The sequence below is a fragment of the Juglans microcarpa x Juglans regia genome, chromosome 1D (genome assembly GCF_004785595.1).
Source record: "Juglans microcarpa x Juglans regia isolate MS1-56 chromosome 1D, Jm3101_v1.0, whole genome shotgun sequence".
Lineage (NCBI taxonomy): Eukaryota > Viridiplantae > Streptophyta > Magnoliopsida > Fagales > Juglandaceae > Juglans > Juglans microcarpa x Juglans regia.
Genome location: NC_054594.1, coordinates 30,178,442 through 30,322,620, shown reverse-complemented (window position 1 = coordinate 30,322,620; position 144,179 = coordinate 30,178,442). Strand labels below are relative to the sequence as shown.

Below are 144,179 nucleotides of genomic sequence, written 5' to 3'. Positions count from 1 at the left end.
TCAATTGGTTCTCTACTAAGCCAGGGTAAACTTGTAAAAATAATAGGTGCTCTAAATGGGGCATATATACACTAAGGTCATCCTTTCACCATGGGATGTCTGCGATTGAAAAACTCCAAGCTCATAAATAGGCCATTTTGCACTCAATTGCTTATGTACTAAGCAAGGTCAAAGTTTTAAAAATAGGAGGTGCTCAGATTAGCCTGGGGATAGGGCATACACACCATGGGAAGTCTGCGATTGAAAAACTCCAACCTCGTAAATTTGCCATTTCGCACTTAATTGCTTCTCTACTAAGCAAATGCAAAGTGGTAAAAATAAGATGTGCTCCGCTTGGCGCTGGGATGGGGCATACATATCATAAGGTCATGGTATTACCATGAGAAGCCCGCGATTGAAAAATTCCAATGACATAACTTTGCCACTTTGCACTAGCTTGGTTCTCTACAAAGCAAGAGCAATGTGGTAAAAATAAGATGTGCTTTGATTGGCGCGGGGATGGGGCATACAAACGATAAAGTCATGGTATTACCATGGGAAGCCCTGCGATTGAAAAACTCCAACCTCATAACTTTTCCACTTTGTACTCAATAGGTTCTCTATTAAGAAAGGGTAAAGTGGTAAAAATAAGTGGTACTCCGATTGACCTAGGGATGGGGCATACATACCATAAGTTCATCATTTTACCAGGGAAGCCCGCGATTAAAACAGTCCAACCTCTTAACTTTCTCACTTTGCACTCAATTGGTTCTCTACTAAGCAAGGGTAAACTGTTAAAAAATAGGAATGGGGCATATATACCCTAAGGTCATCCTTTCACCATGGGAAGTCTGCGATTGAAAAACTCTAACCTCATAAATTTGCCACTTTGCACTCAATAGCTTCTCTACTAAGCAAGGGCAAAGTGGAAAAAATAAGATGTGCTCCGATTGGCGCAGGGATGGGACATACATATCATAAGGTCATGGTATGACCAAGGGAAGCCAGCAATTAAAAATGTCCAACCTCATAAGTTTGCCACTAGGCTCCCAATTGGTTCTCTACCAAGCACGGGCAATGTGGAAAAAATAAAAGGGGCTCCGATTGGCCTGGGGATGGGGCTTGCAAACCCTAAGGTCATGCTGTCACCAAGGGCAGTCCACGATTGAAAAACTCCTACCTCATAAATTTGCCACTTTGCACTCAAATGCTTCTCTACTAAGCAGGGGCAAAGTGGTAAAAATAAGATATGCTCCTATTGGCGCAGGGATGGGGCATACATATCATAAGGTCATGGTATTACCATAGGAAGCACGCGATTGAAAAACTCCAACCTCATAACTTTGTCACTATGCTCCCAATTGGTTCTCCACCAAGCACGGGTAAAGTGGTAAAAATAAACGGTGCTCCGATTGGCTTGGGGTGGGGCATACATACCCTAAGGTCATGCTATATCACCAAGGGAAGTCTGCGACTGAAAAACTCCAACCTCATAAATTTCCCACTTTACACTCAATTGCTTCTCTACTAAGCAAGGGCGGAGTGGTGAAAACAAGAGGTGCTCTGATTGGCCAGAGGATGGGGCATACAAACCATAAGGTTATGGTATTACAATGGGAAGCATGTGATTGGAAGACTCCAACCTCATAAATTTGCCACTTTGCATTCAATTGGTTCTCTACTAATAAGGGCAAACTGGTAAAAGTAAGAGTTGCTCCAGTTTTTACCAGTTTGTCTTGGGATACCGCATACTTACCTTATGGCCATGGTAAGACCATGGGAAGCCTGCGATTTAAAAACTCCAACCTCATAACTTTGCCACTTCGCACTTAATTGGTTCTTTACCAAGCAAGGGCAAAGTGGAAAAAATAAGAAGTGCTCCAATTGGACCAGAGATGGGAAATACATACCATAAGGTCTTGGTATTACCATGCAAAGCCCACGATTCAAAAACTCCAGCCCCATAACATTGCGACGTTGCACTCAATTGGTTCTCTACTAAGCAAAGGCAAAGTGGTAAAAATAAGTGGTGTTTCGATTGACCTAGGACAGGGTATACATACCATAAGTTCATGGTATTACCATGGGAATCCCACCATTGAAAAAGTCCAACCTCATAACTTTGCACTTTAAACTCAATTGGTTCTCTACTAAGCAAGGACAAACTGGTGAAAATAAGAGGTGCTCTGATTGGCCCGAGGATAGGCCATACATACCAGAAGGTCATGGTATTACAATGGGAAGCCTGCAATTGAAAAACTCCAACCTCATAACTTTGTCACATTGCACTCAATTGGTTCTCTACAAAGCATGGGCGTGCTGGTAAAAATAAGAGGTGCTTAGATTGGCCTGACAATGGGGCATACATACCATAAGGTAATGGTATTACCATGGGAAGCCCCACGATTGAAAAACACCATGAGGTTGTCCAATTGGCCCAAAGATGGGACATACATACCCAAAGGTCATGCTATCACCATGGAAAGTCCACGATTTAAAAACTCCAACCTCATAAATAGGTCACTTTGCACTCGATTGCTTCTCTACTAAGCAATTGCAAAGTTTTAAAAATTAGAGATGCTCCGATTGGCCCGGGGATGGGGCATACATACCTTAAGGTCATGGGATTACCTTGGGAAGCCCACGATTGAAAAACTCCAACCTCATAACTTTGTCACTCTGCTCTCAATTGGTTCTCTACCAAGCAAAGGCAAAGTGGTAAAACTAAAAGCTGCTTTGACTGGCCCGAGGATGGGGCATACATACCTTAAGGTCATGGGATTACTACGTGAAGCCCACAATTGAAAAACTCCAGCCTCATAACTTTGTCACTCTGCTCTCAATTGATTCACTACTAAGCAAGGTCAAAGTGGTAAAAATAAAAGATGCTTTGAATGGCTCGTTGATGGGCATACATATCATAAGGTAAAGGAATTACCTTCCTAAGCCCTTGATAGCAATTCTCAAACCTCATATATTTGTCACTTTACACTCAATTGGTTCTCTACTAAGCAATGACAAAGTGGTAAATATAAGAGGTGCTCCGAGGGGCGTACTTACCATAAGGTCATGCGTCACCATGGAATGTCCGTGATTGAGAAACATCAACCTCATAAATTTGCCCCTTTGCACCCAATTGCTTCTCTACTAAGCAACGACAAAGTGGTAAAAATAAGAGGTGTTCCGATTGGCGCTAGGATGGGGCCTACATATCATATGGTTATGGTATTACCATGGTAAGCCCGCGAGTAAAAAACTCCAACCACATAACTTTGCCACTTTGCACTAAATTGGTTCTCTACAAAGGAAGGGCAAGGTCGTAAAAATAAGAGGTGCTTTGATTGGCCTGGCGATGGGGCATACATACCATAAGGTCATCGTATTACCATGGAAGCCCCACGATTGAAAAACACCAACCTCACAACTCTACCAATTTGCACTCAATTGGTTCTTTACCAAGCAAGGCAAAACTGGTAAAAATAAGAATTGCTCCAGTTGGTCTTGGGATGGGCCATACTTACCTTATGGTCATGGTAAGACTATGGGAAGCCCGCGATTGAAAAACTACAACCTCATAACTTTGCCACTTCGCACTTAATTGGTTCTCTACTAAGCTAGGGCAAAGTGGAAAAAAATAAGAAGTGCTCTGATTGGCCCAAGGATGGGAAATACATACCATAAGGTCATGGTATTACCTAGGGCTGGGCAAATTTCCAAAATTTCTGATTCCGCCCAAAATCTGCTTCGATTCCGACTCCGACAGAGTCGGAGTGGTCGGAGTTTGGAGGCAGAGTTCGAAGCTACTCTGAAACGGGGTTCAGAGTCGGAGTCGGAATCGGAGCTCCATGGAGCTCCGAAATCTGACTCTGAATTTTTTTAAAAATACCCCAGATGTAAAATGACATAGTTTTACATCTGGGGTTTTTTTAAAAAGAAAATAAACGCAGGAGCCCCCCCCCCCCCATTCCCTTCTTCTTTCTTCCTTCTCAGTTCTCAGTTCTCTGTTCTCTCTAGTCTCTCGTCTGCCACGCTCTGTTGCCGTGCTGCATCTCGCGTCTCTGTTGTCGCTGTTCCTCGTTGCTCCTCCTTGCGACTTCAAGCCGAGCTTCAGCCTACGGTGAAAGTGAGGGTTTCCGAACTTCCAAGCCCTATAATTAAATTTAGTAGTTTAATTTATTAATTTTATGTAAAAGTCTCTCACTTTCTTGTGAATTGGTATTTTGTTGTGATTCTTCTGAATTGATTTTGTAAATTTGTAGTAAGGAAATCTGTTTAATGAAATGTATGATGTGTTTGTAAGTTGTGTTGTATGCATGCATCGTGTTTGATAAAATGTGTAAGAGATATTAACTCCGACTAATGAACACTTGCAACTATAATTCTCAATGGGAAATTGGTGCCAACTCTTTTAAAGGTTCTATTTAGTGTATAAGGTATGTGATATTGGTAAAATATGAATAGAATAAACGTAGTTTGAATGTTAAAATAATTGTATAATACATCGAATAATTTTTTGAGTATAAAGCAATGCATCGTATGGAATCTTATATAATAATATGGTGATAAGCACATATATATCTGAAAAAAAAAAAAAAGGTAATGTCTATACAATCGATATATGAAACGTATGGGATTGAGATTTGAGAGATCCCGCTACCTATGCTGTATCAAAGGGTCGTCTGGTTGCATGTGGCCGACCAACTCATCAATTCAAATTGTGAGGATACTCATAGTCCAGATCTCAAGTCCCAACTTCAATTTCCTAGAAAAAAAAGAAGTACCACTTTCATAATCACCATGCTTCATAAGATAGTGCCGAAAAACAACAATTCCCATGTTTCCGACCATTTCACTTTGTCTGGCTGTAAAGATAGTGGACATATTTCATTATTTCTCATTCATTATCCCAGACCAAGACACAGATTTGGTATACATGGAACCTATTCATTACCTTTATTCCTTTCATTAGAAAAGAAAAAAGAATTTTCTCTGTGATCTCAGTCTCTCCTCCCTTCGCCGACCATCTTAGGATATAATTTTCTTTATTATTATTGTTGTTTTGAAATATTTGAAACATACCCATGTTTCTCCCTCCTTTTCCCGGTCTCTCTTTTGTGGGTATGTGCGAAATAAGCTACTATAAGTTTCAAGCAAAAAAACATCAAATGAAGTACTTTGACAAAAGATAAACATTCATAATAAAATAAAACTCTACGATTACATGCCTCAATTACCATCCAAACTTCAAAACCTTTCTCCAAGTAGCTTTCAATAGTAACTATAAATCATGTGACATTTGCAGGTTTAATAGTGATGTGCCCTCTTGCAATGAATAATTTTATATCTTTGTGTTAATTTAAATGTTTAATAAAGGCTAGTTATTTTTTAAACTAATTTTTTTTTTCATTATTATTTTTTCAGCTTCTTTGATTGTGACATCACTGACATGGATCGTCCACAAGGGGATGTGGCGGATGCCAATGCTACAACTCCTACACCGGTGGGTACTTCTACCCCTAGAGCCACATCTAGGGTAGCTACATCTAGAGCAGCTACTTCTTGTGCGCGTAGTCAACTCCCACTCCCAGTTGATATAGAGGATGAGGATATGTTCAACGAAGATCAACCACCACGGTCTTCTAAAAAGAGGTCGTGGACATGGGAGCATTTCACCAAAATTCCTGGTGATGTTGCGAACCTGGTAGCAAGATGCATTTACTGTGGATCACTTTGTTGATGCCATTCGAAGAAGCAAAGTACCAATGTGTTAATAACACATCTAAATGGTTGCCAACAATATAAGATAGCGAAGGAATTGCAAGCCACTGATCAGACCAACCTCAGTTACCAAACTTCCACAGCCACTGATGGTACACAGACTAAGAAATTGGTCATCCCTCAATACAGTGAGAAGATGTTGAGGGACATGCTTGCAGAGATGATAATTACTGATGAGATGCCATTTACCACAGTTGAGAAAAGAAGCTTTCGAAAGTTTCTAAATTTTGTTGAGCCACGATTTCCCATTCCATCACGGTATACGATGATGCGAGATTGTATAAAGAGGCATGTGAAGGACAAGGCGGAGATGAGGAAGATGTTTATTACCACTGGCCAGAGAATGTCGTTTACGACTGACACATGGACTTTCATACAGAACGTCTGCTACATGTGTATCACAACACATTACATTGACAGTGAGTGGATTTTGCATAAAAAAATTATTGGTTTTAAAGATATTGTAGATCATAAAGGTACATCCATTGGGGCGAAGATAAATGATTGTTTAAAGGAATGAGGAATTCGAAAAGTGCTGTGTATTACAGTTGACAATGCCGGTGCCAATGAAACAACAATTGATTGGTTTAAGCGGAACACGATGGTGAGAGATGATGTCATTCGGGCCCACGAGTTTATTCATGTTCGATGATGTGCTCATATCATCAACCTCATAGTTGTTGAAGGGTTAAAAGAGGTTGATGATTCTATTACCCGAGTTCGCAGTATTGTACGATATGTGAGGGGTTCCCCTCAAAGTCTTGCCAAGTTTAAGGCAATAGCAGAAGATCTTAAGATTGAATATTTTAGTATGCTGTGCTTGGACGTTCCGACTCGATGGAACTGTACATTCATGATGTTGAATGTGGCACAAAAGTACCAAAAAGCATTCAAGCGGATGGAGGTCGAGGATGGAGGCCTAAGGTATGTTTTGTTGGAGCCAGTAGGACAGGGGCTTGGTGCGCCGGATGCACATGATTGGACCAGTGTGAGCTACTTTGCTGAATTTTTAAGAATTTTTTATGACATAACCATGCGGCTATCTAGATCCAAATATACGACTGCGAACTCATTCTTCAGCGAGCTGTCGGAGCTTTACTTCCACTTGGAAAATAGTTGTATTGACTCTGAGGGATTGTTATCTGCTATGGCTACGAGGATGAAGACCAAATATGATAAATATTGGGGGAATATTGAGAAGATAAATAGATTGCTATTTGTGGCTGTGATCCTTGACCCCCGATATAAGCTGGCTGTTCTAGAATTTTGGGTAAATTCCGTCCTCGGGGTAGTGAAGGTTGCAAAGTTTATTAGAGTGCTAAGAAGTGATATTGATGACCTATATAATCACTACAACAGTAGTTGTCATCCTTCATCCGCAGCTGGTATTAGTAGCTCCTCACATTGGAGGCCGACGGGGTCAACAGCTTCCTCAGGTGCTTCTAACCCATCTGTAGGGATTAGAAGCCATCGTATTATCCAGCAGTATCATCAATTCATGTCAACAAGGAATATTATGCATTGTACATCTGAGGTTGAATGATATTTCATGAAGCTGTCGAGGCACCATATGATGTATTTCATCTATTAACTTGGTGGAAAGTTAATTCCACCAAGTATCCAGTCCTTTCCCGTGTAGCCCGAGATGTGCTAGCTATTCCTGTCACTACGGTTGCCTCAGAGTCGGCATTTAGCACTGGAGGTCACGTGTTAGATGCTTATCGGAGTTCATTGTCACTGTCAACCGTGGAGGCCCTCGTTTGCATACAGAATTGGATAAGTGAAATGCCCATTGGACTAGATATCGTTGGCGTTGATGCCGAGAGCTATAGGCTTGAATCGGGTAAGTTAATATGCTTTTAAATGATTATTTAATTATTTTTAATGTTTCTAACTTCTACTTTTTATGATTTTATAGATCTAATTGTAAACCCTAACATAATTGCCGATAACTGAGAGTCTGAGACAGACGCCCCTTGAGAGTTAGGATGGAGTTGAGAGAACCCTTTTTCTTGGTAAGAACTAAATTTTACTTTTACCGTTTTCAGTTTTTTTTTTATCAATTTTTTTCATTTATTGATTACAACTTTCTATCTTCATTTCAGGCATGATCAATGGACTATTGAGATTTGAGTGACATGAGCATTTAATATTTATGTCAATGTTGTTCTTACGTTATAAATGGGATTGTTATAACTTATGGTTACATCATACATGTTATGTAATTTTTAAATTATTGTATTTAAGCTCTCTTTTTTATATCGTTTCAGTATTATTTTTTTTTTTTTTTACAGGTTTGGACCTGGTTAAATTATTAATCTTAATGTCTTATATTTATTTTTAGATTAAATTTATTTTTGCATATAATTTTTTAAACAAAAGAAATTGACAAGTACTATCATTAATTTTTCTTTTTAGATCAATAGACGGTCGGAGCTCCGACCTCTGATCGGAGTCAGACTCAGATTCTGTTCAGAGTTAGAGTCGGAGCAAAAAATTCACTCCTATGCCTGTCAAAGTCGGAGCTCAGGCCTAGTAATACCATGCAATGCCCACGATTCAAAAACACTAGCCCCATAACTTTGCGACGTTGCACTCAATTGGTTCTCTACTAAGCATGGGCAAATTGGTAAAAATAAGTGGTGTTCCGATTGACCTAGGACGGGGCATACATACCATAAGTTCCTGGTATTACCATGGGAATCCCGCGATTGAAAAAGTCCAACCTCATAACTTTGCCACTTTAAACACAATTGGTTATCTACTATGCAAGGACGCCCGAGAATTGGCCATACAAACCATAAGGTCATAGTATTACAATGGGAAGCCTGCGATTGAAATACTCCAACCTCATTACTTTGCCACAGTGCACTCAATTGGTTCTCTACCAAGCAAGGGCGTGGTGGTAAAAATAAGAGGTGCTCCGATTGGCCTGGCGAGAGGGCATACATACCATAAGGTCATGGTATTACCATCGGAAGCCCCATGATTGAAAAACACCAACCTCATAACTTTGCCAATTTGCACTCAATTGCTTCTTTACTAAGCAAGGGAAAACGAGTAAAAATAAGAGTTGCTCCAGTTGGTCTTGGGATAGGGCATACATACCTTAAGGTCGTGGTAATACCATGGGAAGCCCACGGTTGAAAAACTCCAGCACCATAACTTTGCGACTTTGCACTCAGTTGGTTCTCTACTAAGCAAGGGCAAAGTGGTAAAAATAAGTGGTGCTCCGATTGGCCTGGGATGCGGCATACGTACCATAAGTTCATGTTATTACCATGGGAAGCCCGCGATTGGAAAAGTCCAACCTCAAAACTTTCCCACTTTGCACTCAATTGGTTCTTCACTAAGCAAGGACAAACTAGTAAAAATATGAGGTTGTCTGATTGGCCCAGAAATGGGACATACATACCCTAAGGTCATGTTATCACCATGGGAAGTCCGCAATTTAAAAACTCCAACCTCATAAATAGGTCACTTTGCACTCGATTGCTTCTCTACTAAGCAATTGCAAAGTTTTAAAAATTAGAGGTGCTCCAATTGGCCCGGGGATGGGGTATACATACCTTAAGGTCACGGGATTACCTTGGGAAGCCCGCGATTGAAAAACTCAAACCTCATAACTTTATCATTTTGCTCTCAATTGGTTCTTTACCATGCAAGGCCAAAGTGGTAAAAATAAAATGTGCTTCGAATGGCCTGTGCATGCAGCACACATATCATAAGGTAATGGAATTACCTTGCTAAGCCCTAGATAGCAATTCTCAAACCTCATATATTTGTTACTTTACACTCAATTAGTTCTCTACTAAGCACTGAGAATGTGATACATATAAGAGGTGCTTCGATTGGCCCAGGGATGAGGCATACTTACCATAAGTTCATGCCGTCACCATGGGAAGTCTGCGATTGAAAAACTCCAACCTCATAAATTTGCCACTTTGCACCCAATTGCTTCTCTACTTAGCAACGGCAAAGTGGTAAAAATAAGAAGTGTTCCGATTAGCGTGGGGATATGGTTATGGTATTACCATGGTAAGCCCGCAAGTAAAAAATTGCAACCACTTAACTTTGCCACTTTGCACTAAATTGGTTCTCTACAAAGCAAGGGCAAGGTGGTAAAAATAAGAGGTGCTCTGATTGGCCTGGGGATGGGGTATACATACTATAGTGTCATGGTATTACCATGGGAAGCCCGCGATTGAAAAAGTCCAACCCCATAACTTTCCCACTTTACACTCAATTGGTTCTCTACTGAGTAAGGGCAAACTGGTAAAAATAAGAGGTGGTTTGATTGGCCCGAGGCTGGGGTATACATACCATAAGGTCATGGTATTATGATTAGAAGCCCGCGAATAACAACTTCAACCTCGTAACTTTGTCACTTTGCATTGAATTGGTTATCTACTAAGGAAGGGCAAATTAGTAAAAATAGGAAGTGCTCCGATTGGGCTGGGGATGGGAAATACGTACCATAATGTCATGGTATTTCCATGCGAAGCCCACGATTGAAAAACTCCAGCCCCAAAACTTTGCGACTTTTCACTTAATTGGTTCTCTACAAAGCAGGGGCAAAGTGGTAAAAATATGTGGTGTTCTGATTGACCTAGGATGGGGCATACATACCATAAGTTCATGGTATTACCATGGGAAGCGTGCAATTGAAAAACTCCAACCTCATAACTTTGCCACAAAGGTTGTAATTTACCTTTGATAAGTTCAAAAGTTCAATCAAGAACAAAAGGAGTAAACTCCACTCATAATGAAAATTCAATATTGTCTAAAAGGAACTTGTGTTGGACGGCTACAAGGTATTTAAATACCTAAACTCCAATTAACCCTAGGCCAAAACATGCCCCCTTTTACCCAAAATGCCCCTAGATGAATAGTGTCACGACTACAGTAACTTTTTGAACTCTAGTTCAACAAAATAAAACATTTGTGGGCCAAGCATCCTCAAGGCCGATTATTCTAGACTACTTCCTATAACTTATAAAATAAATCTTTTAAATGATTTAAAAAAATTGAAAGTCTTCAATAACAATAGGCACAAACAACAATTCTAAGTCATGTCTTCCACAGCTTGTATCAAGTGGATCAAAACTAGTTCTTCTTTAAAGTTCATCTTGAATGTTGGGCTCTTGCTAATTTCATCCCAAGTGGATTGTACCAATCCTTGCATTGCTTCCTTGATCTTTTTGGCCCTTGATCTTGTAATTAACCCATCTGAAACTTGCAAATGATCTTTAAGATTAGGCTCACATTGCACTCAATTGGTTCTCTACTCAGTAAGGGCAAAGTGGTAAAAATAAGTGGTGTTCAGATTGACCTGGGATGGGATATACATACCATAAGTTCATGGTATTACCATGGGAAGCCCGCGATTGAAAAAGTCCAATCTCATAACTTTGCCACTTTAAACTCAATTAGTTCTCCACTATGCATGGACAAACTGGTGAAAATAAGAGGTGCTCCGATTAGCCCGAGGATGACCCATACATACGATAGGGTCATGGTATTACAATGGGAAGCTTGCGATTGAAAAACACCAACCTCATAACTTTGCCACTTTGCATTCAATTGGTTCTCTACTAAGGCAAAGGGGTAAAAACAAGTGGTTCTCCGATTGGCACGAGGATGAGACATACATACCAGAAGGTCATGCTATTACAATGGGATGCCTGCGATTGAAAAACTTCAACCTCATAACTTTGCCACTTTGCATTCAATTTGTAACACCCGGGTCCAGTAACAAGCCGTTTTTCTAAAAATTTTATTTTTGGATTTATACGTAGGAAGAGCCTAGTTAATTTTTCAAGTATTTTTGTTTTTTAGAAATTGGGTCGAGACCTATAATTCACTGAAAAAGCCCAAACCTTGTACACCCAAAAACCCAAGGCCCACATCCGTTTGTTTTAAACCATGAAAACCAACTATCAGCTTATGATTAGTTTTCCCTACCCCGCACAACTCTACTCCCATGAACGTGCATGTCTCTTTTCCGTTTTCGTTTGGTTCTCAATCACATATATAAATACACCTTATACACCTGCATGCATGTCCCTCTCATCCCTCTAGGGTTTTTTTCTTTTTTTTTCGTTGACCTATATATTTAATCCTTTGTGCTTAAAGAAAACCCAAGAATAGTGTTGTCGTCTCCTTCCCCATCCCTCTCGTGTGCTGAAGCTGCCGCCCTCCACATCCTTCATGAAGTCACTGTCGCTGCCTCCCTATTCCTGCTAGCACAGCCACACACGAAGTCATCCTTGCACCTCCGTTTGCCATCCAACACCCTCACGAAAACCACCCCATGCGAGTTTTCCCCTTGCACAACAAAAGCTACTGGCCATTGCCCAGCCCCATGTGAAACCTTAAGCCACCGTAGCCCAGTCATGAACATACATGGAGCCACCGCTGGCCATCACCGAAAAAGGGACCTCTATTTTGGCTCCCCAAAACAGAGTATCTACCACTCCATTGTGAGCCACTGCAACCACCACAATTAAAAGCCAAACGAGCTGAAAATGGCCACAACACTGTCCTGCTACGCCCTGCACCACCATTCTGCACTACCGCCGCCTCAAACCACCACCCTCCCTCTCAGTAACATCTCTATCATTCACGGCAGTTTCGCTCTCTTTCTGCCTCCATGCTCTCTCTCTCTCTCTCTCTCTCTCTCTCTCTCTCTCTCTCTCTCTCTCTCTCAGTGCATCTAGCAACCCTACTCCAACCACGACCACCGCAGCTGCCTCAAGGTAAACTTTGCATCTCAACGTGAAGTTTGTCTTCTCTTTCTATTTCCACTCTTCATGTTTGTTTTGCTTTTCTTGTTCCTCCAAAAACAATAGGTATATGCCTTTTTTACTCTAGTCATAATATCCATAGTATTTACGAAAATGCCATCAAGCCTTTAGTCATTGATTCTCCGTAAAGCACCTCAAACCAAGTGTTTTTTTTTTTTTTTTTTGCAACTTTGCCCTTCCAATTATAAAACTACAAGTGCTTTATGAATATTTTAGTAGATTTAATTTCGTTTACTATCGATGTATTCAAGATTTGATGATATTTTAGGGTTATGAGAAATTTAGATTTTTTTGGAATATAGATTACTTAGCATTTAAGGTTTAAGTATTGAAAAAATTGTTAATTTCAGATGTTTATGGAAATTACATGACCATCTTATAGGTGATGATTGATTTTTGTTTGACACTGTTATGGAGAAATTCAGGGAGTTAAGAAATCCAAGTAAGCAGGGTTTCTATACTAGACTTTGCATAAAAATAAAATGGACTGAGGCTATTTTTGGAAAATATATATATTTTGTTATGAAAACAAATTTGAAACGACCTCAATTTCTTGTTCTGCATTACTCATGAAATTCCATATAAGAGTAAAGTATTTTATGGCATGACTAGTGTAGACATGAGCTTATTTTTGGCATTTTGTTTCTGAACTGTGCAAAAGAGAGCGAATATGAAACTTTGTGCATAAATTATGTTTTTTCTATAAGATTATGTTCTATTCTGAAGATGTTTTGAACTCTGATATGATATTATATAATTTCTAAAAACCTCTGGCATAACATTCTGTTTCTATTTCTGTTCCGTTCTAGCCTTACCACGGGTATAAAACTATGGCCTCTGTTCGGGTTGGTACCAACTTTTCTATTTTCGGTGCACCCACTTTGGAAGCAAAGTAGTTTTCTGCGTGGTCTTTCATGTGTGCACACTTGGGGCTCCAAGAATAATAAGGGAAATATTCACATTCTGTTTCTGCTCGGTTGGCCGCAAGGGTTTGCACAACCCTACCACGAGGGTTAAACATGGTCTCTGTTTTGGTATGATAAGATAAGATAAGATGTTTCAGTTTATGCTATGCCAAAGGGATTTTGATTATGAATATTTTTGGAACTTTCCCTCTGATATTTTTTATAATATTCTAATTATACATTCGGAAAGAAAATGTTTCGTTCTGTATTCTGAAAGAAAATGTTTTGTCCTACATTCTGAAAGAAAGTATTTTGTTCTGCAATCTAAACTCTGTAAATGCTCATGTTTACACACTAGTATATGTTCTCTATTTACCGAGATGTTGATAACTCACCCCTTATCATCAAACATGTTTTAGATAATTTTGATGGTTCAGCTGAACAGCTGAAGACCAAGAGTAGAAAGTTTTAGTAAGATATGATGATCGTAGAGGAATAAGTATTCGAGGGTACAAGTACTTTTGGGAGTCATAGTTAGTAAATTGATTATTTTTGGATATTTTGATGTGTTGGGTTAAGGATTTTTTTAAGTCTTTGGGGAGTTTTTAATTTATGTTATTCAGAATTTCTTTGTTGTCCCTTCGAAGGAACATAGATATTTTGGTTGAGTAAATGAATTAATATTTTACAGAATTTTTCTGAATCTTATAGTTGTGATATTGGAGATGATTTTAGGTAAAAAGAGCTAACTCTCCAAACCTCCGGGATCAGGGCGTTACACAATTGGTTCTCTACAGAGCAAGGGAAAACTAGTAAGTTCATGGTATTGCCACTGGAGGCCCCGCGACTGCAAAACTAGAACCCCATAACTTTGCCCCCTTGCATTCAATTGGTTCTCTACTAAGCAAGGGCAAGGGGTAAAAATAAGAGGTTCTCAGATTGGACTAGAGATGGGGCATACATACCATAAAGTCAAGGTATTATCATAGGAAGCCCCGCTATTGAAAAACTCAACCTCATAACTCTGCCAATTTACACTCAATTGGTTCACTACTAAACAAGAGCAAACTGCTAAACATAAGAGTTGCTCCAGTTGGTCTTGGGATGGGGCATACATACCTTATGGCCATGGCATTACCATGGAAAAGCCGGCAATTGAAAAACTTCAACCTCATAACTTTGCCACGTTGCACTTAATTGGTTCTATACTAAGCAAGGGCAGAACGGTAAAAATAAGAAGTGCACCGATTGGCTCGAGGATGGGGAATACATACCATAAGGTCATGGTATTACCATTGGAAGCCCACGATTGCAAAACTCCAACCCCATAACTCTGCGACTTTGCACTCAATTGGTTTTCCACTTAGCAAGGACAAACTGGTAAAAATATAAGGCGGTCCGATTGGCCCAAAGATGGGGCATACATACCCTAAGGTCATGCTATCACCATGGGATGTCCGCGATTTAAAAACTCCAACCTCATAAATAGGCCACTTTGCACTCAATTGCTTCTCTACTAAGCAATGGCAAAGTTTTAAAAATTATAGTTGCTCCGATTGGCCTGGGATGGGGCATACATACCTTAAGGTCATGGTATTACCTTGGGAAGCACGTGATTGAAAAACACCAACCTCATAACTTTGTCACTCTGCTCTTAATTGGATCTCTACCAAACAAAGACAAAGTGGTAAAAATAAAAGGTGCTCTGATAAGCCCAGGGATGGGCATACATATCATAAGTTAATGGAATTACCATGGCAAGCCCGCGATTGCAAAACTCAAACCTCATAAATTTGTCACTTTGCACTCAATTGGTTCTCTACTAAGCAAAGGGGAAGGTGGTAAAAATAAGAGGTTCTCCAATTGCTGGCAATAGGGGCATACATACCACAAGGTCACGATATTACCATGGCAAGGCCCGTGATTCAAAAACTCCAACCTCATAACTTTGTCAATTTGCACTCAATTGGTTCTCTACTAAGCAAGGGCAAACTGCTAAAAATAAGAGGTGCTCTAATTGGCTCGGGTATGGGGCCTACATACCTTGGGAAGCCCGCGATTGAAAAAGTCCAACCTCATAACTTTCTCACTTTGCACTCAATTGGCTCTCCACAAAGCAATGGCAAACTGGTAAAAATATGAGGTGTTCCGATTGGCCCAGAGATGGGGTATACATACCCTAAGGTTATGCTATCACCATGGGAAGTCTGCGATTTAAAAACTCCAACCTCATAAATAGGCCACTTTGCACTCAATTGCTTCTCTACTAAGCACGGGCAAAGTTTTAAAAATTAGAGGTGCTCTGATTGGCCCGGGAATGGGACATAAATACCTTAAGGCCATGGCATTACATTAGGAAGCCTGCGATTGAAAAACTCTAATCTCATAACTTTGTCACTCTGCTCTCAAATGGTTCACTACCAAGCAAGGACAAAGTGGTAAAAATAAGAGGTGCTCCGATTGGCCCAAGGATGGGGCATACATACCATAAAGTCATGCTATTACCATGGAAAGCATGCAAATGAAAAACTCCAACCTCATAAATTTGTCACTTTGCACTCAATTGGTTCTCTACTAAGCAGGGGCAAACTGGTAAAAATAAGAGGTGCTCCAATTGGCACGGGGATGTGGCATATATACCATAAGGTCATGGTATTACCAAGGGAAGCCCACGAAAGAAAAACTCCATCCTCATAACTTTGCTAGCGTGCACTAAATAGTTTCTCAACTAAGCAAGGAAAAACTGGTAAAAATAAGAGGTGCTCCTACAGTCCCGAGGATGGGTCAAACAATCCCTAGGGTCATGCTATCACCATTGGAAGTCTGCTATTGAAAAACACCAACCACATAAACTTGCCACTTCACACTAAATTGTTTCTCTACTAAGGCAGGACAAAGTGGTAAAAACAAGAGGTGCTCCGATTGGCCTGAGGAAGGGGAATACATACCATAAGTTCATGCTATTACAATGGGAAGCCCGCGATTGAAAAACTCCAACCTCATAACTACGCCACTTTGCACTCAATTGGTTCTCTACTAAGCAATGACAAAGTGGTACAAATAAGATGTGCTCCGATTGGCCCAGAGATGGGGCATACATACCATAAGGTTATGCTATTACCATGGGAAGCACGCAAATGAAAAACTCCAACCTCATAAATTTGTCACTTTGCACTCAATTGGTTCCCTCCTAAGCAGGGGCAAACTGGTAAAAATAAGAGGTGCTCCTATTGGCACGGGGATGGGGCATATATATCATAAGGTCATGGTATTACCAAGGGAAGCCCACAAAAGAAAAACTCCATCCTCATAACTTTGCTAGCGTGCACTAAATAGTTTCTCAACTAAGCAAGGAAGAACTGGTAAAAATAAGAGGTGCTGCTACGGTCCCGAGGATGGGTCAAACAATCCCTAAGGTCATGCTATCACCATTGGAAGTCTGCTATTGAAAAACTCCAATCACATAAATTTGCCACTTCGCACTAAATTGCTTCTCTACTAAGCCAGGACAAAGTGGTAAAAATAAGAGGTGCTCCGATTGGCCCAGGGAAGGGAATACATACCATAAGATCATCCTATTACAATGGAAAGCCCACGATTGAAAAACTCCAACCATATAACTGTGCCACTTTGCACTCAATTGGTTCTCTACTAAACAATGACAAAGTGTTACAAATAAGATGTGCTCCGATTGGCCCAGAGATGGGGAATACATACCATAAGGTCATGCTATTACCATGGGAAGCCCGCAAATGAAAAACTCCAACCTCATGAATTTGCCACTTTGCACTCAATTGGTTCTCTAGTAAGCAAGGGCAGACTGGTAAAAATAAGAGGTGCTACAATTGGCTCGGGGATGGGGCATACATGTCATAAGGTCATGTTATTACCAAGGGAAGCCCACAAATGAAAACCTCCATCCCATAACTTTGTCAGCGTGCACTCAATTGGTTCTCTACAAAGCAAGGAAAAATTTGTAAAAATAAGATGTGCTCCTACTGGCCTGGGGATGGGTCATCCATACCCTAAGGTCATGCTATTACCATTGGAAGTCTGCTATTGAGAAACTCCAACCTCATAAATTTTTCACTTTGCAATAAATTGCTTCTCAACTAAGCAAGGGCAAAGTGGTAAAAATAAGACATGCTCCGATTGGCCCAGAGTTGGGGCATACATACGATAAGGTCATGGTATTACCATGGGAAGCCCACGATTGAAAAACTCCAACCTCATAACTAACCACTTTAAACTCAATTCGTTCTCCACCATGCAAGGGCAAAATGTTAAAAATAAGAGGTGCTCCAATTGGCCAGAGGATGGGGTAGACATACCATAAGGTCATGTTATTACAATAGGAGGTCCGCGAATGAAAGACTCCAACCTCATAAATTTGCCACTTTGCACTCAATTGGTTCTCTACTAAGCAAGGGCAAAGTGGTAAAAATAAAAGGCGTTCCGATTGGCCGGGGATGGGGCATACATACCATAAGCTCATGATATCCATGGGAAGCACGCGAATGAAAAAGTCCAACATCATAACTTTGCCACTTTAAAATTAATTGGTTCTCTACTGAGTAAGGGCAAACTGGTAAAAATAAGAGGTGCTCCGATTGGCCCAGGGATGGGGCATACATACCACAAGGTCATGGTATTACGATGGGAAACCTGCAATTGAAAAAATCCAACCTCATAACTTTTCCACTTTGCACTCAATTGGCTCTGTACTACGCAATGGCAAACTGCTAAAAATAAGTGGTGCTCTGATTGGCCTGGGGATGGGGCTTACATACCATAAGTTCATGGTATTACCATGGGAAGCCCGCGATTGAAAAAGTTCAACCTCATAACTTTCCCACATTGCACTCAATTGGTTCTCCCTAAGTAAGGGAAAACTGGTAAAAATATGAGGTGCTCCGATTGGGCCAGGGATAGGGCATACATACCCTAAGGTCATGCTATCACCATGGGAAGTCCGCAATTTAAAAACTCCAACCACATAAATGGGCCACTTTGCACACAATTGGTTCTCCACTAAGCAAGGGCAATGTTTCAAAAATTAGAGGTGCTCTGATTGGCCCGGGGATGGGGCGTACATACCTTGAAATCACATATTACCTTAAGAAGCCTGCGATTGAAAACAACAACCTCATAACTTTTCCACTCTGCTCTCAATTAGTTTTCTACCGAGCAAGGGCAAAGTGGTAAGAAAAAAAAAGTGCTCCGATTGGCCCTGGGATGGGGCATACTTATCATAAGTAATGGAATTACCATGGTAAGCCTGTGATTGCAAAACTCAAACCTTATAAATTTGTCACTCCGCACTCAATTGGTTCTCTACTAAGCAATGGCAAAGTGGTAAAAATAAAAGGTACTCCAATTGGCCTAGGGATGGGCATGCATACCATAAGGTCATGCTATTACCATGCGAAGCCCGCAAATGAAAAACTTCATCCTCATAGGTTTGTCACTTTGCACTTAATTGGTTCTCTACTAAGTAAGGGCATAGTGGTAAAAATAAGATGTGCTCCAATTGGCTCGGGGATGGAGCCTTCATACCATAAGGTCAAGGTATTACCATGGGAAGCCCATGAATGAAAAACTCCAACCTCATAGCTTTTCTACTTAAACAGTTCTCTACTAAGCAACAAAAAACTAGTAAAAATAAAATGTACTCCTACTGGCCCGGGGATGGGGCATACATACCCTAAGGTCGTGATATCACCATTGGAAGTCCGCTATTCAAAAACTCCAAACCTCATAAATTTGCCACTTTACACTAAATTGGTTGTTTACCAAGTAAGGTCGAAGTAGTAAAAATAAGAGGTGCTCCGATTGGTCCTGGGATTTCGCATACATACGATAAGGTCGTAATATTACCATGGGAAGCCCGCGATTGAAAAACTCCAACCTCATAAATTTGCCACTTTGCACTCAATTAGTTCTCTACTAAACAAGGGCAAAGTAGTAAAAATAAGAGGTGCTCAGAATGGCCCAGGGATGGAGCATACATACCATAAGGTCATGGTATTACCATGAGAAGCCCGCGAATGAAAAACTCCAACCTCATAACTTTTCCACTTTACACTCAATTGCTTCTCTACTAAGCTAGGACAAGCTGGTAAGAAAAAGAGGTGCTCCAATTGGCCCAGGGATGGGGCATACATACGAAACGGTCATGCAAGTACTATGGGAAGCACGCAATTGGAAAACTCTAACCTCATAACTTTGTCACTTTGCACTCAATTGGTTCTCTACTATACAAGGGTAAAGTAGTAAAAATAAGTGGTGCTCCGATTGGCCTGGGGATGGGGCATACATACCATAAGTTCATGGTATTAGCGTGGGAAGCCTGCGATTGAAAAAGTGCAACCACATTACTTTGCCACTTTAAACACAATTGGTTCTCTTCTAAGCAAGGGTAAACTGATAAAAATAAGAGGTTCTCTGATTGGCCCGAGGATGGGGCATACATACCATATGTTCATGGTATTACCATGGGAAGCCTGCGATGAAAATCTCCAACCTCATAACTTTGCCACTTTGCACTCAATTCGTTCTTTACTAAGCAAGGGAAAAAGTGGCAAAAATAAGAGGTCCTCTGATTGTCCCAGTTATGGGGCATACAGACCATAAGGTCAATGTATTACCATAGGATTCCTCGCAATTGAAAATTTCCAACCTCATAACTTTGCCACTTTGCACTCAATTGATTCACAATGCAAGGGCAAGGTGGTAAAAATAAGAGGTGCTTAGATTGGTCTGAGGATGGGGCATATATACTATAAGGTCATGGTATTATGATGGGAAGCCCGCTATTGATAAAGTCCAACCTCAAAACCATGCCACTTTACACTCAATTGGTTCTTTATTAAGTAAAGGCAAACTAGTAAAAATAAAAGGAGCTCCGATTGGCCAGAGGATGGGGCGTACATACCATAAGATCGTGGCATTACGATGGGAAGCCCTTGATTGAAAAGATCCAACCTCATAACTTTGTCACTTTGCATTCAATTGGTTCTCTACTAATCAAGGGCAAAGTGGTAAAAATAAATGTTGCTCCAATTGGTCTTGGGATGGGGCATACATACCTTATGGTCATGGTATTACCATGGCAAGCCCACAATTGAAAAGCTCCAGCCTCATAACTTTGTACTTAATTGATTCTCTACTAAGCAAGGACAAAGTGATAAAAATAAGAAGTACTCCGCTTGGCCCGAGCATAGGTTATACATACCATAAGGTCCTGGTATTACCATGGGAAGCCCGCGATCAAAAAACTCCAACCCCATAACTTTCCAACTTTGCACTCAATTGGTTCTCTACTAAACAAGGGCAAAGTGGAAAAATAATTAGTGCTCCAATTGACCAGGGATGGGGCATACATATCATAAGTTCGTGGTATTACCACGGGAAGCCCGCCATTGAAAAAGTCCAACCTCATAACTTTGCCACTTTAAACTCAAATGGTTCTCTTCTAAGCAAGGGCAATTTGGTAAAAAATAAGAGGTGCTCCAATTAGCGCAAGGATGGGGCATACTTACCATAAGTCATAGTATTATGATTGGAATCCCACGACTGAAAAACTCCAACCTCATAACTTTGCCAATTTCCAATCAATTGGTTCTCTACGAAGGAAGGCCAAAGTGGTAAAGATATGAGTTTCTCTAATTGGTCTTGGGATGGGCCATACATACCATAAGGTGATGGTATTACAATGGGAAGCCCGCGATTGAAAAACTCCAGCCTCATAACTTTGCCACTTTGCGCTTAATTGATTATCTACTAAACAAGGGCAAAGTGGTAAAAATAAGAAGTGCTCTGATTGGCCTGGGGATAGCGTATACATACCATAAGGTCAAGGAATTACCTTTGGAAGCCCGCGATTGAAAATCTTCAACCCCATAACTTTCCGACTTTGCACTCAATTGGTTCTCTACTAAGCAAGGTCAAAGTGGTAAAAATAATTAGTGCTCCGATTGACCTGGGATGGGGCATACATATCATAAGTTTGTGCTATTACAATGGGAAGCCCATGATTGAACAAGTCCAACCTCATAACTTTGCCACTTTAAACTCAATTGGTTCTCTACTATGCAAGGGCAATATGTTGAAAATAATAGGTGTTCCGATTAGGGCGATGATGGGGCATACATACTAGAAGGTCATGGTATTATGATCGGAATCTCTCAATTGAAAAACTCCAACCTCATAACTTTGCCAGTTTCTACTCAATTGGTTCTCTACTAAGCAAGGATAAAGTGGTAAAAATAACAGTTTCTCTAATTGGTCTTGGGATGGGCCGTACATACCATAAGGTCATGGTATTACAATGGGAAGCCCCCGATTGAAAAACTCCAACCTCATAACTTTGCCACTTTGCTCTCAATTGGTTCTCTACTAAGCAAGGGCAAAATTGTAAAAATAAGTGGTGCTCCGATTGGCCTGGGATGAGGCATACATACCATAAGTTCATGGTCTTACCGTGTGAAGCCCGCGATTGAAAAAGTCCAACCTCATATCTTTGCCCCTTTAAAATTAATTGGTTCTCTACTAAGCAAGGGCGAACTGAGAAAAATTAGAGGCACTCCGATTGTCCCGAGAATGGGGCATACATACAAGGAGGTCATGGTATTACGATGGGAATCTCGGGATTGAAAAACTCCGACCTCATTACTTTGTCACCTTGAATTCAATTGGTTTTCTCTACTAATCAAGGGCAAAGTGTTAAAAATAGGAGTTGCTCCGATTGGTCTTGGGATTGGGCATACATACCATAAGGTCATGGTATTACAATGGGAAGCCCAAGATTGAAAAAGACCAACCTCATAACTTTGTCACTTCGCACTCAATTGGTTCTCTACTAAGCAAGGGTAAAGTGGTAAAAATAAGTGGTGCTCTGATTGGCCCTGTGATGGGGCATACATAACATAAGGTCATGCTATTTCAATGGGAAGCCCGCGATTGAAGAACTCCACCCTCATAACTTTGCCACTTTGAGCTCAATTGATTCTCCACTAAGCAAGGGCAAACTAGTAAAAATAAGAGGTGCTCCAATTGGCTCAGACATGGGGCGTACATAACATAAGGTCATGGTATTACCATTGGAAGCCCGCGATTGAAAAAATCCAACCTCATAACTTTGCCACTTTGCACTCAATTGGTTCTCTACTAAGCAAAGGTAAAGTGGTAAAAATAAGTGGTGCTCTGATTGGGCCGGGTATGGGGCATACATAGCATAAGGTTATGGTATTACCATGGGATGCCCCATGATTGAAAAACTCCAACATCATAACTTTGCCACTTTGCACTCAATTGGTTCTCTACTAAGCAATGGCAAAGTGGTAAAAATAAGTGGTGCTCCAATTGGCCCGGGGAATACATAATGTATTTCACGTGTCAGCCTTAAAAGAAGAGTTTTAGAGAAAGACGGCCAGTGATAATGATGCCCGGCAAGATTCTACTTCAACACAATTTGTCGTATGAAGAATGGCCAGTGCAGATTGTAGATTGCAAGAAGCAAGAGTTTTGGAATCGGAAGATACCTCTAGTGAAAGTGCCCTGGAATAACCCAGATTTTGAAGAAGCAATTTGGGTACGGGAGGATTCACTGAGAAGTGAATACCCTCTCATTTGTTTGTATCTTAGAATCCGAAAACTTGTGATCTATGCATGAAATTGTTTGAAATATATGAATGTTCTATTTTGTGTGAAATTTATTTGTTCTATGATTGTTAGTCTAAGCGTGGTAACCCTGTGTACACCTACCATACCGTTGAAATAGGGAATGACACGATCTAGAAGGACCACACGTATGTCTGTGTTTTCAGTGGCACAATTGAGAAAACATAGAGACCGTCATCTTAGAGATCGGCTCTGGAGGAGGCAACAATTGATGGCAGCACAGTCAAGACAAATCGAGAAATTTGAGCATCATCATACTCATGTGATGGATGCGGATTCTCGAGAAAATCTTTATCTTTGACGAGCTTTATCGCATGAGGAACGGCAACCTTGGTGCAGCTGGAAGGAAGCGAAAAGGAGATATCTGCGCAATTTTAATCCAGAAGCATAATCGAGTCTCGCAGCAGAAGAACGCGCGAATAGGTTTATGACTTGTGAGACATCGGATACGTCTACAGATCATATTCGTTTTCGTGAAGAAGGTCAACCTATCGAGGATTCGGAGCTCGGGATAAAGCATAGATTGAATCAAATGCGAGTGAATATGTATTTTGACTTCAATCTGGATGCAATATTTTACTTTTCGCAGGATTCAGTAACAGAAGAGGCAAATGAAGTACCTCCATCATCATCATCATCTGTAAAGTCTATGGCCACAAATAAAAAAGGTAGTAGCCCTAATATTTCTTATTACGAATGCTTTGCTTGATGGCTACGGTGCCGATTTCAAGGACGAAATTTTTTTCTAAGGAGGGGAGAACGTGATAACTCGAACTTGACTAAGCATGGTTCATAGATTTAATTCTTAGTTGCCATAGTATTTTAAGGGCCTTAGAATCTTTGATTTAGCAATTTGAGCCCAAGAAAGGAGTAACCCTAGAATGCCTTGTATAATTTTGGCCCTATTTAGAAACCCAAGCCCAATGGTCCTAAGCCCATGATCCAAACCCTAGTCACTAGTGCCATGTGTCATACATGTGTTACACTATAAATCTAGTTTGGATAGTGGACTAAGGGTAGAGAGAGAAGTGAAGGGAAACCAAGAGGTGGCTTGCACACCTACCCTAGAGGAATTGCCACTTGTCAAGCATGCTAGAAGCCTTCTAAAAGAATCAAGGGACAAAATGGACCTAGGGAGACTAAAGGATTTTTGGCTAACCCTTTCCCACATGCCTAGACCCATTATTTTGGCCTAGTTTCGAGTTCCATGGTAGATATTCTTGGAAAGGGCAGCCTAGGGAAGAGAAATATGAATTTTCTAGGAGATTTGCATGGAAAACCGAAGCGACACAAGGGATTTCGAAATTTGTCAGATTTTGCCAAGTGTCAACCATGCAATAAGCTTCTAGAAGAATAGATGAAGAGACATTTACATCAAAGGACTAATATACCCTTAGGATTTCGGCCACTACACTCCCATGTACCTTTTCACTTGCCACTTGTCACTCATGCCAAAAGTTATTTATTGGGAAAAGGAAGAGGCATGATATGTTTTACAAAAGTACCCTTGAGGAAATATTCACTTGTTTAAGAAAAATGAAAGGCATAAAGGGAAAAATGAGGGTTTCAGCCAAGGGAGAGGAAGCCCTACATGCCACCCATGCATGTCCCTTCCCAATGCAATCCAAAGTGGGATTTTAAGAGTCTTTTCGGCAAAAGAGAAAGAGGAAGAAGAAACACTTGCCACTTGTCACTCATGCAAGGGTTTTGGAGGCAACCAAAGGGGGAAGTGAGGAGACCACTATAAAAAAAAGGGAGTACATGCCAATGGGCTTTTCCCTTGCCATTTTTTGGAATTTTCATGAACCCTCACCCTCTCCATACAACTCTCACTCACTTGAAGATTCTCAGACTTTCCCGCAGTTTCTTTCCAACCAAACAAAGAAGACTTTTTTTCAAGAGAAGATTTCGCCACCTTCAAAGAGAGAGAAGGTAAGACTTGGTTTTCTCTTAGTTCCTACACACCCATATCACTTTTCCAACTCAAAATGAGATTCAAATCTCGAAGGAATTCGAGAGTGGTGAAACACGTTTTCATGAAAAACGATTTAGGGTTTTCAAGAAGCCATTGAAGCTGATTAGTGGGAGGTGTTCATCCTCCATGTATTCGACCCCTACAATGTGTTCTAACCCTACTTTGAGTTTTGTATAAAAATACGAGTGAAATGAAGGGGTTTTGACCTAAAAATCCTAAAGGCCAAATGGTTTAAGATCAAGTGATGCGCTAGAAACTCTCACACACTCAAGAACATGAACTAAGGTTTTTAGACACTCTTTCAAAAGTAATACACTTCGGATTATAGGTTGATAATATTTCATTTCGTGGATTTTTGTAAGTGGACACTCAACTTGCTCTCGGTTAATACTTGTATATATTTGTGTAAATCATTTTATTGTTATGGTTGTTTTGATTACTATTTCTTGTTTGCTTACTTGAATATGCTTATATGAATTTGATATGAATGGTATGATTCGGTTGAAGATGAAAATGGTAAGAATATCCTATGTATGTTTCGGTTTTAAGGAAAACAATGTTGTTAATTTGTGATGCTTGATGATTCAGCTATACCATGTCTTAGAGGTTTTGGATCTTAACCAAACACCATGATTTTATGTTTTGTTTCGTTGTCTTTTGATTCCTAATGTTTGAAGTTTGAAGCATTTTTAAGTGATGGTTTTTCATGTTTTTGCACTTACATGTTTCGGTCAAGGCCCTTTTTCATAGTTCCATTGATGTATTTTGATAGTTCATGTGATCTATGCTATCATGCCATAAATTGAACATGTTATGCTTGATTATTTCATGTACAACATTTCATATGTCATATGTCAAGTATAAGAACGTATGTCTTAAGTCTCATGTCACATGCATTTGGGAGAAGTGATCTCAAAAAGTGTTTTCAAATAAAAGAGTCTAAACATTTTTATCATGACCCCGAGTATTAGGGCTGGGGAATGTCCTAGTGGAACTTCTCAATCCACTCTGGAGTGCTTAAGAATGGAGTGGTAACCTCTAGGTCGACAAAGAACCGTCGACAAGCCTTGAATGGATTCTTTTTAAGGAATTCCGAAGCGAGGAAGCGCCTAACGCTAGTGGGTGCATAAGGCATATAACTTGACGAAATACTGTCAAGTTAATATGAAATGACTCTATTTATGACGTATTCATCATAGTGTACGGACCGTTGATGGTGCTATAACTAGCAGGAACACGCAGTGCAAAGGGGAATCGTGATGTGTCCACCCTCTGAACAAGAATAAGAACTCATATGTTATGGATCACTTGATGAAAATCTCGTGATATGATAAGGATCACTTGATGAAAATCTTGTGATATGTTCTGATAAGGCAAGTTCTTATTAAGTTCAACGTAGAAAGGAAAGTAAAAGATGTTTTCTAAAAATGTCAATGTCTCTATTACAAGTCTTTGAAAATGGTTAAATGCACAAGTCAAGTTCCGATCCAGTCATATGCCAAGTACATGTCCATGTACGCATTTCATGATTTATCTTTTGTATGCCTGTGTTAACTATTGTATATTGCGTATTTAGCTGAGATTTCTCGAATCTCATTGTGGTAGTTTCAACTACCATTTCTCAACTGAAATGGTAGAAGTTTTTACAGGATTAGAAGATAACATTCATGGCCAAGTGGAGGAGAACAACACATCCTCCAGAGAGGATCGTGCCTAAGATGGATATGAGTCGGCCTGAGCCCCCCATCCTGGAGCGACTCGAGGTCGTCGATCAGGAGATTACCGAAATACTCCAGTTCATTGAGGATTTCAAACAACACAACAATTTGGGAAGGTCCTGTGTTTTGGGAGTTTAAAATTACTCTATGCTTTGGGATAATATCTTTTATATGATGCATGTTTTATGGGAATTTGACAATGTTGGGATATTTTGTTAGTAACGGTGCCATGTGCTTCGCAATTGCTTATCGCATTGCTTAGATTATCCGACTTTTATTATTTTCTGTTGCGATTTTTATTGTATACTACTAGTGTAGTTAGGTGAATTGCATTTTATCTATTATGTACGAAGGGTGTGTAGCCATGTCTTACATGTCCTGACGTTTCAGTCACCGTCTAATCCCAAGCAGGGACTGGGGGCGCCACAATGAGTATTGTTTCTAATCAGTGGTCTTGTCATAGTTGTCTAACCTGCCTATAGTTTTAGTGTCGAAACCATAGAGTTTGATGCAAAAGTAGATCTAGGAGTGACTCTCAAGGAGGATGAGTCAACCCAACCCGAGATAAGCATGTAGTTAGGTGATCATATGTGTTTGGTTAGCCTTATTTTGGGTGTATGAATCAAACAACTGGACATGTATATAATTATTTAAGGAATGGAGTGACTTTTGGATATTGTGAGAATATCTTTATGGTTTGTAGACTTCTAGTACTATAATGTTTAGCCTTCAACTAAACCTTTACTTTTCCGCTATGATTCAATATTTATATCGTTACACATGCACTTTCATGTAAACGTTGCACACCTAACCTGACTTGAACTTTCGGTGTTGCCGATCGGCAATATCCATGACACCACAAATCCTAGCCAAATCCTTAACCGAGGAACCGGGCATCACGGCTAGTTAGGGTTTCAAAAGGAGAGGGCTCTGCCATTGGGTCTGATTTGGGATGAGGGCTTCCCAGATTTCATTTGGTATTTTTTTTTAGAATAATTCTAGATATAGTAACGGATTGTGCAAGCACCGTACACTCCTTTTGAAAATGAGTGAGGTTCACCATTAAGAAATTAATTTTCATGTGGATACTGTATTTACTCACTTTTTTAAAAATAAGTGCGAAATACTTGCATAATTTATAACTGCAAATATAATTTCTCTTTTTTAAATTAGCCACATGACATGGCCACGTCAAGCAGACATAGGGAGTATATCACAGGAGGTCGAATAGCAATTCTCTTATATATATATATATATATATAATTATTCGGTCAAATACTATTATACATATGAATCTAAATGGGCTAGACTGAGGATACATGACGGATTTCTATTAGGTTATGAATGACAAATACTCGAAATGGTAGTTTTTATCCAAAATACAAGAATTTGAGCATTTAATCAATTGCCTTTTGAAACATAGGGAGTTTTCTAAAATAAATTACAAAACGAAAGGATCATATGGGTATGTACACATCTGAAATTGAATGGGGTGGTGATGTCCAAAAAACCTGATTAATTGATTTAAATGGTTACTCGATTCTCTAATTTGGAATGTTATTTGGAAAATTACTTTGAGGTGGTTGTATAAATGGTCTTATGCGCTTACCATTTCTTATTCATTTCTTGCCTTTTGTGTTGTAATTCTTAAGAGAGCTTTTATGGACGCATTTATTTCTATGATATGATACCTTACTTTAACTCAAGTCATAACTATTAAATCTTGGTTTGATTCAAGGCTGCTTGGTTCTTAAGTAACCTTTATTCTTTTAGTTTGATTAGTTTTTACTTTAATTGTTCATAAAATGTATATAAAAAAATAACCTACACCAATATTCTGTACTTCTTATTAGTATGTACTACTTCAGAATTATACTACATTTCATTCTAGAAGAAGTATTCATTTAAGACGTATCTTTTAAATAATGTTTATGTTAGGAGTTATTTGCATATAACAAATAAAAAATTAAGAGTAACGTCTAAATCCGTTATTTAAAGATTTACATAATTCAATTATGATCGATCGATTCGATATTGATCCAATATCGGATCGATCGATGTATAAAATTATTATACTATTAGCATGATTGAAGGTGAAAAGCTCAAAAAGAACAATCTTATTTAGTTTTAATTACTTGCAAATTTTATTTTTATTGTATATTTTTATCGCAATTTTCCCTCCAAAAAAGATATTATCCAAATAAAATAATTACTAATGTCGAAAAATAGATTGCAGACAGACAAAGAATGTAAGGACACTGGTTGCAGAGGATACGGACCCCTCGTCATGTATATGTATACACACCCTCATATACCCTATATATATATATATATATATACGCACACACGCCCCTCCCCTTCCCCCCTGCCCCTCTCTTTTTACATGCCATCTCCGAAGCTTCGCTTTCGGGTCTCTTCAGACACACTCCTTTCTTTCCATCTCCATGTGATTTTGTTTGTTCAGATTCTCTTCCTGCACAAACGCGTGCGATTCTCCTCTGCTTTGCTTTCCAGCTGCCAACTCCAAGATCTGTTTGTGCAATCCTTTAGAATTTATGTCAACTATTAAGATTCCCGAGAAAATCCCCTGATTTTCCTGGAGATTTTGTGCGTTGTCGTTGAATGCTGATGGATGTGTCTCTTAATTCTATGTTCTATGAGCCTCTCTATATCTAATTGCTCGTTCTGTTCGAATACATCCCCTGGTCAGATCTACGGTTTCCTAAGGTTTCTGTGATCTCTGCTACCTTAATTTTTGGGTTTGTGTTGGGGGGTTCTAGGGTTTTAATCCAGTCAGTTAATGCCACCCTTCTTTAAAGATAGGAGAGAAATCTGTAATTTTTTGGGTTTTCCGTGCTCATCATAGCTTTCATTTATTGTCATCGAATATATTGGGTAATCCATTTGTGAGTCTTGAAGGACAATTGGTTTTTTTAGTGTCTGGAAAATCTGCATTTGGCTAAGTTTCTTCTAGAGTTTTGATTTGTTCGGTAAGGTTCTAAAGTTTCTGGGGGTTTGATATTGTTGAGCTCTTGTGTGAGAGAATAATAGGGTTTGAGCCTTTGAGGTTTTTACTAGATGGATAAGGAGAAAACCCCTGGCCACGGTGGAGGCTTACCACCTCCATCAGGCCGTTACTCTGGGTTTTCGCCCACCGGAAGTAGTTTCAATGTAAAACCTGAGCCATCTTCGGCGTCACCATCCTACCCGCCATTGGCCCCAGGTTCTAGTTCAGACTCGGCTCATTTTGGGCATGGAATGAGTGCTGATTCCAGTCGCTTTAGCCATGATATTAGCCGAATGCCTGATACCCCACGGAGGAGTTTGGGTCATAGACGTGCCCATTCGGAAATTCTCACCCTTCCTGACGATATTAGCTTCGATAGTGACCTTGGGGTTGTGGGTGGCGCCGATGGGCCTTCCTTTTCTGATGAGACTGAGGAGGACTTGTTGTCTATGTATCTTGATATGGACAAGTTCAATTCATCATCTGCTACCTCATCATTCCAAGTGGGGGAGCCATCTTCTGCTGCGGCAGCACCAAGTCCAGCACTGGCAGCCATGCCAACACCAGCATCAGGAGCTGTGACTTCGTCTGAGAATTTTGCCATTGGTTCTAATGAAAGGCCCAGAGTTAGGCACCAACATAGCCAGTCCATGGATGGGTCAACTACGATCAAACCGGAGATGCTTGTGTCAGGTTCTGAAGATATGTCTGCTGCTGATTCGAAGAAAGCCATGTCAGCTGCTAAGCTTGCGGAGCTCGCTTTAATTGATCCCAAGCGTGCAAAGAGGTATTATTTCTTGAAGAATGGTATGCGTTTATTTAATCTTCAAAAGATTAATGATGAACAATGGTTTGTTTTCATATATTAACTCTAAAATTGGTTGATAAGATTTCTTTTTTAAAACATCAATTAGCTGGTCCAAAGAGTCATTCTGTCCTGCACAAATGCTTGTTCATGTTTGGTTGTATATCGATAACATTCTGACTTCATCTTGTTTCTTCCTCTCTAAATATACCAAAATGATATGTTTATAAAAATGCGGGATTACCCATTATGGTATTTATGAGGCCCTTGAAATTTGCTTCTTTGCATACAGAATAAAAGGTCTCTGTTTTTCAGTTCTGAAATTTATATATGCGTATTTTCCTGCTCGGTAGTTCTCTATTATTTATTTTAGCTTGCACACCCAGTGAAAAACTCTAAATGAAGCAGAAATATAAATGAAGCAGAAATATAAGGCTTTACGTAAATTACACTTCTTGCACGGCGTACCACTACACCATGCATGATTACTGTACGCTGCTCTCTAGCTGATTATTTCCTTTCAGACGACGTGGAAAGCAGAACGTCTGACCTGTAAAATTTTTTGGAAGTTCCGCTATAATTTTTGCAGCTTCATTCGCTGCCATCTTTTCCTGCTTTGTTTTTGGTGGCTGCTGTTGAGTTTTGTGGGGTTGTGTTGCTATTGCTTTCTTATAGGTTCCTTGGGATGAGATGAAGATGATCCCTATGATTCTGTCGCCACCTGTTTTTGCTTCATTTCAGACCGGAATAAGATTCTGTAATGCCACCTTTTTTTTTTTTAATTCAAGGGCATATACTACTTTGAGTGATCCCGTCTTCCTCTTATTGTGGGGGTGTCCTCAGTTTTAATGTGACTGCCCATTCTATGGAGAAATAATGTTTAAATTTTCTTGGTACCATGGATTCCAGTCTCGTTATTTCTATGGATGTGTTGGTCAGGAAGCTCTTGCGAGAGGTGCTATTGATGCTCCTCCAAAGTGTACTTTCCTATTAGATGATATATTGCTTGCTCTCTCTGATTATTATTCTCTTTTCAGTTTTTTCCTTGTAATAGCTTTGTGTTTTACTTAAATATCATGCTATTTGTTCCTTGTGATAGGATCTGGGCAAACAGGCAGTCAGCTGCTAGATCAAAGGAAAGAAAGATGCGATACATTTCTGAGCTGGAAAGGAAAGTGCAGACACTGCAAACAGAAGCGACTTCATTGTCTGCTCAGCTGACCCTCTTGCAGGTTAACTGCATCAGCTCTGGACATGCTCTTATTTTTACTGCACGTGTCCAGTTTCAGTGACTATATTTGCTATATGTGGTTGTGTTGGCATGTTTTTCCCTGTTTTTTTTTTTTCTTTCACAATTTTGATATCTAGCATTAGGAAAGTTCTACATATTACGCCATCATCCCACTCTTATCCAATATGATGAGGTGGTATTGTCCTTCAACCTTTGAATTTCTTATTTTAAGAAAATAAAAGATGATCCAAGTGTGATGAAAAGTACTACATTTACAAAGTGGGATAGTAGTGTAGCATATAACATTTATCCTAGCATTATTCAAAACATAGCCTTATATGGTAGTTTCAATGACATTTCTTTTGTTTTTTTTCCTTAGAGAGATACAAATGGCCTGACTGCTGAGAATGGTGAACTAAAGCTGCGCTTGCAAACAATGGAACAACAGGTTCACTTGCAAGATGGTAAGCACGTATCTTGTAAACCCTTTCCAAGATTAGTACCCCAATTCTAAAGTTTCTTTCTTTCTCTCTCTTCCTACAAGTGGGGTGTGTGCATGCTTGCATTCATGTATGTGAAAATTTTGTTTTCATCTTCTAATCTTGATAGAGACATATTCAATGCCACATGACTTTTTTTTTTTTAATGTTTCTGTAGAGATTGGCACAAGATTTTAGGGAAATAATACAGCCAAGATGATGAAGCGTGGTTGAGTAGGATATTCATGATGCATTAAGTATATGCTGTGTGCATCCATGTCATGTTAGAGGAGATAGAGGTTTTAATGCCAAGCTCATTTTTTTTTTCCTGTCTGTCAAGAAGTGAACTTGTGTGTAATTACCTTTTCATTTTTTATGGTGATAAATTGCATTGTCTTTCTAATTTTGTTATCATGCAATTGTACCTTGTTATAAGTAGATGATCTTATATGTTTTAAGGTCCCACTACTAATGAAAGAAAAAGGTACCACTTGCTTGTGTCTTGTTTTATAGGTTCCCATGTTTGTTCTATTCTGGGACTTGACATTTTATGAGTCGCTTGAACATACCTCTAAGTAGACATGTTCCAGCCATGACCTTTCCCTACTTTTTTTGTTTGGATGAGCATATCTAGGATGTGTGGTAACATTTCAGTTGATGAAATACATTATGCCTTGAAGGATTGGTTTTGTATTTTGTTTCACGCAATCTGGTCTTTTGTTTGAATTGGAAAGAATGAAGAAAAAAGAAGAATTAACGGAGGTTGATCCTTAATTGCTTACACTTACTAGGTATATATATCATTCATATTGGACCTGTTTACTACAGAATTTTATTGGTGTCAAGTACGTGTGTGATTTATGCCAATAAAAAAAAAAACCCAGTTACATCTTTTGACTTTCTTTATTGTTAATTGAATATCTTGATAATTTTTCTGTATTTGATGGAAGTTAACTTACAATATTGAGCACTCTGCATAATGGTCCTTTTTACGACTGGGATGGTATTGGAGATGAAATTTCCTTTTAAAATTGGATTTGACCAGCTGGACTATGCATTCCTTTTTTCTTTCTTTCCTACGGTTGGGGTTTTTCTAACAAGTTAATATGCTTTGGTTTCAAACTTTAATATCATTATACTGTAAATATTATTAGGTAGATTTCCCTGACCGGTTAATTATCCTAATGATGACAGTTGATTTTCGTATCTTTGTTTGCATTTTAAAAATTTGGCATTAGTGATACTGGACTATTGGAGATTGCTTATTAAAGGATATGACTCGGTAGTTTTTGTTTCATTTTTCTTCTCTCAATTTGGACTTTCTGTTTAGATATGCTTGGTTTTCTTATCCACCCATGTTGGTTTCTCTATATCTCCCCCCTCTATACAGTTTTCTGCTCCAGAAGTGATGTTATTTGTGCAGTTGTTTGCAGTATATGAAAATATGATTAGTTTAGGGTTAGCATGATGCATCATTTAATGCTTTCTAGGATGGGGAAACAATGAAAATGGCCTATAATGTTAGAGAAAATAAATTTAAAACTCCAGTTGCATGAAATATTTTTTGTTATGCATAAGTTACATACCTAGATCGTTGCAGATACTATATTGAGTTGTTTTACTCATTCCACTAAATCAATCTTATTTGTTCACCCCAAGTATTCCTGAGCCACTTTTTGCAAGGTTAAATTATATTATTTCCCCACCCATTGTCACTTTCCCCCCAAAACTTTGACTTGGTACAACTTGATCTCACAAAGTCCCAGCCATTGTCACTTACCCACTAAAATTTGACTCAGTACAAATGTACGCTCCTAAAATTACCCATGTGGACCCTTTTAGTAATTAAGTGATACATTGGTGCGTTTTGGTTGTGATTGCATTGTAGCTCTTTATATATATATATATATTGTTAGTACCTCACTAATGACCACTAACGACCTCCCTACACCCCAATGCCAAAGTAAAAAGAAAAGCAGTACAAACACACAAACACACAAAATTCACTCTACTTTTTTTCTTGTGGTCTTTTCCATGGTAATTATATCTTGTTTGTGTTCTTTAATAGCACTAAATGATGCACTCAAAGAGGAGATTCAGCATTTGAAAGTATTGACTGGCCAAGCTATTCCAAATGGTGGTCCTATGATGAATTTTGCTTCTTTTGGAGCTGGCCAACAATTCTATCCCAACAATCATGCAATGCACACACTTTTAACCACACAGCAGTTTCAACAGCTCCAGATTCACTCGCAGAAGCAGCAGCAGCAGCAGTTTCAGCAGCATCAATTGCATCAGCTGCAGCAGCAACAACTGCAGCAGCAGCAGCAGGAACAGCAGCAGCAACAAACTGGGGACTTGAAAATCAGAGGATCATTGTCTTCTCCCAGTCAAAAGGAAAATGCTACGGATGCTGACTCTGCTGTTTGAGAGATGGGCAAGTAGGGCAGGTATTTGAAGGGTGGTCATCGTTCAAAATGGTAGTTCAGATGCATCACAGAGGACATTCCATCGACACCCCTGTAGCTCCTCCGTCCTTTTTGAATCTATTCAGGAACATCTTTATCACATTTTACATGTAGGCAGTTCTCGATTTTAGGACTACATGCATTGCATGTGTAGGTAGGTCTTTATATGTTTTAGTTTAAGATTGAATTGTGGATTATCATCTGGTTTGGTTTTAGTTATCTAACACCTAGTTGTTGCTATTATGGGGTGCTGCTGATTTAGTTCTGTTGAAATTAAGTTTTCGAGGTTTTCTTTGAGCGATCTCTCTCTCTCTCTCTCTCTCTCTCTGTGCGCGCGCGCACAAACATTCGCCAGCATCTCAGGGTTGAACATGGTTTGTCTGTTGGACCTTGGAATGCGTTCATGTTTTTGCTAGGGTTGCGGTGCTTTCTCCATGTTGGCAAGTTTAGGCCAGGCTACTACTTCTTCCTACAGAACTGGGCCGTCTTTTGGTATCTAATCTGCAGATTTTCCAAGGGATTTGTGGAGCTAATTATGCCTTGTAATGAATGGTTCACCTGTATTGATAATCATTTTTCCATAAGCCTCCTGTAAAGGCAGAATTATAAGCGCAATTCCAATATAAAGCAAAAAAATATAAAGCAACTGAAAAAAAAAAAAAAATCCAATATAAAGCAAAAAAATGGGGCATGGAAAAACGCTTCTATGCTTCAATACCAAACTTCCAGTCTAGACCTCCTGAATCAATTATCTCTCATTCCTGACACAATTCGACTCTTGAGTTTAAAAATGAAAAATAAAAATCCCTCCAAAATACTCACCCTGTGAGGAGGATGTTGTATATAATATAAATTATGCTTAAAACAAGAATCACAATTATCAAATCAAAGTTTAGAAAATATATATGTGGAATACATCTTGATAGCAAATCCCGGTGCTCCAAAAATATTAGCAGCCAAATCTTCCTCTCTTTACTCCTCACAAAAGTATTAGCATTCAATGGGCCAAGCCAATACATACATGGAGAGGAGAGGGGACGTAACCATATATAAAAAACTTTTGGAGTCTTCTCATTAGAGACTCAAATTTCCAAAACAAAAAATCCTTAAACTTTCCAATAGGGTTTAGGAAATTTTCAAAATAAAACTTTTAAGCTTCTTGGCCTACATGCATAATTTACCACATTAAACAGGATATAATCCTATATTACTAAGGTGGAAAAAATCTCAAATGATCACTCAACATATTGGGTTTACCCAAAGTACCATTATGTGCTATATATCTAAGTTGTTTTTATAAAACACAAAATATGCAATCAAATGAAGCCCATATTTTGAAAATATTTTAACATTTTCACACTTGGACAAACATTGATTGCTATTAAATAATAAAATAAAAACTTATTTTGAAAATGACTCTCGGGTTAGACTACATAGGTAGCCACACATATATATAGCTCTAATGATAGCACCTTAGAAAACACGATTTGGTCCAACAAGAATATTAACATCGAACATGGAAGTCATTACACCACTTAAATGATATAAGACTACTCCACAGCTACAAATGTTAATATCTTCATCAACATGAATCCCCATCCTCCAACAAATGTGGTAGTATGTAGTATGAACTTAGCACCAATGTGATCCAAAGTTGTGCTAATTCATATCAGTCCTCATAATGCTTCAAAATGAAGCCACATGTCTCTAAAAGAGACTCATCTTATGTCTTTTATCCGTTATATCTCAAGATATTAATGATATCATAATAAAAGACACAAGCCAAATGCATGCTAAAAAACATAGTTTATGAATAGGGGAGATATTTGTATTTTTCTTATTATTGGAAAGGGGCTGCACCCTAAAACAAATAGGTTGCCTATGTACCCCGTAAAGGGATCAAGCCAAAATGTAGTTCCTTTTACATAAGTAACTTCCACTAACCAAAAATATCAAAAGTTTCCACAATACCCATATTAGTAACGTGTTTTAAAGACTTTAGGAGTGAGTCCCTTAGTCAAAGAATCTGCAATCATCGCCTTTATATTTATATGCTCTTTGTCTATACCCTTCTTTAACTCTGTCTCTAACCATTAAATACTTGATGTCAATGTGCTTAGACCCACTAGAACTCTTATTATTCTTTGAAAAGAACATCATTGTGCTATTATCACAATAAATTGTAATTGGCCTCGATATGAAATCAACAACTTTCAGTCCAGAAATAAAATTCCTTAACCAAACAGCTTGGATCGTAGCTCCATAACATGCCACAAATTCAGCTTGCATAATAGAAGATACCACTAGAGTTTGCTTAGCACTTTCCCAAGAAACAGTACCTCCAGCCAACATAAAAACATAACCTAAGGTTGATTTCAAATCATCTTGACATTTAGCAAAATCAGAATTTGAGTAACCTACCACCCCAAGGTGATTTGAACGCTAGAATGTGAGCATATAACTTTCAGTCTTCTTCAAGTATCTCATAACTTTCTTAGCTGCTTTTCAATGCTCTTGCCCTGGATTTGACTAAAACCTACTAAGAACACTGACTGTATAGGCTATATTTGGTCTAGTGCAAACTTGAGCATACATCAAGCTCCCCATAGCACTAGCATATGGGATGTTCTTCATAAATTCCCATTCTAGCTCATTCATAGGACATTGAGTTTTGTTGAACTTATCCCCTTTTATGATGGGTACATCACTAGGTGCACAATTTTGCATTTCAAACCTTTGCAGTACAGGTCGTATATTAGCCTTTTGAGAAAGTTCCAACAAACCATGAGCTCTATCACGACATATTTCAATGCCAAGCACAAAAGAAGCATCCTCAATATCTTTCATCTCAAAATTAGCAGATAACATTTTCTTTGTCTAATGAAGTAATCCCAAGTCAATGTTGGCAAACAAAATGCCATCAACATACAAAACAAGGAAAATAAAATTTCTCCCACTAGTCAATTGTATTTTTAATAAAACCAAGAGAAGTTACAGCTTCGTCAAACTTCAAATACCACTGTCGAGATGCTTGCTTCAGGCCATATAAGGATTTCTTTAACTTGCATACCAAGTTTTTTTTTCCCTTCACAACAAAACCTTCAGGTTGTCCCATGTAAACCTATTCATAAATATTTCCATTCAAAAATGTTGTCTTTACATCCATCTGATTAAACTCCAAATCATAGTGTGCCACAAGTGGCACGATAATTGTAAAGGAATCCTTGGACGAAATTGGTGGAAAGGTTTCATTATAGTCAATGTCCTCTCGCTGAGTGAACCCTTTTGCAACCAATCTTACCTTCTTTCGTTCAACATTCCCTTTTGAGTCTAATTTGCTTTTGAAAACCCACTTATTATCTATGGCCTTAGCATCTAGAGGTAGTTCAACAAGTTTCCAAACTTCATTTTGTTCCATAGAATTCAGTTCATCTTCCATAACACTTTGCCATTTATCTAGCTCATGGCTTGTCAAAGCTTGATTAAATGTAACAGGATCAACAATATACCCAATATTAAAATCACTCTCCAACAAATAGACATTATAATCATTTGGCAATGTAGACCTTCTTACCCTTTGTGATCTTCTAACTTATGGCTTAGAAACTTACTCAATAGCTATTGGAGGAAGAAAATGAAGTTCTTCTTGACGCCTAAGATTTTCATTAACAATTTTAATAGGCTAAGAAACAACTCTTTCCTATATAACAGGAACTGGAACCACAACTTGATTAGGTTCAATAAAAAGTTCATTCAGTGCAGAACTTTCACTATCACCAACATCATTCTCCAGAAATTTGGCAGTGATGGACTCAATAATTCTGGTGCCACGATTAGGACAATAGAACTAATATCCTTGGGTACCCAATAAAATAACAAGAGGTGAATTTTAGGTCTAATTTCTTTTCAAGAGGATAATAAATCAATCTCAGCTGGCCATCCCCAAACTCTGAAATGAGCTAAACTTGGCTTACGACCTATCCACAATTCAAAAGAAGTTTGTGAAATAGCTAAATAGCTTTACTAGGAACCCTGTTCAAAATGTACATAGCCGTTTTCAAAGCTTTCACCTCATAGATACTCTGGCAAATTTCATGATCCTAACCATATCCTTCAAAGTCTGATTTCTTCTTTTAGAAACACCATTTTGCTCAGGTGTCCCCGGCATGGTGTATTGAGGTCACACTCTTGTAAAATTTTTCCAAAATCACCCATATTTTGACTAGACTCATCATACTTCTTATAGTACTCACCACCAATATCAGACCTAACAACTTTAATACTTTTCCCACATTGTTTCTCTACTTCCATTTTGAATATCTTAAATTACTCAAGAGTCAGAGATTTATCATTAATTAGGTAAACATATCCATAGCAAGAGAAATCATCAATTAAAGTTATGAAGTACTTATTTCCACATATGATTGAAGGTAAAAGTCCACTAATATCGGTATGTATCAAGTTTAAAAGACCATCGCTCCTAGTAGAACCATTTCTTATGGATTTAGTCAGCTTTCCTCTTATATAGTCCACATAGGTGTTAAAATTTGAGAAATCTAGTGAGAGAAGTATCTCAACTTTTACCAATCTCTCCATTCTTTCCTTTGAAATGTGCCCTAACCTCTTGTGCCACAACATAGAAGATAATTCACGAATTAAAAATCTTTTCTTTGCTACATTAGTGACACAAGAAACTTCACCAAAAGGAGCCAAAGATATTCTATATAAACCATCACATAAAATGCCATTTCCAACCAAACGAGAATCATAAAATAACTCAACTTTTCCATTACCAAACTTAAAAGAAAAACCCAAATCATCAAGTTTTGATATAGAAATTAAATTTGGTCTCATTGACGGTACAAAAATTGTGTTTTCCAAAACAAGAGAAAAATCATACTCCAAATTTAACTTTCCTATTCCTATAAGCTCGACCTTCACTTGAATTCCATTCCCAACGCACAAGCTCACTGTATCCTCACTTGGCCTCCATTTGCTTATGAACCCCTGCAAGGAATTCGCAATATGAATACTTGCACCTAAGTCTATCCACCAAGAATTTAAAGGCACATCTACTAAAGAAATCTCAAAACAAACTTTAAAATTAAAACAATCATTTTGCCAATGACCATTCTTTTTACAGAACTTACATTGATAATTTTTCTTTATAGTTCCTTTAGGATCATTAGAAGTCTGACCTCCAAACCTTTTATTGTGCTGATTTTGGTGTGACATATTGCTCTTATGGAACTTAGACTTATGATTATGAGAAGACCCCTTGTTCTGTGGTGGCTAAAAAGCCAATTGTACAGTTTTAACACTCTCACGACACATCCTATACTCCTCTTGGGCACACACAACTATTAAATCATTTAAATCTCATTTATCCCGCTAAGCATTATAAGCAGCTTTTAGCTAATTAAACTGGCTAGGAAGGATATTGAAAACATGATAGACCATAAAAGGCTATGCAATGGGAACTTTAAGGGCTTCTAACTTAGAGTATATATGTATCATTTTCATAATGTACTCCCTAACTATTGAGTCCGTAAATCAAGCCACTTATTACTGAATCTTTCATTTTAGATAATTCTGTTATTCCTGGAATAATTTCTGTTATGCTAACATTTATCTTTAGAAACTATTTTCAAATCTTTAGGCTAGATTATAGCTGCATTTATCTTGTATTCGGATTTAAGTTTTGACATCTATTTAATCCTGTCTTGTGGGATGAATAAAGTGGGGAAGAGAGTCTGAGTTTTAGATTTCGATAGTCTAGAGATTATTCTTTAAGTTTCTTTTAATGAGGCAAATCTAGAGAGTAGAGGCGAGAGCCACATACTTAATTAACCAACTTCAACGAAGAACACTAGTTTTATTATTTTTCTTTTCAATTTCATTATGAACTAGTTTTATTTTCTATTATTTTGATATAGTCTAGCATTGAACATACAATTTATATTCTAAGTTATTTTATTTTCAATATTTCCATGATTGAGTGTTTATTCACTGTTCTTAATACTTTCAATTTTCTAGCTAATTATTGCTCAATCTATTGAATCGCAATGAGACCGAGAGGTGATTTGTGATTAAAGCTCTAGAATTAAGCACCATTAGTTGAGCGAAAGTAAAGATACTTTACCACGATTAGTGTGATTTTTAAGAAAAATCCAAAGAACTTAATGTGTCCAATTAGTTAAATTCACATAGAGATATGGAGTTATTAGTTGGAGATATTTTTGGTATTGTTCAAGAGAACATATTGAATAGTTAAGGAATTTTTATCATCAACTTCAGATAATTGAGATTCTATAACAAGGAATAATAAATTCTGTGAGATTTGCTAGCTCTAGATCTATTCTTATTATCTTTAAAATCTTAATTTTAATGTTCTTTTCTCCAGTTTAATTTAGATAATCTATTCTTCAAATTTCGGTTTTCTAAATAGTAATTAATTTAGTCAATTTCAATACGCAATAGCATAACTAGTCCTTGTGGGTTCGACATCTGTTTTCTTTAAAAACAATTTACTACTTGTTGCGATTCTATGCACTTGCAGATATTTTATGCAAATAAGTTTTTGGCGCCGTTGCTGCCCATTAGTTATTTGTTATTGATATTGATACTAGCTAGATTTTTACTACTTTGGATTTTATTTTAGTTTAAGAAAAAAAATAGTTGGTTTAAATTATATCTCAGTTTGGCTTTTGCTTTTAGGAATCAGAAGTGCATGCCCCGATCTAAATCATTAGAGCATACACTTTTCGATCCCGAGATTGAAAGAATCTTACGTCGGATCAATAAAAAGAAGAAAAAAGAGGTCGCCGCATCTAAGTTTGATTCAAATTAATGTTGTTTGTGATCATTGCACATGAAATCATTCAAGTGTAGATTGCCAAGTGGGGAATCATTTTTCCCAACCGAGTTATGGACAAGGCCATTATGTGTCCAATTTTCAACGTCAAAATAATCCTTATTCAAACAAGTTCAATCTCGGATGGAGAAATCACCCTAACTTTTGATGGAGCAATAATCAAGAGCCGACTAGACAACCTCAATAGTTTCCACAGCAAGAGAAGAAACCGACACTTGAGGATATGTTTATGCAGTACATTCAAAAGATTGATATGGTGATCCAAAACAACTCGGCTTCAATCCGCAATCTTGAGGCACAAATCAGTCAGTTCTCAAACATGCTTACCGAGAGAACATGAGGGGCTTTACCGAGCAACATTGTGACCAATCCAAAGGAACATGTCAAAGCCATAACATTGACATATGACCAGCCACAGACAGTAAATATCGAGCGAGATGCAGAAGCTGCCAAAAATATGAAGTCCGAGAAGAAGGAAACCAAGTACGAGGTGAAAGAAGCAAAGTGGGATGCAACCGACCAGCAAGCTGAGAAGACTAAAGAGAATAAAGGGGCTGCAAAACCCAAGAAATCTAGGGTGTTTATATTTGAAACTTATTCTCCTTCAATTTATGATCCACCGATTCATTTTCCACATAAATTAAAAAAAATAAGATTGATAGTCAGGTCTCTAAATTTTTGAATATATTTAAGCAACTGCATATTAATATTCCTCTGATTGAAGCTTTAGAGCAAATGCCTAAATATGCAAATTTTTTAAAGGATATGTTATCAAACAAGCGGAAGTTGGAGGAGCATGAAACTGTAATGCTAACTGAGGAGAGCAGTGTAATTTTACAAAAGAAGGTGCCACCTAAGTTGAAAGATCCGAGGAGTTTCATGATTCCTTGCACTATAAGAAATTCATATTTTGATAAACCTTTATGTGACTTAGGGACAAGTATTAATCTAATGCTTCTCTCTGTTTTCAGGGAACCAGGTCTTGGAGAAGCAAAGCCGACCACCATCTCTTTACAGTTGGCGGACATATTTATTAAATACCCGAGAGGACTCATTGAGGACGTACTGGTGAAAGTTGAGAAGTTCATCTTCCCGACCGACTTCATTGTACTCGATATGGACGAAGACGAGGAGATCTCTTTGATATTGGACCGACCTTTCCTTGCAACAGGGAGAACCTTAATTGATGTCCAGCAATGGAAACTCATTTTGAGGGTCGGCGAGGAGCAGGTCATTTTTGACGTATTTAAATCTATGAAATTCCCTTCCGAGGTACATTCTTGTTTTCAAATAAGCGATCGAGACGTGGTCATGGCCGATGAGACTTATGGAGCTGAATTTCCAAAGCTACCACTTGAGGTATGTCTTACTCACTTTACATCTATTAAATCCGAAAGTGAAGAGGTTAGGGAGTGTGAGAGATATTTGGAAGCTACATCATCCCTTTCTCCTTCAATAAAACCAATACTGGAAGAGTGAAACTCATCTCAACTGACATCTCCAAGTAAGGAATCACCCAAGCTTGAACTCAAATCGCTTCCATCAAATTTAAGGTACGCTTTCTTAGGCCATGACTCTATTTTTTCAGTTATTATCAACAGTTCCTTGAGTGATGTAGAGGAAGAGAAGTTGTTGAGAGTCTTGCAAGAACACAAAATGGCCTTTGGTTGGACCATCTCAAACATCAAAAGAATTAGTCCTTCAATTTGCATGCACAAGATTTTAATGGAGGATAATTTTAAATCGATCGTCCAACCCCAGAGGAGATTGAACCCATCATTGCAAGAAGTGGTGCATAAAGAGGTATTGAAGGTTTTAGATGCCAGGATCATTTATCCAATCTCAAATAGTGCATGGGTAAGTCCAGTGCAAGTCATCCCAAATAAAGGATGGATAACCGTTATCAAGAATGACAACAATGAACTCATACCAATGAGGATGGTCATGGGATGGTGAGTATGCATAGACTATCGAAGACTGAATGATGCAACTCGGAAAGACCATTTTCCCTTACAGTTTATTGATCAAATGTTAGAAAGACTTGCTGGCCACGCTTACTACTGTTTTCTAGATGGATATTCTGGTTACAATCAACTAGTCATTGCACCCGAGGATCAAGAAAAGACCACTTTCACCTGTCCTTATGGCATTTTTACATATAGGCTCATGCCTTTTGGTTTTTGCAATGCGCCAGCCATTTTCCAAAGATGCATGATGTTCATCTTCTCGGACATGGTGGAAAATTTTTTAGAAGTCTTTATGGATGACTTCTCGATTTTTGGTCACTCTTTTGATAATTGCTTATCTAATTTATATTTGGTTTTGTAGAAATGCAAGGAGATAAATATTGTATTAAATTGGAAAAAATGTCACTTCATGGTTGAGGAGGGAATAATGCTCGGCCACCACATTTCCTTCAAGGAAATTGAGGTCAACTGAGCAAACATAGAAGTTATTGACAAACTCCCACCACCGACCAATGTGAAGGCATGAGAAGTTTCTTGGGTCACGTCGGTTTGTCAATGATCTTTTTCAAATTACTAAACCTCTCTACAATTTGTTGATTAAAGATACTCAGTTTGAATTTTTTGATGAATGCTTGTATGCTTTTAAAATATTGTAAAAAGAAATTAATTTCAGCACCTATCATTGTATCACCAGATTAGAATTTACCTTTTGAATTAATGTGTGATGCTAGTGATTATGGTATAGGGGCTGTTTTGGGGTAGAGAAAAGATAAAAATTTTCATGTTATTTATTATACAAGTTGGACCCTAACAGAGCCTTAACTTAATTATGCTACTACTAAAAAAGAATTATTAGCAGTTGTGTTTGCCTTTGACAAATTTTGTTCTTATTTGATAAGTCCAAAGGTGGCGTCTACACCGATCACTCAGCTCTTAAATACTTGTTGTCGAAGAGGGATACCAAACCAAGACTGTTAAGATGGATTTTGCTAGTACAAGAGTTCGATTTGGAAATCAAAGATAAGAAAGGTACCGAGAATGTAGTGGCCGACCACTTATCTCGTCTTTAGCTTAAAGAGGAGGTAGGAGAGGAGAAATTTCAAATTAATGAGACCTTCCCAGACAAGCAATTAATGGCCATACAAGTCGTTCCAATGTATGCCAACATGGTAAATTATTTGGTGTCCAAAATTCTATCGGCCGAGATGACATATCAGCAAAAGAAGAAATTCTTCTCTAACTTGAAATATTATTTTTGGGAGGAACATTTTCTATACCAGCATTGTGCAGACCAGATAATCAGGAGATGTGTGCCCGAGGAGAAGATGAAGAGCATACTCAGACATTGCCACTCATTGGAAGCAGACGGCCACTATGGTGGAGCAGAAACAGTAGCGGGGCTTGAGACTGCCTGGACACTTTAGTATTTTAAGAGTAATTTGGATCAGATTCCAAAAAGCGCTAGGAGACAGCCTGGACATACTTTAGTATTTTGATCCTAATTTTCTACTCACATATCGGATTGATGTGATTCTTGATGAGTTGGAAAACTATCTTAAATGTCTATAAATTTATATCTAATAAGGATTTCTAAATTCGAACTCCTGAAGTGCTTGCATGCCTACTAAGATGAGTCCTAAAATTCAAGCCATTTTTTATGGGGGAATCATGAAGACATTAGGGTTTCTTTCCTACCTTATATAAGCATATCATTAGCACAAAATTGGAGTTTTTTTTAGGGGATGAGGCACATATCTAGAGAAGAAAAGAATACTATTTTTATTTTTAGTTCTTCTATGGAGAACTAAATCTTTGGTAGCCTAGGGCGGAAATTGATTGGTGAAAATACTTTGATTTTATTTCAATTCATAGATTAAGTTTTATTGTTTAAGATTCTATGATTCAATTTTCTATTTGTTTTGGATATTATAAGTTCAAGATAATTATATTAAATCATGTTATGATTTGATTTTATTGAGCTATAGGATTATGTGTATATATAGTTTGGATTGAAAAAGTCAGAAGTATTGAATCCGGTTGATAGAAGCTCAAAGCTTTACCTGCCTTCTTATTTGTGTCCTAATATCATTTTAATTACATGCTTTAAGTAGAATTTTCAGATTCTTGTCATATTATAATTTGATCTTTCCTTTTAAACTTGCGTCTTATTTTGTTTCTTCTGACTCCCTGTGGATCGACACCCTGAATTATACTATAACACCACGTACTAGTTTAGGCGTAATCAAATTTTGGTGCATTTGCCAGGGAGATGGTGGAAGAATCAATACATATAATTTATTTCAGTAGTTTGTAAAGGCGGTAACTTTGTTCCTCTTTTAACTTGTGGCATTTTTTTTCCTTTCTTTTCGTAGTATTTTTAGTTTTTAGTATTTTTTTTACCTTGCATGCACAGATATAGAGATGCCTTGGGTAGATTTGCTTTTAGGCCTGTGCTAGAGTTAAAATCAGACTTTCTACATCCTTTATTTGACAATCCATCTAGTCCAGAAGAAATGAGTGAACACGAAGATCAACCCACTAGAATTCTTCAGGATTACCTCCACCCTACACGCACAACCACACCATCATGCATTAGGTTTCCAGCTAATACTCACCAACTGGATTTTAAAATAGGGATGATACAGTTATTCCCTATTTTTCATGGCTTGAAAAATGAAAATCCATATGTGCACATTAGAGGGTCTGAGGAAGTAGTTGTGACTTTTCATAGTCAAAATGTAACTGGTGACGTTGTGAGATTTAAGTTCTTTCCTTTCTCTTTGCATGATAGAGCTAAGAGTTGGTTATACTTGCTGAGACCAAGATCTATTGGATCATGGAATGGGATGACTCAGGTATTCTTTAATAAATATTTTCTCCAACATAAGACCAACCCTTTGAAAATGCTGATCTCCATCTTTGCACAAAAGGATAGTGAGACTTTGTATCAAGCTTGGGAGAAGTTTAAGGAATTGTTGAGTATGTGTCCTCACCATGGTATAAGAACTGGCACTTCGTTAGTTATTTCTACGAGAGATTTACACCTAGAGAGCGCCAATTCATAGAGATGATGTGCAATGGTGAATTTTTACAGAAAAATCCAGACGAGGCCATAGAATATCTCAATGAGCTTACTGAAAAAGCTCACACTTGGACCAGATCTAATGCTACTGAGAGTACAAATAGGTCACAACCTACTGGAAATCCAAATGGTAGTGAAATTTACCATCTTAGAGAAGAGGATAACCTAAAAACTAAAATTAAGATACTTACTAGGGAGTTAGAGGTGTTAAAAACTAAAGATTTAAAGCCAACACACATGGCTACTAATGTTGAGTCCTTTAGACCATGTTTTGTGTGTGGTGGGATAGATCACCTAATTCAAGAGTGTCCCACATTTGCTAAAATTAGGGGAATGTATAAGAAACAATGCAATACCTTCGATATGTATAAGAAGTCTTTTGCACCTTTCTCAGATACCTACAACCTGAGGTGGTGTAATCACCCCAATTTTAGCTGGAAATCTGAAAACCCTGCAGCCTGCATAACCGCCTAAAGCTTATCCTACATTGTATCATGCATCATCTTCTTCTAGGAACCCCTTAGAAGATACTTTAGATCCTTTTATTGAGGCACAAGTAAAACTAATAAAAAATTTGAATATTTGATTATGCAGGTTGTTGAGGAAAACAAGAAGATAAAGAGCCATGTATCCAAGTTGATGAGCTCTTTGAGTGTGAATGAGCGTGACAAGTTCTCTTCTCAAGCTCAATCCACACCCCAAGGTCAATATATGGCTCAAGGAAATTTGAAGGAGGTCAATGCCATTGTGACACGAAGTGGTAAGTCCTTACATATCTCAACAACTGATAAACCAGAGGATGTTGAAGAGGAACAAATCAATAATAATGTTGAGTTGCCCAAGAAAGCCGAGGTAATCAAGAGCTCTGTTAAGGTACCATTTCCTCAAGCTCTAAATCTGGTATGCAAACTTTGGACTCAAGCAATGAAATCTTGGAGAACCTCAGGCAGGTAAAGATCAATCTTCCTCTTTTGCATGTTGTTAAACAAGTTCCTACTTATGCAAAAGTTCTCAAAATTTTGTGTACAGTTAAGAGAAAGCATTATGTTAAAAAGACAACATTTCTAACAGTGCAAGTTAGTGCTCTAATTGAGCAGCGAATTCTTTTAAGTACAAGGATCCTAGATGTCCACCATTGTATGTAATATTGAGAATCATTAGTTTAGGCAAGCGTTGCTAGATTTAGGAGCTAGTGTAAATTTGATGCCTTATTCCATTTATTTAAGAAACCGAGGGGGATAATTGAGGTTTTTTTTATCCAAATTGATAAGTTTACTACCCTGTTGATTTTTTAATTTTGTATACTCAGTCGGTTGTTGAGTCTGACTATAATATTCCTCTCATATTAGGTAGACATTTCCTTGCTACTGCTAATGTACTTATAAATGGGCTGATAAAGCTATCTTTTCGAAACATGACCATGGAGGTCAACTTATTCCACATCAGTAGGCAGTCCAGGGAGGATGATGAGTGCTAACAAACACACATGATTGACGCACTCATAGACAAGGGAGTTCACACAACTCATGATTCTGATCCCCTTGAATATTTCCTTGTTAATTCTAAATTTGATACTATAGTGATTCATCTAATGTTGATATTTGTGCTATTTTTTTATAAAACTCGGGATTATGGAACACAAACTTGGCAATTGAAATTTGAGGAGTTACGTAAGAAAAGTGAAAAACTAATTCCTTCAAGCATGGAGAGTCCCAAATCTGAATTGAAACCGCCACTCTCAAGTTTAAAGCATGCATTTCTCAACCTAGGTGGCACTTCTCCTGTTAGTATTTCTTCGAAATTGAAGGTGGGTAAGTTTAGAAAAATCCAGTTGATCGAGTTAGAGGAAAGAAATGATGCTTATGAGAACTCTAAAATCTATAAGGTTAAAATGAAAGTGTTTCATAATAAAAATATTCTTACGAAGATGTCTAAGCCTAATGACCGAGTATACTTACATGATTCTAGACTTTATAAGCACTTAGGGAAACTTCAGTCTAGGTGAACCGACCCCTTTGTAGTGAAGCATGTTTTTGAAAATGAGGTAGTAGAAATAGAGGACCCTAGGGATGACTGGGTCTTTAAAGTAAATGGTCTATATACCTCAAAATTCTTATTAATAGGCAAGTGCCTAAAGTGGAAGACATTCCACTTGCAGACATGGTCTATCAAGCTTGACCACACCATATAGGTATTTTTTTTATTTTTTTTCTTTTTTGTTTGTTGCTGTTTTCTTTATTTTCTATTTGCAGGATAGTTTCAGTTCGCCATTTTAGTTTGCCATCTCTTATGCTTACCTGGCTGCCCACGTCACACATCAGGTGTACTCTACCATCTTTAGTTACTCTCCATTCAATTTTGATTATTAAACATTGAGGACAATGTTTTGTTTAAGTTGGGGATGGTGAAAATTATGCATTCACAAATACTTGTTGGACTCTGTGGCATATTTTTATGTGTCAATTTTTTTTAATTTGCATTACACGTGCATCCTTTTTACATGTGTACTCATTCTGATTCATAACCATTTTCGTGAATTCACCAAACCCACCATAATCATTTTTTGTTGAAGCTATCACAGAACCCCTAATACACTCATCCAAGCTTTGTAGTAAGATGGTGGTTTAACACTTGTAGCTAGAGAACTCTTTTGCTTAAGTATTCATGTGAGTTTTGGAGAGGATTGAGAGTCTACAAATGCAATAATTTGTGATAAACGTTCATTGATCTATTGAATTGGACACTTCTTTTGAGAATATCATTACATGGTTTGTGGTAAGATGGTGGATATACTTGGGATATAATGAAAGTCAACTTAGAATCAACGTTTGAGCCTTTCAAGCTAACCCTTTCTATCATGGACTCCTAGTAGCCAACTTTGAGCCAATAAACACATGTAGTTTTTTCTTTTCACATGCCCACATCATCCATACTTCTCCATATGGAAGCCAGTACACTAATTTTTCTACCATTTTTACTTCCGAGTGTATACTAGGTGTGAAATTTACATTTTCACACTTTTGTGTTTATTTTCTTAAAAAAAAAAGTGAAAGAGAAAAAAAATTGTAGAAATGGCAAGAATATCAAAGTGGCATGTATTTGTTCATCAAATTGTTAAAAAAGAAAAGAAGAGGAATAAGAAGGAAAAGTATTATTATTCGATGATCTGAAAAGTTGGAGAGTACATCATGTGAGAAGTGTGGTCTATTAAGATTTTTAATAAGATTCCCTTTGTATGTACTTGGAAGTTTTTGAATCCTATTCATTTTCTTTTTCATGTAGCTCCGAACCTAAGCCATGTTACAACATTTTGTATTGACCGTTTTGATTCTAGGTAAGCTTTTGGAAAGAATGGTGGAAGTCTCATTTGTTACTGTTCATATCATAAGATCAATGTTTGCTTGTTGTTTGTACATAATTGCCTAATTCCCTATGAGCGTGTGTGTACACCCATTGTTGACTCCATAATGAGAATCCTCACACGGAACATTTTTATTCCCATGAGTTATGGAGTTGAACCTTTCGCTTGAAATGTTCTTGATGTTGTATGTGTCAAGGCTTCTGGTTAGATGGATATAGTTTGAAACACACACTCTGTGGATTGCTATAGGTGGATTGCTTGTGATAGGGTTATTGAATTCCTAAGATTGCTTTGATATGTAAATCTGGAAAGTGTGACTGGGTTGCCTATGTGTGTGATTTTCTTTGGTCTCTTTCGTTGTTTTGGCATGAAAATTGCTAGGGACTGCTATGAGTAAGTTGGGGGCGTGATGAGTGCGCGAAGTGCACTCTAAATACCCTATTATTGGACTAAAATGCTAAAATGTGAATAGAAATAAAAAGAATTAATGTGCATTTTTGAATTGAGTTTCTATTTACTTTGAGATACTCCTAAGCAGATTTTTATAAAAGAGTAAGTCAAAACCCAATTAAATTCAAATGAGGATTTTCAAGTGGGCAAGACATTGGGACAACCTAAAAACTTTCAAAGAGTATATGACTCTTCAAATAATGATAATGATGGAGTTTGAGAGTAATTCAGATCAGAGTCCAAGATGCGCTAGGAGACAGCCTGGATATACTTTAGTATTATGATCTTAAGTTTCTAATCACATATCGGATTGTTGATGTGTTGGAAAGCTCTATCTCTAATAAAGATTTCTAAATTCGAACTTTTAAAGCGCATATGTGGCTGCCAAGATGAGTCCTAAAATTTAGGAGATTTTTCATGCGGGAATCATGAAGACACTTAGGTTTCTTTCCTACCTATATAAACATATCATTAGCATGAAATTTGGGAGTTTTTGGAGGGAGGAGGCACATATCTAGAGAACAAAAAAGAAAAATACCATTTTTATTTTTAGTTCTTCTATGGAGAACTAAATTTTGGGTAAAGCTTAGGGCGGAAATTAATCAGTGAAAATACTTTGACTTTATTTCAATTCATAGATTAAGTTTTATTGTTTAAGATTCTAGGATTCAATTCTCTATTTGTTTTGGATATAATAAGTTCAAGACAATTATATTAAATCATGTTATGGTTTGATTTTGTTGAGCTATAGGATTATGAATATATGATTGTGATTTAAACAGGTTTTCAAGTCATTGATGTGATCTTTTGCTGCATTATTGTTTGAGAACATAGTGTCGTCTTTAGATCTGATATTCATTTTTATATATGAAAACTGTGGTTTGTAAAGGGAGAATAGATTCTAAAATTAAATTTGAGAAAGTAAATGAATATAATGTCATATCTTCCAATTAGAAATTTGGTGCTATAATTTTTAATTGTGTATATAGTTTGGATTGAAAAAGTTAGAAGTATTGGATTCGATTGATGGAAACCCAAAGCTTTACTTACCTTCTTATCCATGCCCTTATCTTATTTTAATTACGTACTTTAGGTAGAATTTTCAAATTCTTGTCATATTGTAATTTGATCTTTCCTTTTAAGCTTGCGTCTTGTTGTGTTTCTTCCTACTCCCTGTGGATCGACACCCTGAACTATACTATAACACCGCGCACTAGTTTAGGTGTAATCAAGGCCTATTGGACAACATTCAAAACACCGATTGGGATGTCGCCTTTTCGGCTCGTTTATGTAGAAGTTTGTCATCTACCCCTGGAGCTAGAACACATAGGCTATTGGGCAACGAGAACACTCAACTTTGATTTACAAGTGACTGGTGAGAAGATAATGCAGCAAATCAATGACATGGATGAGTTCGGCAATGATGCTTATGAGAATGCTCGGATTTACAAAGATAAAAGTAAAAGATGGCACGATAAGCATATTTTGGGAAGGGAATTCAAAGTCAGGCAGAAAGTTCTATTATTTAACTCAAGACTTCGACTCTTCTTAGGAAAGCTGCGCTCTTGGTGGTCGAGACTGTTTGTGGTGACTCGTGTCTTTCCCTATGGTACGGTTGAAATCCATCACAAGACAAAATGCATATTTAAAGTAAATGGATAGAAATTGAAAACCTATGTGGATGGTGACTTTAACTCAGAAAAGAGTTTCATCGATCTCGCCAGTTAAAAATGATGAAAGGATAATGTCTAGCTATAGACTTTAAATAAAGTACTTTTGGGAGGTAGTAGACACTAGTTAAATAGTAATTGTTAATAATCGATATTAACAATTAAACTTAGTGATAGGGGTAGGTCATGGATGTTGACGCAGAACTCACCAAGATAATTCCAAGATAGCGTCTTGATATTTGGAGTTTCGTCCAAGAGCTCGTTAGTTGTTTACGTGCATGGATGGTGCTCGAGGCAGCCACCCCCCCCCCCCCAACGTCTCATGCAAAGTCACGATCGTTCGCTGAACTGGTTTTCCAGGTTCCTCAGGCCCTCCCTGAGGTATCGATTCCTTTCAGGCCACCTAAATGTGTTGAAGGTGAGTTCTTTGTGCAGTTTACTAAGGAGGAGTTGGATCGTTCTGTAATCCCTTTTCGGTTCTCTATGGTGTTAAAATTCTTAAGGCAAAGGCCATCTTTGGATCGCATCAGAGGGTTTATTCATAGCAGATGGGGCCTATCGAAACAGCCAGTAGTTTCAGCAATGCGAAAGGCTCGTAATGTTTTTGTGAGATTTTTCGATGAAGATGATTTCTTGAAGTCTTTGTCCCGTGAAAGCTGTGATATTGAAGGGGGTTGCTTATAGGCCCTTTCATTGGTCTACATATTTTACTGAAGATGAGGAACCGACGTTGGTTCTAGTTTGGATCATGTTGCCCGGGCTGCCTCCGAATCTTTATCAAGAATCGTTCTTGCAGAATATTGTAGCACCGATTGGACTTTTCTTGAGGAGAGATAATGCGACACGCTGTGCGACTCGCATAGATGGTGCACGGGTGTGCGTTCTGATGAATATAGATCATGAGCCGATTCACTCCATTTGGATTGGGACGCTGAGACATCCAACAAGCATTTTCCAAGAAGTTGATTATGAAACATTGCCTGCATATTGTTCTCTTTGCAAGGTGCAAGGGCATAACTTAAAGACGTGTAAGGCAAACATGAAAGAAGGCAAAGAGAGTAAGAGGCTGAAGGTTATTAAGTCTAGTAGAATCTGGGTGCCAAAGGATAAAGAAGATGCAGCGAAGTTTAATAAAGATCATTCGGGGAAAATCTTAGAGTCCCCTATTTTGGTATTGGAAGACGTTGAGATTGAGGTGCCTGTCTTGGATGGAGGAAAGGACGTAGGGAAGTCAAAGTTGGTGACTGAGAGAGATATCGAAGATATGGAGGCTCCCGTGCAGAGGAAAGATTCGTTGAGTTGCGGAGAGGCCAGCGGGACTTTACCAGCTGAGGAGTTGGTTGATTTTTCAACGACAATGAAAGATTCGTCTACTGAAGTTCCTGTACAATTAGAACCCAGTAGTGTGGAACCTAGCGGGAATACACCAGTAGCGGATGATGCTGTGCAGCTAGAACCAGTAATGGAGGATCTTAGCGGGAGTATACCAAGAATGGAAGTTACAATGTAGGTAGAACCCAGTAGTGTGGTACCTAGCGGGAATACACCAGTTGCGGATGATGCTGTGCAGCTAGAACCTAGAATTGAAGTGGGTCCAACCGAGACTATACCAGTAGCGGAAGGAGATGTGCAGTTAGACCTGCCAGATTTGCAGATGGCGGTTTTCTAGCAGGCAGTTGCTATGGAGTCCAAATCGGAGGATGAAGGTAATTATCCTCACCCAGGTAAACAAAAAGATGAATTTTCGGATTCTGATTTAGTAGTAAAGAAGTCACCAAGTAAGCGTATGTTACGTAGGTCCTATAGGGATCCTAGCAAGCCCTCTCAATAGAAGAAATGTTTAATAAAGTGTTGTTTTGGAACATCCGAGGCCTTGGTACCTCCAGAAAACATTTGAGGGGGCTGGTACGAGAGCAGCACCCCATTATTCTGGTTATTGCAGAACCATTTAGGGATGATACTCATTTGAGTTATTGGAAAACGTTTCTAGAATTTGATGAGTGTTTGTCAAATGCTAGTCAAGCAGGAAAGATTTGGTGTTTTTGGAAGTCTGGTTTGAAGGTGGATGTAATGGGTGTTTTAGATCAACATCTTACTTTGCTTATTAATTCAAGTTTATTGATGTCATCGGTTTATGCAAAGTGCCGATTTTTAGATTGGAGGTCTTTGTGGATTGATTTACTTGGAGCAAATAATTTGCAGTTTCCTCATGTGACTATTGGGGATTTTAATGTCTTACGTAATGATAATGAGAGAAGAGGGGGAAATCCAAGGATGCTTATTGCAATGGAGGATTTTTGTTCCTTTATTGATGATGGCAGATTTGTTGAGTTGCCTTTTTCAGGTAATGGCTTTTCTTGGTGCAACAGACAATTAGGTATGGCCCGTTCACGGGCTAGACTGGATAGAGCTTTATGTAATTCCAAGTATAAGGATCTTTATCCGTCGGGTAGAATTCAGTATCTTCCTAGGAGGACTTCCGATCACTCCCCTATGGTTTTGGGTCTTTCGGTTTCATCTACTAAGTATGGTCATACTTCATTTAAATTTCAATATATGTGGATTAATCATGAAGACTTTTGGAGATGTGTTTCATTCTTGGTAGGTGGAGGTAATGGTACAGGTTTGTGAAAGCTTGCCGCAAAATTGAAGAGGTTAAAACTGGTTCTTAAATCTTGGAACAAGGACGTGTTTGGCTAGACAGGAAAGCATATTAAAGAATTAGAAGCAAAAGTGGAGGAAGGTGAATTTAGGCTACAAGAATGTTACTCAGAGGATGTTGAAGTAGACGTTTTAGCTAACAAGGTTGAGCTTGATGTCTGGTTAAAAAGGCAAGAGTCTCGTATTGCTCAACAAGTCAAACAAAAGTGGGTATCACATGGTGAGGTTTCGACTGCTTTCTTTAAAGCTTTGCAGAATCAAAAGCATAATATGGTGATGGAAATGAAGCTCTCTGATGGCAGAGTGCTTACCTCACCTGAAGGTATCCATGAGGCTGTGTGTGTTTATTTTGAGGATTTCCTTAAAGCTAAGTCAACAAGTTCATTGCCAGATTTGGTTGGGTTAATTTTAGAGGAAGTTTCGGAGGAGGAAAATCAATTTTTTGATAGTAATCCGTCAGTTGGGGATGTAAAAGATGCACTTTTTTTATTCCTGTGGATAGTAGTCCAGGGCCGGATGGATTTGGCTCAGGTTTTTTTCAGCATTGTTAGTCCTTGGTGTATCAAGATTTATGGGAAGCTGTTAGTGATCTTTTTGGCGAGGCTCCCTTACCAAGGTTTTACTCTGCCTCTTATATTGTCTTAATTCCAAAAGTTCAGAATCCTACGTCGTTTGGGAATTTTAGGCCCATAAGTCTCTGTTCAGTTGTTTATAAAATTTGCTCTAAAAATTTAGTGAACAGATGTACTTCAGTCTTCAGTAGGATTATTTCTATGGAACATGGAGCTTTCTTGCCTGGTAGCAGTATTTTTGAAAATATTAGTCTTACTCAAGAGCTTATTCATGATATTAATAAGTCAGTTCGAGGAGAAAATATTATGATGAAAATTGATTTTGTAAAAGCTTATGACACGATTGACTGGGGTTTTTTAATTCATATTTTGAAAGTTTTTGGTTTTTCTCCGAAGGTCTGTCATCTGTTAGTTCAATGTGTTACTACGCCTTGGTATTTTGTGGTAATGAATGGCACTGCAAAAGGATTTTTCAAGGGTGGATGTGGTCTCCTTCAAGGGGATTCTCTATCTCCTTATTTGTTTATTTTAATAGAAGAAGTTCTCTCTCGGCTGTTAAAAAAGAAATTTGAGTTGGGTAGAATTAAATGTTTCTCCCATCCTAGACATGGTCCTATTATTTCTCATCTTTTTATATGCCGATGATATGGTGATTTTTGCAAGTGGAGGGAGGTCTTCAGTTTCAGAGATTGTTGACGTTCTTCGCATTTATGCTGAGGGGTCAGGTCAACAGGTAAATAGCGCCAAGTCATCTATTTCTTTTCTCTAAAAGAATTAATTCTGTTAGACGTAGACATATCTTATCGAATACACAGTTTTTAGAAGGGGTGTTCCCGGTCAGGTATTTAGGGGTGCCAGTTGTTTCTGGTAGATTGAAGTTAATTTATTTCCAGGATGTTATTCAAAAAATTCGTAAGAAGATTGAAGGTTGGAAGTTGAGTTTTCTTTCCACAGGGGCGAGAGTCATTTTATTAAAGCATGTGTTGTCGAGTATTCCGGTTCACTTGTTGTCTGTGATGCAGGTTCCGAAATTAGTGTTGCTCCAGTTTAATAAGTTATTTAGCACTTTCTTTTGGGGCTCATTTAATGGGAGTCCCAAGAGGAAATGAATTAAATGGGAAAGATTATGCAAACCTGTGGATGAAGGAGGGATTGGTTTGCGAAGTTTTGTTGATGTACAAGGATCGTTGCATCTTAAATTTGCCTGGAATTTGTTTAGTTCAGATTCTTTACGGAAGAGATTTTTTTGTGCTAAATACATGCATGGAAAGCATCCACTGGAGCTTAGTCCATCCAGAGGCACTAAGTTTTGGAAAGCAATTGTAAAAGAGATTCTTGTTGTACTTTCACGTTCCAAGTGGAAGATTTAGGGAGGGGAACGTGTCGTTCTGGAGAGACAGCTGGCTTAATTTTGGACCTCTAATGGAGTAGTATCAGATGGTGGGAGATCCAGAATTGAAGGTGAAGAATTGTTTGATTAATAATAATTGGGATATGGAGAAACTTGAGCAGCTAGTAGGATCTGAGAAAACGGAGGAAATAGTCAATGAAATTAGTAGTAGGAGGACTGGTAAGGATCAGCTTATTTGGTTAGAAAATTCGGATGGGTCTTTCACGACTAAAACCGCCTGGTCTTTTGTTCGGATTTGTAATCCTATTTGTCAATGGTCGGATTGGATTTGGAATTCAGCTTTACCAAAGAAATTTTCTATGCTTATGTGGAAGGCCTTAAACTCATGCCATCCTGTGGATGATCGTATAAGGAGACTTGGTGTGTCTTTAGTCACGAAATGTGAATGTTGTCGGGAAGGTGCCATTGAGGATATTAATCATGTGTTATATAGTGGAAATATTGCTAAGGCTATATGGAAGTTTAGTTCAAATACTTTGGGTATCCCATTTGTCCCGTTCTGATCTTGGAGGGCAATTGTTGAGGCTTGGTTTCGAAGAGCATCGAAGTCCTCTCAGTTAGGTACTCTTATTGGAGTTATACCTGTCATCATCACATGGAATTTATGGAAGTGGCGATGTACAGCACGGATGGAAGGTAGGAAGGAGAAGGTTCAGGTTCTATGGAGATTGATAAAGTATTGGATTAATTGGGTAGGTATTAAGATTCATAAGGATTCCCGGCTTGGGGAAAAGGATGTACAGATCTTGAAGTCTTTGAATCTTTCAATTAATTCAAAAAAAAAAGGAGGTTTTAACGGCAGTAAGATGGGAGAGGCCTAAGAAAGATTGGTTTAAACTGAATGTGGACGGAAGTAGTATTAATAATCCTAGAATTTTGGGTGCCAGAGGAGTAGTAAGAAATGAGTTTGGGAAGATGGTTTTTGCGTTTGCTGAATCCATTGGAAGTGGTAGCAATAATCTTGCGGAAGTTATAGCCTTGCGAAGAGGGCTTGAGCATTGTAAAAGATTGGGGCTTAATAATATAATTATTGAATGGACTCGCTTTTGGTTGTTAATTGGGTTCAGGACAGAAGATGTAGTCTCTGGTACTTAGAGGATTTTTGGGAAGGTACTATGAATATGTTGGCAGAGATGAATTTTTCTATTAAGCATATTTATCGAAAAGGGAATAAGGCTGCAGATTTTTTGGCTCGGTTGGGAAGTAATGGGCTCTCCTATGAGTGGTTAGGGCAGATGGAAGTTCCTCTTCTATTAAGAGGTATACTAAGAACAGATTCATGTGGATTGGCTTATCTCAGGAAGTGTGGATGTCTTTAGTATGGGTAGTTTCGTTCATTTGTAATTTTTGGTTATATTGTTTGAGTTTTTGTATTAGTGTCTGGTGCTTGGGGCTTAATTGTCTTTCATATTATTGTAAAGCCCGAGTACATTTGATTGTTACGACGGTATTCCTCCGCCACAAGTGATGGCTTATTAATAAACTTGGGTGGGGGTCACTATTGGACAGGTGATTACTCACTCTTTAATAATAATAAAAAAAAAAAGTACATTTGGGAGGCAACCCAAGTTTTTATTTTATTTGATTTTTTTTTAATTCTTTTGCTTTCATCTTGCAGGTATGAAGAGGTAATGAGATCTCTAAGGAGTACACGGCTGCACCTATAATTCTTTTGCTTCATCAACCAACTCCAATAAAGAACACTAGTTTTATTTTTTTTTTTTCAATTTCATTATGAACTAGTTTTATTTTCTAGAGTTTTGATGTAGTCTATCATTAAACACACAATTTATATTCTAAGTTATTTTATTTTCATTATTTCCATGATTGAGTGTTTATTCCTTGTTTTAATGCTTTCAATTTTCTAGCTAATTATTGTTCGATCTATTGAATCGCAATGAGACCGAGAGGTGGTTTGTGATTAAAGCTCTATGATTAAGCAGCATTAGTTGAGCAAAAGTAGAGATAATTTACCACGATTAGTGTGATTTTTAAGAAAAATTCAAAGAACTTAATAAGTCTCCAATTAGTTAAATTCACATAGAGATATGAAGTTATTAGTTGGAGATATTTTTGGTATTGTTCGAGAGAAAATATTGAATAGGTTGGGGATTTTTATTATCAACTTAGGATAATTGAGATTTTATAACAAGGAAGAATAAATTGTGTGGGATTTGGTAGGTGAAATCAAATGTTCTAGATCTATTCTTATTATGTTTAAAATCTTAATTTTAATGCTCTTTTTTCAATTTAATTTAGATAATCTATTCTTCAAATTTAGGTTTTCCAAATAGTAATTAATTTAGTCAATTTCAATACTCAATAGCATAATTATTCCCTGTAGGTTCAACATCTGTTTTCTTTAAAAGCACTTTACTACTTGTTACGATTCTATGCACTTACAGATATTTTTAGTACAACAAAACTCGAAACCATATGAGCCTAATTACTATAAGTGCCTAGGTGCATCATTGTAAAGTCACATTTGGGTTGACAAAACAACATGCTACAATGTACTTTTAAAACATATCATGAAGCTCATCAACAAAATCATATCAATTTTCAAAATACCAACACCTTTAGGTAAAAAGTGATTTCTAGACTAATGCAATCTTATTAACTACCTCATGCCATTTTCCAAAGTACTCCACAATATAACACCTTTTGGCAAGATATTGTGTACAATAAAATTGAAAAAATGCAATGCTACCCTTTTTTTAGAGAAAACGAATAAATATCAATGTCAATGTGTGTGCCACTTTGGCAGCTACCACCTATTTTTTATTTCAAAAGATTTCTTTTAATGGGAAAATAAAGATTGTCTTAATGCCCAAAAATTCAATCACAAAATGATAATTGTGCAACAAAATCATAATCTTCAATTTATCACAATCAAAGTCAAAGTTTAAATGTGGTTGAGAGACAAAAGATTGTATGGACAGATCAGGCATGTATGATAAGTTACAAAAACAGTATCTAAATAAGCATATCTTTATAAAAGAATGTTCATAACAAGTTACAAAATTAATATGCATCCTAAAACACTCTTATAGAGAGAGTACATATATGCATAGATCATATAAGATACTGAATATTCACTAGAAAATTTTATTATAATAATATATTCACTGTAGCCCCTCGAAAAATGTGTAAATAATATTCAAAATTATAAAACAGTGTCTAATGATGGTCCTAAAATTTTTCAAAAATCATATAAAATCTTAATATGGCACGTTAATAAATACTGGAAAAGGAAACAAACAAAAAAGTGTCCATTTGAGCTCTCAGCGCCGCATGTGCCACCTGGTGCGCGTGGGCCTCGTCATGGCTGGAGGTGAAATCATCTTCAACCTCCAACCGGGCCTGAAATGGGTTGCGGGCTACTGTTTCAGGTCAACGAGTTGCAAATTTGGATTTTTCTCAATTCATTGCGGTTTTGGGTAAAAAAAAAAAAAATTTATTTAGGGGAAAAAATATTTAGAACCCGAAAAACACATATACTGTATTTTAAAACAATGGGTATCGATATTTGATATAGATTTTCAACCTTTAAAAATGGGTATGACCCTAGCTTTTGTAAAACACAAATTCGGGACAAAAAGAATAAATAGAAACATCTGCAACTAGTAGACAACATCCCAGAAACATGCTTTGATAAACATTTGATGAATTAAAATAATATTTTAATTATTAATAAGGAAATCAATTTTTTTCATCAAATAGAGTCCAAAAATTAAAAGGTTTAATTGAATCCTTAAAACATAATAAAAAAAAATCCGATTAATATATCAAAAGAACAAGGAGATTGAGAGGAATAAAAGTCCTAACATTTTGAAATTTTTCAACAAACTAATTTTGATGAATTTGATTAATACTATTCGGATTGTATTGGAAAAAAAATTCAAAAAATCCAAACTTACGAACAATTTTGTTTTATATATATATATGAAGGATGTTGATCCTAGCATGTCGTCTCTGATACCAATTTTTTCTTTTTTTTTGAAAATAAACTATTTCATTCATCATAGTAGTTGCTTGATACAAGGGGGACAGTCCTCAATCATTATGCAATCCTCTTGGCAACTAAGAGCAAATTTTGCCAAGTGATGTGCAATTACATTAACTTCCTTGTGGACGTGTAAGACAGACCAAGAGAGGAACTTAGAAAGCAAAATCTTAATATCTCTAACGACAAGGCCAGAATCACTCCAACTATCTTCCTTGATTTGGATTGCCTTCACCACCAGCAAGGAGTCACCTTCGAGTATGACATGCTGAAAACCCAGATCTGCACAGAAGGAAGAGGCTCTTCGAGCTGCTATGGCCTCACCAAGAAGTGGATCCGGGAACAGGTCCATCGAAGAACATAAGGATGCCATAACAGCTCCTTCTGAATTCCTAACAATTACACCAATCCCCACCCTTGAGTTGATTTTATCAATGGCAGCATCCCAGTTGGCTTTGAACATATCTAATGGTGGAGCAATCCATCTGTTAACTCTAGTAGCTTGGGTTACTTTCTGTTGAGTACCATTCTCAATCCACAATTTAATAGAACTCAGTTCTGATTGGATAAGATTTGATAACTGATAAGGGGATTGGAATTGCTGTTCAAAGAGCCAATTATTCCTCCTACTCCAAATGATTTTTGCAGTAACAGCAAATTCTATGAATTCCAATGAATACCAATTGATGATTGTGATTATTGTTCTTAATATGATTTATATTATATGCAGCAGTCTCTGATACCAATTGTTGTATATAATATAAATCATATTAAGAACAATAATCACAATCATCAAATCATAGTTTAGAAAATATACCTATGGAAGACATCTTGAAAGCAAATCTTGATACTCCACAAATATTCGCAGCCAAATCTTCCTCTCCTTACTCCTCACAAAAGTATTAGCCTTCAATGGGGCAAGCCAATACACACACATGGAGAGAAGAGAGGACCTAGCCATATATAGAAAACTTTTGGAGTCCTCTCATTGGAGACTTAAATTTCCAGAACCAAAAACCCTTAAGCTTCCTACTAGGATTTAGGAAATTTTTAGAATAAAACTTTTAAGCTTCTTGGCCTACATATGTAATTTACCACATTAAATATGATATAATCATATATTATTAAGGTGCAAAAAATCCCAAATGATCACTCAACATATTGGGTTTAACTAAAGTACTATTATGAACTATATATCTAACCTGTTTTTATAAAACACAAAATATGCAATCAAATGAAGCCCATATTTTGAAAATATTCTAACTAGAGGAAGGTGAGGATACTTCCTACCAAAGCCAAATTAGCTACCCGATGTCCACTCTGCCAAACTGGTTGTGAAACTCTATAGCACATTTTGTGTCTTGAGAGTCACTTCTCACGAGTTATTTAGAGGTTATCCCCCATGGCCTTTGGGCTCTCTAGCTGCAGTCCATTTCCCCTCTTCTTCTTTTTTAAGCAATGCGTGGGAGACGAGATAAAGTGGCAAACTTAAGTTTGCTATTCTTTGCATTGACTTTCTTTACTGTTAAAAAGTCTCCAACACAAAGTGAGGGAGACTAGAGGTTGGTTCTCTCCGATCTATAATAGCATCCTATTATAAGTTGAAGGCGGCCTAGATGGGCCAGTGGAGAGAGCCAGCAAAGGGCGTCAAAGCGAAGAATAGCATGCATATAAGTCGATAGGAAGAGATAATGTGCATGAGTCCCATTTTATATTCAAATTCATGACCTCCCAGCCAAGCCACCAAATCACTCAAGTGGATGTTGTCTAGTTAGCAAAAAAATAATCAACAAAGTAAACAATGACTACAAAGAGAATCCAAGGACACATTATTGATCCATGAAGTGATCTCAAAGATGCCTTTCACCTCGAATTTTTAACTGGCAGTGAGTCCGTCCTTCTCAGCCATTGCTGCAATTTACAAAGCTCCAAAATGGTGCAATAATCTATTCTTGGACCAAGTAATACTATATACAGTCGTGGAGTGCACAAATACCGTACAGTCGCTTTGAAAAATAGTGGAGTCAATTATTAAAATGTTATTTTTTTTTCCTTGTGAGTCTTGTATTTATTCACTTTTTTAAAGTAATTGCGCGGCACTTGTGCAGTCACGACTGCAACTATCATTTCTCTTAAGGATAATAACGAAATTGAATTATTGATTTAATATAATCTCTAACAGCTCAATATTTGCCACTCTGAAGAAAGAAGTCCTCTCTGTATTGCCGAAAGGCCTAAACAAAACATGGAACATCCAAAATCTTCAGTTACATTCTTCTCGCTATAACAGCCTTTGGGTCCGTGGCTCTTATCACTCTTCATGTCAATTCACACACACAAGCTTATTAAAGCATGATCGACCCTTTTTTTAAATTTTCTAACTCAAATCAGATTGTAACAAAAACACAAACAGATAATTTTGACAATAACAACACCGAAGATCACTCTTCTTCAGCAGAAACCACAAAGGAAACAACGGTCAACAAAATCACAATCTTCAAAGTTCAACAAAATGACAGCAAGATTATAACCAAGCTGCTACAAGACCTATACGTTGTAAGGAGACAAGTGTAGTCAATTTTTTGGAGGACAAAACAACTTGAGAAATATGTAACCGAGATGTTTAATATGCTCTCAAGAAGACAGTAAAGCTTTTGTGTGTGAAGAGCTGAGCTGAACAATTCGTTGCTTACCAATGCACAACTTCGCTCTAAGATTCTACGGCAAAAGGGAAAATCTCTTGGGACGTGTTCACGGAAGGCTTACATGTCCGCTATGGCTGTTGGGTGTTCTCCTTAAACTGTAATAGGAGAGGGAAATTTCCAGGAGTACCAAGTCAAGTTTGAAACTTTCCTTGCCAAAGTATGGACCCTTTCTCATGAAATGTGGTAGTCATGTCTGCTCGTAAGTTCAAGAAAGACTTGTTAATTTGCAACTTCCCCATAATCACTAATAAAATCCAGTTCCACCTAATAGATAACCAATATGGGACTAACCACCTCAATGGATGCTCCAGTTTCACATGGTTAGTCTTATTAGGTGGCTGTTAAAGATTGAAAATTGAAGAGTTTAGATGGGAAGCAATATCATCTAGAAACAACAAAAAACAGAGTGGCCCTATTATGTTATGAGAATTGATGTTAGAAAAGATATAGTGTAAAAGTCACCTTTTTTTCAAAGTAAAATTTTAATTATAGGCGTGACCAAGTACATAAGGTGTTGAAATAGAAAACACCCTATATACATAGGGTGTGTAAGGGGGTTTTCCCCCCCTATCGGCCCTTAAAACAAGCCAATGAGATACGACCAGGGAAGTAAGTCAAAGAGCCCGGTTGAGCTCAGTCAAACCCAACGACCCTCCTCTAAAAGGAGTCAATGGGCCTTTTTGCAGAGTACTCGGCCCAAGAGAAAACCCCACCTATGAGAAACCAACGCATAGGGAAAGTGGACAGTAAGGGTAGATGAGACTCGTCGCCCTGACACCACCCCGATGAAAAACTACCCTCGAGAACCTACACAGGCAGGTGGGTGAGAAATATGGAGAACTCGTGATCTCCCGATAGTAGGCATGAAGAGGCTTAATAGAGAACGCTTCTAGGTAAAGTGAATCAAAGAGCCACGCCGCATTAATGGCACCATTCACCGGACTACATGCTGCATTAATGACATTGCCCCAGAAGCCACTCCGCATTAAAAGATTTTGACTAAATAAACAGTGGAAAGGACACGGCCCCCTCAAAGTCAGGGATAAGTTGTCCCCACCAGAAACCTAGTATATTTTGGCATCAGACACTCTCTGGCCACCACCAAGGCCCCCCATTCTTCGTGTTTGCTTAAGTGTGCAGGTGAAAGACCGAAGACTCGAGTTGCTGGAACCCGACCCAATGGAGTGCAAAACACGATGTTAACATTGACGCCATCTGTGGGATAACTATAGACTTCACGTGTCCTTGATATGCTTGTGACAACACATTCTCAGACAACTCGGAGATAAGAAGATGCGACGTTGACAAACATAGAAGCAAGGCTCGTCGCAATGGAACAACTTGTGGGAAAATTAATTACCAAGGTGGAGCCCCTCTGAAAGGAGAACGAGATGCTCAAAGTAGCCACCAATGAGCCAAAAAAATGAAGCGGAGCCAAGCAACAATGAGCATGTGGGATCCAGGAACACAGGAGAAGGAGGTGATGAAGAGGAAGAAAGAAAAAACATGCATGACGAGCTACATAACCTCAAGGGGAAGTATGAGATGGAGAAAAGGATGGGCACGTCGTCATTGGTGGACCAATTGCTCACCAACTCGAGCTTGCCCTACAGTGAGGAGGTGATGGTTGCGCTCATACCACTAGAGTTCCCAACCTCTCAGGGAGTGGGAGAAATCTGTGGGGAGCAGGAGCTGGCATGGGAATGTTATGTGTAGGAATTAAAGCCCGGGGGCACTAGGGTACATGTGGTCCACACCTCGACTGATGACCACGGTCTCCCACCCCCACCCAAGCACACCTCAACATATGGGGAGATCCAAGTGGAGTAGGAACTTAGGAAGGTAGAGATGGACAAGCCTCTGGAGTTGATCCCCTTGAACCTGAGCCACCCGAAAGCCACCACTAGGATTGGCAGCAGGATGACGCCCGAAATGAGAAGCGCCATGCAACAGCTCCTCACAGAATACTAGGATGTTTTAGCCTGGAGTCACAAAGACATGCCTGGGATCGACCTAGAGATCATATAGCATCACCTAAGCGTGGACCCAAAAGCTAAGGGAGTAAGGCAGAAACGTTGAAACTTCAACGCAGAAAAAAATGTCGCCATCACAACAAAAGTCAATCGGTTATTCACGGTGGGCTTCATATGGGAGGCCCATTACCCAGACTATCTATCCAATGTGGTGTTGGTGAAGAAGCAAAATGGAAAATGGAGAATGTGCATTGACTTCATCGACCTGAATAAAGCTTGCTAGAAAGACAGCTTCCTGTTACCCTGGATCGACCTGATCGTCAACTCCATGGCGGGTCATTGCATGCTTAGCTTTTTGGACACCTACTCTGGGTACATCCTAATATGCATGAATCTGAACGATGAGGAGAAGACTTCATTCATCACCGATCGGGGATTGTACTGCTACTCTGCCATGCCATTTGGGCTGAAAAATGCGGGGGCCACCTACCAGCAGCTAGTCAACCATATATTCAAAAATCAGATCAGGAGAAACATGGAGCTCTACAAGAGCGATTTGCTGGTCAAAAGTGGAACCTCCAAGCAACACCTGTACGTCCTTTGTGAAGCCTTCACGGTATTAAGGCATTACTGAATGAAGTTGAACCCAACAAATTGTGCCTTCAGTGTAGGATTCATGGTGACTAGACGAGGGATAGAAGATAATCCAGAGAAAATGGAAGCCATACTCTGCATCACCCCTCCTTGAAGTATAAATGAAGTGCAGAAACTAGCAGACGGGTAGTGGCCCTTAACAGATTCGTATCAAAGTCCACCGGCAAGTGCCTATCATTTTTCAAGGTTTTGCAGAAGGCACAAACATGGGATGAATAGTGCGAATACGTGTTTGAGGCTCTCAAGAAATATCCGATGGGCACCAACATAGACCTAGTCTTAAATATCCTTTGCAAGTTCTAGATGAGCCAATTACAAGATCAAGAGCTAAGAGATCAAGAAAGTAATGCAAGAATTGGTGCAACACACTTAGGATGAAGCTAGCAAGAGCCCAACACACAAGATGAGCTTTAAAGAAGAAGAACCAGTTTTGATCCACTTGATACAAGCTGTGGAAGATATGACTTAAAGTTATTGTTTGGGCCCATTGTTATTGAAGGCTTTCAATTTGTTTAAATCGTTTAAAGAATTTATTTTATTAGTTTAGAATAATTGGGCTTAAGGATGTTTGATCCACATATATTTTATTTTGTTGAATTAGGATTTCAAGAAGTTACTGTAGCCGTAACACTATTCATTTAGGGGTAGTTTTGGAAGAAAGGGCTTTATTTTGGCTATAGTTTTAATTAGGTTTTGGTTTAATTCCCTTTGTAACCTCATTTCACTTAATTTATGAAATTTGATGAATTTATTTATTGTGAGTTGGGTTTATCTCCTCTTGTTCTTGAATAAATTTTTAAACTTATCAAAGGCAAATCACAACCTTTGTGACGTTCTTCCTTATAATTTAGGTTCTTGAAATGAGTTCCTCAACGGCTCTAAATTTTCCATTGACTTGATTTTGGCTTTCTTGAGTGAGTTTTCAAATTGATTATGGGTTCAAGGAATTCCAATCCCATGGGTTCATATCAATACCTCACCAACCCTCCGTTCCTCTGCCAACCTAGATGCGGAGAGACTTTGGTCTTCTACCTATCAGTCTCCTTACAGACGACTTCCTTGGCCTTAGTACGAGATGAAGGTGGGGTCCATATGCCCGCGTACTACACTAGTTGGGCATACCGAGGAGCAGAAGCCAAATATCAGCACATAGAGCAGCTCGCCTTCGATCTAGTGGTGACCACCTAAAGACTTTGCTCGTACTTCCAGACCCATCTAGTAAGCGTCCTCACCGAGACCCCCTTAAAGAAGATCCTTCAACCCCATCCACTTGCTCCTTAACACCACGAAATACTATTAAAGAGCAAGTGCTAGCAGATTTTGTATCAGAATTCACTAACTTCCCGGAAAGGGTTGAGCATGCACCTCCTATGAAGCACTGTCAGGTCTTTGTTGACGATTCATCTTGCAGGGCTGGAGGGGAAGTGGGGTGCATATAGTTACAGATGAGGGTGAAGAGCATTATGCTATCAAACTGGCATTCAAAACCACTAACAATGATGCAGAGTACGAGGCACTGTTTTCGGGTCTAGCGGTTGCCAGATTTGTGACGCCCCCAGATTCTGCTTGGGATCGAACGGACACCTAAAGCGTCAAGACATGCAACACAAAGTTACCTGCCCCGTTCATGACATATAAGATGCAATGTTCCTAACATGCATCTAGCATTATGCAATATTCGCAGCGGATAATTTTATTTTTTTAGCAATACTAAGCACCAAACTTATAATATCCCAAATAGTTAAAACATAACCCATGCATACTTAACGAAATAAACATCCACGATTACAGTACGGTCTCGGAAGATTGTAATCTCAAAACAACAAAGACCTAGCTTCATAATTACATTGCCAAAATACACTATTGGGCTAGTTCGTTAAGTAACTCGCGTAACTCGACTAACGATGCTGGAATACTATCCAAGGACCTAACTATGAAGGCTGTAAGCTCCGCGTTGCATCTACGGCATCTATTCAACCTCCTCCAGTCTGCCAGTGTCTGTACCCTGTTCTGATCCTGACACATTGCCTACCATTAGGGGGAATAGTATAGTAGTTGGGGCTACCATGGTGAGATTTGATTACGAATCTCATCAAGTTAACAGGAAACTTTCATACAAGTTAATGATGCATGCATGGCAGTAAAAGCATGAATACATAATCAAAGTCATAAGTAAGCATAACATAACTTGACATATAGCATGACATAAATGACATAACTTGAACTAAAACTGAAACTTAGCTTGACGTGACATGACTTGTACGTGAACTTAAAACATAACATGGACTAGCAACATAGAGAGGGCAAAAATAGAGAGAGGGCGACTTTGCTAGGGTTGTTATGGTGCTCGCTGTCATCTGCAATTTGCTGCCGCCGATAGTGCAAGGTGATGGGATTACACGTGTAGAGCAGTCGTTACCATTGATGGGGAACATACGTCCTGTAGGGGCGTCATCTATAAGGGCGTTCGTGGATGTGGTGGTTTCAAAGCCACAATTGCTTCCAGAGGTTGGTATACCTCTGCGGGAACCACAATTTCAAGATGGGGAAATGTTTTTCCCGTTCTCAAAGTCTGAAATTCAACAATCTGTTGAGCCATTTCATTATTCGGTGGTACTGAAATTCTTGCGACGTCGTCCATCACTGGACCACATTCGGGGTTTTATAAAGAATCGTTGGTGATTAAAGTCTCAACCAGTGGTGGGTCAACTTTGCAATCCAATGAATGTTTTAGTGCGGATGTCAGAAGAAGAGGATTTTCTCAATGTTATGGTGAGGGGAAACTCGGAGATTCACAGGGTTCCTTTCCGGGTTTCACATTGGAGTCTGGATTTTGTGGAAGAGGAAGACTCGCCTTGGGTGCCTATGCGGGTTATCTTGTGGGAATTGCTGCCAAACTATTTTCAAGAATCAATGTTGAGTAGTATTGGTAATGGATTTGGTAGGTATTTGAAGAGAGATAATGCTATGGCGTGTGTGACTAGTCCAGAGGCAGCTCGTATGTGTGTTGAGATTGATGTTTCGAAGCCACTGCGAAAGTCGTTTTGGTTGGGGCCTCCTGGATTGGCCTCTAGCCATTATCAAGAGGTAATATTTGAATATGCTCCATTGTTTTGTGCGTGTTGTAGGAGGCAAGGGCATTTGGAGGTTAATTCTGTGAGGAGGGAACGGAAGTCAAGGGATAGAAAAGACAAGAAGGTTGATATGAAGGATGAAGGTAAAAAACATCAAGGGGAAAAAGTATGCAAGGTCGTAGGGGATTGGGTGGAAAATTTTCAAATCCCAGCTGCTGAGAACGATGTTGGAGAGGCTTCAAAGTCGAGGCGAGAGGTTATTATTTCATCCATCCAGAATAGAAGAACAGTGAATACAGAGGTTTCTAAGGAAAATTTGTATGTGTCACGGTTGGGGTGGTGTTTAATTTATGTCCTATTGCTCTAGAAAAGAATGTTGAAGTGGAGCTGACTGATAGTGAGCAGATGAATGCTGGTTTTCATATTCAGAGAGATGTATCTAAGGCTGAACAGGGTGGAGGTCTAGGACAGGATCAAAGGCAAAAAGGAAATTGGTGTGATATGGTAGAGGAGGAGATGGAGTTTGAAATTCTGAAAAGTTCCAAAAAATCTGAAACTAGAAGCGCCCTGCATCTAGTTGATGTGGCTTTGGAATTTGAGTTCGGTTTGGCTGGGTTGGGTGGTTTAAGTACAGAAGAGGTGGATGAGGAGGAAGTGAGGAGTCGGGTTGTTACTGATGGGGAAGTAGAGGATGAGCTTAATGAACTAGCTGCAAAGTGTTTTGACTCTGATCCTGATATGCAGGTACCGTTGAAAAAAGCTAAGGGGATAAGGAAAGAAAAATCTATTGTGGTTTTGGTACACCGTACTCGTTCCAAAATTTTTTTGTAGTTTTTAATGAATATTCTTACTTGGAATATTAGGGGGATTGTTTTGTCGAAAAGTAGGCTTCGGCGTATTTTAAATAAATGTCGACCTTCTATGGTGGCTCTGTTAGAACCTTTTGTACAGTCAAATAAATGTAGTAGATGGGCAAGATGGATGAATTTGCCATTTCACTTAAATAGTATGGATTGTGGTGGAAAAGTCTGGATTTTTTGGGCGGCAGATTTTGAATTCGAGTTGATCTCAAATCAAGCTATTAGTGGGTGGTTTGTCCATGGTTAATATCGGGTACTTGCAACTTTTGTTTAAGCAAGTTGTTTCCAAGCTAGACGTATGAAACTGTGAGATTTTCTGAGAAGTTAGCAACCTGGTGGGTGTCCTTGGTTTGTTGGGGGACTTTAACATTATTCGAAATGATAGTGAATAGGTGGGAGGAATTTTGCAAGTATCTCGGGCGAAATCGGAATTTAATGAAGGTATTCATGATTGTGCTTTGTTGGATTTGCCTTATGAGGGAAATCGTTTATCTTGGTATAATGGAAGGCTAGGTGGAAGAAGAATATGGGCTCCGTTGGATAGGGTGCTCATTAATATTCAGTTCTTAAATTGTTTTGGGGATATTCATGTCAAGTATTTATCTCGTACTTCTCCGGATCATGCTCCAATGATGGTGAAGCTTATTAGAGATCAAGAAATGATTATTCGGCCTTTTCGTTTTCTTTGTATGTGGGGCTCCCATGATGAGTTCATTCCTCTTGTTCAAGAGGTCTGGAATACTAGAGTGAATGGTTGTGCAATGTTGCAGATAACACGTAAGTTGAAATTATTAAAAGGGGCTTTGAAAAAATGGAACAAAGATGTTTTTGGTCGAGTGGAGGTGGAGTTGAAAAGATTGGAAGACTGGATTATTGGGTTGGAGGAAAATGTTGCAGGTAATTTTTCTTGCTAAGTTGAAGCTGAGCTATTGAAATATAAACAAGATCATTTGGAGTGGGTGCACCGTGAGGAGATCCTAGCTTGTCAAAAATCTCAGGTGAAATGGCTTGTTGCAGGTGATTCTAATATAAGTTTTTTCCATGCTTCGATGAGAATAAAGAAAAAGAAAAAGAAGATAGAGAGGATGAGTCTTCTCGATGGTTCTTTTCTAAATACAACAGATGAGGTGCATGAAGAGGCAGTAGATTTTTATAAGAATCTGTTGTCAGTTGCGCAAGTGACACGAGATTCAACTGGGCTAAACTTAATTGAACCAGTGGTTTCCTTAGATGAAAATGACGCATTGTGTTCAGCGCCTTCTATGGAAGAGGTTAAGTCTTCACTGTGGTCTATTCCTGCTGACAGTAGCTTGGGGCCAGATGGATTTTCAACTAGTTTCTTCATGTTGGCTTGGGATGTTGTTAAATTTGATCTTTTGGAAATGGCCAAGGATTTCTTTGACGGGCAGCCGTTATCGACTTTTTTTGGGGCCACAAATTTGGTATTAATTCCAAAGGTTGATGAGCCTTTGGGTTTTGGTCAATTTCAACCAATAAGCTTATGTTCGGTGGTATATAAAATTATGGCAAAGATTATGGCATTTTGGTTGACTCCGATCCTTCATAAAATTATTTATCCTGAGCAAGCAACATTCATTCGAGGTCGGTCTATATTTGATAATATTTCTTTGGCTCAAGAATTGGTAGAAGGCATGAATCGAAAAGTACGAGGTGGAAATGTAATGCTGAAAATAGATATGGTGAAAACATATGATCGAGTAAATTGGAGTTATCTTTTAGAGATTCCTTGTAGATTAGGTTTTTCTGAGAAATAGAGGAGTATTGTGTTTAACGCTATATCGTCTCCGTTTTACTCAGTAATGTTGAATGGTTGCTCCAAAATTTTTTTAAGGCATCGTGTGGACTTCGACAAGGTGATCCACTTTCCCCTTATTTGTTTATATTATCTGAAGAGGTTCTTTCTCGTATGATTAATCAAGAGTTTAGTTTGGGGTGCATTCTATCTTTTCATCCTAGTGGAGGTTCATTGATTTCTCATTTATTCTATGCAGATGATCTCCTAATTTTTGCAAATGGGGGAAGTGAGTCTATGAGAAATATTATTGAAGTTTTACATAGATACAAAGTGATGTCAGGACAGCTGATTAATCCAAGTAAGTCTTCATTGTTCTTCTCTACTTCCATTCCGACTAACAGGAGGAGTAGCTTGAAAATGATTTCAAGATTTGAGGAAGGAAGTTGACCATGCACATATTTGGGAGTTCCGTTATTTACAGGAGGTATAAAGTTAAGAATGTTTGATCCTCTTTTGGCAAAAGTTCAGAAGAAATTGTCAGGGTGGAAAAGCAAAGTGCTCTCTTTTGGAGATAAAATTGTGTTGATTAAGCATGTTTTGAATAGTATGCCTATTCACATGCTCTCTATTTTCAACTTACCAAAAGGTGTGCTAGCCAAAATTGAGAAGTTATTCTCTGATTTCCTTTGGAGTTCGTCGGCTGATAATAAAAGGAAATGGATAGCATGGGAAAAAATATATTTGCCGGTTGAGGAGGGGGGCTTGGAATCAGAAATTTGTATGATGTTCAACAGTCATTGATGATGAAATTTGCTTGGGAATTGATTAAAGGGGGTTCCATGTGGTCAATGCAGTATTCAGTATTGCATGTGGTAATTCTCATTTGTATTCAGTATTGAATTTAAGAAAGGGATCTAGATTTTGGAAGAGTGTAATGGTTTTAATGCCAAAATTGACAGGGAACTCGAAGTGGCTCATTCGAGATGGACAATGCAGTTTTTGGATGGATAATTGGTTAGGAACAGGACCTTTGATGCATTCAATTCCGGTAGTAGGAGATGTGAATCTGAAAGTTACAGATGTTTTTGATACTAACGGGCCAAAAGTGCAGGAATTGCAGTAATTGATTCTAGATGAGATGATGAGAATTATTAATGAGTCTGGAATTCAGATTCGGCAGGGGCAAGATTTTTGTGTATGGAAGCATGAGGTGGATGACAAGTTCACTACAAAATCAACCTGGGAATTAATTCGACAGAGAGGTGAGTTATGTCCATGGAAAAAATGGTTATGGAAAAATGGGATACCAAATAAGATGTCCTTTTTCTTATGGCGAGCGAAGAGAAAGGCTATTCCAGTGGATGACATTATTCGAAACATAGGTATTCCAATGGTATCGAGGTGTAAATATTGTGTTAAATCTCAAGTGGAAACCTTGCACCATATTTTATGTGAGGGAGAAGGAGCTCAAAAGGTATGATCCTTTTTTGCAAAATTCTGTGACATTAATGTATCACATATTAGAAATTGGGAGGGCATGTTGAAGATTTGGTGGCAAAGGGCATCCTTGAGTTCGCAGGTGGGTTGGTTGAAAGGGTTAATCCCTATTGTGATTTCTTGGGAATTCTGGAAAGCTAGATGTGTAGCTAGAATGGAAGGCTTTAACTTCAAATCTGAGAATGTGATTCGGGAAGTAAAAATGGGCTTGAGGAATATTTCTATTAACATGAAGAGGTTCTGGCACATGGGTGGAGATGATAAGGTAATTCTAGAAACTTTGATCTATCCGATTTTGCCTATTGTTAAAAAAAACCCAGTATTAATTTTGTGGAGGAAACCAGTGAGAGTGAGGTTAAAGTTAAATGTGGATGGTGGATGTTGTGGTAATTCGGGTGCAGCAGGAGGAGGAGGAATCATTCGGGATTCAAATGGGTATGTGGTTGTTGGCTTCTCTAAATATTATGGCCATGCTACTAACAATATTGTGGAATGTAAAACTGTTTTGGATGGTTTGCATTTATTGAGTCGGATTCTTTAGTTATAATTCATTGGTTGGCGTCGAGTGTGTGTAAATGCTGGTTCCTTTGGGATTACTAGGAAGAGATCAAAATATTAGCATGTGAAATGAATATTCGGTTTAGGCACATATTCAGAGAAGCGAATCTGGTAGCAGATTTTTTGGCAAAACAAGAGACTAGAGGTGTGGTGTCAGATTTTTCTGGGTTGGATTCCATTCAAGGTTGCATCCGAGGAGTTATTCGTATGGAAAAAATTGGTATTCTGTATGTTAGAGTTTAAGTGCACATTTTTGTATTATGGGTTTATTCGGGCTGGGAAGTTTTATTTTGTTAAGATATGGGAAGTGGTTTTTCCTTGTAAAGGTTTGGTTAATGGGGGAGTTTATGGTACGGAACCTGAGTAACAGAATAGGATTGAATTATTTGTGCGCTTCTCAGGTGATTTGATTTGTTTACTACGATAGCAAATCACAATCCACAACGCACAATATACGTGGTTCGACAAATTACCTTCGTCCACAGAGCTGTAGAAATCTTATTAACTAAAGGAGATTACAATAACTCAATCTCAACTCACATTCTTTAGGGCTTTTTGCTATCTTTTACACAATATGCACTTATTTAACAATTGTTCTCTCTCAAAATATGCTGAAAGTCGTACAAAACAAGTCTAATATGATATATTTATAGCGAACGACACTGGAAACCCTAATTGACAAAATCTGCGTACTTCCCTTGAGCGGTGTGTTGAGCACCCTCGAGCGAACGATCAAATCAATATTGGCTTGAACGGAGTGTCGAGCGGGGGTTAGGATTTGTGTCTCACTCAAGCTCACTATCACGTGAGACTCGAGCAAACTCTCGGACTTGAGTTTTGCTCAACCTTATTGTCGAGCGCACGTCGAATGAACTTCACTCGAATGCACTGTCGAGTGCATATCAAGCAAACACTTTGTTTCTTAATTTTCAGCTCCAAAATCAGTCTCTACATCCACCCCTAACAAATATAACATGTTTCAAAATGTTTTAGACATATGGTTACCAAATAATAATAGTCTTTTAATAGTATAAACTCTACTACCATAAACTTTAATTTAAAAGTTATATTACCCACCGCAAGTCCGAACATGCACTAACAATCTCATCTTAAATAAAGTACTGAAGGTGTTTTACAATTTTGTCTAAAAAAGAAAAAATAGAGCAAAAAGGTATCAAAATTCGATTACCAATGCTAGGAGGAAAGAATTCGAAAGCACCAATCTTTGACTTTTAAAGTTTGAGTTATTTTCCTCATTTTTTGTGTTCAATGGTAACTTTTACTCACTAATAATATTAGAATAAATCTACAGCTAGCAACAAAAGCCACCAAATGGTGGCTACCATTTGATTTTTTCTTTTTTTTACTTAATGATTAAATAAGTATTTTTTAATGATGTTGTATTTTTTAAAACAAAAAATGTTTAAAAATAAAAAAAATAAAAAAAAAAAGGCCATTTGACCTTATTGGTGAAATGTCTCCTGCTACACCCTCGGTGGTAAAGGTAAAAACCGACCCTATCGGTGCGGTTTTTTACCAAAACTGATGCCGATTGCTGGAGGGGATTTGTATGAAACAACCGACCATACTAGCCGATGGAGAGAAGAAATACCGGTCGTATTGACTTCGATGGTTCTTGATCCCCCTAGCGGCGAGGTTTGTCTGAGAGAGAAGAGAGAGAAAGTGTTGCAAAGGAGAGAGAGAGAGAGAGAGAGAGAGAGAGAGAGAGAAACTAAGAAATTGGAGAAGAAGTGGGGAGGGGAAGAAGCCGAGCTCAAATCGAAACGATGTCGTTTGGTTTCAAATCAAATTGCGTCGTTTCACTCATTTTTTTTAATATGTTATGTATAAAATAACGCCGTTTGGTTTAAGACCAAACAACATCATTTCACTTGTTTTTTTTTTTTTTTGTATATTTTAGGTCTAAAATAACACTGTTTCACTTAGACTTAAGTGGAACAGTCTAAGTGAAACGACGTCGTTTTAACTACGATATATATATAAATATATATATTTATTTAATCAACCGGTTCGGCAGTTTGAACAAGGTTCAAACCAAAACTGAACTGGCCGACATCGATTTTAAGAAATTTTTAGTGTCGTTCGACTAGTTCTCCGCCAGTTTCGGCTGGTTCTGTGCTCCAATAGTCGGTCTGCGTCGGTGTCGACCGATTTCATCGATTGTTGTTTAGTCCTAAGTTAGTGGGTGTAACAGGACTCATAATATTATCTTACTCGTAAAAGAAAATTGATTTTTTCTTGATTATTTTGGATGGTTTTCTTATAAGAAAGAAGGATAAATATATATATATATATATATATATATATATATTATATATATCAGCATCTTTCTTCAAACGTAAAGAGAGAGAAAGAGAAAAGCAATGGGGGAAAAGATGTTGCGTGAGTCGCACCTTGGGGGCAAAAATGTAATCTAAAGAGTAGGAGTTATGCAGCTCTATGATATTTGAAATCTGCAAGCTACATGATTGGTCAAAACGGCAAGTCTAACACCCGCAACCGGTTTTGCAATTACAGCTAGTTCGCACTTCAAAACTCCTTACCATTGAATCCTCTCCACTGCCTTGACCAGTTGCCAGTCAAACCTCGAGAAGAAGGAAGAGTTTGAAGGGAAGGCTCTTGTTGAAAGCTTCTTTGAATTAGGCTTATTCAATAGGCCCCTTATTTTCCGCTCTATACAATTAGGGTTTCCACAACCTCAGGTTTCCTGAGCAATTTCTCAACAATTCAAGGTTAGGGATTTGTGCTCTCTTTGATTTTCCATAATCCGTTCACACATATTTCTATCTTTATCAATCAGGTAAGTTTTAAGGGGTTTTAATGGGTTCCTTGCGTAGGTCATGTTGAATGTAAGTATGCATATATATAGAGGTTATATGATCCATAAAGGTCGTGCATATTTTTGCGGATTGTTTACTACTATTTGGGCTCTACGGTTTTCTTGTTTATTCGTGCTTATTTTGTTTTCAAAGCAATTAATATATTCCTGAGAAAAACAATCTTTCAAGGCTTAAGATAAGATTCATGTTTTTCGAACCTAACCATACAGGCATGGCAAGTTAGGTCTGAGTTGGCTGGCATTGCGAGGGTATGCAGAAGGATGATTTTCTTTTGATTTTTCTCCCATGTTTGCGTTTTGGTTAGGGCAAGGTTCTTTTGTTTGGTACAATATTGCTTTTGCGATATACGTTTACGTTCTGGCACTTTTTTGTGATATTTAATGCCATAAATTAATTAAAGACAGTTTTTAGGATAAAAATTTTGAACTTTTGATTCATTTATTTCTTGAATCTTCATGTTCCTAAGGAGTGAGACACGTGGTTAGGAGTTGGATTGTGGGTTTCACTTCAAGCTCTGAATCTGAATTTGAATTTTCTAAAGCATGATATTTGATAATTGCCCCTATAAGATAACATTTTAACAATTTGTCCACTTTATTTATCTACTTATTCTGATTTATCTTATAGATTTCTAGCAAGTTTTCTATTGTCGAGACAATCTTTAATTTTCGATTCAAACCAATCCGGATTCAGAGTCGCTGGAAGCCTTCCCGTATTGTATTGAGCTTTATTGAGTAGTTGCACGAAGGAGCACTGCAATTAGGATATCATATGGCTAGTGCTGATTGCAAGAGTGAGCTGGAATGGGTTGAGAGAGTGAGATCAGGGGGAGCTGTACCGCTTCTTGAGCCTGATAACTGTCCGAATGGTTGGGCTTGCCCACCTGGAGACAAGTTCATGGTCAGAGGTCCGGATTACTTTTCAACAAGAGTGAAAGTTCCTGCTGATGAATATCTTCTAAAGCCTATTGGCTTTGATTGGATTAAAAGCTCAACAAAGATTGGGGAGGTCTTGAATCATCCAAACAGCCGAGTTAGAAAAGTTATTGAGGATGAGTTTCCTGATGGCGATAAGCCTTTTGTTTGGGCTTTCAATCTTCAAGTCCCAAGCAAGGATAATTATAGTGCAGTGGCATATTTTGCGACAACAGACCCTATTCCGGAGGGGTCTCTGATGGACTTGTTCTTGAAAGGTGATGATGGTTTCAGGAATTCCAGACTTAAGTTAATAGCCAACATTGTCAAGGGTCCTTGGATTGTGAGAAAAGCAGTTGGGGAGCAGGCTATATGCATAATTGGGCGTGCTCTTTCCTGTAAATACTATTTAGCAGATAATTTCATAGAAGTTGATGTGGATATTGGGTCCTCCATGGTTGCAAGTGCCATAGTTCATTTGGCGTTTGGTTACATCACAACACTTACTGTCGACCTTGCATTTCTCATTGAAAGCCAAACACAATCAGAGCTCCCAGAAAGAATATTAGGTGCTGTAAGATTCTCCGAGCTGAACCCCACTTCTGCTCTGCCAATTGAACCATCATCTCATATAAATGCTGCCAATTTGCAGTCTTCTCTGCCAACACGATTATGGAAGTCAATTGGGCAGGGTTTTACACATATTCTTAATCCTAGTGCACAAGAGAGTGATTCAACCGGCTCACTACATGTTAATGGGAATGTTGATCATGAAGGTGGTATCAAAGACGCTAAGAAATGGTAAGTATTAAATGATTAACACGTCGAGAAATTCTTCAGTTTTGACTATGGGGTGGTTATTATTTGGTCCAAATTCTTTGGAAAAGCCTGCACTAGCTTAACTCTTTTATTTATTTATTTTTTATAGGAAAAGAAATTTAATAAATATGAATTAAAAATAGGTGTTGCCTAAGTACCCTAGATTCTGATTTGTGCTTATGTCAGTCATTTATTTTTATGTGTGCATATATAATTTTTACTTTTTTTTTTTTATCTGGCTGAACGGAGAAACTACTACTACGTAAGGGGTTTGTAAATATTTGAAATAACTCTGAATCAAATTTAAAATTTTGGACCAATAAATTTAACTAGAAGGCTCCCCCCCCCCCCCCCCCCCCTCTTCTCTCTCTCTCTCTCTCTGCCTCCCTCTCTCAAACAACCCAATTTTGTGCCTGATCATCATGCTATATTCCAGAAACTTGCCTTTTTAAGAAGTAAAGTTCATGTATGCACGTCTAATTTGCCTCTAAATTTGCAACTTCATAATATGTTTTTTAGCATTCAATTCCTTCCGTTAAATCTCGACTCTGTTTGCTGATATCTCATGACATCTTGTCAAATCTATTCTCAATGCGTGTGCATTTCTGATTTATTACCAGTGGAAATTACCCTTCCAGGCCAAATATTTCTAGGGGTGATTGACAGCACCAACAAAACTATGGTCGTTTCCTTTTTGTTGGTGAAACTTAAAGGTAACTCTGTCATATCTATCGTTGCTTTCGTTGGCACAGTCTTGACTTTGAACTCGTTAATACAAAAAAGCCATTCAAATGTTTTCCCTGTGTATCTCCTCTCTTTTACCTGTACATTCTGTGGATAATGACATGCGATTCATATCGGCAGATCAATTGTGATGACTGAGTCTGGATTTCCTTGTTAGTTTCCAACTTTGTTGACCTGGTCTTAGCATTCACAGCGACAACTGCTTGACTTGGCCATGCCTTCTGCTCTCTCTCTCTCTATCTCATGTTTTTTAATTTCCATCTGTATATTAAGTTATATGACTAAAGGCAGGTCAGTGAGGCATATTCTTCATTAGCAGGATTTTAGGTTTATTGGTTTTAGTAATTGCCTCTATTTTTTGTAATTATAATTATTGTTGTCTGTTCAAAGCTGAAAGTACATATGAAGTGTTGTAGGTTTTTCTTTTGTGATGAACCATATAATGTGTCAAATGTATTGATTTATTAATCTGCCTTCAGAATTCTGGTTTGTATCTTTTCACATTCAGTTAAGTTTATCTGCTTCTCTCATGAAATAGAAGCTTAACTGCTACAGAATTTGTTTAAGCTGCTGCTTACCTATTTTGACATTTTTTTAGTTACTGTTTTCAGTTTTGACCATGTATAAAATATGAATTCAGACCTATGTTTATAATACTATTCTTTTTAATCAAGAAATTCTCATGTATTTTTTCTAAACCAGCCAGCAAAAGGCTCAAAGAGAAATTGGTAGGTGAGCATTTTGGTCCAGAATACCTCACTGAAATAAAAAGAACAGGTGACCTGTTCTTGGAGTATTTAAATACAATTACTACAACTTGCTCCAAGCCAGCCATGTTCTTGGATGGAAAGAATTAAGAGGGTCCAGTTTGGGGTCTTCTAACACATTAAGCCCCGTTTGGTTTTACAAATAGTCTTCAACTCATCTCATCTCAACATCAAAACATCATTCAAATGAAAATATTTTTTAATTTCAAATTTTTAGCTTTTTTATCAAATCATTACATAATCATTACAGTTTTTTCAAATTTAAAAAAAAATAACTTTTTTAAATCTCAAAATAAAAATTATATTATAACAATATTTTAATTTTTTAATATTTTTATTCAATTTTTTTTCTTATTATTCAAAATTTTATAAAATACCTTAACTTAAACTATTTTATTACAAATTATTTTACGATTATTTATAAATTTTTTATTTTATTTTATTTCATCTGTGTATCGAAACGAGAGTGCAAAAGTTGTTGGAGCAAGGAATGGCCCAATTTCTAATTAAAAGCCGTTTCTAACCTTTCGCCTATTGCCCTTGAACACAGAAGCAAGCAGCCTGGCCTATTCCAAGACATTTCACTTCGAGGCATTATGGTTAGTGTTTCCCCAACCTTTCGCCTATGTAAGAAAATTGAAGCAACTCGAGCATCATTGAGGAAATAGAATAAAATATTATTATGAAAACTTACAAGATTTAAAAAAAAAAAAAAAAAAACTTGAAACCATGTGGAGAGGATAAAATATTATAGGTCCAAAGTGGTTTTTTAAATCCAGCTCAAGGTTGATGGTCTCATCAAGAGGGAAGAAAGAGAATTAAGAAGGGGGAGACAAAAGGCTGAGGAAGGATTAGATGTCAAGAGGAAAATGGGAGATGTGACATAAAGAAGAAGGGATGTGACATAAAGGAATAAGGAGGAGAAGATAAAAGGGAGGAAACTAGACGATTCAGGGGCTTCTGCTTCCAAACTTAAATTTCTCCTTTAGCTTCTTTAACCTCGCGACCAGTGCACCAGTGACATGATCTCTTCCAAACAATAGATCCTTGATCTCTATTGTACAGTGAGGATGAAAAACTATGAGAGTTTGTAAAACAACAATATTATAGTGGATTCTCTCCTTCCCAAATTTTCGTGGATATAGGCATTATTCCGAATCATGTAAATTTGTATCTTCATCTTTTTTATTTTTCCTGTATTTATTTCTTGTTTGCTGTCATGGATATATGCACAGATACCGTATAGCCACACTGGACCATCGCCAGGAGCTCCACACTACACTGATCGAGGCCTAAATCGTCAAAGTGGGTCAAGAATGACTCTTCCTCCCCTTCTGACTATTGTGCGATAATTAGGCATTAACACCATGCTTTGGGGCATTCAATTAAATGAATGGCAGTTTGCTTTGGGGCATTCAGTTACCACAATAACGGATAGGGTTATTGGCCTTATCTTATGCACGTCGTTCTCACACCAGAGAATCAAAGTAAGATCATAGCCCTTTCTTGATCTCGAGCTTAATATTTTCATGCACATACTATTAAAATAAATCCAGAAAACTCCCAATATCTACAAGCTTAGTGTCGTAGTTGGCTATTGCCAAAGTTACTACCAAGGCATTGCCATGAAGATGTTGCCCTCTAGAGTCATCGATCTTCTTCAGTAAAAATGTACACCGAGATCATATTTTTGAGGCCATTTTATGCTCGAACGTGTGCCCAACACTAGCCATAGAAATGAGTCAGAAATTGCATTCCAAGTTCATTGTATCCATTCGAGAAACTTGAGACAAAGATTCCCTAACCTTCTCTAACTGACTGGTTCCGAGGAAGTGCATCAAACTCTTCATTCATGGTGGCTTGCCAAGTTGGGTCTTTGACTGCATAAGTAAAGCATATCGGTTCAATAGGAGCATCTTGTGAGTGTTGTAAGGCCGCAAGTTGGGCCAATAAGAATATCCAAAAGTTTTTAAAAAGGAGTAATCCGGATTCATGGAACAAGCACTCGAGGGGAGATTTATGAGAAAATAGGCCGTTTGAAATGCATGGTACCAATAGATTTTGAGTGTTCGGTTGTGATGTACTTACGCTGATTAGAGAAACATAGTGAGTATGTAATAAAAAGGGACAAACTATGTCCAAGAGAGGCTCTAAGCAAGCTGTAAATGGGATGGGAGGGGATGAATTGACAGATAAGCGCCCAAACTACATTCTACTCTCAAACTAACTGGTAGTCCAAAGTAATATATACGTTTGCACTTAGAATGAGATACCACATCGTTGCACATAAAGATTGCACTTTAATTATCACAAAGCAAAGTGGTGTGATGTTTAAGGTGAATATGAAGATCCTGTAGTAGGTTAAGCATCCAAACGACCTATGTTGAACTAAGAGCCAGGGACATATATTCGAATTCTGCACTTGATCTTGGAATTGTAGGCTGCTTTTGTACACTCTATGAGATCAGATTGAACCTCAATAGTTAGCATAACCAGACGTGGATTAGCGAGTACCTGGATAGCCTGCTGAATCTGCATCAGAGTAGATAGGAGTTCTTGAGAACTTTGAGAAAAAATGTTGAAGTGGAAATGTAGTATGCCTTTGATGAATCTAATATTCTATTAACGATAGAAAAATTATCTTTAGTTGGAGCATGAATGAACTAACACAATGTGTTAACAAAGTATGAGAGTTCCAGCCATGTGAAACCAAACTACTTAGGGCTCCAACAAGGGATCGATACAAGGTGGGGTTCTAGAAAGGTTTACCTACACTATAGGTTCACCGTCCAACAACCATTGGAGTGGAAACTAGTTTGCTGTCAACCAATTAGCACGAGAAAGTAGATCAAGGACATACTTCTTTTTTATAGGAAAATATTTGCATTTCATATTGAAACCAACGAACAATTACAGATAAAGTTTATCCAGCCAAATAGCATGGCTTACATGAAGGGGCACACTCTGCCACCATACTTCAATATCAGTAATGTTCAAAAGCATTTTTTTTTTTTTTGCAAGTCTGTGGGCTGCCTCATTAGCCAATCTGTTCACATGTTGTGCATCAATCTTTTTGTTTCCTGCATAAGTGTTCTTTGAGGGGTGTAAGAATCAATACCATTCTGAATTTCTTCAACCATCATCAGACTCTAGGATCAGATTTTTTATTTCCATATTCACACACAGTTGTAGTCCTCTGAACATAGCCAAGATTTCGATGGATGCTGCTGGTTCTGGGACTTCCTCCTTCAACTTGCTAGCAGCCATCACCACATCACCCTTTGAATCTCTCAAAATAACTCCCACTCCAGCTTTCTTCTGATCATAGAACATGGCCCATCAACATTTAACTTTAAGTAGCCTACTGGATGGGAAGACCACTTACAATCAGATTTCTGTTGGACTCCTTGCATCTACTTCAATGGATCAGACATACGTCTCTTTGATAAAACAGACCCAATCACCTGTTGTGGATGCAAACAAACTTGATCATGCACCATCTTATTTCTTCTGAACCAGAATCCCCAAGCCATCAAAATAAACTCTGTCAGCTTCTCACTGGTACCATGTTCCTTGCTAGCCAATGCCACTTGTTGAAAAGATCTGTTCTGATCAATCTTTTGAATAGCAGGAAAATATTTAACCCTGTAATCATAAATTGAAGGGAAAAACAGCAAGGCATGTAGCAGATCTTCCCACTGGTATTTGCATAAAATACATTGGCCATCCACATTGATCTGTTTTCTTCTCAGATTGTCATTTGTAGGTAGTCTCTCCCTACATACTCTCCAAGCAAAAATTTTAACTTTTTGTGGAACCCTTAGCTTCCAAAGAGCAGACCAAAAGGATTTTTATAAACCAGTAGTCGAGGATTCCCCCATTTATCTGAGTTGTGCAACTTTTAAAAAATCTATAAGCACTCTTCACACTGAACTTACCACTTTTCTCATGATTCCAAATTCATTTATCAACCCCATTACTAGTACTTGGATTCAGCTTCAAGATTTCTTTAGCAATCTTTGGATTGAATAGAGCTCTAACCTTGCTAACATCCCACCATTTTGTATCACTTTCAATCAGACTTGCCACCTTCCCATAAATTAATGCAGACACTACATTATGTAGCATGCTTCTACTGTCAATCTCAGTTTCCAGGTTTTGAAAGCCTAGGATCTAAGAATCCTTCATAATATTATAGAAAGGCCATCTCCTACACTCCACCTGCCCCCTTTAATCAAAAGATCATTTGCTTCCCAAATCCCTCTCCAAGCATAAGAAGGGTTCATACCTAATGGATCATCCAGCAAGTTTCCTGTTGGGAAGTATTTAGCCCTATAAATATTATGGAAAAGGCTATCTGTGACTTGCAACAATCTCCAGCCTTGCTTTGCCAACAATGTCATGTTAAACACTCTCAAATCCTTGAATCCCAGCCCTTCACAAAACTTTGATTCACACATTTTTGCCCAGCTGACCTAATGCACTTTCCTCTCTTCTTTCTTCTGATCCCACCAAAACCTGGCCATCATACTCTCTAGATCAGAACACATGGACTCTACCAAACTTTGACTTATTTCACTGACCTAGTTTAAGGCTACAACTAGAAATCATATCCATAACTTCATTCAAGCTGCACTCGCAATTACCAAATCAAGGACGTACTTGATTTGACATAAAAAGAGATTAGAGTTATTTTGTTGAGCTTTAATGTCCAAAAATTAAAGCAGAGCAAAGAGTCACGATACTTCATTGAAGTTTTTTAGAACGTTGAGAACCAATTGTGTGCAGTAATTGAGTGTTGTTGTAGATGACAACAATATTGGCAACATAGGGTAAAAAATAAATAATGCTTACAGGCTGGTGATAGTCAAAGCTTGAAATGTCAGCTTGGCTGCAATGAAAGTTGAATTCAAGCAAAAAAATTTTGAATGTGAGAAACCAAGCATGTGGGGATTGTTTCAATCCAGATAGCTACAAATATGATTTGATGACTTGAAGTCCAGATAGCTAGGAGGTTGTTCCATGGACGAAAGGACCCACGGAGAAAATATTTTTGATAGCTACCTGTCGAAGAAGCCAATGTGTTTGAACAACAAGAGATATACTGCTTTGGACGATGACAACTTTGATAACTAGGCTGAAGGTTTCATGAAAATCATATCTAGGAAGATGCGTGCAGCCTTTAGCAACCAATTGAGCTTTATATCACTCAACGATGTCATTAGGCTTGAGTTTGGTGCGAAAAAACCAATGGCAATCAACACATTCTTGTTTAGAGGTCGGGCCACCAAGGTCGAGGTGGGATTGTGGTAGAGAGCATGAATTTATTCTTCCATGGAAATTACCATTCAGGATGTTTACTAGTAATTTTAAAACCTTTGGGTTCTTTAAAGACCAAGAGGGATTGTAAAAGTATAGATCATGGAAGAGTCGAGGGAGCATGATAGGCTTTGTTAGTTTTGAAAATGCCTGCTTTCGCTTATTATCACCATGGGTTGCGTGTTGAGAGAGGTGAAGGATGGCAAGGGTCCTATAGCCGGCCCCATAGGCTATGGAGAAGAGGTTGTCGGTGGAAGAGAAGATGTTATGCTTGCAAGTAGTGTATGAGAAATAGAGACTATAGTTTTTGGGGTAGAAGAAATTTTTATGATGTTTGACAAGGAATGTGAGTGATCAAGAGCATAAGAAAGGCAAGCAGAAGGCTCAGAAGAAGAAAGAGGCAAGTAGGATGTGTTTAGAGCAGAAGACCATGAGGAGAATCAGAATGCACAACAATATGAGATGGTTTGAAGGAGACAAAATGTGGCATGTCTAGAGATGTAGACACGTTTTTTGGTATTATCAAGACACCGAAAGCATTCGTGAAGTTATTTGTATCCAAGACTGATCATCCGGGATGGATTTTTCCTCAGCCTAATTCAGAACCTGGATAATCGGATTCCGGCCTAGAACAAACCCGGTCAGTACCCGCATAGCAAAATCCGAGTATGCCCAGTTCGGGTACCGGATTTTAAACTTGGAACCTGGTTTAAACCCAGTACCATTTTTTTTTTAACTGGATTCAACTTCGTAGATTTCCATAACAAACCAATGTTCACTACTTTGCTCTCTAACGGCTCAATTCCCAAATGTCACTACTTCCTAAAAGTCAAAATAAATACACAAGAAGAGAGTCTGTTGTTTCCCACACGAATTCCAGTGCTTATCTACAACTATACCTTTTTGTTCTGGCACTCACTTTTTAGCTCCCTCACATTTTGTCTTTATCTATACCTTTTTTGTCCTTGTTAAATTGTTGCCTTCTTTTTTCCTTCTTAATGTCGTCTTCATCGCCACCTTCTTCTTCATCCGAAGACGAGAATGGCAATTGTAATGGCAATCCCAACAAAAGAAGAGTGGGAGATTTGGGTAATCTCTTTTGCGTAGCATTAGGAAAAAGAAATACTATACTAGTTATCTGATTTTTTTTTTTTTTTGTGAATTCTAATGTAAAAAAAAAAAAAACCCAATCTGGGTTTTAAAATACCCGGATTCATCCGGGTTCCTACCTGGGTTTGACCCGGGCTACCTCAGTTCGGTTTTCGGCCCCAATTTGTAACCTGGGTTCCGGTCCGGGTATATCCTAATTCCCGAACTGAAAACCTGGATGAACAATGTTATTTGTATCCAAATAAAACAGAAAGGGGTACTCCTCGACGCAAATTTGTGGACTTTATAATCATGTAAAGAAAGCACAAGCATCCAAAGGTTTTGAAAGTTGAGTAGGATGGTTTCTTGCCATACAAAAGCTCATAGAGAGCTACCGCTGAGTACGTAGTGGTGTTGGGAGATGTTTGATGGCGAAGAAAGTTACACTTTGAAATAGTTTTATTTTGGAAAATAATTGAATTGTCAACAAGTTTGTGAAACTGAATGAATGTATTTAAGGCTATGTTTAGGTATAAATCTATCTCAATTTATATTAAATCAATTATTAATGAGATTCATTACTTTTTTAACTTCTCATAAAAAGTTAAACATATCTCAATGAGACTTACAAAACATTATTATTCACAAATTAACTCAAATTGTCTGCAATCACCTCATAACACTTATTAAAAACTAATCCGAGATCATAGGTCATCACATAGTGACCAATCATAGATCGACACATGGCATGTAAATGCCACGTCAAAACACTTATTAAAGCTAATATAAATAGATTTACATGCCACGTCAAAACACTTATTAAAGCTAATATAAATAGAACAAGATTCTTAAACAATAAAAAATTAAAAATAAATATATTTTAAAAAGCCAAAAACTAAAAAAAAATAATAAAAATATTTAAAATTAAAAAAAAAAAAAAATTGGGTCAGGGGAAATGGAGAGCCACCCCTCAGTGGTATAAGTGGTCATGCGCCGCACCTTGGGGAGGCTCCCCCCTCGACAGGTCGGCCTACGGGCCACCCATAATCAGCACGAGATGGCTCACCAGCCACCCTGAGGTCTAATATTGGGCAGCTGGGGCTGCCCCGCAACGCCCCTATGGCTAGAATCTAGTTTTACATAATTCTAGTCTTATTCATTTTTTTTTCAGGATAATCTTATAATTTCAAAATAATAAATTTTTTTATTTCATTTATCATCTTTAAATTAATTATTACAATTTTCAAGTTTTATTCTTTTTTTTTTTTTAAATTCTATTGTAAGATTAATTGTTTAAGTTTTTTTTTTTCCTCCTTCTTCTTCTTCTTCTTATTTATCATTTTAGTATGTTTGAAGTGGAACACCCTGCTCCCCCATGGTTATGAATAAACTCATTTTTAGAAATCTTGGAGAAAAATTGTGTTACTATTGAACTTGACTAAAAACAATATTTTATTTTATTTTAAAGGAAGTGTCAGGTATAAAGATTTCTTATAATAAATAAAATTATTCTTTATTAAAAATACTGAAAATATAAAAGAGACTACATGGAAGCACTTATTAAAATTTCTCAAACTTTATACTATCAAAATCATAACTTAAACTCTTTGTGTATAATCTAGGCCTTAGCTTTATCTCCCTAGGTCAAGTCTTATCATGCAGCTCCACCTTCATAAATATTCTGACATAGGATGGTTTAAAAACATAAAACAAACTAAAATGAGTCAAAAACTCAGTAAGAAATCCGTTATAAAGTAAACATACAAAACATAAGGTTTTTCATAATATGTTTCATGCTGAGAATTTTAAAACATGATCATTCATACATATGCTTATTACATGCATGACTTATCTTGACCTATCTTACTGGTAATACACTTAACCATGTGTGCAGAGTTGTGCATCGGCCCGACGTCATGTGGATACAAGGGAAACCATTAATAGTATTCTCGCATATACTGAACCATGCTTAGGTCTATAACTTGCACATCCACTCATAAATCGCATTAGTACCATGCATCTAAATGGCCATCTTATTACTATTCTAAACTTACCTTACACTTGATCTTATGAAAACTTACATGCCTTATGTAACGTGAGATTCATGGGATGCAAAATATATACAAAACTAAAATATGCAGAACGAAACATGATCATGAATTATGATAAATGACGCGCTTGTAAATATTACGACATGCATGGTATATGAACATTGGCTTCCAAAGAACCGACTTTAATAATAACTAGTTAACGTATGTTAATCCTAATTTTATGATCAACGTGCTTACCTCATGGTGCTACTTCCAAAATTTCATTTCGTAGCTGGTTACCTATACGAAATATTATGCATTCCTAAATTTCTAGAAAGACATGTTATAATACTCTAATTACTTAAATAGATACCATTGAAATAATTTATTAGTTATTATGTTTTATTAATAAATACAAGGGTCACATAATTATCCTTAACATATTAATTTATAAGATTTAAAGAACATTGTAATAGAACAACTAGTTTACAATCTCCCTTCTCTCTCTAAGATGAGTTCTCTCTACTTCTAGTATGAGTACTTCCCCTCTAAGTAGAATCCCCTGCCTAAAAGACAAAACTCTCACTTAACGTTTTCCCCCAGCCTCTGAACTATACCCACTCAATACTTCCCAATAGACACACCCTCCACCTTTTTCTATTGATATGAACTCGTGGGAATGAAATCCCTTGAATCTACAATCAATTTGAAAACTCATCTAAGAAAACCAAAATCAAGCCAATGGAAAATTTAAGAACTTGTTTTAAGATCCTAGATTATATGAAAATCTAGACCCGTTGAATAACCTGTCTCAAGAACCTAAATTATAAGAAAGAACACCACAAATGTTGTGATTTGTCTTTAATAAGTTCGAAAGTTCATTCAAGAACAAAAGGAGATAAACTCAACTCACAATAAATAAATTCACCAAATTTCATAAGTTAATAAAAATAAGACTATAAAGAGTATTTAGACCAAAACCTACTTAAAACCCTAGTACAAAATAAATCCCCATCTTCTAAAAATACCCCTAAGTGAATAGTATCACGGCTGCAGTACTCGGTTACAGTAACTCACATATCTCAATCCCCCAAAACCTTATAAAAACTATAAAGTATTGAACCCTAAATTAAAAAAAAAAAAAAGAAAATAAAAAACCTCGATGACTCACGAGCAGGCTAGGAGCATCCTAGGTAATAACTTTAAGATTTATAGAAGTTTTATTTTTTTTTATTCTTTTCAAAATAAAAGTCTACAGAATCTCTCAACCTGGCTATGATACCAAATTGTAACACTCCATTCCTGTAGGCTAGGAGTGTCACGTATTTTTCATAAAATAAACCCGGCAAGAGATCTCATATTTCATAAATGAAATTAGAATTTATTTTGTAGAAAAATGTCTAATAAAATGTCTTCCAAAAAAATATTAAATGAATAAACTTAATAAATTTATGTCATAAACGCAAATTTTATTCTAGAAAGTCTGAAACTAAATCAATTGCTCCTTCTAATCCTGGCTTGCCTACTCGTATTCATCATCCTCACTTGGGTGGTTAAAAATATGAAAACAAACTAAAATGAGTCGAAAACTCAGCAATAAATCCATCACAAGATTCACAACGTAAACATAATAAAGATAAGGTTTTCATAAAATTTTTCATCAAGTTTAAATTCATGACTATTCATACTGATGCTTATGCTATGCATGACTGATTTATCTGAATTAACTGACTGATTTATCTGATTTAACTGATTTATCTGACTGGCTAACACATTTAACCATGTGTGCAAGGTTGTGCACCGACCCCACGTCCTGCAGCCACGAGAGGAGTCGCTGATAGTATTCTGGCATACTATGGTAGACCACGCTTGAGCCTTGGCTTGCACACCCACCCTGAAACTGAACTACATTGGTACCATGCATCTGAATGACCATCTAATTAACTGATCTTATCTTATTTTGCACTTGAACTTAAAATAGCTTATGTGTTGTATACACATGAGATGCATGACATATTACATATATAATTATAATTTCTGAATTTGAACATGATGCGGAATGACATAATCGCATGCTATGCTGGATGACATGTTTGCATATGACATGAGTGGTGCATAAATAATGGCTGGCAATGAACTGGCTTGAATAATACTTATATATAAGTTAAACTATGATAATCCCGATTTATGATCAAATTATTTACCTCGCTGAGCTTCTTCTTGAATATCAATTCATAACTCGACACATATACGCAATAATAACTATCACCAAATCTGTTTGGGAACAATATGTACTAATATCATACTAAATTAAATTCACAATCTAAAAGATAGTCAAATAAATCTTTTGTTTAACACTATAATCAATAAATCCTGGTATTTAAATTACTTAAATACTAATGACATATTATAATTTAGAAGAATACTTGAGCTATTTTAAAATAAGTCATAAAACTTCAATTCTTAAAATAAGTTTCATTTCTTAACATAATTATTAAATCTTATAAGAAACTTAATAAATACTAATATTGTTTAAATATTCTTAACATAATAATTTTATTAAAATTCTACTACATAGACAAAGGAATATTAACAAAATATTAAGCTCAATAATATACTTTAAAATATAATTCAAATTCTTTAAACACTTCCTTATAAAAATAGCCTTTGACAAATATATTTATTTAAAACACCGACTTTTAAAATATTAAGCCCAATAAAATTAGTAAAACTGATGTTGAAATAAAATAAGATCATGCCCAATTTAAAATACAAGTCCATTTAAAGATCATTAGATAAATAAGAGTCCATTTAAAGACCATTTAAAAATAAAGAGTTACAACCTGGCCCATAAAAACATAAGCTCACTTGAAATAAGCGCCGCATATTTAGGGCCCACTGGTCCGTGGTGAATCAAGGTTTCCTTAAAAACTAAGCCAAAACACACGGAGAGATCAAGAAGAAAGCCATGCGAGAGTAAAAATAGAGGCTCACCGAGGGCAACGGCGCGATTCGGCGATTCTGGGCGATTGGAAGTGGTCGACGGCGTGACTGGATCTTCTGGCAGAGTGGTGCGATGCCAAGTGAGGAAGAGAGAGTTTAGAGAGAGAAACTGTTAGACCGAAAACAAGAGAGAGAGAGAGAACTGTAAAATTGAAAAAAAAAACTTGGGGAGAGAAAGTGGTGACCGACGGTGATGGGCTTACTGGAAATATGCGGATTCGACGGAAAGGAACTAGCCGATGGTCTCTGTGTTGTCCGAGAGGTGCTCTGACATCCTTAAGGTGGCTGGCGAAAACAACTTGGACTGATTTCTCTGGGCAGGGAGGATGTAGTGGCTGCTGGAGAACAAGGCTCACAATTTTCAGCTTGAAGGGAAGTGTTTTCTCTATTTGCTTTCTGTGTAACTCTGGTTTGAAGTGTGAGGAAAAATTTAATTTCCGGTGGGGGTTCTAGCCGTGGGGTATCGTGGGTTTGTTGATGGGAATAATGTGAGGAGGAAGAGAGGATTTAAAGTAGGGCTTGACGTGAAAGTTGATCTTCTATTAGGACACTCTACAACTAAAACACTGAGTGACGTACGAGCATGGCGATTTTTCTTGTGCTTTTTTCAAAGGGTCTTCGTGGGATTTTGAAAGTATTGATGATACGATTTCAGAGTTGGTTTTGCCATTAGGATTTGGATTTAACAAAATAGAGAATAAGGATGAGTATGAGGTTAAGATCATAAAATCAAAAGATGAGGTTCGGTGGAGATAAGAAGAACTAAGATTTAAATTCAAACTAAAACTCTAGACGGACGTAAAATTTGATAAAATCTAGTAATAATTATTAGAATTAATACTCAAACAAAACTCTAGTAAATTCAAACAAAAGTTATAATAGTAATTATTAAAAATTAATAAATATAAAATCTGATAAGATTATAAAATAATAATAATAGAAAGAAAAAGAAAAAAAAATTACTAGAAGATTTACTTATATACCCCAAATCTATCACTAGTATGTTACAAAAGCACATGGCACCGAAAATTACTAAATGGAAAAGACCTTCATCAAGCCCAAGCCTCTCATGTTAACCCTAAGATGGCCCCTGACGTTAAACCTCAGTCCCACAACTCCTCTTGTTTTGATGGTATGGCCACAGTGGCAAAGCCAAATCTGCCACCAAATCAAATATGAAGATGCTATGTTGGAACTGCAGAGGGATTGCCAGACCCTCTACAATATGTTCTTTAAGGGCTCAGATCAGGTCTCACCAACCTGACATTGTTTTCTTAGAGGAAACCATTTTGAATGATGTAAAAATTAATAGTGTTGTGAATAGTCTAGGTTTTTCTTTCTTTTTGCATGTTCCTCCCTTGAAAAAATCGCGCCGGGGGGGGGGGGGGGGGGGGGGGGGGGGGGGGGGGGGGGGGGGGGGGGCTATGTATAACTCTAGTAATGTAATGGTGTACTCCAATCCTCTGATCTTTGTTCACTGCCCTGCACAACATAGAAAAAAAAACATACTTTTTCAGATCTGCTCAATAGTAGCCTCAAAATTTCCTAGTCCCATTTAGGTCTAGGGAACTTCAATTCAATTCTCAACCAGTCTGAAAAATTTGGTGGGAAAGTCTTTGCTTCCTCTTCACATTCCAATGGGTTGATTAATTTCATGAATCAAAATGGCATGATTGATCTAGGATTCTCGGGCTCCAAGCGCACTTGGTCTAACAAAAGATATGGTAGCAAACATATTAGGGAAAGACTTGATAGAGGGGTTGCCAACTCACTCTAGACTAATCTTTTCTCGGATGCAAGGATCCTTCATCTCCCCATCCTATCCTCAGACCATGCCCCTCTTCTCTTAGATACTAGTGGAATAAAAAACTCTAACGACCCTTCAAATTTGAAGAATTCTAGGCTAGGGATCCTAATAGTCTGTCAATTGTGGGAAATGCTTAGAATGTAGTCATAGAGGGCTCCCCAAATTTTGTTCTTGTCCAGAAGCTTAATGCAGTCAGGATTGCACTAAAAATCTGGAATAGAAATCACTTTGGCCACATCCAAACTAAAATCAGAGAGTTGAATCAGCAACTCATGAATGTCCAAAAGCAGTATCCTTCTGAGGATTCTATGCTTCTAGAAGGATACTATGCTTCTTGAGAATAACCTGATCACCTATCTCAATTAACAACTCAAAAGAGAGGAAATTCTCTGGAAACAAAAATCACGGCTTCAGTAGCTCACAACGACGGTCCTAAACACAAAATTCTTTCATATGACCTCCACCATGAGAAGAAGGAGAAATCACATTCACAGTCTCAAGGACCAATCAAACCAGTGGGTCCATGACACTCCCAGCATTCACAAAATGTTCTTGGATCATTTCCAGAACATTTACAAAACTTATGACCTCAAGTGACAAATGAGTTGGATGATTTATTCCCTTACAAAATCTCAATCCAAGATAACAACTTCCTCTGTCAAATCCCTGATAATGAGGAAATTATCTCCACTCTAAAGCAAACACCTTCCTCAAAGGCCCTTGGGCCTGATGGCTTTACAGGCTTCTTTTACAAATTCTATTGGGATATTCTTTTACAGGCTTCTTCATCACTGGCATGGCATAAAAGACCTTAACTATACCCATATTGTCCTCATTCAAAAAAAACGACTCCCAGAGCACTGTGCACCATTTCAGGCCCATTAGCCTATCCAACGTTTGCTATAAAGTGATAGCAAGATTCTTTGCTAACGGGCTTAAAAACATGATCCACAAAATCTTTTCCCCACACCAATCTATCTTCATTCCTAGAAAAATAATCCAAGAGAAAACTATTATAACCCAAGAGATTTTCCATCACATTAAAAAGAAGAGGAGTAAGAGGGGGCTTATGGCTATTAAGATTGATATGGAAAAGGCTTTTGATCTCGTGTAATGGAGGTTTCTTTTAAGCACGTTAAAAAGACTTGGTTTTCACCCCAAATGGATAAAGTGGATTGAAGAATGTATCACTACGGTCTCTTTATTTGTCGTAATAAATGGGGAGCTAGTAGGTCATTTGAACCCTCTAGAGGACTAAGGCAAGGTGACCCCTCTTTCACCATTCCTATTCATCATTAGAAGTGAAGTTCTATTTAGGCTTATCATCAGAGAAGAGAACGAGGCCAACCTTTAGGGCATCAGAATAAGCAGAGATGGGCTCCCCATAACCCATCTGCTTTTTGCAGATGACTTAATTCTCTTCAGCAAAGCCTCCACCCATATTGCTAATTCTTTCCTCAGATGTCTGGATAAGTACCAAACATGGTCTTGTAAAAAAATCAACAGAAATAAGTCTTTCATCCAATTCAGCAGAAACTCACCAAATCCTGACACCAAATCTATCAAAGAAATTCTCGACCTCAAGAACTCCTCTCCCAGAATAAAATACTTGGGGCTCCCCTTAGATCTTGAAAGGAATTGTAGGAATCATTACAATGAAATGTTGGAAAAAGTCCAAAAGAAACTCTCTGGTTGGAAATTAAAACTATTATCCCAAGCTGATAGAACAACCCTATTCAAATATGTGGCTAGCTCCATTCCAACCTACTAGATGTCAAGCATTCTAATCCCAAGGACAATCTCAAAAACAATTGATCAAGCTCTTATGAAAGTTTGGTGGGGATATGATCCAAAAAAAAGCCCCATAACTTCTCTCCAAAATCTTGAAAGTCCATATGTAAGCCAAAATCCATAGAGGGCTAAGGATAAAGACTCTCCTAAGATTTTGGTGGGGATTTAATAAAACCTTGCTCTGCAAGCTGGGGTTGGAATCTCTCAACAATGACACCAAATTATGGAAGACCCTTATCAAGGAGTATGTGAAGCAAGACTCTTGGCTGTCCATATAGGGGAAACCTTCAGATTCCATTTTTTGGAAGGGTTTGCTGAAACAAAGAGACTTCTTAGCCTCTAGTTTGTGCATACAAATCAACGTCAATACCAAAGCTTGGATTGATCCCTAAATTCCTTCCCTATCTCCACCGCTTCCAATCCCTTCATCTCCTAACATAATTCAAGACTCTCAACTGAAGGTGGTTGAATTAATCCTTGAGGAACCTAGGAGATGGAACACTCTTCTACTTAATGCTCTATTTTCCCAGGACACTGCCCGTGAAATAGAGAAAATCCCCTAGTCCAATTTCATTTCCACCACACTAAGAGACAAGCTCAAGTGGAAACATCATTCTTCAGGAAACTTTTTGTCAAGTCTGCTTATGTAGCTTTGGTGACCAAACCAGTAGCAATACACCTTCTCATGTCTGGAAAAAAAAAAATCTGGAAATTGAAAATCCAAGACAGATTAAAGCTTTTCATATGGAAAGTCTTTAATAACATTCTCCCCACCAGGGTCCTTCTGAAAAATTGCATATCACTCCAAGAAGGAAAATTGGTCTGCCCCATCTATAACTCGGCTGAAGAATCTACCTCTCACTTGTTTCTTGATTGTCCTTACTCTAGAGTATTGTGGAGACAATCTCATTGGCTCCTCAATCTCTCCTCCATTGGCAATCAAGATATCAACACTTGGATCATGTGATCCTAAATCCTAAAGTCAAACTTCAAATAGAAATAGTTGACACCCATAAATTCTAACTTTTTGTTATGGTGGTCATGGACAACCTCTGGTTTTACAGAAATCAAGTGGTTCACAATTCCAAAACCTTTCCATAAGTTAGTCTGTAGCACAAGTCAACCAGTCCTATAGGAACCATTGTAGTGCTTGGGAATGGGATGAACAAAATCAAAACATTGAATAAATCCCTCCTCCCCCATAACAAACAACCATAACATTTGATGTAATAGTTAGACCAAGTGGTAGCACATTAGTGGCGATAGGCAGATCACACAACAAAGACATATCATTCATTGTAGCAACCCACTCAAAAAGTTGCAATCCGAACCAAGGTGAAGCAATGGTAGCATACATCAGAGTGAAAAAAGTTCAAAGAAAGCAATTGAAGGAAATTAGAGTTGAAGGAGACTCCCAAAGAATAATAACAACCATGATAGATTAAAAAAAAAAAAAAAAAAGAGTCAAGATTGGATAACAGAAAGCACCAATCGAGACACAAGACTCATGTTGAACAATTTATAATTTTTAGAGGCGTTAAAATTCATCGATCCCAAAATCAATACGCGAATGAAATTGTGCAATGAGCAACCTCCAAAAATGTAATTGGAAGCATATCTCTTATTGAAATTTCACCATGTCTATTAGATTTTTATAGTAGAAAAAATGTACCACTCTCTTGTGTATAAAATTTTATAGGTAATGAAGCTCTCTATTATTACTGAGTACTTTTCCTGAAAAAAAAAAAAAGTTACAATATTTAAAAACAAACCCACAATAAGTTAAGCCCAAAATAAATTTTAAGCCCAATATATAAATAAGCTACACGTGTGAAGAGACTCGAAATGGCTACGGCTAAGAGATATGGACGGGTAGTATAAGCTTACAGAAAGCTACACAATAATTTAGTCCTTATTTATTTTTAGAAAATATTTTATCTCGTTTTATTTTATTTAATTATTATAATTTTTTTAATTTTTAATATAAAATAAAATAAATAATTTAATTTTTTAAAATTTTAAAATAAAAATAATATTAAAAACTATATTTTAATAATTTTTTATTTAATTTTTTAATTTTAATCTTAACTTATCTCATCTAATTTTATTTCATCTGTAAAAACAAACCATCTTACTATAAAAGAAGGTAAAGGTAATAATATAAATGCAATAATAACATACGATTTTTCATAAACTTCTTCAGAGGAATTAGTTGAAACTCATAAGGTTTCATGCTGAGAGAAAGAAGAAGAGAGAGCGATGAGAGAAAGAAAGAGAACGAGAAGGACAAATTGAGAGAGAGAGAGAGAGCTTATTGAGAGAATGGAAATGTGGTCGGGATTCAAATCAGAGGCAATGGCGGGGCAGAGGCGACGAAACAGATCTGGGTCTAAGGCAAAGACGAAGGCAGCAGGTTCTGGGTGGATTGAGTAATTTCAGTCATCATTTGGCTGAGAAAATACAGTGGAGAAAAGAGAGTGGATTTGCAACAGGGGGCTTACCCTGATGAAGGAGACACGACAGATTTGGGCTGGCCTGCGTCGAGGTTGCGACGGTGGTTGGCTGTCCGGATCCCTCTGTGCGTAGTGGTGGGTCTACTGAGGTGAGATAATGGTTTTGGTGTCTCAGTTTGTTTATTGTGTTTATTCGAGGTGATACTGTTTGGGAAAATAATAGAGGGAAGGAAAAATATATAGAGAGAAATTTGGGAGAGGCTTGAAAGAGTTCAACTTGGACTTGGTTAATGACTGTCGTGACACTAGTTTGCTTAAAACTCGGTTTCCATAAACCGAAAAAAGAATTCAGAATTTAATGGTCCATAAAATATTAAATAGATTTAAATCCAATATTGCTTATTAAAATTTCATATTTTACCATAATAAATTTTAGACTTTGAGAGTATTCTGATATGACTCATTAAACTTATTTTAGGTCCAATAATTTATTTATATTTTATCTTTAATAATATTTAATAATACTATACAAGGTGAAGTTTTTTAAAATAATTTTTCATTTTTCTAAATAATATCTACGACTTTTTGAAATATCTATCTGAACTTCAAAGTTTTTTTTCTCCATTTTTCATTTTACTATATTCTTATTCTGATTTTGAAAATTTTTATTATTTTTTTTAATAAGTCATGTGCTGACATGATATTTACATGTCATGTGTCGATATATGATTGGTTTGTACGTGGCAGCTGTGCCATTAGATCATGAATTGATGATAGATAGATGGAATGACTTAATTGCAAAAAGTTGTGTAGCAGAAAGTAAATTATAAAAATTTGAGACCTAGGTAGTGATTTTTACACGGCTTAAAACCAATGGACTAATCTTGTAGTTAACCCAATATTATAAGGAAATTAAAGATACTAGAATTTTCGTCATTTCTCATGAGTTCAAACTCATTTCTTCCTCTTTGCTCTCAACCAACCTTATCTCTTTGTTAGTGTGATATTGTTGCCACCACCGTCTCGCCACTTTATAATAACTCGATTCATGATCAGTACCCAAATCCTCCGATCGATTTCTCGAAGAAAACATCAGCTATCCGTACACGCCATCAATTCAACCAAATGTATTCAAGAAAAATGAACATCTGTAACATATTATTGATGAGAATGATTATTTACGATGAAAATAGACTCATTTTAGTATTAAATAGTCATTTTTATAAAAAATAACTGGTCACAAATAAGTAATTTTCTTATTGTAATATTTATATTTGGAAATACTGTAAATAACCAAATATATTTATCATCATTTTAAAAATGTTGGGAGTAGAAAATTTAAATATAAATTAAGGGTAAGGATAAATATCATGTATCCGCAAACCAAATCACATCGACTAATTTAGTTTTTAACACTAAATAATTATAAACCTCGATAAAGATGATCATATATAGTATCTATGGCTATCTGTTATTGAGTATCCAAAGTGTTAACCTTTTTTATTGCATATTCTGGCTTGATTTAAGTATCGAAGTTCTTGAAGGTAGCTAAGTCTTCGGTGCAACCAAAGCCACCAACCCAAAACACATTTCCTCGTCAGTTTAACCACTCTCCCCATTTAAAAATAAGAAGAATTACAATTGGTCATGTACTCCTATAAGTACATGAAATAATACGGAACAACGCCAATATCTCTGCATTATTAATTCCAACCGCCATTGCCAAATGATCAAGATCATGAAATGACCGGTCTTCAAAATGCGAAATGCCAAAGTCCGCCCGGTCATGAACATGCCCGACAAGTACTACTGCTCCAGCAAAAGTTCTGCTGCTGCAAACGAAGTACCGCTGCAATTCATGACAGTAGTTAATAATTGCCAAGAAAATGTCGGCGGCATCGGAAGTAGTGGGAGTCTGATCCGGCATGGTCGTGATTTCTGGTATGCAAGAAGGGCGTTTCTGAACAGTTACCATTTCTCAGAAGAGAAGATAGGTTTCAAGCACAAGCTGAAGAGGTCGGTGAAAGAGCTCAGCCAGGTGGCCGCTGGGGTTGTAAGAGACTTTCGTCGGGAAATGTCTAAGAGAAGGCTTGGGATTAGGGTTTACAGGCTTACTGTCTATTTGCCATCTCTCTTCGTTCTCGCAACAATGCGTTGTTTTACGCCATGGTTCAATAAAACAGATCAGTACCCTTTGCCCTGACCTGTTACATATACTTGTATACGTATGTGTGTGTGTATATATATATATATATATATATATATATGCATATATATGCATATGGCTTAAAGCTTCAAAAGGGCTGGTGCGTTGGAATTAAATACAATACATGTCTACCGTACTCTAGTCTTGTCGTTTTCAGTTATAAATTTTATAGGTTTATTAATCCTCGATTGGTATTTATGTAATGTTGTAATTGCAAGTTGTTTGCATTCGGAGGATTTGTATATGGATTTGCATGTGTACTTTATTACCTCATGTATAAATTAAAAGATATCATATTATATATATATATATATTCATATTAATGTATTTGGGATTAGAAACTGTTCAGCTAGCTCTCTCTTCGCTCTTTTTTAGCAATATATAGATAAGTGGATTTATATCTTAAAGATAAATAAATTAACATGAAATTAACAAATCTTCAACACCCATTGATTTTACAACCCATCCGTACGTAAGTTTCATCCATGAACTTCCCATTCCGACTGGCATACACAGTACCTGGTTCAAATCTTCTGAGTGTCTTAGCTTCTCTTGCACCACAAGGAAGTACCAGTGTCTATCGTGTCGGGTCATCCAGATTCATGTTGGTTTATTTGAATTCGAACCATCAACCAGTCAACTTTAATTCAACCCATGTGTGTAAATCAAGTTTAGATCATTCAAGTTCATTTCGAGTCACGGACATCCATCTCTTTCCACTCTTCAGAACTATAAAAATATTTACTAATCAATTTACTTTTAATTATAATTATTATGTGCATTTATAATGGATTCTTTCCTTATTTGCTTTGGCACTAATCTGCAGCAATCGACAATATATAATATAATTAGTGTTAACGTCGTATTTCGTACGCCTTTGGGTCAAGTTCCAGCAACCCAGATCTTCAGAATTGGGCCTATGAAAATAGAGAATAGAGAAATTGGGAGAAGGTGGCCTTTGGGCCGGGGAGTCTCCGATGCCAAAATTAGTAGAGTATTTTGAAAGTTTGTAAATAATGAAAGAGTTTAGGGATCAGAGAGTTTTTCTCATACCTGAAAGTTACTATTTATACCGGGAGTCTAGGGGAGGGGGGACAAATCGTATCTACCACCCCATGGAGTCCGCGTCCTTTTATTGTTCCTTTTGTCAGAGTCCTTTAATGCTGTGTGCCTCTGGTCGGTGTCATTAATGTGTCGTGTAGCTCGAGTAGTGGTACCATTAATGCGGTGTGGTTTGCCTTATCTCAATCCTTGGATAGGGGATGAGATTTGCTTCACTTCGCTGGTGTCTTTGGTGGTCGCTGGTGTCTTTGGTGGTCCGTCGATATCTTCTTGTTAGATGATCGAAAGCCTCCTTTACTTCCCGCCCTTTTACGTGGATAGATACTCAAGGGCTGGACGCTGCCAAGGGGCCTCCAGGACGGCGAGTCTCATCCTCTGCAGTACGCTTCCCCTCATGGAGGTTGTGTCTAGGGGGTCCAACCGAAGAGTCTACTTGTTATGGGCTGGGTCTTCATTTCTTATTCCCTTAGTTACCCCTCTCAAGTCCACTGAGATAGAGGGGGAAAAATTCCTTACAGTTACCCCGCTAATTCTCATCGGACTAGTATGGTGGGAATTCTTTTTAATCTTAAGCCCGCCTAGATGTCGAGGTCGAGGCCCCTCTACTGGCGTGTGCTTGGCTCCAAAGTCTGAGGTGGTTCCTTGTCGCTTGGCAATCCTGGTACCGTTTCCATTTCCACATTTGTTGGCAGGTCTCCTGATAACTACGCTAGTATTTGATGGCGTCTTTTTCGGACAACAATGTGGCTGGTCCGTTCTTCGATGCGATGGGGGTTGGGGTAAGTTGTTCGGACTGCCGGGGGGCATGACCCGCTCTCCATCACAGGAGAGGTAGAACGACCTTCGACCTAGTTCTCTCATTTGGTCCCACGGGAGGTACGCTATCAGGCAGTTTGAGACAGAACCCGCTCCTGCCCTTTAACATTGTAGGGAAGGTAGGTATTAATTTCGCGATAATTTTGTCGTTGTAGATTATGTTAATTGGAGATCGTCTTGTCGGTGTTGTGTCAATAATGTGAAAGTTGGAAGTAGGTGTGTTGGTCTGTCCTAGACAATCATGCCTTTCATTAAACAACAAGAATTTACAATATCTAAATAACACATTACACAATAAGGGGAAATGGAGCCTTCAGCCGGGGGACTTTCGCCTGTTCTGCCTCCACCATTGGGACCATGCACCTTTCCGCTCCCCTTCGAGCCCTGTAGGGTGAGTCGTAGACTAAGCCGGAGCTCTCCGAATGGTGCATGACTTACTCTCTCCTGGAGGTGCCGTCCGGGGTAACCCCATCATCCTTTTGCTTTAGTTCCTAGACGTAGCATTCCCTCGCCAGGACTTGTTCTCCTCGAAAACTTCATTTTGAGGCAATCTTGAGGTGGTAGGTCGACGTGACCGCCCACAAGCTGTTGAGGGTGGGTCTTTCAATGATGGCATTGTAGGACGACGGGGTTCTCACCACTAGGAAGTCAACCATGATTGAGGCAGTGCAGAGGGTGTTGCCCGCGAGGATCGACAATGCAATGGTTCCCACATGATGAACCATATTCCCAGAGAAACCCTTTAGCAACATGGGGGCTGGATGTAGCCGGGTAGCATCTATTCCCATCTTGGTGTAGGCTTCCCATAATAGGATATCCATGGAGCTCTTGTTGCCAATGAGGATTCTCTGGGTGGTGAAGTTGGCGACCAACATGGTCACCACCTATAATAACCCGCTCCTTTCTCTCTTGTTTGGCCACGAGTCTCATTCTGCATGCCAAACCTCAATGGCGTGTTTTTAAAAATATTAAGTGATTTCTAATGCAACCCCAATGTTTTAAAGCCCTTGAATATTTTAAATGTCGTTGAAATATTTATATGGGGTATTTTCAGTGTTATTGAACCAAGCCTGATTTTAATTAAGACAATTATAATATTTTTGAAGAGCTCCAAAAATATTATAATTGTAGAAAATCATTTTATTAAAATGATTTCAATTATTCAAAATATTATGGGATGTAAATTATGCTGAAAACTCCAATTAATTAGATGATTTTATTCTCTTAAAGATATTAAACAAGACTTTATCATTTTATTAATGATGAAATAATATTATTTTATAAACCAAAGTTTAGTTTAGATAATATTCTATGTTAATTCCTCTTAATGATTTTAGTTAAGTTAATGTTTACTCATTTTCAAATCAGTATTTAAAACTCACCGTTAGATCGTCTTAAAGATCTCAAGATGAAGGGTTGGGATTAAACCCTAGCTCCCATTCTTTCTCCCTCATTTTCCCTTTCCCTCTCTCTCTCCTCCTGTTCTCCCTCCTACTCGGTTTCCCCCTCCCCCTCACTCAATCTCCTTCTTCAGCCCCCAGCGCCGTAGTGCACCACCATAGGGTGACACCGACCACCTCACCAGCCTCCCCTCACGCCGGCGAGCATCCCCCACCGTCGAAGTCCCACACGGCAGCTTCCTCTTCCCTCATGCGAGGCCTTCTCTCCTCTCGGGTTCCTCACCTCGCACAGCCATAACGCCACAGTGAGCTAGCCCTGCCTCCACACTGGATAACCACGACTTTTCCCTGGCCACCCACTACCAAACCCATACGGCTTAGCTCCTCCCAAGACTGCACACACACAGCCTCGATGCACGGGTTCACCATACCACGGCCGAGCTCTGCCTCTCACGGCCACTGCACCACCACTAGAAGCTTCTCCTTCCACCAATGGCCTCCCCATGCTCTCTCACTCTCTCACGGGTGTTCCTCCACTTCATGACCCAGATCTGCCGTGTTTCGCCCCTCACCGCCTCCACGAGGCCACCATGAGCCCTTTCAAGACCACACCTAGCTATTCCCATGCCCAAACAGCCACCATACACGGTGGACAACCACTGTACATGGCTAACCGCCACTGTACATGGCCTTAGCCACCACCCACGGACTCCCCACCATGTCGGCCGCCCTCGCACAACCTAGATCTAGTAGCCAAAATCCTAGATCTAGTCCCTGAGATAGTTTCGTTGTAAGGTCACGGTAGTGACCGCTACCACCCAAGTTAGTGGCTTCCGATGCCACTGGCCATGCTGGACAATGAGCAACTCACGGGTTTCCGTCAATGTTATAACTCTCTTTCCCTTTATCCTCGTTATTATGTTAGTTGGTTGGTTAGGTTGTGGACTGTGCTGTTAGTAATTGTGAAGTTCGTTGTGTAGTGTGGTGATGTGATGTGTTGTGTATGTGATGTGTTGGGCGTAGTTGGGAAGTGTGATGTATAGTATTGTGGACTGTGCTGGAAAGTGTGGTTGTGAAGTATGCGTTGTGGTGGTGACGTGGCGACGTGACGTTGTGTGGGATGGAAAAAATACACGTGGAGTGTGCTCCATGTGGAGTGATGCACCATATGGCGTGTATGCCATAGTGGTGATGTGGCGTAGCATGTGTGAAGGGACTACACGTGGAGTGTACTCCATGAGGTGAAGCGATACACCATGTGGCATGTCGCGAAGATAAGGATGGTTGCTTAGTTGATGAGCGTAGAGCATGATGAGTAGTGTCGGGAACTGTGAAACAATGTCCCGAAGTATTTGTATGTGGCCTATAGTTTGAGGTGACAAGTGTCACCATGTAGTTGACTTATGGCTGGGAGTATGTGTAAAGTAATAGAATAGTATAAGAGTAGAGTAGCGGAAGCATGACGGGGGAATGTCACGAAGTGACATGGTTAAACAAGAAGTCGTGCTTGTGATGGGTAAGGAGTTAGTGTAAGAATAGCACAGCGGGAACATGACGAGATGTCACGATGTGACAGGAGTACGTAAGGGACCGTACTTATGATGAGTTAGGAGTTAGCGTAAGACGGATGTAGCGGGATGTCAAGGGATGTGACAAGGTCACAGTGTAGCTTGGGAGTAGTCTCGAGCAATGATGTGATGTAAGGTGTAGTTATGAATGGAGTCTTGTAGTGTCAAGTGTTGGGATGAACTGTCAAGAGGGACAGGTAGCATGAAGAGTCATGCTAGCTAGATTAAGAGAAGGTTGGTATCGGAGTATGGTGCTTGTCCATACAAGCAAGTGATCAACGGATTATATGTTGGTCTTAGGTAATAAGAGGCAAGGTAAGTGTGTACTCTGGTTAAATACATGTGCTGGATAGATTCACCATATGTAATGGGTAATCTGTCTTAAGCATGGTTACATGGTACTTAAGCCTCAGGATTGGGATGCATAAAGGTGGAGACGGGTGTATTGTCTAGGATTGGGATGCATGACTTAGTCGGTCTGAGTCATGCATCGGGATGAGGTTAATAAGAAGAGTAAGACGAAGGTCTTGGTGTCTTAACCCTAAGGTGAATAGTGGAGGTTCACTCTAATGGATAAGCACTCGAAGTAGAACGTTGAGTTTGGAAGAGGTGGTGACCATAAGTAGATCCTGAAGGTTTTAGCATAGTAAGGGACACGTAAGAGCATGAGATAGAATGAGAGTGTTTTCAAGTGAAGTGTAGTTCTACTTCTAAGTTTAGTTACTTATGCATAAGATAAAGAATAACGCTAAGGTTATGTGTATGCATGTAGGTTGCTATCTGATATGCACATGAATGGATTACATGATATGAAAGTAGCATGGAGTCCAGGTAAGTATTATGTTCATACTCTTCTAGAGTTTTCTAAATGATATGAAATGAAAATGAAATGTTTTTCCTTTACAATGCCTTACGAAATGAAATGAAACGATGTTTTATGAAAAACATGCTAAGTGTTTAAAGGTATATGTATGTATGGCCCTTCTTGGCAGCCCCTTTTTTTGTAACCAAAGTATTAATTGTATGCATGTGAATGAATGACTATACGCAGTATCTATTGTATGTATTTTTATGAAATGAGATGTTGGGCTTATGCCTTGTGTTTTAAGTGATGCTTTAAATGATGCGAAGAAAGTATGTTGGTTTAAAATGTCCCTATGAACTCATGTTAAAGTGTCCCTATGAACTGGTACTTTATGGATGCCATGAAAGATGATGTTTAAGCTCATACTTTTAAATGATGTTTTTCCATGAATGCAATGTTAAATGAAAAGGACTGAAAAGGAAAGAACTAAAATGAATGAAAGAAAGAAAGAACTGAATGAATGAATGTTTCAATGTATGAAAATACGAAACGTCCATGATTGAATGAAATGGTACCAAAGGAATAGGCAGATTGCAATGCCGGGTAAATAGTACTGGTAGTGCACCCAGTGCTGCCTCTTGGCTGAAAGGGATTCCCAGCCTATGGCCACGGGTAGAATCTAGGTCCAAAGGAAGACTGAGAACCCCAAGACACGGGGCGTAATAGTGTGTACCGGCCAAAAGAAAGTGATAAGAAAGAATGTATGAATGCACTGAGTTCTTTAAGAAATGAAGGCACTGACGGGAGAAATGTTTTACGAAAAGAAAACCTCTTTTAAGAAAAACCTGCTTAGTGATGTTTTCAAAACGAATGTATGTCTCATGTACGTATAGTATGTAAGGAGTGATAAATGCATGACTGAAAACCTATATTAGTATATTTTAACTCTATGAGGTAATGCTTACTGATATTCGACTCATTTTAGTTTTTATGTATGCCTCTCCCCTCCACAGGGACAAAATGAGCAAAACACGTTAGGACGGACACGGCCCAAGGGGAATAGCACTAAAGTCTAGGCATGAGAGTTTTAATTACATGAGAGACCTTTTTATTTTAAGATTGATCTTTTCCACTGTAAACCTCTTTTATTCTATAACGTAGAGTCTTGCACCCTGGGTATGGAAGTAAAAAAAAAAAAGTTTTAAAACTAAAGGTAATTCCCGTCGTCCTTTCTTAAAATCATTTTATAAAAAGTTTCACTACAAGGATGGGTGTTACACCACCAGCGCATCATTGTGGGGTTACAAGACTCTTTCTTGATCAGCTTCCCCAAAGGAGATGACCGAAGTCAGGTTGCCCCCTATGTGCTTGGCAAGGTGGTATTCCGCTAAATACACCTCGTGGTATCGAGCCTGCCTAGCGTGTGCCTTTCTGCTTGCGGAGGAAGTGCCCATGCCTAAGGATCCTCCCACTATGGTCCAGATTTCCCTAAGTAGAGGTCCCCCGCGGTGGTGAGCGGGGGTGATCTTGCTGCGGCCCTCGTGCTTGTGGTCATTGCCGAGGGCTTTCTTTCCTTCTGGGCTGGTCGACTCGGTTCGTGCTCCTTTCCCTTGATCTTTCCCTCATTTCCCACTCCAGTCTTGGGGCAGAGGGATAACGTTGCCTCATCCATTCCACATGCTCCCTCCTCCCTTGTTGGGAGAAGCAGTCTTTGGTGTTGAGCGAGGTGGACCTATGGCATGTGTAGTAGTGGTGAACAATGCCTTGGTCATCGTATTCGCAGGCGGCGGAGTTGTCGACCTCGTGGATGGTAAACGCGAGTCAGTAGAAGCAGGGTCCCGATCCCCTCATCGGAGCTTCCTCCCTTCTGTTGTAGCGGGAGCTCTTTTCCGATTCTCGTGGGCCTCAGCCTTGGCTGGGGCCCTTGCCTTCCTCTCTGCTTGCTCCAACTCCTTCTTCCTTGGCTTCGTTAAGGCCCGAAGAGTGTCTTCAGTGTTAATGAAGTTGTCTGCTTGGTCCATAAACTTCTATAGCGTCACGAGAGTCCTTCTTGCCAGCTTCGCCATGAACTGGGATTGAGGCCAGAGCCCTCCCAAAAGCCCCGCCAGGGTTATCTTCTCGTCTTGGTCATTAGTCGTCATGCCCTCGCTGTTGAACCAAGCTAGATACATCTTCAGGCTTTCCTCCTCTCCCTGCTTGATGGTGAGGAGGTACGCTGCTAGGCATCGCCTTCTTCGACTTGACATGAACTGGGTCAAAAATAGTCGAGCAGGGAGTATCTACTGAATTGAGTGCCAAGGACCCGAAACATACTAGTGCTGGCCCCTGCATGCCACCTCCCCCAAGAAATCATGCAAGGTCATGTGAGCACTGAAGGTTTCCAGGTGCTCAAGGGGGTCCTACCCTCCATCGTACATATCCACGGTGGGGACCTTAAACTATGGTGGTAATGGCATAACCATCACCTCTTCCGTGTTGGGTAGACCAGTGCTTGTGAGCAGTTGATCCACTAACGAAGATGTGCCCACTTTCCTTGCAATCTCTTTGTACTTTCCTTTGAGATTGCTGAGCTCATCTTGCATGTTCTTCCTCTCCTCCTCCACGTTTGCTCCAGCTCCTATATTTTGGGACCCCATGTGCTCGCTATCGCTAGGCTTTGCCTCCTTGATCTGCACTTGTTGAGGCTTTCTGAGCTCCTCATTCTCTTTGCGAAGTGTTTCCATCTCGTCGGTCAACTTCGTCACACAGTTCTCTATAGCTTTCAGCCTTGCTTCCATGGCTTCCTATGTGTCTATTCTGTGTTTGCTAGAACGGGTTGTTGCAGGCACACAAAGTACATGACATATCTACAAGGATCCCACAGACGGTGCCATTGTTAACGTCGTGTTTCGTAAGCCTTTAGGCTAGGTTCTAGCAACCCAGATCTTCAAAACTAAGCCTGCAAAAATAGAGAAGAGAGAAACTAGGAGAGGGTGGCTTTGGGGCCAGGGAGTTTTCGTTTGCCAAAGTTAGTAGAGTATTTTGGAAGTTTGTAAATAATGAAAGAGTTTAGGGATCAGAGAGCTTTTCTTGTACCTGTAAGTTGCTATTTATACTGGGAGTCTGGGGAGACAAATCGTGCCTGCCCCTATGGAGTCTGCGTCCTTTTACTGTTCCTTTTGTCCGAGTCCTTTAATGTGGCGTGCCTATGCAACGATGTCATTAATGTATCGTGTAACTCAGGTAGTGGTGCTATTAATAAGGCATGGTTCCCCCAATTTGTCTTACCCCGCTGGTGTCCTTAGTGGTCCGTCGATGTCTTCTTGTCAGAGGATCGAGGGTCTCCCTTACTTTTCACCCATTTATGTGGATAGGTACTTAAGAGCTAGATGTTGTCCAAGGGGCGTCCAGGACGACAAGTCTCATCTCCTACAGTATGCTTCCTCATGGAGGTTGTGTCCACCTGGTCTAATCGTGGGTTGGGCTGAAGAGTCTGCTTGTTCTGGGCTAGGCCTTCGTTTTTTATTCCCTTATACCCTTCTTAAGCTCACTAAGATAGAGGGGAAAAAATCCCTTATAGCTAGGATTGAGAATATATAGTAACTTTAAAAGACTAACAATAACAACCTGAAAGAAATTCAATAGATAAATCTCTTTAGTCCTTAGAAATTGTCTAAAGAAATTTCTGGCCGCAACATATCGCAGTAAAAAGTCAATTTCCGGCCGCATTAAGAGTTTTTTTATGCAATAACCTATCCTCGCAAGTTCACCCATAGTAAAACACCAATTTAATTCTTTTTTTCAGCGAAATGAAAATGGGTCACAAAAACTTACATTTTGAGGCGAAAATATCTTGTAGCAAAAGTTAAATTTTTTTGCTAAATCGCATCTCAAGTGAAGCTTAAGTTGTCACAAAATACTTTTTTGCGGCAAAACTCTACTGTCGCAGATGACTATTTACATTGAAAGATATGGTCACAAATAATTATTTTCCACAATATATTATTGTCGGAAAAAACCTATTGTGATAAAACAATATTTGCGGCCACAATATGTTGCTGCAAATGCAAAAAGAATTCCAAAACAAAAAAATTACCGACTATAATACCGATGAGATGAGAATGAGTCCAAACGAGAATGGCATAATATAAGCCTAAAAACATAAATTTGAAGGCAATTTTGATCCAAATTCAGCAAAACATAAAATAACAATTTCACCAACTCAATATTATCAAAATAACTTTGATCCATCCAAAAAAACAACTAAAATATATCATTAATTACATAGATTAAAGACCATGATAGGCGAACGATCTTAAAAATGGTCTATAGCCGCCAATAATCTTGTGATGTTCCCCCAGTGCATTGCTCCTACCTCAACCTATGTTTATGTTTCTGCTGGCATCTTCTCAACACAAACATAAACTCACTTTGCATGGCAAAACATGACCTCCAAAATTCAGCAAACAATGAGAGGCAATTACTAAATAGAGACATACTTAATTTCTACATGGAGTTATTGAAGAAGAAGCACTTGGAGTAAAGACAGATGTACCATGCATACTTTATAGTCATGAGTTTTTATTAGCATATTCATCTTGTGCAAAGAAAGCCAAAATCAAGTTTCCCAAAAATGCTTCAAAGTTTCGTTAATCTAGTAGTTAAATATAAGTTGCAACTCTGTTTGCTGCAACTTGCATTTATGCTCTTGTCTTAAGGATGCATCAACAATAGCACATGCAAGCCTTCAAACTAGATACAAGTAGATGAAAAGAACATATATTAAGAAATATCTAATTTATTAAACTAGCTAGTGTGGCTGCTACTAAAAAGTTTCCTAGGAAGAGATGAAGAAGAAAGGTTTCAGAAACTTACCTATAGGTAGATCAAATTATATCTTGCGAGAGTGGAGAAATGTTGAGTTGAGGAAGATCGAAGAAGAAGGTGTGGAGTAGAGAAACAGGGAGACGAGAGGGGAAGTATTGATGAGTGAAATAATTAGGGTTTCAAAATCGTATTTATAGGTGAGTAGTTGCGACGGTTCTTATTTGACGCAAATTCTAATTTATCACTATTTCAACAATATTGTTTGCGACAGAGTAAAAATGGATGGAAATACGTCTTTTTGCGTCAATATTGTTATCATCGCAACAAAATTTGTTAGAATTATCTTTTACTGGCCACATTTTTCTTGCAACCCACTTTTTGCTGCTATAAGTACTCTTTTTTGGAGATCGCCACATAACTTCTCGCCACAGTAAGCCATATTTGTTGTAGTGAAACGTCATGAAATCTCAAAAGTATTTCACGAATTGAGCAATCAATTAAGTTTTAGTTTGTTAGCATAGTTGGATCCCGATCCATTCTTGTTACGGAGTTGGCATTTCTATATAATTAAGGCACTTAGGAATATAAGTTTACGAAATGAAGTACACCATTAGAAAAGTATGAATATTTAGGACTTCACGGTGCAATATTAAGTTTTCAGTTTTTTGGATGAATGGTAGACAAGATTACCTTTCTATTTAAAAATATTATTCTCATTAGCCACTATTCACTATCACACGCCCCATACTCTATGAAAAACACCCCTATACCCTATGAAAAGCACTCTCTTACACCCTATGAAAAAAAAAACTATAGGTGTGTGGTGTGAAAGTGAATATTAGTTAATGTATAGAATTCCTCTTCTATTTAATTAAGGCACTTAGGAATAGAATTTTGAAAAAAGAATTGCACCATTAAACTTGCTTGAATATTTAGGATTTTGGTGCAATAAAAAGTTTCATATTTTTTAGGTGAATACTTGTGATACCCCATATGATAAGGATAAGAGTAGGTGGTGTATGGGATCCCACATTACTTGTGAAGGAGAAGAGAGTATGAGTTTTAGATTTCAATAATCTAGAGTTTATGATTTAAGTTTCTTTCAAGGATGCGGCTCTGGAGGGCAGAAGCGAGAGCCGCATGCTTCATCAACCAATTCTAACGAAAAACACTAGTTTTATTCTTTTTGTTTTCAATTTCATTATGAACTAATTTTATTTTCTACAGATTTGATATAGACTAGCATTGAACATACAATTTATATTCTAAGTTATTTTATTTTCAATATTTTCATGATTGAGTATTTATTCCTTATTCTTAATGTTTGCTAGCTAATCACTGTTTGATCTATTAAATCACAATGAGACCGAGAGGTGATTTGTGATTAAAGCTCTAGGATTAACCATCATTAGTTGAGTGAAAGTAGAGATATTTTACTACAATTAATGTGATTTTCAAGAAAAGTCAAAAGAACTTAATGAGTCTCCAATTAGTTAAATTCACATAGAGATATAGAGTTATTAGTTGAAGATATTTTTAGTATCGTTCGAAAGAAAATATTGAATAGTTAAGAGATTTTTATCATCAACTTGGGATAACTGGAATTCTATAACAATGAAGAATAAATTCTGTAGAATTTGCTAGGCAAAATCAAACGCTCTAGATCTATTTTTATTATCTTTAAAATCTTAATTTTAATACTATTTTCTTCAGTTTAATTTAGATAATCTATTCTTCAAACTTTGGTGTTCCAAATAGTAATTAATTTAGTAAATTTCAGTACTCAATAGCATAATTATTTCCTGTGGGTTCGACATTCATTTTCTTTAAAAACACTTTACTATTTGTTACGATTCAGTGCACTTGCAAATATTTTCAGCACAACATGAACCAAACCCTAACTGAAGCCTCCCTTTTTCCCAACCTTCCTCCTCCTTACAAGGCCATACCATGACTGTCATGCCACCTCATGAACAGCCCCAAATAGTGCATTGATGGCAAGTTGATCAAGCCCCACATCACCCCGCACCCACTCAATCTGTAGCAGCAAAAAACAACTGCACACTTCAGCCATTTCCTCCACATTCACAAGCCAACCTCCCATCAATTGGTCATTCTCTCACCCACTAAGTTAGCCCATTCCTCTATACCCCACACCTCACACGTTGGCCTCCCACACTTTGCATTTTTCACTTGTTTTCTAAGAGAGAAACTAAGAGAGAGATTGAGAGAAAACTAAGCAGTTTTTGCTCCTTGTGTTCCAAGCTTTTGTAAGTATTCTCTTGAGCTCTAACCTCTTACATTTATCTAGCATTGAGTCTAGTTTATTTTAGTATGTATTGGTAAATTTTTCTTGGAGTTTTGATGGATGAGAGTTAGTGTTTTTGGTTGAAAGGTTTGGTGTTGACAATTTTGGAGTTTGTGATGAACATCAATAGTTTTATGAAGTTTTTGGTGAAATGTTGGGTAGATCTTGATAGGATTAAGTGTTCACATGTTTATATACAATTTTTTGGTATGATTAAAGCATGTTAGGTTATTATAAAAGAGTTTTGCATGATTTGAAAATGTTAGAAACCAATTGCTCAAAACAGATTTTTGAATGGTTTAGTTTGTGATTTTGGTTTTAGGAACTTGATCCTATGACTTTGATTTTTATAAATGTTGTTATTGAGGCTTTGATCTATGGGATTAGAATACAAATTTGAGGAGTTATGGTTTAGCTGTTTGTTGGAATGATGATGAACATGCAAGAGTTGTTTTAAACTCAATCTAGAGGCTCTCGAGTTTGATAATATGTTTTGGTGAAATTATTTTTGCTATGTCATGCTAGGTTTGATGCTTAGATCTAGTTAGAACTTGAATATGAGATATATGATTGTATTATTTCAAGATTCATTGCATGAAAATTAAGGATCTAGCCACTTTGTTTCATGTTCATAAGCATGCTTACTCGGTTTTATTGTTTTCATGCAAACCTATTATGTTAAGTTGTGTTTTGTGAATTTTGGTTGATTAGTCAAGCATGCTATCACCTAGATTTGATTAACAAACATGTTAGGAGGGTTCTTTGTGAATGTTTGGAGTCCTTGGAGTTGATATGAAGGTATTAGATCAAGAACACCAAGGTTTGGTTGTATTTGACCTAATCTTGATGTTTTGATATTTTCCTTGATGTAGTGAGTTCAAGTATTTATAATATGTGATTTAATATCTTAGCATGATTTTAGAATTAAGGATATGATTCTTGGGAGTTGCTAAATTCGATTTAAGCATGTTAGTGTGTTAAATGGCCACATAGCAACAAAAAGCATGATTTTAGCCTATACATGATTCGATCAAGTGATGTTTCTCATAGTTAGGATTAGTTTTAAACTTTTATGAATTCATATTTGAATTTAAGATAAAATTTACATGAAAAATTTAAACTTTGGTATGTTTTGAAGTCCATTTGTAAAATCCTTATTTTAGGGATAAATTTGTAATTTCCCACAAGTAGAGGGGAAACTTTGCAAATTTAGCCCTACTTTAGTAAGTTTTATTTTTATGACTTTTAAGTGAGATATCATAACCTTAGAAAATATTTCATTTTAGCTTACGTCTTTTTACGCTTAGCATAACGTTATGCTACACTTTTGTAAGTTAGCTTCTAACTTACTCTAGGGATTTTTATATACGTATGGTGGTAAGAGTTATATTGTTAAAATTTGTGTCACTTTTGCTTATTGTAATTGTTATAATATACCATGTCATGTCATCGATTATCTATTATACGTTTATCTCTTACACAAATTCCATGTCATCTATTACTATTACACGATGATTTGTTACTCGTTTATCTATTACATGAATACCAGGTAACTATCACATGCCATGAATGTCATGTCATCTGTTACATATTTATCTGTCACATGCCATGAATTCCATATCATCTGTTAAATGTTATTCTATTATACGTCATAGATGCCATGTCATAAGTATTGAATACATCAATGAAGCATTTTCAAGTCAAGCAGGAGTCTTTTTATTTTATCACAACCTAAAGTGTTAGGGATGAAGAATTATCCTAGTGGAACTCCTATGTATGTTCACGCTGGAGTGTTTAAATTGGATATGGAAACCCTTGAATTGATGAAGTACAGTTAACAAGTTTCGAATCGGACCTAAGTAGCTAGTTACCAGAGCGAAGTCAGGCACCCAAGGCTAGTGGTGCCAAACTACACATTTACAAGTTCAGCTATCATGACATACTCATAGCTGCCATAGATGCCTATGATTTGATGCGGTACCCGTAAGAGCATATGAATATTGTGGTCATGGAGCGTCTGTAGTTCACGTAAACAAACATGTATATATAATAAGGTCATGTTCGTGTCAAGTCAGGTTATGTTCATATCAAGTCATGACACGTTCAAGTCAAGTCATGTTATGTTCATATTAGCCATGCTAATTTTCAGTCATGTCTCGCATGTTCAAGTCCATGTCATGATGCATACATACATTTTACTATCGAGCCTCCTTCAATCCTCTCTTTTTCTCTATCGGTCTTTTTTTTTTTTAGACTCTTCTCAATATGTAGCTCTAGAAGTTTTTTCCCGCTTGGTCTCGTCTATTTTTAATTTTAAAATTTTTTTATTATGTGCCAGTTAGTTCAAAAACCTATCATCCATATCTGCAGCTGAAAATGCAATCAACTCAAAACTAATTCTCCTTTCAAATTTTAAAATAGATCTGCTGCTGAAAATCTGGAATTCTTGATTAATTAAATTCCAGCTCAATTTAAAGCATCAAAACGACACATTTTGGAATTGGTTCCTTCATGAAAGTTCTAAATCTCATTCTTAGCTTTCAAACTCACCTAGGTTTGCTTTATTCTGAATTCTAGAACTCTAGATACATGCTGAAAAGCGAAATAGGCCACAATAAACTTCTGGACAGATTCAGACTTCTCCATTTCTACTAAGGTTTGAACTTCATAAAGACGGAACTGGGTTTTGGGCTTTTCATAAAAGTTTTAGGCCTACATCTTAGCTTTCTAGCAAGACAAACAACATCCAACACCTAAAACCGAGGTTTGTAACTCTAGTTAGAACCCAAAACCAAACAGTGTTTTGGTTTGACAAGACCAGGACAACTAGGATTTGGCAATTTGCTCTCTTGGCCTAGCCCGATTTCTGCATCTTCACATCATCCCAATTTCAACCTAATTGCATAATTAAACACCTGAAAAATATCAGGAATTTTCAAGGATTAAATAAATATAAAAGACACCTAAAATTCTAGACAAACGAACTAAGAAACATACAAAACACTCTGAATCAAAACAATTAAGACTAAGAAAATGTGTGAAGTAAATTTTCACATAAAAAATCATGCTTTTCATTAAATAGCAGGAATTTACAACAATTAAATGACACATCACAAAATAAAGGGAAATGGAGCCTTCGGCTGGAGAGCTTTCATTCGTTATGCCCTTGCCTCTAGGTCCATGCAGCCTCTCACCCCCCCTTGAGCTCGGCAGGGCGAGTTGTAGATTAAGGTCTACTAGGGCTCTTCAAGCAGTGCAAGGCCTGGCCTTTCCTAGGGGTGCCGTCCGAGGTAGTCCCACCATTCTTCTATTTCAGATCTTGGACGTACCATTCTCTCGCCAAGAGCTATTCGCCTTGGATTTCTCCCACTCTGCGGGGTGTCGGAAATTTCATCTTGAGGTGGTAGGTTGACGTGATGGCCTATAAGCTGTTGAGGGTGGGCCTTCCGATGATATCATTATAAGGCAATGAGGTTCTCACCATTAGGAAGTTGACCATGACTGAGGCTGTGCAGGGGCACTGCCAGCGAGGTCTAGCAGGGTGATGGTTCCCACAAGTTGAACCATACTCTCGGAGAAGCCCTTCAATGGCATGGGGCTCAGATGCAGTTGGGCAATATCTATTCACATCCTGGCTAAGGCCCACCAAAACAGGATGTCCGTAGAACTCTCAATGTCAATGAGGATTTTACGGGTGGTGAAGTTGGCGACCAACATAGTCACCACTAGCGCATTGTCATGGGGGTACAAGACCCCCTTCTCGTCAGCCTCCGTGAAGGAGATAAGTGGGGTAGGCTCACCCCTTCGATGCTTGGCGGGATGGTACTCGGCCGAGTACACCTCGTGGTACTGGGCACGCCTGGCGTGTGCTTTTCTGCTTGAGGAGGAAACACCCCCACCCGTGAATCCTCCCGCAATGGTTGAGATTTCTCTGAGTGGAGGTGATTACGCCCAAACTAGTACATGATGTTATACCATAGTTCAGGGTGTTGATCCACAGGAAGTCCTAAGAAGCATAACAAGACGCAAACTTAAAAGACAAGATCAAATTATAATATGACTAAGAATTTGAAAATTCTACCTAAAACATGTAATTAAAATGAGATTAGGGCACGAATAATAAGGCAAGTAAAAGCTTTGGGTTTCCATCAACCGAATCCAATACTCCAACTTTTTCAATCCAAACAATATACACAATTAAGAATTACTGCACCAAATTCCTAATTGGAAGATATTCATCTACTTTCTCAAATTTAATTCTAAAATCTATTCTCCCTTTACAAACTACAGTTTTTATATATAAAAATGAATATCAGATCAAAAGAAGACATTATGTTCACAAACAATAATGCAGCAAAAGATTACATCAATGGCATGAAAAGCCTGTTTAAGTCACAATCATATACTCATAATTCTATACCTCAACAAAATCAAACCATAGCAAGATTTAATATAATTGTCTCAAACTTATAATATCCAAAATAAATAGAGAATTGAATCCTAGAATCTTAAAAAATAAAGCTTAATCTATGAATTGAAATATAGTCAAAGTATTTTCACCAATCAATTTTCACCCTAGGCTTTACCTAGATTTAGTTTTCTATAGAAGAACTAAATAATAAAAATGGTATTTTTTTCTTCTCTAGAACTGTGCCTCCTCCCTTCAAAAGCTCTTCAATTTCGTGCTAATGATATGCTTATAGGGTAGGAAAGAAACCCTAATGTTTTCATGATTCCTGCATAAAAAAAGTCGCCTAAATTTTAGGACTCAACTTGGAAGCCATGTATGCACTTCAGGAGTATGAACTTAGAGATTCTTATTTGGGAGCAATTTGTAGCCATTTGAAATAGATTTCCAACGCATTAAGAATCACATCAATCAAATGTGTGAGTGGAAAGTTACGATCAAAATACTAAAGTATGTCTAGGGTGTCTCCTAGTGCGTTTTGGACGCTGATCCGAATTACTCTCAAACCCCATCATTATCCTTATTTGAAGAGTCTTATACTCGTTGAAAGCTCTTATGTTGTTCGAACATCTTGCCCACTTCAGAGTCCTCATTTGAATTTGACTGAGTTTTGACTTGCTCTTTTATAGACTCTGGAATTAAATATAAAAATCTGTTTAGGAGTAGTCCAAAGTAAATAGAAACTCAATTTAGGAATACACATTAATTCCTAAGATTTCTATTCATATTTTAGCATTTTAGTCTAATAATAAGGTATTTAGAGTGCACTTTTGTACACTCATTACACCCTCCAACTTACTTATTGCTAGTCCCTAGTAATTTCAATGCTAAAGAGATGAAAGAGATAAGAATCACTAAAATAGGCCACCAATTCACATTTTCTAGATTTACATATCAAAACAAACTAAGGAATCCAATAGCCCATCAAAATCAATCCACTTATACTAATTCACAGAGTGTGTATGTGTTCTCTAAGTCATAACCATCTTACCACAAGCCTTGACACATGCAACATCAAGAATGTCTTAAGCAAAAAGTTTAACTCCATAACTCACGAGTATAATAGTGTTTCGTCTAAGGGCACTCTCTATGGAGTTGAGAAGTGGTGTACACACAATCAAATGAGGATTTAGGTAATTATGAACAAGCAATAAGCAAGTATTGATTTTATGATAGGAACACTAACAAATGAGAATTCAAGTATTCTTTCCACAGACTTACTTGCAATCAGAACGATAAAAAAAAAAAAGTTGTAATGTGGCTTAGGTTAGGCTATATGAAAAGAAAAGGAAAATGATTCAAAAACATACCTAAGGAATCTTATTGAACATCTCAATAAACCACATCTCTCACTTAATGTACTCTTCAACCTTTCGAATCACTGAAAAACACTTTTTTTTTTTTCATTTGTTACTTTTTTATTTTCAACTCAACAATTTGGTGAACAAGTATATGTCACCCTGATATTTTGCTATTTCTACCCAACCTTATTTTTTTACCTTTGAAGCTCACTCACTTGAATATCTTGTAACTCATATTCTTCCCTTTTTTATCTCTCTCTCTTTTTTAATTCCTTGCAAAAAAAAAAAAAAAAAAAAAAGAATTCCACATCTAGTACACACTTGGAAGTAACAAAGGTAGGAAAAATAAGTTTATAGGTTATACTCCAATGTGGAGAGGTATAGATAATGTAGGTATATGAAGAAAAAAAAAAGCTATATGTGTTTTTTGACTCAAAGTTGGCTACTAGGGATCTATAATTCAAAGGGTTGGCTTGAAAGGCTCAAATATTAATTCTAAATTGACCTTCATTATATCCCAAGTATATCCGTCATCATACCATAAACCATATAATGATATTCTCAAAAGAAGTGCCCAATTCAAAAAATCAATGAATGCTTATCACAATTTCCAGCATTTGTTGGCTCTAAATCCTCTCCAAAACTCACAAGTAAAGACTTTAGCAAAAGAGTTCTCTAGATTCAAACCACCATCTTATCACAAAACTTGGATGAGTACATTAGATATTCTGTGAATACCTCAACATAATGATCAAGATGGGTTTGTTGAATTCACTAAGATGGCAATGCATGAGAATAAGTATACATGTGAAGGGATGTACGTGTGATGCTAAGAAAAAAAATCTGACACATGTAAACATGTCATAGAGTTCCAACAAGTATTTGTAAATGCATAATTTGCACCAGCCCCAACTTAAACGAAACATTGTCCTCAATGTTTAAAAATCAAAACTGAATGGAGAGTAACCGAAGAGGGTAGAATACACCTGAAATGTGATGTGGGCAACCCGGTAAGCATAAGAGATGGCACACTGAAATGGCGAAGTGACACTATCCTGCAAAAAAAAAAAACAAAAACAAAAACAAAAACAAAAAAAATAACAACAAACAAAAAGAAAATAAAAGGAATGGAAAGAAAAGAAAAGAAATAATAATAGGAAAAACATACTTGCATGGTATGGTCAAGGTTGATAGGCCGGGTCTGCAAGTAGAATGTCTTCCACTTCAAGCACTTGCCTATTAATAAGGATTTTGAGGCGTTGACCATTTACTTTAAAGACTCAGCCATCCCTAGAGTCTTCTATTTCTACCGCCCCTTTTTCAAAAACATGTTTCACTACAAAGGGGTCAGTCAACCTAGACCGAAGTTTTTTTGGGTGTTTGTGAAGTCTAGAATCATATAAGTATACTCGGTCATTAGACTTAAACATCTTCCTTACAATATTTTTATCATGAAACACTTTCATTTTAGCCTTATAGATTTTAGAGTTCTCATAAGCATCATTTCTCAATTCCTTTTAATCGATCAACTGAAATTTTCTAAGTTTACCCGCATTCAATTTTGAAGAAATACTAACAGGAGAAGTGTCACCTAGGCCTAGAAATGCACGCTTTAAACCTGAGGACAGCGACTTCAATTCCAATTTTTGACTCTCCACACTTGAAGGAATTTGTTTTTCACTTTTCTTAGGCAACTCCTCAAATTTCGGTTGCCAAGCTTATGTTCCATAATCCTGAGTTTCATAAAAAATAGAACAAATATCAACATCAGATGAATCACTAATAGTATCAAACTCAAAATTAACAAAGAAATATTCAAGGAGATCAGAATCATGAGTTGTGTGAATTCCCTTATCTATGAGTGCGTCAATCATGTATGTTTGTTGGCACTCATCATCCTCCCTGAGGTGCTTACTGATGTGGAATATGTTGACCTCTATGGTCATGTTTCCAAAAGATAGTTTTATCAGCCCATTCCTGCAGTTTATAAGGGCATTAGCAGTAGCAAGGAAATGTCTACCTAATAAGAAATGAATCTTAGAGTTAGACTCAACAACCGACTGAGTATCCAAAATTAAAAAATCAACAGGGTAGTAAAACTTGTCAATTTGGATCAAAACATCCCCAACTATACCTCTCGATTTCTTAACTGAATAGTCAACCAATTGAAGCATAACAGAAGTGGGCTTAATTTCACCCAAACCAAGCTGCAAATAAATGGAATAAGGCATCAAATTTACACTAGCTTCTAAATCTAGCAACACTTGCCCAAACTCATGATTCTCAATATTACATGCAATAGTTAGACAACCAGGATCGTTGTACTTATGAAGGATTCACTGCTCAATTAGAGTACTAACTTGCTTTGTCAGGAATGTTGTCTTCTTAACATTGTGCTTTCTCTTAACTGTACACAAATTTTTGAGAACTTTTGCATAAGTAAGAACTTGTTTAATAATATGCAAAAGTGGAAGATTAATTTTTACCTGCCTAAGGTTCTCCAAGATTTCATTGTTAGAATCTAAAGTTCGCATACCAGATTTTAAAACTTAAGGAAATGGTACCTTAACTGGACTCTTGATTACCTTAGCTTCCTTGGGCAACTCTGCACTATTATTGCTTTGTTCCTATTCAACATCCTCTGGCTTATCAGTTGTTGGGATGTGTAAGGACTTACCACTTCGTGTCATAATGGCATTGACCTCCTTCAAATTTTCTTGAGCCATATGTTGACCTTGGGCTGTGGATTGAGCTTGAGAAGGGAACTTGCCACACTCATTCACACTCAAAGTGCTCATCAACTTGGATACATGGCTCTTTATCTCCTTGTTTTCTTCAACAACCCACGTAATCAAAGATTCAAACTTTTGATTAGTTTTACCATGTGCTTCAATAAAAGCATGTAAAGTATCTTCTGAAGGGTTCCTAGAAGAAGATGATGCATGATACAACATAGGATAAGCTCTAGGTAATTGTGCAAGCCGCTGGTTTTCAGATTTCCAGCTACAATTGGAGTGATTACGCCACCCCGGATTGTAGGCTGGAAACATGATGCATGATAGCTATGTGTGTAGGATCGAGGTAATCCTAAAAGAGTTCTAGTGGGTTGATCTTCGTGTTCACTCATTTCTTCAAAACTAGATGGATTGTCAAATAAAGGATTTAAAAATTTTGATTATGACACTAGCATAGACCTACAAGCAAATCTACCCAAGGTGTCTCTATATATGTGCATGCAAGGTAAAAATAAAAATAAACAAAATAATATTAAAAAATACTACGAAAAAAAAGGTTAATTACACTTTGCCCCCTCCAACTATCACCCAATTCACAGTATGCCCCCAAAACTATTGATTGCATCAAAGTGGACTCTCTTACTTTCAAAATGTCACAATCCCCCCCTTCCGTCTACAATGAGCGTTAAATCGAATGGAAGACTCACCCACATGCTTCTCACATGCTAATCCTTCAATGCAAAGACAAAATCACGCCTCACTCCATTGGCTTCCATTTCCCCAAACTGAACTTCATATCCGAAAATCCCCAAATCCAAAATTCGAAAACCCTAACTCAGAAACCACTGACTATCGAATGATTGTTGTTCACATTGTTGTTTCGTTCCTCTTCGCACCAATCTAAGTGGCTTCATCAAACATTTTCGTTCATCTTCATCGAGTTAGTATATGTCTTCTTCGCACAATGGTGTCGCAGAGGTGAGTATATCTTGAAATGACTTCATCTTTGTCTTCATCGAATTTGTATGTTTTTCGTGTGAAACTAAGTAATTTGAAATGGAAAATGTTTCAGTTTTGAGGATGTTTGTGTCCAATATTGCATGTGGGTGAGTCCAATGTTGTATGCTTCCTAATATAACGCTAGTGCATTGCTGAGTGACGTTAGTTGTCCCAGTTTGAGAACACAATAACATGGGGGTGTTGTTGTTGTCTTTGTTGTTGGGTTGTAACAATAGGACCACAGAGGTTGTCCCTTGCATAGGAAAAGGCACAAACTTATCTGTTTGGTCCAATAGTTTACTTTTGTTTACTTTATGGTTGGTCTAATAATTGACTATGGTCCATGACTAATTTAACAGACAATATTTTGTAGGATGACTACGATGAATTTGTTATTTCAAGTCCTTCATGGTGGGGTATTTGATAGAAGGCAGAATGGGGAATATGTTGGGGGTAAGATTGATGTGTACCATGAACCATATGATGAGGATCAGCTATCATGGATTGAGATAGAAATGATTGTGACCAAGTATGGTTACCATCCAGGTAACCTAGTCTACTATAGACACCCTGGCTTGGGGATGCACAATGATCTTAAATTGCTTATATTTGACCATGATGTACTGTCTATGGTGGCTGCGCTTCAGGGTCAACAAGTGGCTCATTTGTATCTTGTATCTCACTCTCGAACTTCAATGCAGCAGTCTTCTTTGCATGATCATCACGTTGAGGAGGATGTATGTAAGGATGAGGAGGAAGCAGAAGCACGTTGCCTTGGACTTAATGATCCATTTTGGAAAGAAGTGTTGAGTAGTGAGGATGAGTTGTATGACATTGATATCAACACAGTGGGAACATCGAGGTTAAAGCCTGCACAACCAAGGAGCAAAGGTGTAGAGTCTCAAGTGACAGTTGATGATAAAGGGCCACAATCTTCCTCAGATGCTGAGGATGAGGAGGATAAAGGGAGGAGTCAGGAAAGAAGTGGTTCGAGGTGGCCTAAGGAGGATGATATAGGTATAAAATACTCTTCAGAACCTACTAAACAGTGCTTGCTTTCACAATTAGCAAGTAACTTATCTGATATGACACCAAGTGACATCCTTCAATCTCCTATCCATAGTGGTGACGAAGGACATCGTGATTTTAAATTCCCTGAGTTTCAAGCTGTTGACTTGGAGAAGTCAAAAATATCTGTTGGAATGAAGTTTGGATCTACAACACAGTTTAGAGAGACAATAAGGAGGTTGAACCTAAATATAGGTAAGTTTATAAAGTTTGCAAAGAATGATGGAGATAGGGTCACTGTTGTCTAAATTACCCCTAAATGTCCTTATCGGGTTTATGGGTATTGGATTAGAGGGCAACAATCTTTCCAGATAAAGTCTATGAATCCAAAACATGATTCTAGCAGGAGTTATAAGAACCCCATTGTCCCATCATCTTGGATTGCAGATAATCATTATTATCTGCCTCCTGCCAAGGCTAATACATCAGTGTAGAAAGGGAAGGGTGTAAAGTCATCTTCACGTTTGGAGAGGATGAACGAAGATAAAAAAGGGAAACGGAAGTGACCAAACTGGCAATATTGACTTACTGTTGTAATGGTGTAGTTAGGGTTTAATGGTATTACTGTTATTGGAAAACTTTTGTTGTAATGCTCCATAGTTTATATTTTTGGTTTTATGGTGTTATTGTGACATTCCAATTGAGGGATTTTGATATGTAGGTTGATATTATTATTAATCATTATCAACACAGTAAGTTGTTGCCACAAAATTCACTCCATAACCAAATTACATACAAGTAATGTCCAATATAACAATCAAATTCAAAACAACAACCATCAATACACATCCAAAAAATTACATTAACCAATCCCAAGCTATCATCAAGTAATGGCGACCTCATCAGCATGATGAGACATTTTAATGCAGATAACAACAACAACCAGAACAATTACAATGACACCACACCATATGCAGTTATTGTATTTCTTGCGCAAGTCTTTAGATTTTTCCTTCTCCTTATACAAAAACTCTTAGATATGCTCCATTCTCTCCCTCTCCATCACTAAGTTAGCCTCCAATTCCGCAGATTTAATTTATTGCATAACTCTTAGATATGCTCTATGCGCTCCCTCTCCATTACTAAGTTAGCCTCCAATTCGGACTTCTCAATCTTGAACTCATGACTCCATATGCGGAGTCTATCTCGTAGCTGGCCAATGACATCTCCACACATGGAGCAAAAATCATCATTTACCCAATAAAGAAATGTACAAAACCTATCTCCACCCCTATCTTGACTACCAGGAGTCTAATATGGGCATCTCCAGAACTTCCTTTTGTAGTTATCATCTATAGTTGATACTCTTAGACGTGCCCGCAGATTGCAATAGCAAAATGGGCCATCCAGTGGTGCTTTAGTATCCCAGTTTGTGCTAGATGAACCAGTGGACATCTTTCACAATCTGTTGAAATATGTTAGGATTATGAGTGCAGAAAGAAAACAATCGAAAGAGAGGTTGATGAGCCAAAAACTTTCTGCTCTATAGAATTGAATCGATATTATTCTTTACAGACTACTGCAGCTTTATACAAAAGGAGAAAAGAATCCTGACAAACTAAACTGGAATATTGTTTAAGCATGGTATTGAACCAATATTATGGCAAATAAATTGGAATATTGTTGAGCTACAATGTACAGTCATTTATAGCATTCTTGAGCTACAATAAACTCGAATAATTTTTTCACCTAACAACCTACAGTCATTTATAGCATTCTTGAGCTACATCAAGGCGGGAGATTTGTTGTCAATACAAGTAATGGATTTATTGCGATGTAAAAATCACTGAGGTACCTGCGATGGAGAAAGCACTTTGAATGAGAGCTCTACCAAAAAAACTCATTTGCAATTGAGTTGCCGACAGCTCGAAAGGGATGCCGACGTCGTGGTCGGCAGCTTTGCTAGGGTTCGTCATCGCCCACCTTCTCTACAGTCTGCCCCAGGTTACTTCTCCATTGCGCCCAATGACTTAAAGCCAGACGTTCTTCAATTTGAAACGAAACTGTTTTTGGGCTTAATAAAACAAGTCATTTTGGCCATTGAGTTTGGGGATTTATGAATATGAAGTTTAATTTGGGGAAATGGAAGCCAATGGAGCGAGGGGTGATTTTGTCTTTGCATTGAAGGATTAGCATGTGAGAAGCACGTGGGTGAGTCTTCCGTTCAATTCAATGCTCATTGTAGACGGAAGGGGGGGATTGGGACGTTCTGAAGTAAGAGGGTCCACTTTGATGCAATCAATAGTTTCAGGGGCACATTGTGAATTGGGTGATTGTTGGAGGGGGCAAAGTGTAATTAACCCAAAAAAAATAATGCAGCAAGCTAAAAGAGGGAACGAAGTTAGTGCCTTTACAAACTGGTGAAATAAATTATTTGCATCAATTCTTCCATCTCCCTGGTAACGGCGCCAAAATTGATTACGCGCAAACTAGTACACAGTATTATAGTATAGTTTAGGGTTTCGATCCACTGGGAGTCCGAAGAAACACAACCAGACGCAAACTTAAAACAAAAGATCAAATTATAATATGACAAGAATCTAAAAATTCTACCTAAAAAGTAGACCTTTGGGCTTCCATCCACTGGATCCAATATTTTGACTTTTTTAATCCAAATAATATACAAAATTAAGAATTATAGCACCAAATTCCTAATTGGAAGATATTCATCTACTTTCTCAAATTTAATTATAGAATCTATTCTCCCTTTACAAACCACAATTTTCATATATAAAAATGAATATTAGATCTAAAGACGACACTATGTTCACAAACAATAGTTTAGCAAAAGATCACATCAATGGCATGAAAAGCCTGTTTAAGTCAAAATCATATATTCATAATCTTATAGCTTAACAAAATCAAACCATAGCAAGATTTAATATAATTGTCTCAAACTTATAATATCCAAAACAAATAGAGAATTGAATCCTAGAATCTTAAACAATAAAACTTAATCTATGAATTGAAATATAGTCAAAGTATTTTCACCCATCAATTTCCTCCTTAGGCCTTACCCTAGATTTAGTTCTCCATAGAAGAACTAAATAATAAAAATGATATTTTTCTCTTCTCTAGAACTATGCTTCCTCCTTTCAAAAACTCCTCAATTTCATGCCAATGATATGCTTATAAAGGGTAGGAAAGAAACCCTAATGTCTTCATGATTCTTGCATAAAAAAATCGCCTAAGTTTTAGGACTCAACTTGGAAGCCACGTACGCACTTCAGGAGTTCGAACTTAGAAATTCTTATTAGAAAAAAATTGGTAGCCCTTTAAAATAGTTTTCCAACGTATCAAGAATTGCATCAATCGGATGTGTGAGTGGGAAGTTACGATCAAAATACTAAAGTATGTCCAAGGTGTCTCCTAGCGTATTTTGGACTCTAATCCTATTTGCTCTCAAACCCCATCATTATCCTTATTTGAAGAGTCCTATACTCATTAAAAGTTCTTATGTTGTTCCAACGTCTTGCCCACTTGAAAGTCCTGTTTTAAATTTGACTGGGCTTTGACTTGCTCTTTTATAGGCTCTGGAATTAAACATAAAGATCTGTTTAGGAGTATCCCAAAGTAAATAGAAACTCAATTCAAGAATATACACTAATTCCTTTGGTTTCTATTCATGTTTTAGCATTTTAGCTCAATAATAGAGTATTTAGAGTGTACTTTCGTACACTCATCAGGAGGCCCCCCAAGTGGTAGCAAACGAGGATGATCTTGTTGCAGGCCCCACACTGGTTGTCATTGCTGGAGGCTATCTTCCCTCCTATGCCGATCAACTCGGTCCATGCTCCTTTCCCTCGACCTTCCCCTTATTTCTTACTCCAATCTCCAGGCCGAGGGATAGCGCTGCGTTGTCCACTCTGCATGCTCCCTTCTCCCTTGCTGGAGAAGAATTCTCGGTGTTATGCGAGGTGGCATGTGGTATGTGCAGTAGCGGCGTACAATACCCCAGTCATCCTCTTCGTGGGTGATAGAAGTGTCAGCCTCATGGATGGTGAATGTAGGCCGGTCGAACTGCGGTCCTCGTGTGGGTCTTAGCCTTAGCCAGGGCCTTTGTCTTCCTCTCTGCTCGCTCCAGCTCCTTCTTTCTCTGCTCGCCCAAAGATTGTTCTCGACATTGATGAAGTTGTCGGCCTGATCCATGAACTCCCGCAGCATCATGGTAGTCCTCCTTGCCAGTTCAGCCATAAATTGGGATTGCGGTCAAACCTCTCCTAAAAGAGCCGCCAAGGTTATTTTCTCGTCTTGGTCATCAGGTAGAACTTTAGGCTCTCAACCTCCCCCTGTCTGACGGTGAGGAGGTACGCTGCTGGACGCCGCCTCCTTCGACTCGACATGAACTGAGTCAAAAATAGTCTGGCTAGCTCGCTAAACCTGTCTACGGATCCGAGCGCCAAAGACCCTATCATAACCCTGCCCCGGGAAGGTCGAGATCGCGACGTACGTGCCTGTTCTTTCTTTCTTTCCTTTTCATCATTTTCTTTTTCTAATAACATGCGATCGGCATGGACATGACACACGTGCACTCTAAATTTTTAATTTAATAAAGGGAATACCTAATGGACATTCTATTTGAACATTCATCCATAAAAGACTCTCAGAGTCTATATGTTCATAAAACATAACCTATTATCCATAAACATAACCGTTCTAGTTAGGGAAGGTCTTAAGTGTCTGCCTCTCCCTCTGCAGTAATGTCTTGCTCCCCAGCCTTTTCGTCATTACCTGGATGTTTAAAACATTTAAAACAAAAATGAGTCAAATACTCAGTAAGCAGTACACCATACAGTGAACATATTAGGCGTCTATTCTTTTTCTTTTGAAAACATGCATACATAAACATTTTGCTAATTCTTAACGATGTTTTCATGGATAACAGTTTAAGGGATAAGCTATACTTTCATGCATAAACATTTAAGAAGTAACTATGCTTCCATGTATAAACATTTTAAGAAATAACCATACTTTTATGTTTTACTTTTGGCCGGTACACACTATTACGCCCCGAGTGTTGAGGTTAGTGGTCTTCCTTTGGACTTGGATTCCGCCCGTAGCCACAGGTTGGGAATCCCTTTTCAGTCAGGGGGCAGCATTGGGTGCATTACTAGTACTACTTACCCGGCATTGCAATCTGCCCATTCCTTTGGTACCATTTTCATTCATATGGTCGTTACGTATTTTTATACAATAATGTATTCATCATTCAGTCATTTCTTTCATTCATTTCAGTCCTTTCAATCATTTCCATCAGTTAATAGTTCATTCATGGAAAACGTCATTTAAAAGCATGAACTTAAACATCATCTTTTCATTTAACAATGCATTCATGAAGAAAATATTATTTTAAAAGCATGAGCTTAAACATCATTTTTTTTATGGCATCCATAAAGCGTCAGTTCATAGGGACAATTTAACATCAATTCATAGGGACATATCTTAAAACGTTCATTCGTGTTATTTAAAGCATCAGTTCATAGGGACATTTTAAAACACTTTCTTCACGTCATTTAAAAACATAAGTTTATAAGGGCATTTTAAAACTCATTTAAAGTATCACTTGAAGCATAAGGCATGAGACATTCATTTCCTTTCCTTTGCAATAAAAATCTTTTTATCATCATTCTCACTTCAATGCACATGCAATTTTATGAATAAGATACATTTTCATGCTATACTACATATAGGAATAATCAATAAGTTTATTGAGAGAGCATATATGGAAATCTCATGACTTAGAACCTATGTGCATGCATTACCTTATACATATACACACAATTATAATCGATAGGGTGTTTAACAGGGGCTATCAAGAAATGACTTGTACATACTATATACATTTACTATTTTCTTTAGAAGAACATTTGCAATGAGAGAGAGATATATTATTTCATAAAGAGAACTTGGTGTAAGAAGCATGGTCAGAGCTACTTACCTCTATGTTCCTCGATACTTCCATCATCAATATTCCTAATCCAATAAATAACATAAGCGTGTTGATACTCATACAATATTCTTTAACCCTTCCTTTAAAAGAGAAAGCCACGATATTACAATCTAACGTCCCTTTTATGTTTAACATTAACCCAATAACTACTCCTCACCTCGACTTACAAAAGAAATAACTTAAATATTAAGACATGCTAGCTGTTCATGGAAAGGCTATTTTAAAAGGCTGAGATGAAAAGTAGTTAAGATTTCATAGGCTTCAAGCAATGTTTCTTTGGTTCAAGCTCAATCTGGGTTATGGACATTAGGAGATAAAATCTTGAAATTCTTAACAATGGACTTTAAAATAGATTTAGGCATCTCAAGTAGGTTAAACAAGCTTAAGAAACATGCCCTTTAAATCAACTTGTGGTCTCTCATTATAAAAAATGTTAGCTTATCAATATTTTGGACTCTTGGGTTAGGTAGAATTTAACCAAATGAGGGAACACAAATGGGCTATTTTTACATCAAGACATGGCATGTCATGGACTTAGGAAATACTTGGACATCTTTACATATCCTAATACATCATGCACAAACAATCTCTTATATTTAAACTAACTAAGCTATAACTTATTCACATGAGCAATATATTAATTAGTTTAAATAAAACCTGCCATTAAAATTAAAGTAGGAAAAAGTATAACACGGTTACCCATTAAGAAACTTTAAAACCATTAAATACTTAAAGAGAAAACCTTCCCGCAAGTGTCTCCTATAACCCTCATATATCGGAAGCCAATGAAAACTTGCCATGTGTGCGGTACATAAAGGAACACTAGAGTTGCGCAGCAGACGAAACCCCTCCCTCCTTCTCTGAAGCCAAAACACTCCCCCTCTCTCACTCTTTCTCTCTCTTGATCCCCCTCTCTCTGCTCTCTCACTCTGTCTCTTGATCCCGAAAGGCAAAAACCCTCCCTCTCTCTTTCTCTCGATCTGAAGCCTTCTCACTCTCTTTGTCTCTCGAGCCTCCCTCTCTCTCTTTCATGCATTTGCATACATAAATGGTAATACAAAATGTTGATCCCTGCTTTGAAACTGGAACATGACATGAAAATTTGATGTTAGATGTTTGGCTAACTGAGTTACAGATATAATAATTTTAGGTGACCTTGTTGAGACGATCGATAACATCAATGCATCAAACAAAAGAATCAATGGCCATTTCAAGCATCTGGCTATGCACTAGCAGCACGCAGAACATGCTAATTAAAATTGTTCATCCCGGTTGCCATGTTAAGCTCCATGATAGGCCTGTCCTTGTAGCAGAGGTCATGCATCGGAACCCAAGATGTTGCGTCGCCCATCCACATGTTTTCCAGCAGCCATGGGCAATTGTCGAACTTGAGACAACTCTAATGCCCAGCAAGAATTTCTACATAGTACCCCTTGCAACCATACGAAAGCTTCAGCAGCAAATTCTCCCTCTTCAGGTCCGCAAACCCCAAGCACTCAATCTAGTAAAGGAGATTAGGAAGATCAAGATAATGATAGTACGGGTTCTACTTGTCCAAAACCAACACATGCTGCTGTTAGCAATATGAAACCTAATACAACCAAGCGGGGTTGCTTTTCTGATGGTAATTGCTTTATCTGCTTGCTAAGGGGAGCCAAGATTCAAGAGAACGGCGATATTGATTCGACTCGGGATCTTGTGAGAGATCGAAGGAGAGAGAGAATGCTTTGAGTGATTTCGGGATCCCATGAGAGATCGAAAGAGAGAGAGAGAGAGAGAGAGAGAGCTTCAAGCGATTTCACTCTAGTCATTTCCGTGAGAGATCGACCTGCATGAGAGAGAGAGTCGAGTGGGAAGGAGAAGATGGAAGATGATCCCCTGCTATGCGTCCCCAAAGTGAAAATGGAGGAAGGCTTGCGTGGCAGCTTCCTATTGGTCTCCGATAAGACCATTTTATAAGAGACACCGGTCAGAAGAGGAACTGATACTTAAACTTATGATTTACTCACTTAATACCTTTTAAAAGCAAGATATAAAATTATAAGACCAAGCAAAACCTTTAAACGAAACCTCTAGCATCCTGAAAAATAGATTACCGACCAAACCTCAACACAAGGCACATGATACCAACATATATAATTTAAAATCACTTTAATCATCACCTATGATTAAACCAAGTTTAATAACAACATAGTATTTTCAAAATATAGGAAAATACATAGCAAAACAACTATAATACCATTCAATTTGGGCCAAAAATAGGGCATACATATTTATTTGCAATATAGGAAATTAACTACATCAAAACACAAGCTAAAACACTTAATTGGCTTCCAAAATCATATTAAAAATAAATGAGTCAAATTAGGATTTTTACCTTAAGCTCTTAGCCCCTTCCAAAACAAAAGTGGAAGAGCAAATAGAGGGACAACCGTGTGGATGAAGAGCAACACGATAGCATTGTTTTAAACCCCAAAACCGAAACATAAAAAATCATCAAAAGAAAACTCACTTGATCAACCATAGCTAAATTTGAAATACACAAAGGAGAAGGATTAAAGGTACTCTTACCTTGCTATTTTCCTCTTGAGAAGAAGAAAAATGGATGCTTGGCTTGAAGGAGATGAAAGGAGTTTAGTTTCTTGAAGAACAAAAGAGAGGAGAAGAAGAGATGATAGGCTTTAGCTTGGGGAAGGGGATGAAGTTTTTCTTCCTTGGGTGAGGGTCGACGGGTATGGGAGGGGGGGGGGGGGGAATGCCTTAGGAAAATTTTTATTTTTCTCTTCTCTCTTTTTGACTTGCCTTAGACGATGGATGCAATAGCTTCCTTAGGAAGCTTATAGGTCAAAGGGCTTGATGGCTTACTTTAGAAGCCTACGGGTGAAAAGGGATTTACTCTTTTTGGTCAAAGCTTATCACATAAGCTTGGAAGATGAATGGTGGAGATCTATCTACCTCAAGGGAAATTTTCACCTACCAATCCAATGATAGAGAATAATTGGATCATTTCTTAAATAAATAAAATTAAAGGGCTTAAGGGAAATTATTTCAAAATCTTAAAAATAATACCCTTGATTTATTTTAATAAATCATATTTAAAAAAAAAAAGCATACGCATCTTAAAATAAAATAATTAAAAGTAATAAAAATCTTTATCTCAAAATATTTAACTTAAAGAATTAATAAAATGACATAAAGACCTACGTAGTACGACTCGGGTATTACAGACCCAAACCATACTCGTGTTGGCCCCTTCAGGGTCAACGGGAATGCTCTGCATACCACCTTGTTCAGGAAGTCATGATGCATCATGTGAGCCCTGAAAGTTTCCAAGTGCTCAAGAGGGTCCCTTCCTCCGTCGTACAATTCCATGGCCGGGACCCTGAACTTTGGTAGTAAGGGCACAGCTATCACCTCCTCCGTGTAGGATTGGCCAGTGCTTGTGAGTAGTTGGTTCACCGATGACGATGTACCCACCTTCCTTGCGATCTTCTCATATTTTCCTTTGAGACTACAGAGCTCATCTTGCATATTCTTTTGCTCATCCTCCCTATTTGGTCCAGCCTGTCTGTTCCGGGACCCTATGTGCTCACTATCGTTGGGATCTGCTCCCTCATCTTGCACCTGTTGATGTTTTCTAAGTTCCTCGTTTTCTTTGCGAAGTGTTTGCACATCGTCGGTCAGCTTCGTCACCCACTCCTCCATGGTTTTCAACCTTACTTTCATGGCTTCCTCTGTGTCTCTTCTAAGTTTTCCAGAATGGGTTGTCGCAAGAATGTGAAATACACGTAAGAACTATAAGGATCCCACAAACAGCGCCACTATTAACATCGTGTTTCACACGCCTTTGGACTAGGTTCCGGCAATTCAGGTTTTCAGAACTTGGGCCTATAAAAGAAAGGAAATGAGGCAACTAGGAGAGGGCGGCCTTAGGGTCAGAGAGTCTCTAATGCCAAAGTTAGTAAATTATCTTGGAAATTTGTAAGTAAGTGTGAGAGTTTATTGATGCAAACCAAGGAGCTGGACATGCTGATCATACAAGTGGGAATGGAGCTGAATTTGCACAAGACCCTTTGTCACTTCCTAGTGGCCCAATTACAAGACTTAGAGCCAAACGTTTCAAGGAAGCACTAAATAGGCTAATCCAAGAGAATTGGGCTGATTCTAAAAAGACCAAGATGGGCCAAATAATATTCAAGACTTAGTCCATGTCATCAAGGCAATTGAAGAGGCTAATTAGCACGTAGAAATATGGTGAATGGTCTGTCCATTAAAGGACGTGAATTTGTTAAGTTTCAAGAATATTAAATAGGTGAATGAACTTGGTCTTGCCTGGGTACCTGAAATACATTAAATTTAGTCATTTAGTCATTTTTGGCTGCCTCTAGAAGTCCAAGAGGCCTAAAAATCGTGGGACTTGTTATGTTAATATTTGTGTTGCTTTTAAAGCTGTAGTTATGACTTTTCCTATTCTTGGAAGGTTGTTCCAAGTATATAGAGGGGTTATTTCGAGTTTTAATATCAGATTTGAAATTTCAGAAGCTTATTTGTCTTTGTGAGGTCTTGTGTTCCTCTTGGTTCTTCAAAGAATTCTTTGAACTTATCAAGTTAATCTTGTGGCGTTCAAGCTCCAAACTTATCACCTTGATTCTGATTTCTAGGTGTGGCATTTTTAATCCTTCGTATTCTTGGTTTTCATCTAGTTGGGTGACTGGTCAAGGCTCAACAAATCTTGTCAATACGATCTTGGGGTTCCAAGTCATCATTGTTATTGGGTTTCATCACAATTGTTGGTGGAGTTCATATCATTTTGGTATCAGAGCTTTGGTTCTAAGATAAGATTGTCTATCTTTTATTTTCGTTCTATTTCCTGTTCTTTGCTGAAAAAAAAAAGACATTAAAAAAAAAAAAGGTACACGATTCCAGTAAGAAAACTTCTTCCTTTCAATCTTGTATCTCACCTTTTTCAAGTACTTGAACTTTTGATGAGTTTTGGTTGTTTATTTTCTGAATTGATGCTGGATTATTTTGAATGAGTTTCTTGAAGTTCGATTAAGAACTAAAGAAGACACAGAAGAGTGGAAAAAGGCAAGAGTGTGTGAGACCATATGAGGGTAAAAGTCGTTTAGAGTGAAAACACGAGTGCAAGTGTATCAATTCTTGAGTGAAACACGTGAGGGAGTGCTTGTGAGGATTCTAACTTTCTTTGCAGATTTTAAAACATGTCTAATAATCAAGAAGAAGACACAACCGAAGAATTTCGACAACCTCCAGTTCCAAACCTCCAAATGCAAGCGATGTTAGGGGAGATGAGGCGTATGTTGAGGGCTGAATTAGAACCTATTCACGAAAGGTTGGACAGGGTAGAAGCGGAAACTCCTAGGGGCCAGCAACATGACATCCACAATAGGCAGCATGGTGGGCGTGGTCCGTGGCGGAATGTTGATGGAGAGGCGGAGTCGAAGGAGTTTGATGAGCAATATTTGAACCGAGGCAGGATTGAGCGTGGGTATAGAAATAGAGAAGCTAGGATGGGTAGGCCTAGGAGGGATAACGATTTAGGAAATATAAAGATTAAAATCCCATATTTTCAAGGTAAAAATGATCGTGAAATTTATTTGGAGTGGGAAACTAAAATGGAGATGGTTTTTGATTGTCACAACTACTCAGAGATAAAGAAGGTTAAGTTGGCTGCAATTGAATTTACCGATTATGCCATTGTGTGGTGGGATCAATTACTGATTAATAGGAGGAGGAATAGAGAGCCACCCGTGGACACTTGGGAGGAAATGAAAATGCTTATGAGGAAGCGTTTTGTACCTAGCCACTATTATAGGGGATTGTATCAAAAATTACAGAGGTTAATTCAAGGATCTAAGAGTGTGGATGAGTATTACAAGGAGATGGAGGTAGCTGTGATCCGGGCTAATGTAGAAGAGGACCGGGAAGCCACCATGGCTAGGTTTTTGCACGGTTTAAATCGTGAGATTGCGGATATAGTCGAGATGCAGCACTATGTTGAGTTGACGAATATGGTGCATCAAGCCATAAAGGTGGAGGAACGATTCAAACGAAAGGGATTGGCTAGGAGGGGACTGCCTATAACTACAACCAGCTCGTGGAAGACAACTCCAAAAAGGGACGAGCAGCAACAAAATAAGCCAAAATTTGAATCCTCTAAGAATGCCAACTTAAAGACCGCCACTACTTCAGGTACAATCGAGACTTCAAGTTCTAAAACACGTGATATTAAGTGTTTTAAATGTCAAGGGCGCAGACATATAGCCAGCCAGTGTGTAAACAAGAGAGTGATGGTGATAAATGCCCAAGGAGAGCTTGAATCAGAAAATGAGGAAGAAGTAGATAATGATGATATGCCATCTATGGAGGATGCTGACGATGAGCAAAATGCTGTGGTTGGAGATTTATTGGTTGCAAGGCGAGTTCTCAATGTGCAGGTTAAGGAGGAAGAAAGTAACCAAAGGGAGAACTTGTTTCATACTCGGTGCTTTGTAAATAACAAAGTTTGCAGTGTCATTATCGATGGTGGGAGTTGCACAAATGTAGCCAGCACTTATTTGGTGGAGAAATTGGCTTTAACTACCTTGAAACATCCTCAACCTTACCGGCTTCAGTGGTTGAATGAATGTGGGGAAATCAAGGTGATAAGACAAGTGTTGGTGGCATTATCCATTGGCAAATATGAGGATAAGGTGCTTTGTGATGTGGTTTCTATGCACGCATGCCATTTACTGTTGGGAAGACCATGGCAGTATGATCTGAGGGTTACGCATGATGGATTCACAAAAAAGTATTCCTTCACTCTTAATAGGCAACCTATTACTCTTGTGCCATTAACTCCAAAACAGGCCAGGGAGGACCAATTAAAGTTACAAAGTTCGAATGAAAAAAAAAAAAAGGAAAAGGAAAGGAAGGCCGAAACTGAAAAAAAAGACTTTCAAAAAAAATGAGAGAAAAACATTGATCAGAGTGAAAAAGAAAGAGAGAAGATTTCGGCTATAGTGAGAGCAAGAGAGGAAAAATTCAATTACATTGCAAAAAAAAGTGAGATCAAGAGAGCATTATTTTCACACCAGCCCCTTATTGTACTCATGTACAAAGAGGCTCTTTTATGTACTAATGATCTCGTCGGTGCTTTGCCGAGCAATATTGTTTCTTTTTTGCAGGAGTTTGAAGATGTCCTTCTTGAAGAGGTACCTTATGGTTTACCTCCAATCCGAGGGACTGAACATCAAATTGATTTCATACTTGGTGCATCAATTCCAAACCGACCTGCTTATAGGAGTAATCCCGAGGAGACCAAGGGACTTAAAAGGCAAGTAAGTGAATTATTAGAGAAGGGGTTTGTCTGTGAAAGTATGAGTCCTTGTGCGGTTCCGGTGCTGTTAGTTCCTAAGAAGGATGGAACATGGAGGATGTGTGTTGACTGCCGAGCCATCAACAACATAACGGTAAAGTATCGTCATCCCATTCCTAGACTAGATGATATGTTGGATGAATTGCATGGTTCTTATGTCTTTACAAAAATTGATCTTAAGAGTGGATATCATCAGATTAGGATGAAAGAAGGTGATGAATAGAAAACTACTTTTAAGACTAAATGTGGTTTGTATGAGTGGTTAGTGATGCCTTTCGGTTTAACTAATGCTCCGAGCACATTTATGCGTTTGATGAACCATGTTTTGCGAGCATTTATTGGCAGATTTGTAGTTGTGTATTTTGATGATATCCTGATCTATAGCAAAAATTTGGAAGAACATGTAATGAATTTGAAATCTGTTTTGGAAATTCTAAGGAAAGAAAGGTTGTTTGCTAACCTCAAAAAGTGCACCTTTTGCATGGATAAGCTTGTGTTTCTTGGTTTTGTTGTTAGTAAGAGAGGAATTGAGGTGGATGAGGAAAATGTGAAGGTAATCCAAGAGTGGTCAACGCCTACAACAGTCAGCCAAGTGAGGAGTTTCCACGGCTTAGCTAGCTTCTATAAACGGTTTGTGCGTGATTTTAGTAGCTTAGCCGCCCCTCTTACTGAAGTCATTAAGAAAAATGTGCCGTTTAAGTGGGGAAAAGAACAAGAAAAGGCATTTAGTCTGATCAAAGAAAAGTTAACTAATGCGCCTTTGCTTGTTTTACCTAACTTTGCTAAAACTTTTGAAATTGAGTGTGATGCTTTAGGCATAGGTATTGGAGCTGTTTTGATGCAAGAAGGCCGTCCAATTGCTTATTTCAGTGAAAAGTTGAGTGGGGCAGCCCTAAATTACCCTACTTATGATAAGGAGATGTATGCCTTGGTGAGGGCTTTGGAAAATTGGCAACACTATCTATGGCCAAAGGAGTTTGTGATTTACACAGATCATGAGTCTTTGAAGCATTTGAAAGGACAGCAAAGGTTGAACAAACATCATGCCAAGTGGGTGGAATTCATTGAAACATTTCCGTATGTGATCAGATATAAGCAAGGTAAGGAAAATGTGGTGGCTGATGCATTGTCCCGAAGGTATGCCTTACTTTCCATTTTAGATACAAAAATGCTTGGCTTTGAATACATTAAGGAATTGTATGGTCAAGATTCTGATTTTGGTGATGTGTTTAATGCATGTGAAAAAATGGCGTTTGGTAAGTTTTATAGGTATGATGGATTTTTGTTTCGGGAAAATAAACTGTGTTTGCCAATATGTTCTTTGTGCAAATTGCTTGTGAGAGAAGCTCATGGTGGTGGTTTGATGGGTCATTTTGGTGTAGCTAAGACTTTAGGAATTTTGCATGAACATTTTTTTTGGCCTCATATGAAACATGATGTGGAAAGAATTTGTGAGAAGTGTATCACGTGTAAACAGGCTAAGTCTAAGTTGAAACCCCATGGTTTGTACATCCCTTTGCCAATACCTAGTGAACCTTTGACTGATATTTCTATGGATTTTGTTTTAGGTTTACCTAGGACTAAGAAGGGGAGAGATTCAGTTTTTGTGGTGGTAGATAGATTTTCCAAGATGGCACACTTCATTGCATGTCATAAAACTGATGATGCATCACATATAGCTGATTTGTTCTTCAAAGAAATTGTTAGGTTACATGGTATGCCTAAGACCATTGTTTCTGATAGGGATGCAAAGTTTTTGAGTTACTTTTGGAAGACTTTGTGGGGAAAGATGGGAACTAAGTTGTTGTTTTCTACTACTTGTCATCCACAAACGGATGGTCAAACTGAAGTAGTAAATAGAACTTTGTCATCTTTGTTGCGTGCTATCATTAAAAAGAACTTGAAAGCATGGGAAGATTGTTTGCCACATGTTGAATTTGCTTACGATAGAAGTATACATTCTGCAACTAAGTTTTCACCATTTGAAATTGTTTATGGCTTTAACCCATTGTCACCTTTGGATTTAACTTCTTTACCTTTGAGTGAACGTGTGAACTTAGATGGCAAAAAAAAGGCAGAATTTGTAAAGATGATTCATGAAAAGGCACGGCTGAACATTGAAAGGAGGACTAAACAATATGTCCATCAAGCCAACAAGGGACGCAAGAAGGTAGTGTTTAAACCAGGAGATTGGGTTTGGTTGCACTTAAGGAATGACCGTTTTCCAGAGAAGCGGCGTTCAAAACTCCTACCTCGAGGTGACGGGCCATTTCAAGTAGTAGAACGCATCAATGATAATGCTTACAAGCTTGACTTACCAGGTGAGTATGGTGTCAGTGCAAGTTTTAATGTTGCTGATTTGTCTCCTTTTGATGTAGGTGATGATTTGAGGACAAATCCTTCTCAAGAGGGGGAGAATGATGCAAACTAAGGAGCTGGACATGCTGATCATACAAGTGGGAATGGAGCTGAATTTGCACAAGACCCTTTGTCACTTCCTAGTGGCCCAATTACAAGACTTAGAGCCAAACGTTTCAAGGAAGCACTAAATGGACTAATCCAAGAGAATTGGGCTGATTCTAAAAAGACCAAGATGGGCTCAAATAATATTCAAGACTTAGTCCATGTCATCAAGGCAATTGAAGAGGCTAATTAGCACGTAGAAATATGGTGAATGGTCTGTCCATTAAAGGACGTGAATTTGTTAAGTTTCAAGAATATTAAATAGGTGAATGAACTTGGTCTTGCCTGGGTACCTGAAATACATTAAATTTAGTCATTTAGTCATTTATGGCTGCCTCTAGAAGTCCAAGAGGCCTAAAAATCGTGAGACTTGTTATGTTAATATTTGTGTTGCTTTTAAAGCTGTAGTTATGACTTTTCCTATTCTTGGAAGGTTGTTCCAAGTATATAGAGGGGTTATTTCGAGTTTTAATATCAGATTTGAAATTTCAGAAGCTTATTTGTCTTTGTGAGGTCTTGTGTTCCTCTTGGTTCTTCAAAGAACTCTTTGAACTTATCAAGTTAATCTTGTGGCGTTCAAGCTCCGAACTTATCACCTTGATTCTGATTTCTTGGTGTGGCGTTTTCAATCATTCGTAGTCTTGGTTTTCATCTAGTTGGGTGACTGGTCAAGGCTCAACAAATCTTGTCAATACGATCTTGGGGTTCCAAGCCATCATTGTTATCGGGTTTCATCACAATTGTTGGTGGAGTTCATATCATTTATGGATCAGAAAGTTTTCTCGTACCTGAGATTTGCTATTTATACCCTAAGTTTGGGGGATAAATTGTGTCTACCCCCATGGAGTCCATGTCCTTCATACTGTTGCTTTTGTCAGAGTCATTTAATGCAGTATGACTCTGCAACGGCGTCATTAATGTGGTGTATAGCTTGGGTAGTGGTGCCATTAATGCGACGTGGTTTTTCAATTTTCCTCACCCCTGCTAACTTCCTTGGTGGTCCGTTAATGTCCCTCATGTTAAAGGATCAAGGGTCTCCCGTACATTACGCCCACTACACGGACAAACACTCAAGAGCTGGACACTATTCGAGAGATCTCCAAGTTGAATAGTCTCATCCCTTGCAACACGCTCCCTCATGCAGGTTGCGTCCAGAGGAGCTTACCCATGAGCTGGGTTGGTGACTTTACTTGTTCTGGACTAGGCATTTGGTTCTTGTTCCCTTGGTTGCCATTCTCAGGCCCGCTAGGATTGGTGGGGGCGAAATCCTCTTACATCAATAACTTCCAATTCAAATATATCCAAAAAGTCTCAGATTTGCATAAACACAGACGTTTAATTCCTGGAAGGGGCAAACAGATTTCCAATTTAATTTGGACTCTACAAAATTCTCCCCATGCCGGCATTGATTCTGGTAAATCTATATCCTCCATTTCTCCAATAGAATTACCAATCATACGGATTACCAACTGATTCATACAATTCAAACGCAAATCATAAAGCCGAATCCAGAAAGATGCATAATGTAAGCACAAAGTAGAAATTTGACAATTTTCATTATAATTCTGCATCAATAAGACACTTTTATCAAAAATTCATAGTCCATGTCGAAGAACACGAGCATTAAGATCAAAGAACTTGACTACCTTCGGATTCCAAACCATTTGCATCATATTCTTAAAAGCCACCTTATTAACAAATTTCCTTGTCCGAAGTCTGAAAAATAAACAACCCTCAGTCTGCACCATTCTAAATTCAGGAAAAGATTCGGTAACCTCAATCTTCTCAGATTCAACCACAGACAACTGCAACTTGTCAATATTACATAATATATCATCTGCCATTACGGACGGAAAGAATGCCCACAATGGGCAAATTCAAGATAACAGAACTTGTAAGTTGAAACAAGAACCAAAAACTCCCAAGTAAGCAGAACGTCCTTTTCATTTATCACACTTACTGTTATAATTAATATACATCTTAAAATTTATATTTACCATACAAAAAATATAGTAATACGTTCAATACGACATACGTCCTTTACACGTACGCTACTACATAGCGTGTGTACATGAGTTCTTTTTTTAGCTCTGTTTATAAGCTCAAGTAGATTATTAAATAAGGCTCTTTGAAAGTTTCTCTCACTTCTCTCTACCCTGCTCCAACTCTACTCTCTATATACCCTTATTTTCTTTATGTCTATAGATTTTGGTATTTTTTATCATTGTTTTTCTCTTCTAGGTCAGAAAATACCCCATATACTGCCTTTCGGTCAAATCTATGCGGTGTATTTACGGTTAGTCTATGCTAAAAGGGGTGCGTTTTTCATTACTCTATGCTAAAATGGGTGAAAAAGGAGCCAAACAGATTGGACTTATTTGGAAAAACGACAATCTACTTTATTATCATTCATTATTGTTAGTGTATATATTTGTATATTAGGATATACCTAGAATAATATATCATATCTTTAATTTCCTGTAATTATGCTAGGTTAGAATCTTTCCTTTTAGTTGTATTTCCTTATTTGCTTTGGTCATATTCAACTATATATAGGTCTCCTTTGTATAGCTTGATGCACACAAAATATACACTTCTATGATTCTCCATAATTCTCTTTGTTTCAACATGGCATCATATCCACCATTTTGAGTTTTTTGTCCATGCAAGACATTCATCTAGTGTTTCTTTCTTCAACATCAGCAATTGGCTTTCTTTGCACTTGACAATAGGCTTATTATGAATTTACGTTTGGTTTTCACTCAGATTTTTGTCAAATCAGATCATAGAAGGAGTCCTGAGAATTTTATCGGCTTCTCTGTGTCAAACGCTTCTCATTCTGCTGCTGCACGCACCCCCACATGCCATTCCAACATTCTGTGTGTCGCCCCCATATACCTCATGCGCCACACCTCACTCCTGCAGCCCAGCCTATTTCAAGCCAACCCATCCAACCCGTTTCAAGTAAGATCCTTTTTTTTTTTAGCTTTTGATTTTTGGCCCAGCCCATTCACAGTCCAGGCCCACTTGGGCCAACATAATTGACCGTTGTCCTTGACCATTGATCGGCAGTATGTCTCACACCTCTCCCAACCTTGACACAATTGTTTGTCCTATTGATAATATTTTAGATGCCTCTAATTATAATATGTGGGTCCAAAATATGGAAGTTTTTCTTAGAGGATGAAAATTGTGGCGCTATGTTTCTGGTGATATTCTTGCACCCAAGCAACAAGATGGTGAGAGTTTTGATGTTTTTGCATGCTGGCTTGAAAATTGGCATAGTATTCACTATAAAATCTTGTCTTGGTTCATCCATCCATAGCCTACTTCCTAAGCTTGGTAATGCTAAAGCTACTTGGGATTTTCTTACTAAACGATATAAATGCACTCATGATGCTTCGTTGTAGTTCCAGCTTGAGACTAAGTTTTATCAAATGCGTCAGGAATCAGGTCAGTCCATTGCTGATTTCTATTCTCAAGTTAATAATCTTTGGGAACAGTTATCTGCTGCAGATCCTCAACTCAAATGTTCTGAAGACATTGAGTTGTTTGCAACTTACCGTGATCATCGCAAATTTATGCATTTTATGATGGCACTTCTTGAGGATTTTTAATCTACTCGAGCATCTCTTTTGCATCTCACACATCTTCCCTCTCTTGAGATTGCAGTTACTGAACTTATCTCATAAGAGAATCGTCGTTCAATCATGAAGATGCAAACTCAGGATTCAGTTGTTGTTGCCATCCCTAAGACTACCTTTGGGTCTTCTCCAGCCTTGGGGCATTTTCCTTCTCAGTCTTCAAAGACTATCTTCTACAAATACTGCAAACGTCCTGGTCACTTTGTTACGGAATGTCGTAAATTGCAGAAAAAAAAATTAGTCTCGGGCCCCCTTGTTGCAAGCTGCTGCAGTGACTCCAACTGCTCCTTTTGCTCTTGAGTCTGCTACTGAGCCTTCTTTAGTTTCCACTACTCTCACTATTGTTGACATTGAGGCATTAATTCATCAGGTTTTATTTCAGTCTTCTAGTGCTTTGTTTGTCACCTTAGGTACATCTCCTTGGTTTTTTAATTCTACATGTTGTAATCACATGCCTCTGATTTACTTTTCAAAGCTAGGTTGACAAATAACAAGATAGTCACTAGTCCACTTGAGTATCTTACTGTCACCAGGCCTGATATTTCATATGTTGTTGATCTGGTCAGTCAATTTATGAGTGCGCCTCGATCGACCCATTTTGCTGCGGTTCTTCGAATGTTATGCTACATCAAGGGTACTGTATTTCATGATCTGCACTTCTCATCCCACTCCTCTCTGGAGCTCCAAGCCTATTCTAATGCAGATTGGGCTAGTGATCCCACTAATCGTCACTCCACCACTAGCTATTGTTTCTTACTTGGTACTTGGTAAGAAACAATCCGTTGTTCCCCGTTCCAGTACTGAGGCTGAGTATCGTGCCCATGCTAATACGACATCTGAACTATTGTGGTTACGCTGGCTTCTGAAAGATATGGGTGTTCCTCAATCAATAAGTTCTCCTCTTCACTCTGATAATCGTAGTGCCATCCAAATTACGCACAATAATGTGTTTCACAAGCGTACCAAACATACTAAAATTGATTCACTTCATCTGCAACCATTTTCAACATGGTGTCTTCCAGTTGCACTCAGTTTCTTCTGAAGATAATCTTGTTGACATTTTTGCGAAATCACATCCACTTGGTCGGCTTGGTGATCTTGTTTCCAAACTCCAGTTCACTTTGCCACCAAGAGTTTAAGGGGGATGTTAGTGTATATATTTGTATCTTAGAATATACTTAGAATATTAGATCATATCCTTAATTTCCTGTAATTATGTTAGGTTAGAATCTTTCCTTTGAGTTGTATTTTCTTATTTGCTTTGGCCATATTCAACTATCTATATGCCTCATTTGTATAGTTTGATACACACAGAAATATACACTTCTATGATTCTCCAGAATTCTCTGTTTCAACAATTATTATTCACAAAGTATTTATTATTATTTTATTACTATTCATAAATAATTTTACTACTATTTATCCAAATCAAACATATGATTGTAAGTGTTAGGGACTAAATTGACTGGGTCAAACTCTTTGGAAACCTATCACTAAGGGAAGAGATAAAACTAAGAGATAAGGCATGAAAGAGATAAGACAAAGAAGTTAGCTCAAACTCCTAAAAGGAAAAGGCTTCACAAGACTTAGACTCCTAAAAAGAAAAGGCTTTACAAGACTTAGACTCCTAAAAGAAAAAAGG

The 144,179-nt window shown here is 38.0% G+C and overlaps 4 protein-coding genes, 2 long non-coding RNA genes, 1 other non-coding gene and 1 pseudogene across 11 annotated transcripts; 4 read left to right on the top strand and 4 right to left on the bottom strand.

Moving 5' to 3' along the window:
* Positions 1–29,192: 29,192 nt before the first annotated feature.
* Positions 29,193–35,072, top strand: LOC121265181 (probable transcription factor PosF21). The gene is made up of 4 exons (XM_041168696.1): positions 29,193–30,636; positions 31,754–31,886; positions 32,265–32,349; positions 34,433–35,072. The coding sequence occupies exons 1-4, from the start codon at positions 29,921–29,923 to the stop codon at positions 34,792–34,794; spliced, it is 1,296 nt and encodes a 431-aa protein (XP_041024630.1). The 5' UTR covers positions 29,193–29,920; the 3' UTR covers positions 34,795–35,072.
* Positions 35,073–46,565: 11,493 nt separating this feature from the next.
* On the bottom strand, positions 46,566–46,674 carry LOC121243859. The gene has a single exon (XR_005936311.1). It is a non-coding gene; the product is annotated as a small nucleolar RNA R71 (small nucleolar RNA).
* Positions 46,675–54,072: 7,398 nt separating this feature from the next.
* On the top strand, positions 54,073–55,542 carry LOC121246597. The gene is made up of 2 exons (XM_041144783.1): positions 54,073–54,859; positions 54,941–55,542. Exons 1-2 carry the CDS (start codon positions 54,073–54,075, stop codon positions 55,540–55,542), a joined length of 1,389 nt encoding a protein of 462 aa, XP_041000717.1.
* A 5,360-nt stretch (positions 55,543–60,902) lies between these two features.
* On the bottom strand, positions 60,903–64,577 carry LOC121246589. Its single transcript, XM_041144770.1, has 2 exons — positions 64,399–64,577; positions 60,903–61,512 (listed from the first exon to the last, which is right to left on the bottom strand). Exons 1-2 carry the CDS (start codon positions 64,575–64,577, stop codon positions 60,903–60,905), a joined length of 789 nt encoding a protein of 262 aa, XP_041000704.1.
* Positions 64,578–71,171: 6,594 nt separating this feature from the next.
* LOC121254833 lies at positions 71,172–94,472 on the bottom strand. Its single transcript, XR_005938722.1, has 3 exons — positions 94,462–94,472; positions 84,110–84,113; positions 71,172–71,351 (listed from the first exon to the last, which is right to left on the bottom strand). It is a non-coding gene; the product is annotated as an uncharacterized LOC121254833 (long non-coding RNA).
* On the top strand, positions 76,522–79,849 carry LOC121254808 (protein ENHANCED DISEASE RESISTANCE 2-like). 5 transcript variants are annotated; one of them, XM_041154974.1, is made up of 4 exons: positions 76,522–76,716; positions 77,452–78,539; positions 79,178–79,270; positions 79,422–79,849. In XM_041154974.1, exons 2-3 carry the CDS (start codon positions 77,596–77,598, stop codon positions 79,218–79,220), a joined length of 987 nt encoding a protein of 328 aa, XP_041010908.1. In that variant the 5' UTR covers positions 76,522–76,716; positions 77,452–77,595; the 3' UTR covers positions 79,221–79,270; positions 79,422–79,849. The 5 variants fall into 5 exon arrangements, with proteins under 5 accessions (XP_041010908.1, XP_041010917.1, XP_041010926.1 ...); XM_041154983.1 differs by having other exon boundaries at positions 76,522–76,784; XM_041154992.1 differs by having other exon boundaries at positions 76,524–76,716; positions 79,196–79,270.
* A 33,260-nt stretch (positions 94,473–127,732) lies between the features above and the next one.
* Positions 127,733–131,555, bottom strand: LOC121254803. The gene is made up of 3 exons (XR_005938718.1): positions 131,430–131,555; positions 129,041–129,075; positions 127,733–127,833 (listed from the first exon to the last, which is right to left on the bottom strand). It is a non-coding gene; the product is annotated as an uncharacterized LOC121254803 (long non-coding RNA).
* Positions 131,556–134,274: 2,719 nt separating this feature from the next.
* LOC121246574 lies at positions 134,275–138,990 on the top strand (annotated as a pseudogene).
* Positions 138,991–144,179: the final 5,189 nt, after the last annotated feature.

Bases quoted from the DNA above. Each gene is read 5' to 3' on its own strand.
- LOC121265181 (XM_041168696.1), top strand. From the start codon at position 29,921: ATGGATAAGGAGAAAACCCCTGGCCACGGTGGAGGCTTACCACCTCCA. The intron at 31,887-32,264 runs GTTAACTGCATC...TTTTTTCCTTAG, and splicing joins CTCAGCTGACCCTCTTGCAG to AGAGATACAAATGGCCTGAC. The intron at 32,350-34,432 runs GTAAGCACGTAT...GTTCTTTAATAG, and splicing joins ACAGGTTCACTTGCAAGATG to CACTAAATGATGCACTCAAA.
- LOC121246589 (XM_041144770.1), bottom strand. From the start codon at position 64,577: ATGCGGAGTGGCTTCTGGGGCAATGTCATTAATGCAGCATGTAGTCCG. The intron at 61,513-64,398 runs GTTCTCGAGGGT...CATTTGGAGTAG, and splicing joins TCACCCACCTGCCTGTGTAG to GAGGAATAATTGGCTCTTTG.
- LOC121254808 (XM_041154974.1), top strand. From the start codon at position 77,596: ATGGCTAGTGCTGATTGCAAGAGTGAGCTGGAATGGGTTGAGAGAGTG. The intron at 78,540-79,177 runs GTAAGTATTAAA...ATTTATTACCAG, and splicing joins ATCAAAGACGCTAAGAAATG to TGGAAATTACCCTTCCAGGC.
- LOC121246597 (XM_041144783.1), top strand. From the start codon at position 54,073: ATGTTTAATAAAGTGTTGTTTTGGAACATCCGAGGCCTTGGTACCTCC. The intron at 54,860-54,940 runs GTTTGTGAAAGC...TTGGCTAGACAG, and splicing joins AGGTGGAGGTAATGGTACAG to GAAAGCATATTAAAGAATTA.